We start from the raw sequence: 121896 nt of genomic DNA on the forward strand, positions 1-121896 counted from the left end.
TGTCTGCATGGCTTCGGGGTGCCAGTTCCGAATTTGGACTGAACTGGGTGGCTCAGGAGACTGACCTTGCTCTGCAGTGTGTAAATCCCACTGCAGGAGGCTCCCTATGAAGACATCAGCTCATATAAGCCCCAGCCAGCATCCCAGCTTGTCAGGCTGGGATGTACCACAGCCCTCGCTGGCTCAGAAAGCTCTGTGTAATAAAAGCAGCGTGGTTTATAACCTATATGATCTATATAAACCAGGAATCTGGCTTATAAGCCCAGAACAGGATCCTAGCTGCTCGCCTGCGATTTTACCAAGGGTCATGGGGCGATGCAGGGAAACTACAGAAAAAAACACCCAGAGCTTGGCTTAGGCAGAGAACAGAGCCTGAAATCCCACAATCGACACACCTCTGCCGGGCACAGGACCTCCTTGTGATGCTCCAGCTCTCGGGAACGCCACGTCCAGCCCCCTGCGTGCCACCACAGCAGCACCCCGGGCTGGTGATCCCCTTACAGCCAGCTCCTGCCCGGGGAGGAGAGCACATGCCTGAAATTTGAGTTTGCCTCATTCGTCATGTCTCAGGGCTGTTTGTTCCCAAACAAACTCCGTTTAGTCACCACCTAAAAATCCCATGACGACGACGACATGGGACGCTGCTGCTTTGCTCCAAGAAAAATGAAAAGGGAGATGAAAGGGAGTTTTTTTGCTACAGGCAAAAGTCTTGCAGCGATCCCCTCTCCCTCGGCAGGCCACCAAGCTCGGTGCCAGGCACACCGAGCCGATTTCCCCTTCCTGCTGCCCCCATCTCTCCTGCCCGGCTCCAGGCAGGGCACACTCCCCCTGCCTGCCTGGGTTCCTGCCTCCCCTGCCCGCACTTCTGTGGTGCTGCAAGACAGAGATGCTCAGCCATTGCCAAAGGTCCCGTGTTCCTAAGGAGGAAAACGGGCCTGCCCCATCCTATAAAGGATGATCTGAAAGCATCACGCCAACAGAAGATACCCAGGAGGGGGGGGGGTGTCACCTGTCCCCTCTGCTCCCTAGCCTGGATCAGGCCTGAGGACACACAAGCCGGACATGGCACCTCGCTTCAGCTTCAGCCTCCTGCCTTCCTCCTGGCTGGAGGAAATTGCTCAGCACGAATTTCCACGCCGCTCTCCGGTGGCAAAGCTGCCACCAAAGCAGAGGGGCGAGGGGCTGGTGGCCGTCTGGCTCCACCACCTCCTCCTCCCCAAGGCCCACGTGCTGCAGCGAGCAGGGACACGGGCCGGGTCCCCTGTGTTGAGGGGCCGGCGTGCTCCCGCCGAGGCTCAGCTCCGCTCCCGGTAACCGGAGTAGAAAGGGTATGCTGGGGCAGGAGCGTGCTGCTTGGCTCGGCCCCGACGACGCGGGGATGGCCGCCTGCCCTCGTCTTGCTTCCCCCTGCCCGAGTTCCTGCCTGCTCTGAGCAAGCACATCCTCTTCCTCCCCGCCGACTCATCCGGGGCCGGGCAAGAACTGGCATCTCCCACAGGGGCTCAGGGATTCCGCCGTGACTCACACCGGGAGCGTTGCCCGGGCTCCGGCGGGGACACACCGCCCCGTCCCTCGCCTCCCCGGCTCCTTCCAGCCGACAATCGCCCCCTCCCCACTCCGGTGCAAGCCCGGTGCCTTCCCCGCCCGCTCCCCGGCTCCCCCTCACCGGCAGCGGGGCCCCGAGCAGGCGGTGCAGCGCGGGCAGCTGCGCCCCGAGGGCCAGCGCCTCCGCCACGGCGTAAACCGGGGCTCGCCGCGGCTCCGGGAAGCTGCCGCAGCCGAAAGGATCCGCGTCCTCCAGGTACTGCAACCGGCACGGCACCGCCGCCTCCGCCATGGCAGCGCCGCTGCTGCCGCCGCCGCCGCCGCCGCTCCGCTGCCGGGGGTGGGGGCGGTGAAGCCCCGCCCCGCCCGGCCCCGCCCGGCCCCGCCCCTCCCCGGGAGAGCCCGCTCCGTGCGCCCTCCCGCGGGCGTCCCGGCGGCGTAGCGGGGGCTGCTCGCCCGCAGTTGCATCCCGCGCCGGAGGGGTGCTCCGGTGTCCGGGATGCTCCGGGCTGCCCCGGGTTGCCGGGTGGGGCTGCCGGCCCCGGGTGAACTGGAGCACGGGTGGGCGGCAGGGCTGAAACTCCCAATGCTGGGTCAGCGGGGAAAGCGGCGGAGGGAGGAGCCGCCCTCTGCCCCGGGCAGCCCGGGGCCAGGGGTGCAGGGGTACCGCCCCGGCAGCGGTACCGCCGGTGTTGATGCTAACAAGGATGTTATGCATCCAAGGTGTCCATGCTAATGAGGACGTCCGAGATGGATCACGTAGGGTTCATCATCATGGCTAAGGTGGGCTTGGAAAGGAGCACGCAAAGGAGAGCCGGGACCCCCGGGAGGACCCAGGAGAGACCGCGGCTGCCCCGGGGATGGGACTGGGGACGCAGGGAGGTCTCATTGCTCTTGGACTCAGCATGAAGCGTCTTGGGGCATGCTGAGCGCAACCCAGCAAGACAAAGCTTTTGCAAAGGTGATCCTACTTTCTTTTTGACTGATTACCTGTGCACCATCTTCACGATGGCCTGACACGATGGAACGGTGCGCAGGGAGCCTTCCCACTCCTGGCTCCAGCCTGGGCTCCCAGTAGGAGCGAGGCGGGAGCAGACTGGAGGGGAGCTCAGCAGAGACACCCAAGCAGTGACACGAGCCGGGTCCATGATTTAATTATGCAAAGGGGAGCAAGAAGCAGCTTCTTCTCAGCAGCAGCCTTTGTGAGGCCATTCCTGTGCTGCCTTTCCCGGCAGGAGCTGGCTGGCAGGGGGTGGCAGCAGCAGGCTGCTTTCCCCAGCCATTTTCTTCCGCTGGCAAATGTCTGCTGCACATCTGTGCCAGGTCAGAGACATGAGAAGAGGCAACGATGCCGAGGCTGCCAGGGTAGATGTCCTGCAGCCCATTCCTCCCTGGCCTGCACGCTCTGCCTGGCACTCGGTGTCCGACGGTGCCCGTGCCATAGGTGGTACCAGCCAGAGGCCTCGGCCCAGTCAGGGTGTCCTGTTCTGGGTCTGGGGACACATGGGCACAGCTCAGAGCTTGGCTCTCCATGAAGCACTCCACCAGCATACCTTCCTGCCCCCTGCCAGGCAGAATCCCCGCTCCCTGGGCTACCTGGGCATCCCTCCCTGCCTGCCCAGGACACAGGGCCCTGGATCTGGGAACCACAGGGATGGGATGTGGGAGACGTGGCACCTCCCAGAGCAGGGGGGATGGCCCAGGGTTGGTGGGCAAGTGGGAGCTTTTAAGGGTGTCTGAGAGGGCTGGGGAGGTGAGGGGGACCCAGGAACCATGGGGGGCACCCTGGGGTGATCCCAGGCTGGTGCTCAGGCAGCGGCTGGGGTAGGGATGGGTGCTCTTGGCTGGCAGCAGAAGGAGCTGGGCTGGCGGGGGGGGATTAGGTGGGGAGACTGGGAATCTGGTGGGTGCAGGAGGACGGAGCCAGGGTGAGGGGACTCGGGCAGAGAAGGGGCACCAGGGGAGGGCACGGAGCACCGGAGTGACGCAGGGGGCACTGCCAGGCAGGAGCCAGGGGGACCGGAATGGCGCAAGGGGGGCACCAGGGTAGAGGCAGGGGGGCTGCTGTGGGGCAGGGGGTACTGGGGCAGGTGCAGGGGTCTGGCATGGGGCAGGGGGTACTGGGGCAGGGGCAGGGGGACTGGCATGGGGCAGGGGGTACTGGGGCAGGGGCAGGGGTCTGGCATGGGGCAGGGGGCATCGGGAGGGTGCAGGTGGGCTGGGCTGGAGGGCGATGCATGGGGTGAGCAGGGCGGTGCCGGCCCCCGGGGCAGGTGCAGGGGGGCCGGGGGCAGTACCGGGGACCCCGGGGCAGTACCGGCGGCGGGGGGCGGGGGGGAAGGCGGAGCGGGGCGGGGAGCGGCGGGCGGAGCACGTGGGGTGGGGCCGGGCCGGCGCGGCCCCACGTGCGCGTGACGCGGGCGGGGGCCGGGAGCGCGGCGGAGCGGCGGGGAGCGGCGCGGGGCCATGCAGCCCCCGGCGGCCTCCCCCGGCCCCGCCGCCCCGGCGGGAGCCGAGCTGCTGCGGTGGCAGTGGCGGGAGGTGCAGGCGCCCTGCCTGGTGGCCGCCTGGATCCTGGTGGCCAGCCTGGCCAAGATCGGTGAGTGTCCCCCCCGTGTCGTGTCGTGTGTCGTACCCCCCCCCCGCCCCGGTTGCCCGGGGCTCCGGGAGCAGCTGCGCCCACCCCCGGGGCACGCAGGGTGGGATGTGGCATCCTCGGGGGGCGCAGGGGGTAGCTGGGGCGAGGGGTGCCACCGCACAGCAGGACACGGGTCATGGGGACGAATGGCCAGAGCCCGGCTGGTCACCATCCTCAGCTGGGCTGCGGTGGCCCGGCACGACCACGCGCCGCATCCTCCATCCCCTTCCGTGGGACGGTGAGTGGTGACGAGGTGAAGGTACAGCCCGAGGGACAACGCGGAGGCTCGGGGCCCGTTTTCCTTGCGAGGGATGGATGGGTGGGCGCAGAGGAGGGAGGGTTCTGGAGGAGAAGAGGTGCCCGAAAGGACGTCCCATGCACCAAAGGCTGGCGCAGCACATGCCGTCGGCAGGGCCCGAAGCCATTCGATCCCCCCAGCTCCAGGAAGGGCTCGGTGGTACCGGCGTTGGCAAGATGTGGCCCTGACAGCCTGGGTGTGGGTCTGTGCCTGTGGACCCCTCCGGTGGGTCGCTCTGGATCCGCATGGCCTCGGGCTCTCGTGCTCCCCAGCACACGACCGCACAGCCGGGAGGAGGCTCCGCTGCGGGAGGCTGCGTGGGAAGGTGCGAGGAGGATGTGTGTGATCTGCCGCAGGGCTCTGCCCCCCACCGGCGCCCTGGGTGCTGGGGACGGGACACCCGCGTGTGGGTGCTGAGCAGGGTCCCTAGAAGGCTGGTCCCCCATAGTGTCCCTGCCTGCTGTGCTGGGCCCAGGGGACGAGACCGTGACCTTGAGGCAGGGTTCCTCCTTGGGGGCCCCCACTGTGGGCACAGCCCTCACGGCAGGGGTGCAGGCACCCTCTTAGTTTGGAACTGGCTCAAGAAACACAGGTTCGGAGTCTCTGAGCAGCCAGGGACTAGCAGCAGCTCTCAGTACTCAGGGGAGAGCTACAGCTGTGACCACCAGCTGGCCTCTGCCTGTCCCAAGCATCATCAGAACCACTGCCATGGACCTTGCGCTCCTCTCCTTCCTTGTCTTCTCGCAAGGGAGACCTAAAGCATCGCGAGGAATGAATTAAAGGGCGTCGTGAGCTTAAAAATACAACCCTCTGTCTGCAGCTGTGCCACTTCCAGCTGCCTAGCACGTCCCTCCTACCTGCAGAAGATCAGAGAGATGATTCCTTTCCCTGGCTCTTATTTTATTCTCTTAAACGTCTCTGTGGAGCTGCTCCCTGTCTGGGTTTCCCTTGACATGCTCCCCTCACCACCCTTGCCTTTGCCCCAGCAGTGCCGGCGGGTGCAGGGGGGCCTGAGCTGGGGTCATTCCCAAGCCCACAGCCCTGCCACGTTCTTCCAGGCCTGAGGTGAGCTGATGGCCACTCTCCCTCTCCATCTGGGAGACGCAACCCTGATGGTCGGTAGCTCCGGGCTGCCTGGCTCAGCGCATCCGACGTGTCCGATGGATTTTCAGAGCCTGGAGCCAGGAGCAACACCCAGACCTGGAGTCAGGGCTGTGGGCAGCACCCTGGCAGAGGTGTCCCCCGAGGTGGCATGCGACTTCATGCATGCACAGGAGCCCACAGAGGAGATGGAGCTGGGGGCGGAGGATGTTGGGGAGTGGAGGGGACAGCGTCGGCTGCGGTGGCCGTGGACGCTGGGCGCAGACTGACGCAGAGGAACCGTTGCAGTTGCGGCGCTGGGCTGCCAGCTCACAGCCCTGTGACTGCAGGGGAGGAAGCGGCCCCATGCCTGGGCGATGGGGAAATGACACTGCAGGCTCTGTTCTTGGAGGCGGTCACGATGCCAGGGTGCCCCGAGCCAGCAAACAACCGGGGCGGGGAAAAAACTGACTTGGGTGTTGCCTTCCTGCACAGCAAGGCATCATCCGGGCTTTGCTGCCTTTTCCATACTTGGGCAGAGCACAGATCTGCTTGAATGGGACGTGGGGAAGAGGCAAGTGATGAGCATTGCCCCATGGGCAGGGGTTTGCCAGCAGATGGATGTTTTTCCACCCAGCAGCATCCCCATGGGTCACAACCTTCTGTTCTTGCACCGTCACCTCTGTCCCCAGCTGCCTGTCTCTTGGTTTAGGTGTTTCACCGTTTCCCAACCACTGGAGGAGCGGAGCAGGTTTTGGCCCTGAGTCCTCCCAATGGCAAATCCTGTATTATGGATGCCTGAGTGTGGATTATGGCTCTGAAGTTAATTCACATGTGGCTAAGTTACTGTTGCTGTGGGAACCTTTAATGCTGAAATCCTTGACTAGCATGTGTAAAATTAGAGCTTGTTCCACCCATCCCCACTGGCTACTCCCTGCGGCACAGAGGAGCTCGTGTGCTGCCATTTGCTCGGGAGGGTAGCAGCATCTCCGCTCAGCCAGGAGATTTTTGGACAAGCAGGGTCTTTCCCATTGATGCTGCTCCCTTCTTTGCCCAAGTTTTTGGCTCAGGGGAATGAATGACGGATGACAGCCAGGAACCATGTCCCCATGGCATCTCTGTGGGCTCTCCTGGGTCTCTCCAGCCAGCCAGGGCATCTCTCTGCAGTATGGGGAGTGCAGATGGGTTGACGGAGCGGGGATCTTGGCAGTGCTCCCGAGCATGCAGAAAGGGGCTGGACGCCTCGTTCCCTTCTTGAAAACTTCAGAGCTTTGTTCCCGTGGGTGGGAAGTGGTTTCGCAGCCTACCGCAGGCACTGAGCGAGCGCTGTTCGCCCACCGGCACTGCCTTCGCCGAGCTCGCGTGGGGTGAACAGGGCTCTGCTGCGGCTTGTGCGGTCATTTAGCAGGAATTCGGCTGGGCCAGAGCTCAGTCAGCCCCCCTCCGGGCTGTGGGTTTGCTTGGAGGGCTGTAGCAGCCATATCACCACTGCTTCCGTGGCTGAATTGCAGCCGCTGGCAGCGAGCGGAGGTGGCTGGAGGTGAGGGTGGATGCCCTGGGCTCGGTGGCTGGAGGTGAGGGTGGATGCCCTGGGCTCTGTGGCTGGGGCACTTGGCTGCAGAGCTATGGCAGAAGCTTGGCCCTGGGTGCTCTGCAGCTCTTTTCCCTTGAGGTGGTTGGTGATGGAGCTGCAGATCACACCAGCCCGGTGCTTGCCGCTCTGCCCTTGCTGGCTGTGGCAGTGTTCCCGGCATGTTATGCCAGGGGAGCAGTGCCGGGGTTGGCCAAGATGACATGGACAGGGCTTACTGTGCCAAGGAGCAGCGCAGGTTGCTGTGAGAGTCTCAATAAGAGGAAAAGTGACCCCCTTAGCCTGCATGTTCAGTGGTGGGCTCAAAGATGTTGTCTCTGGTTAGGGATTGGATCTTTGACATTGAATTATTTGCTCTAATTCAGTGCTCAGCTGCAGTGAAGGAAAGCAAATTAACTAAGAGGTGTTAGGAAAGGAGAAAGGGAGAACATCAGGAGGCTACGACCTCAGTTCTCGGGGTGTCCGCATCTCAGGGACACTGGTACACATCCCAGAAAGGATAGAGCAGGACTGGGACAGGTTCAGAGGAGAATGACAAGGGCAGAGAGACATGGAAACCTACTGATGAAGCACTGCCTGTTCCTGGGCTTCTCTCCAGGTCACGCCACTGAAGACAGGACCCTGGGCTAGGCAGACCTTATGGTCTGTCCACGGCGGTTCCTAAGGAGGGAAGAAGCCAAGTGACCTAGGGTTGATGTGTGACCACAGCGCAGCTTTCCTTCTGGTGGGATGACTTGGCACAAGCAATGGGCACCTTTAATCCAGCTAAAGGGCTTTAGGGACTGGGTTTTGGGTTGGCCGCAGGGGTGGGCTTGCAGCCAAGTGATGGCTCAGAGGCTGCCCTCATGTCCCTTGTACCTGCTGGGTGCTCAAGGGCAGAGGTGGCTCTGGAAGTGCCTGGAGGAACCCACTCCCCAGGAGAAGGTTTCTTCATCTGATGGTCATGTCATGCAGAGCTGGGCTGGATGTCACAAGCGATGGCAGAACTCAATGATGCGAGGGCAAAACCGCTGTGACCCTCGACAACCTTTCCCCAAGCACTGCCCTTTGGGGGTAGCAAAAATACAGCACCCTGCGCTAGGAAGGAGAAATCCGCAGGGATGGGGCGTTGCCCACCTGGAAGTTGGAATGATTTGGGATTACACAGGACACTCTGGCCTTGGGGACAAGGCTGCCTGGAGGAGCGATTCCCCTGTGCTGGCTGGCGTGACGTCCCGCTGGCTTGTGCCTAAGCTGCAGGCTCACTGCCACATTGCTGATGGATCAATACCAGGGCACACTCTGCTTGCTTTAAAAAAATAAATCCTGTTCCACGGCAGTTTAAGATTTGGTCCAAACCTCTCATGGAATACACTGATTATTCAAAGCATCTCTAAATCTGCAGCTCCCGTGTGCCTGTTTTTTGCATGCAGGTAGGTTAGCTGGTGCTAAGGAAGGTTGTGCTCTGGCACAGAGACTGTCTGACTGGCTTGTGCTGCAGTGGTTTGCATGCTGCTCTGTCTGCTTGCTCAGATGGCTGCAAACAAGGTCACCCCATCACCAGGGCTGAGTGTCCTCGTCTCTGAGTGGGGTAACGTGTCCCAGTGAACCAGGATGCCTTGTCTCAAACAGTAGCCAGCATTGCTTGTGATGCTGTGAATGTGCTTGCTGGCTGCTTTTATCCTTTAAGTGCAGATACCAGAGGCCAAGAAAAGCAAAATAGCTAGCTGCTTAGCTTATTAAACAGTGGCTGAGGAGGAGATGGAGATTGCAAAGAGTCAGGGACTTGAAATCCTGATCTGGGAGCTAGCTGGAAGGTCTTCTGCACACACATGGCCATGAAGCAGCCTTAGATGCTCCCTTGTCCTCCCCAGGGTCCATTGTGCATCAGCCAACCCTTCTGTGGAGTTTGTGGATCTGGGATGCTCTGTCCCTGTGCCTGTTTGGCTGATGCTCTCATTCTTCCTTTCCTTCTAGTTTTCCACCTGTCAAGGAAGGTGACGTCCATCGTCCCGGAGAGCTGCCTCCTCATCCTGCTGGGGCTGGGCCTGGGAGGCATCGTGTTGGCTGTGGCGAAGAAAGCCGAGTACCAGCTGGAGCCCAACATGTTCTTCCTCTTCCTTCTGCCCCCCATCGTCCTAGACTCGGGCTACTTCATGCCCAGCCGGCTGTTCTTTGACAACATTGGTGCCATCCTCACCTACGCGGTGGTGGGCACGCTCTGGAACTCCTTCACCACTGGCGCTGCGCTCTGGGGGCTGCACCGAGCCGGGCTCATGGGTGGGTGCGCAGGGCTGCCCAGCTTGGGCCACATCCCCAGAAGATGGGTTGGAGGTGCAAAGCATCCCCAAGTTCAGAGCCCACTGCCCGGCCCTGCCATGGATTCACAGGAATTATAGCAGTAGTGGGCTCCTGGCATCCTGGGAACAGTGCTCTGGCAGGACCGTCAAGCATTCAGGACAAACGGGCCCTGCTTGGCACTGGGCTGACTCACGTCTTTGCTATTTTTGTCACTGACCTTGGCTAGGTTTGCTGGCTTGCTGCCATGTTCCCCGTCCTTGGCTGGAGCCACTGGCCCTGGCTGGTCTGAGCTGTGTTTTTAGCTCTCCTGAGCCCTGAGGAACCACTTGATGCCTGGACCTGAGGTGGGGCTGCTAAGCCTCCTTCGGTGCATACCTGCCAGAGGGGCCGTGATGCACCTGGGTGCCAAGGGGGACGTCCAAGCCCTGCTCCCCTCATGTTGCAGCAAGGGTGTGCTGAGCCCTGCTTTGCCTGGGGGACCCCAGAGGTCTGGGAGCACTCCCAGGCTCAGCCCATTGCACTCCAAGTTGGGATGCTGTAGCCAAGTCACCGGGGCTAGATGAGGGACAGGCTTGTTTCAGCCCAGTGAGAGAGGCTCTGGGGCAGACAGTCTGCCTGAGCTTGGTCCTTCTGTCCTAGCAGATCCAGGCGTTGAAGCTGGGCTGATGGATTTCCTGCTCTTCGGCAGCCTCATCTCAGCTGTGGACCCCGTGGCAGTGCTGGCCGTCTTTGAAGAGGTCCATGTAAATGAGACCCTCTTCATCATCGTGTTTGGCGAGTCTCTCCTGAATGATGCTGTCACCGTGGTGAGTTGGAGCTTGGGGGACCCTAATGTGGAGCCCGACGTGGGCCAGGGCACTGGAGTCCCCCAGGATGGGCAGAGGATGCAGGTGACATCCCCAGGTCGGAGGCAGACCCATGCCATGCTCTCTTGGTCTTTCCTCTCTCCTGGCCCTGGGGGACTTTGCCTGCCGAGATGAGCTGTGTCACCTGGCAGATTTGGGGCAGGCGATGCCTCTTCTGCAGGGTCCATCCTGCCCGCAGGTGCTGCCCCTCTCAAGGCAGGGCACTTCCCTGCCTTCCCCAAGGGATTTGCCTTGCCTGCAGGTGCTGTACAAGGTCTTCAACTCTTTTGTGGAGCTGGGCCCAGCACACATCCATGCCACTGACTATGTGAAGGGGGTAGGTGAGTATGTGCCCCACCAGCCCCTCCACCTCTTCCTCCCGTATGGAAGTGTGGGGGGCAAGCACGGATGCCGTTGTGCAGTGGGGTGGGCACTGAGCACCACAGCTCTGTCACCTCCATCCCAGTGGTCACGTGCCAGCCATCATCATGGGGTGCTTTGGTGGGGACCCCCATGGGAGCATGGGGCTTGGCCAGCTCAGCATGGTATGGCCGCGGGGCACAAGAGCTGGGCTTGCTTGCTTATGGTGCAAATGAGTCTTGTCCCCCCACCAGCCTCCTTCTTCCTGGTGAGCCTTGGGGGCACGGCCGTGGGGCTGCTCTTTGCCTTTCTCCTGGCCCTGATCACGCGGTTCACCAAGCGTGTGCGCATCATTGAGCCACTCTTCGTCTTCCTCTTGGCCTATGTTGCATACCTTGCTGCTGAGATGGTCTCGCTTTCCTCCATCCTGGCGTGAGTACTGGGGTGTCCCCCGGTGGGGTCTGGGAAATCAGAGGTGCATTGCTGAGCATCAAGAGGAGGCGAGCAGACCCACTCCTCATCCCGCTATAGGGTCATGCCAGCTCGTTCTGCCCCTCCGCAGAGTCACCTTCTGTGGGATCTGCTGCAAGAAGTACGTGGAAGCCAACATCTCCCAGAAATCCCGCACCACGGTCAAGTACACCATGAAGACCCTGGCCAGCAGCTCAGAGACCATCATCTTCATGTTTCTGGGCATCTCGGCTGTGGACACCTCCAAGTGGGCATGGGACACAGCACTGGTGCTGGGCACCCTGCTCTTTATCCTGCTCTTCAGAGCTGTGGGTCAGTCTGCCCCACTGTGCTTCTGGCCAGTAGCACCCAGCCCTTTTCATGCCAAAAAGCGGTATCCCCCAAGAAAGGCTGGGGCAGCTCCTGGCTGGGGTTTTGCCTTGTCTCCAGGAGCAGGCCGGCCGCTGCGAGCATCCCACGCTCTCCTTCTACTTCTTCCCTAGGCGTTGTCCTCCAGACCTGTGTGCTCAACCACTTCCGCCTCATCCCCCTGGACAGGATTGACCAGGTCGTCATGTCATATGGTGGCCTCCGGGGGGCCGTGGCCTTTGCCCTGGTCATCCTGCTGGACAGGACAAAGGTGAAAGCCAAGGACTACTTTGTGGCAACAACCATCGTGGTGGTGTTCTTCACTGTCATTGTGCAGGTGAGGATGGGCACCATGCCCTCCTCCAGTGCTGCCTTCTTGCCCCAGAGCTGGCCTTGGGGGCCAGGCGAGTGCTTGGGGACATGTGCTTGGGGCAAGTACCTCTTTTCAAGTGACCTTTGGTCCTCAGTGCCTCCTGGCACCCCATCCATCACCAAAACCGCCGCGGCATCTGTCACGATGGTGGGGCCATGGCCCACGTTGTTTCCCTGTTGGCCTCTTGTTCTGGGACTGGCTCCAAGAGAAGCAACGGCATGTGCCTGGCCAGGCTGTTCTCTTTACAAAGCTGCTGATGGCCCCTGGCTCTGGGCTACCTGTCCCCCAGGAAGGGTAGCCGCACAGCAGATGGATGCAAGCCTAGGGGAGGGGGAACTTGGGGGGTATGACATGGTCGCTGCCTGTTGGGACACAGGACCATCGCCCAGGTCCTGGAGGCAGGGGGTTGGGTTGGTAGGGGCACACACGGCTGGCACAGCTGCTGTCCCCGGTCACTTCGTGCTGCTTCTGCTCCCCGTGCCCCAGCCACGCACCCTCTCGCCCTCCCAGTCTTTCCCTTGCCTTCTCCTGCTGTTCCAGGGCCTCACTATCAAACCCCTGGTGACATGGCTGAAGGTGAAGCGCAGTGACCACCACAAGCCCACGCTGAACGAGGAGCTGCATGAGCACGTAGGTGCTGGTGCTGGAGACTGCCTGGCTCCCTGCACCGCTGGGGCTGGGTGAGGGCAATGCACGGTCTCAGCACCCCCAGGGGCACCCGCAGCCTTGCCACCACTCTCACCCTCTTCTCCTCACTCAAGGCCTTTGACCACATCCTGGCAGCGGTGGAGGACATCGTGGGGCACCATGGCTACCATTACTGGCGGGACAAGTGAGTGTCTTAGCCAGGATCCTCTGCCAGCCATCAGGTGGATGGGGGTGCATGCCAGCCATGGGGACATTGCAGGGTCCCCGCTGGAGGACACCCCTGCTGTAGGCACAGCAGCAGGACCAGGAAGGCTGTATGTCCATCAGTCCATCTGGAAAGGGACCATCTGGCTGCTGTTGTGCAGCAGACTGAGGTCCCAAAGCATCCCAGAGATCGGGTGGGTGTAGCTGGGAATGCTGTGAGAGCTGGCATTGCTTGCCCATGCCGGAGTGGCTGGAGGGCCATGGGGTGTCCATGGTGGTGGTGATGGCCCTATGCCTCCCCACAGACGGAGCTGCGCTGAGCGCTGAGGAGGGAACAGCCCTGTTAAAGCCTAGGCAGTGTTTATCTGCAGCACTGTGACAGGAAAAGGATGCGAAAAGCCTGTTTCCTGGAGGGGAAGCGCTCCAGCAGGGCAGCCACACCAGCCCCAGTCCCGTTCCCATCGCCTCCCACAGAAGCACCGGTCTCTGGCTTCCCCTTGGGCAGGGACGAAGGGTCAGCATGTCCCCTCCCCTCCTGCTCTCGCTGGCAGCATGTCCCTGGGCACAGCCAGGTCCTGCATGCCCAGCCTGCTTTCGCCACGCTTTGGACACTCTCAACCTTGCGTGGGCAGGGGGTCCCTGGCCGTGGTACCCTGGGAGCTAAACCGCCCGTGTCTTCATCTTGTGGCAGGTGGGAACAGTTCGACAAGAAGTACCTGAGCCAGCTCCTGATGCGGAAATCTGCCTACAGGCTGCGGGACGAGATCTGGGACGTCTACTACAAGCTGAACATCCGTGATGCTATCAGCTTTGTTGACCAGGTAGGGGCATGAGAGCTGGGCAGCAGGATGGCCCCGATGGGAGCCAGCTGGCCTGGGGTGGCGGTCCCCACCATATATGGCCACACGTGTACCCTCTGGCCAGGCAGTGGGGACCCCCGAGCCCAGCTGGGTCCTTGCTGCCCTGATGCCAGCCTTGCCCTCCCACCTCCCAGGGTGGCCACGTGCTCTCAGCTGCCAAGCTGGCACTGCCCTCCATGCCCAGCCGCACGTCCATGTCGGAGTCGTCGGTCACAAACCTCCTGTGAGTATGAGCATCCCCTGGGCATACCTTGCTAGACCCCCCCGCAGCTGCCCTCTTCCCTGGGGCTGGGTTGTGCCGGGGCTGGCAGGGGGCTGGCAGGATACAGGCACGGAGCCCAGCTCTGCCATCTCCATCTCCACCTCCCTCCATCTCCATCTCCCCGCCAGGAGGGAGAGCGGGAGTGGTGCATGCCTGGACCTGCAGGTGATTGACACAGTGCGGAGCCGCCGGGACAAGGAGGATGCTGCCATGCACCATGTGCTGCGAGGGAGCCTCTACAAGCCCCGCCGGCGGGTGAGCACTCCCTGGCCGTGGTGTGCGGCTGACCCTGAGGGCAGCAGCACCCGCGAGAGGAGCAGGGATGGAGGATGCTCTGTGGGGCCAGCTGCTCACCCTCTGTCTCTTTGCCTCTCCCTCGGCCAGTACAAGGCCAGCTACAGCCGTCACTTCATCTCTCCAGATAAACAAGAGCGCCAAGATAAAGAAATCTTCCGGCAGAACATGAAGAGGCGGCTGGAGACCTTCAAGTCCACAAAGCACAATGTCTGCTCCTCCAAGAACAAGGCCAGGCTGAAGGAAAAGGGCAGGAAAAAGGCAAGCACTCCCCAACCTCCTGATCATTTCCTAGCTCTGAGATTTGGCCTCCCCCAGGATGCAGAGAGTGAAGTCCTTTGGGGTGTAGGTGAGGTGCTGCAGGGCATCAGCAGCTCCAGAGCCAGCAGGGAAAGCAGCTCATCTCAGTCCTGCGTGTGCTGTGTGTGAGCTCATGGATGTCGCATGTCCACGTGTCCCCACGACTCCAGCACTGCCATGGAGTGGCTCTTCCCTAGGCAAAGCAGTCCCAAGCCCTGGAGGAGCCCCACGTTTGTTTTCCAAGAGCACTCAGCATAAAGTAGCCTGAACATCGGTGCAGATCCAGGCTCAGAAGTGTGGCAGTGCACGTTAAATTGAGCCTTAGGTGTCTTCTCTCATCTGGAGACTTTTGAAGCCATTGCAGCTGAGCTGTTTGTTGTAGGGCCATGAAGACACAATGCCTGAGGACTAGGAACCACTGACTGCCAGCTGCCATCTAGCTGGGGTGGGAATCTGCGTCCCCGGGGTTACCCTGGCTTGCAGGGCCACCTGGGTTGGGATTAGGGGTTTGCACGGGGCAGGTCCCAGCTGGTCCCTCTTCCTTTGCAGAAGAACATCTCTCTGACCAGAGAGGCACCCAATGGGAAGACGCACAGAAATGTCCCCTGGCAGGAGGCAGGTAAGGCCAGTGGCAGGTGAGGTTTGCAGGTCCTGGCAAGGGGACATGGTGGGGTGGGATGAGAGCAGCCTGCTGTGCCTGCCTGCTGCCAGCTTGGTGGCATGACAGCACCCAGGGTTGTGCTAGCACCAAGTCCTTCTCCTGTGGGTGCAGTCCTTCCCCCACAGGGTGCCCCAACCTCCAAACCAACTCCCTCCATCTGTCTGCAGCTCCTGTCCTCGTAATGGTCAGCTCAGAAGAGGAGGAGAGCGATAGCTCGGAGACGGAGAGAGAGGACGACGAAGGGATTGTGTTCATCGCTCGAGCCACTGATGAGGTCCTACAGGGAAAGACAACTCCTGGTAGGCATCGATGCTCCCACGCCAGTGCATCTGCCATTGGGTAGCTTGTCCTTCCTCCACCTGGGGAGCAAAGTCGCCTTGGCCTGGGCAAAACCAAAGTCAGCAGAGCATGAATGGGAGGATCGCTGTTCTCTGTGGCTCTGGAGGCATGGCAAAGCCTCCCTGTAGCTCCTGCATCCCTGGGCCAGCTGGTTCTGCAATGTTTGCAGGGCCCAGAGAGAGAGCAAGAGCTGTGCAAGATCCCTCTCACTGTCCCTCCTTCTGCATCCCCAGGCAGCCTGGATGTCTGCCCCAGCCCCTGCATCATCCCGCCATCGCCCACCTTGGCAGAGAAGGAGCTGCCGTGGAAAGGAGACCAGGCTGATCTGGCTGTTTATGTCTCCTCGGAGACCACCAAAATTGTGCCAGTGGATATGCAGAAGGCGTGGAACCAAAGCATCTCCTCCCTGGAGAGCATCGCTTCCCCCCCAGGCATCGAGAGCGGACCTCAGCACAGGAGATTCGCCTGCCCTGTGCTGGAGGAACAACCCCAGTCTGCGAGCCAGGTGATGCCGGAGCAGGGCTCCTGCTTCCAGTTCCCCAGCCACGTCTCTAAGAGCGGCCGGTCGCAGAGTGACAGCAGCCCGGATGGCGCTGAGCAGCAGGAGCTGCAGCCTTTGATGGCCACAGAGGAGCAGGGCAGGATGCTGCCTGCCACGGAGCCCAGATGGCTGATGTTCAACAGAGCAAGCCACCTCTGAGGCAGACTGTGGATGGGAAAGGGGCTGGGGGCTGCGGACGGGCTGCGACCCGCTGACTGCTCTGCTGTCTTGCATTATAAAGCTTGTGTGTGTCTCCGTAAACTCCAGGAGTGGCAGGAGAGCCCAGTACTCCTCCCAGAGCTGGACTCCAGGGTGGGCTTTGCCCATACACCTAATGATGCAAAACTGGTCAATAACTGGGCTTCATGCTGCAACAGCAGGTACCAACAATCCCTGTCCACCCAGGGAGGCACCGACCCCAAACCTCATTCTTCCTCTCTGGTCCCTACACATTTCTGGAGCTGGGAGGCCAGAGATGTTCCTCCCAGGGCTGGGATCCCAGCCAGACTCCATCCCATCATGGCTGTGCTGCCCTGAGGTGTGGAGGTGCTGGTTAACGGGCCGTGGCTGCTTGCGGGTGTAGGAGCATGAGCTGATCTCCAGCCTGGCTGTGAGTAGGAGACCTCTGTGGAGAGGGCTGGGAGTGACGGCTGGTGCACGAGAGCCCATCCACACACAGCAACCGAGCCATTGCCTTCAAGGTGGTTACAGTGCTGGTTCCTCACAGCATGCATGGAGCAAAGCCACGAGGCCAGAGGTGGGCTCCTTGCCACGGCAGTTCTGCATTCCCTGGGTTATGGAGGTACCACAGAGGCAAGGCCGTGACCTTCTCAGGACTGGGAGCAGCGCTCCTAGGGTTTGGCTCCACCAGGAGCCGGACTAGTGAACCTGTATGCACAGGGACTCCTCTAGCAACCAACCTGCTGTGCCAGCCTCACGCCTGTTGTCTGGATGTATCCCCAATAGCTGTGGTTTTCAGCTGTCTGGCTTTGCTAGGAGGCAGGTGCCCTGCACAGCATCCTTGGCGTTCATCCTGCCCACGTCCCAGTCCCTCCAGTTGCCTGGGGCCCATCAGCTGGGAGGGCTGGTCATGGTGCACGGAGCGGAGCGAGCAGCAGGTATGAAGAAGGTACATGAGGAACAGGGGTCATGGGCGAGAGCCTAGTGCATCTTCAAAGGTCTGTCCCCACCACCTGCCATCCAGCTATCCCTGGTCCTTCCTGAGAGGGTGGTGGGACCCGGTGGCAATGGCCCACACAGTGAATTATTCCTGGTGTGACCCCAAGGGCCGAGAATTGCTGCCCAAGAACTGCTCTGCATGCAACAGCTTGGCATGGCAGCTGGGCGCGGGCAATGTGGGAGGGTTGGGGATGCTTCTCTTGGGGAAGAATGGGGCCTCGGGCTCTTAATGCCCCAAAGCAGGTAATTAATTGTCTATTCCAGTATGTGGGCATGCTGAGACAGCGGGTGTCAAGGGGACACTTAGATGCACTGGGTGAGTGAGCCCAATGTGGGGCAAGCGAGCTGACGGTGCCCCCCGGTACTGTTAGCAAGGCTCAGCAAAGGCTGTTCTGCTCTGTACCTGTTCCACCAGATGAGCATGAGGTTTTTAAAAGGTTTTTATATAGTTTTGCATTTCTGGTATGCCTTATTCTGGTTTTGATTTCTGATACTGGGCCATACTAAATCTCTAGCTGGGTCAGTGTTTTCTGTAGCCATGGGCACCACAAATGACTCAAGACTTAATATGTTATTTGCAAGAATATTGTTTTAATGTGAAAATATATGCAGAGTATTTTGTAATGTTCAATAAATCAGAGTTGGAGCAGATGTCGCGGTGTGGTCTCTGCTCTCTGGGAACTTCTGCACATCCTGGTTCCTGCAACTCCTGGTTCAGTTCTCCCTCACAGGCACCATGTCCCTGTGTGTCTCTGCTCTTCTCCACCCAAGGCCACAGCCCCCTTCTCAGACTCGATGTGCCTAACTGGATTTCCTATTTTCAATAATGTTTGCGGAAAATATGAAATTCTTTCCGAAGAGAAGCTTGCCTGCAGCTGTCATTAGGCCATGCTGCGGTGAGCAGCCAGCAAGAGGCCACCAGGCAGCCGGGCCCTTGCTGCCCGGTGTCATGGCTGCCTGCACAGCAGCCGAATGCTGCGAGCCCAGATCTTCCCATGTCCGTGCTTCCTCTCTCTTTGCCAGAAATATGGTTCAAAGGCATCTGTTTCAGGGTATTCTGGGTCACAGGAACCTCCCTGCATTGGTGTGTTCTGGCTTTGCTCTTCCCTTGATCTGCTGGCTCTGCTTCTCCTAAAGGAGAGTAAATGGGGTTTACTTGATTCACAAGATAGATGTTTGGCTTGTATTCAGCCTGGCATCTACTGTCACCTCTAGGTCCTTTTTGGCAGCGTCCCTGTATAGCTCCTAGCCCTGAGAGCTTTGCACTGGTCCCTGCGGAAGCTCTTGCTCCTCCTGATGTTTCCCATCTGCCTCACATCCCACTGGCCAGCAATGCTGGCCGAGCTGTGCTCTGCGTGCTGGACCGCAGTGCCAGCGTTTCCTGCAGACACGATCACCTTGGCGGTGCACCAGGTTGCGTGGGCCAGGTTGTCTTCCTGGAATTGGTCGGTCTGCAGCATTCAGGTCCTCAGAGGAGGAAAAGCAGATGTCTCGGCTTTGGGAAATGCTGAGGCTGGTCGCTGCTGTCTCACTTGGTTATTTGAGCCTAGCAGCTAATGTGTGTGCAGGCTCTCCATGCCACCAGCCAGCAGCTGGTGAGCTTGGAGCCCCCTCCTCCCACCCTCAACCCTAGCCATGTTGTTACCAGGGATGGTGGCTCCTACTACACCCTTCTCTACAGGGTTTTATTGGTATTTATTCTCATACTCTAATCTCTGTATTTCACTTTACAGGCAGAGATAGCCAGCAGCATCCTGCCTGCACAGGACTGCTCTGACCCTTCCAGCATAGCACAAAGCTGTGTCTTTCAGCCTAAAAATACTAAAGTGCTTCAATGGAAAAACACAAGAACCAGGCCAAACCATGAACATATGTGCCCAAACCTCTGCTTCTCCAGGACAGACTAAGGCATAACCAAAGGAACTGCTTGTCAGACTGTAACCCAGAACATACAACCCTCTGCCTGTTACTATAAGCAACCCCATCCCAAAGCTGCCTGGCTATCACAGACCTGTCATTTTGCACGCAGGCTTCTCCTTAGAGCCTGCCATTAAACCTGCACATTTTTTCCATGGGGATTTACTTTCTCCAATGCTCAGGTCCTCCAGTTTCTCCATGGTACCAGAACTTGTGAAGTCAGCAGGGGTTGTAAGGCGGCTCTGGTAACAGGAACATCAGCTGGATGGAAAAGCCAAGCTCTGGGCGATGGATTGGTGTTGGCCATCTCCCAAGTCAGCTAAGCAGCAGCATTGCACAGTTGTCTTAAAATCACCACCTCGCCATTGCACTATGCATGTTGGACCATCAGGTAAATTTTAGGCTGGAAGGGGCTCAGGAGGTCTGTGGTCCAACACTGGCTCCATGCAGGGCTGGTGGCAAAGCTAGAGCAGGTAGTTCAGAGCCCTGTCCCATTGGGTTTGGAAAGTCTCCAAGGATGGAGGTGTCACCACGTCCCTGTCCTGGACCCACACCACAGCTGCACCACTCTTGCGCAGAATGATTTTCTCCTTATGCCCAGCAAGCATTTTCCCTCGTGCAGCTTGTCCCACTTGCCTCTTGCTCTTCCAAGTGTGTCTCTGAGAAGAGTTGGGCTCTGGTTTCTCTGTTTCCCCTTGTGGATAGCTCCCCTCTTTGCCTTGTCTTCCTAAAGCTGCTTCTCTCTTATCTATCTATCTATCTATCTATCTATGTCTATATCTTGTTCTGGGAAGCTCCAGATTGGAGCTGGTAGCCAGTTGTGTCTCACAGGTACCAAGTCAAGAGGAATAATAATTTCCTTGAATCTGCCAGCTTCACATTCTCCACTGCAGCAAGGGTGCTGTTGACTCACAGGCAACCTTGTGTGATTTTTCATTCTGCTCTATTTCTGGAGCACTTCTGACACCCTCACGTGATGTTTTCACAATGGCCTATACAGGCACAAACGGCGGGTAGCTAGTGAGGGGGCCCAGCTTCTTACCTCCCACTTGGCCCCAGCAAGCACAAAGCTTGGCAGAGGCTTTTGCCACGCTCACGTTTTCATGGAGAACAGCGGGAAGGCAAATGCAGGAGAGTTCAGGAGTTCAGTCTGATCGTATCTGGGTACACATATTTTGGAGACACATCAGTCCGTTCTTTGCTCCTTCCTGCTCCTGTCTGTCCAGGCATCCATCTCACCTGGATACAGCCAGACTGAACACCTCTCCTGAATTCTCCAGTGTTTGCCTTCCCGCTCTTCACATGTGAAGCAGCCATCCCTGCTCCCTGCTTTCACTGGAAGCCTCCTCTGCCTGTTGGTGGAGGGAACGATTCATTTTCACTCCAGAATTACCTCTGGAGGGGTAGATGGCAGCCCTGGTCCCAGTCTGCCCCACCGCGCTGGCTGGTGAAGTTGTGCAGAAGTTGCTTGGCTGATGGGAGGCGAGCTGGCCAGGGCTGTGCAGTGAGTGGCTGGCGACGGAGCTGGGATCAGTCAGCAGACGGGTTGGATAATGAGGAACAGATTTGCACTGGGCAGCGGTTCCCATGCTGCGTTCCAGGGCAGAGCGGCCAGGATGGGAGAGCCTTTGTGCTTCGCGCTGCACCCCTCCGGCGCGTGTCAAGCCAGCCCCTTGGCTCGCCCGTGTCTCCTCGTCGTCTGCCGGAGGTGAGTGTCCCCGGGCACCCTGCAGAGCTGGGGACCCTCTCCAGCAACTGTGCCACCCGGCAGGCTGCAGGGCTGGCAGAGAGGCTTTCCCCGCACCCTGGCTACGTAGGGGAACAAGCTGCAGCGTGGACTGGCTGAGAACAGACAAGATCAGCGGGATCTTCAGGTCAGCAGGAGCTGGGTGGGGTGATCCACCACCCCCCCCTGTGGTTCAGATTTCCCTGCTTTTGCCTGGAGGAGCAAACGCGGCTGTGGGACTCCCTGCCCTGGAGGACTGCGTGGCCAGGCTGCTGCTCCTGGTGACGCTTGCAGAACAGCCAGGATGGATGCCAACATGGTGGGGACTTTGATTTTAAGAGTATCTCAGATCCTAGAGTTGTGATCTTCCCTGCAGCCAGACAGAGCTGTTCCTCACAGCCTCAGGGAAGGCAAAGATCCCTGAAGAAGCCACCTGGGCTCCTCTCGCCTTGCCTTTTCCTGGCATCCGGTGCCACGCAGCCAGGCTGTCCTGAAGGTAAATGAAACCTGTGGTGGGTTAGTTGGGGAGGGAGGGTGCTGAGGACACTCTGGGGAGGTGGCCACCAGCCCAGTTGGTCTGGTGTACATCAGGCCACAGGTTGTCCCGAGCCTGCGGGCAGCTCATGAAGGGCTCGGAAAGGCCACAGGGTATTGGTAGAGACCAGACTCTGTGGAAGGTCTACTATATTTGTGCCTTCCTCTCTTGCAGTGATGCAAGGCAATCCCTGCCCATGCACAAGCTTTGCCTTCTGGATCCCAGCTAAGCCCATGCTGTTGAAGTCAGAGAGCCAGTTAAAGCTTTGCTTTGGCTCCTCGGCTGGCTGGGGGGCAGCTGGTTTCTGGGCTGTGCACATACCCGGGGCCTCGCTGTGTGAGGGTTCCCAGTGGTTTTTGGGCTCTGAGGCTCTCACAGGGAGCCGGATGAATTGTGGCTTCAAAGCTGCCCCGAGAACCCTCCTCTAGGCATGGCTGGTGCTGGGACCACACGAGCATCAATCGTGTAGGGGTCACGCCCTCCAGATTTCTCCTGGATGCTTAGGGTCCTGCCTGCTTTCTCAGAAAGCCCCATCTCCCAGGGCCAGGATATTCTCTTGTCTACCACATATGTGTGTGTAGATACACATGTTTTCAGTAGACATCCCTACCCTCTCCTATTTATGGAGAAAGCTGGCAAAGGCTTTGGAAAGATATGCCAGAAAGATGAAAAAAAGAAAACCACTATGAAGGCCAAGAACTATTATGTTTTCATATGCGGTGGTGCGGGGCTGGCTGATGGGAGCCGGACAGTGAAGGAGCACAAGCTTGCGTTTGCTAGGACTGAAGGACTGTTGAGCGAGCAGGTTAGCCAGGCTGCTGCTGGAGGGTTAATCGGTGACCCCTGCTAGGTTCACTCTGATCTTTGTTTTCTCCTGCTAGGGGATAGACAGAATTGTTATAAATGTTTGGGTTTTTTTTTTTCCCCTTAGCAAAAATAGGGTGTGAAGCAAACAGGGAATTACAGAGACTAAAGAGTGCAATAAAGAGTGAAAAAACCCTAGCAGCTACCTCACCGTGCTTGGATTTGTCTATAAATCCAGCTCCACGTGGGGTGTCGCTTGACCAACGGCAACCAAACTGCCCCCAAACTGCTAGAAATCGGGGGACCCGCCCCCCCCCAGTCCCGGCCCTGGGGAGTCAAAGGCCTGTTGCCTCAGGAGGCAGGGGTGTGAGGGGGACATCCTCCCTCCGACGAGGGTAACGCACCGAGGGTATACGGGGCGGAAAAGGGGCCGGCGCTGGCTGTGCCCCCGTGGGGCTGGTAGATGAGGCCCCCCCCGCCGGAGGGAGCTCGTTGCCCGCGGCCGGGCCGGGCCGGGCCCCGCCGGGCGCCTGAGGGAGCCGGGGCGGGGGGGGGCGCTGGGAGGCGGCAGCAGCGCTGCCCAGCGCGGCCGGCAGGTGTCGCCCCGCGCCGAGGGCTCGGTCCGCCCCTCCCGCCGCCAAGATGGCGGCCGCGGTCCCTCAGAGGGGCCTCCCGCGCCGCTGCCGGCCCCTGCGGGGGAGCCTGTGCGGCTGAGCTGAGCGACGAGTGCCAAAGGCCCCGCGGTTCCACGAGGGGATAGTCTTTGGGGGGGGGGGGGGATTATATGTGGTAGTTTCAGGACTCTTTCGGTAACCGTGTGCGGGGCGAGCTGCTCCCCTCAGCTTCCCACCGCCCGCTGATGGTCCGCTGTGAGGTGCAGGCAGCTGCCGGTCGGCAGACGCCGCTGCGCAAATTGTGGGTGGCCAGTGCTCTCGGTGAGGCTCCAGTTCACGCTCTTCCTCGGCTGCCTTCGTCTCACCCAGTGGCAAATGCAGGCAGTGGCTGCCTTGTCAGGGGCAAAGTATGACCCAAAACCAAAGCCTTTTTTTAAAGCGGGAAAAAAAACCAAAGAAAAAAGCCGCAAAGAACGCACACTTGGACCTGTATGGACTCAGCAGTGGTGAGGAAGTTGCTGCCTGGACTCAGAAGGCTGACGACTGCTGGCTCCGGCTGGGCTGCTGAACTCCCCATGCTTCCAGGAATAGCTGGAGTAGGGTACCTGGAGAGGATATTCCAGGGATGGCCGGGATATCAACCCCACAGCTCTTGACCCACTTGTCCCACTTAGTGCTGAGCTCCTGTGGAGGCACGTGGCCCCAGCCAAACAACTTGGCCAATATGGGTCCTATATGAATGCTAGAGGGATCTAAGCCTCCTGGTTCCTTCCCCAGGTTGCTCCATAGCTGGCCTTACCCTGCCTTGATCTGGGAGCAGAGATCCCTCTGCAAGGAGGAACAAAATGGCAGCAGTGATGGAAGAAGGGCAAGCGACAGGAAAGTAGGAGAGACTGATGACGGGAGGCACCAGCCCTCTGCCCTTGCCTGTCTGAAGAGGAAGCTACTCATCTCCTTTAGGAGACACATTGTTATTGCTGCTGAGGGGATTAAATCATGCTATTTCCTGCTGGTGCTCTCCAGCCACTGGTGCCAGGGAGAGGAGCTGCCTACCCCAGCTGGCACCATGCGCACAGCATGCCTGTAGTGTATTCCTGCATGGTGCAGGGTCTTCTCCCTCCAACCTGCACTGGGAATGAAGGGTCCCTGGGGTAGGACCCGTGATCCACATCCTACCATCTCCTCCAGGAACGTGCTGTGCCCCACATCCCACCCGCTCTGTGTTTCTGCCTGGCATCCTTGCTGTAGGCATTCCCTGAGGTTCACTCCTCTAATTGCCAGCTAGAGATGTCCCATGGCAGACTGCTGCTATTCCCGTCAAACCAGCCCTTCCCAGTGGCATCTGAGGAGTCTTCCCATCACCTCCTGTGCTCTGGATCTGCAGTCAGCAGAGTTGGCTCCCATCTCCCCTGGGTAGAAGACCCTGACCCCAAACTGCTCTTTGCCTGCTGCAAAGTGAGTCGAACCTTAGCCTGGAGCCTTGCAGAACTGCTCTGTTCAAGACTGAGATGGAGGGACCAGATCTTTCCCCTTCACTACCACCTGGGCAAGGCTGGAGGTGAGCAAAGCCCATGCCTGCACCAGGGGAGACCATTGCTCAGCTCTGAGCAGGTTGCCATTCAGCACCTGGAGAACCCACAGTGGGACTGCCTAAGTTCAGTAGGCAGCACAGCCCAGCTGCTACAGGCAACATGAGAGCTGGTCCTAGGGAACGCCCATGCGCCTGTATAAAGCACTGATTGCATGCCCACAGCTGGAGCTGTACCTTGGGGCCATTGCTCTGCCCCAGTGAGTGCTGAGCTAACCCAGCTGCTTCTCTGCCTGCCTGATCTGGAGAAGTAAAGTGCAGGCAGGTGAGAGCTTTCCTTCTCTCTGGAGAGACTCTGCCATGGGAGAAGAGTTTGCAGGATCTGCTGGGATCTGCTGGGCGCAGGCTCTGCAAGTGCTGGCTGTAAGTGTAGGGTTTGTGAGGGGCTGGGGGGGATGGATGGGGGCTTGGCTGAGCATGTGCCCAGTGGGAATAGCAGTCCTGGGGGTCAGAGCTCCTGAAGCAAAGTGAAGGAGGTGCTGTGGTCCCTGGCTGCCACCCCAGGTAGGACCTGGGTGCTGGCCTTGGCTTTGCAAACTGTGGGGCAGAGACTGCAGCCAGTGATTGGGGGGGGGGGCCCACTCCCCTGGAGCTGGGTGGTTAGAGCTGTCAGCCATCCCTCCTGGCAGGGCATAGTTGGATTTATGTTGCTTTTGGGAAGAGAAGGGATGGGTCTTCAGCTCTGAAGTGTGTCCTAGCCCTTGTCTGGTAATGGTTGGTGCTTACTACCTGCTTGGGGTGTCTACTAGAGGGCTGTATCTGCTTCTCTTGTTGTAGGCTGGGCAGGTATTTTGTGGGTGCTGGTTGCTCAGGTGTGAGTTGGGTGCAGAGCAGGGACACAAGTGGGGGGCTCCTGGTGGTGCAGAGGCATGGAGGTGGGGGTGTCCGTCTGTCCTTGCAACCCTTGCTTTGTCAAGCAGACCTAGAAAGAGGAGCTGGTCCTGGCAGCTGCGACTGAGGATGGCATTTGCGGTAGCTGTGACGCCCTGTGTTCCACGTCTCCTGTGTCTGTGGGAGAGGGGCTTGGGAGGTGGCTGCTGGGCTGGGGCAGGAAGGGTGTAGGTGCCTGCTGGCATGTCTAGCTAGGAGGTGAGTGTGCTGTCTTGGAGAGCACAGTAAAACATGTGCTGCGGGGACTAAATAGCAGGCAACATCACTACCAGCAGGGAAGGTAAACAGATGACTGTCTTATGCCATTAAATATGTGGGATCTGGAGAGAGATGGGTTAGTTTTAGGCTGCTCTTCAGAGAAAGCCAATCTGTTCTTCTATTCAGAGATGGTGGTGAGTTTTGAAACAGCAGTCCTGAAACCACAGCTGGATTTTAAGCCAAGAGCACTTTGTCCTCAGGGAAGGCAGGCAGTCCCAAAACTCCAGGGAGACAAACAAGCAGCTCCTCTTAAAGGATTTAAGCTCTCAACCTGGTCCTCATCCACAGAGGTGTGCCCCTGCCTGGCTCTGTGTCTTACAGGTCTCTGTTCCAGGCTCTCAGGGGGTTTGGGGTCTTCTCTCCAGGGTGGTCCTGCCAACCAGTGCCCCTTTCTAGGACTCAGAGCACCAGAATGCTGACACCCAGCACCCAAACAGGGGAGCCCACCCCAGTGGGGAAACATCTCAGTGTGTGTGCACTGTAAAGAAAACATGCCTGTTGGGAAGATGCCCAATGAGGGCAGGAGGCCTGGTTTCCATCCAAGCCCTGCTCCTACCCATGCTGGCTGCGTTCATGAATTTCACATAAGGAGAAGTCTCTGGAGGATGCTGTTGTAGAGGCATTAACCCAAGAGCGGTGTGCAGCATGGCCACTTTGCAAGGCCTGGGGGCCACCCATGTCCCCCCACAAGAACTGCCCAAAGTTAAAGAAGCCCAAAGCTGCTCAGCCTGAGACAAGCATCTTGGGCATAATCAGAAGCAGCACTTTGTCCTCTGGGCTCTGGTAGCTATCGATGCTAGTGCTGGGCTGTTGCTGAGCCGAGACCCTGGGCACTTGGGGATGCCTGGAGCAGGCATTAGACTAGCAAGTGCTCTGCATGTATTGAGTCCCAACTGGCTTGTCTGGGGAAGACAATGTGTGTCATCAAGGTGTGCCTTCCTATCTGTGCAGAGAAGCTATAAGGCTGGCATTTGCCTGCTTGGATTGCTTCCCTGTGGGACTGTGTACTATGAGCTTCCACATGTGCTGCAGCAGGCCTGATGTGGATTCTTTTATTTCCCCCCTACCCCGTGGCGCACATGGTTATTTGAGATCTTTAAGTGGGATCTTCCTGACTTCTGTACCTACAAAAACATATCCTGTAAAGTCTCCTAATGGTTAACGGCATGCTAGGTTTGCACATGGCACTGAACAACATCTTGAAGTGTAGCTGGAGACCTAGTAACTGAGTTGCTCCTGTTCCTTCAAATGGTGAGCGTGACCAGCTGTTGTTATGTAGTCTCTCCTCCAGTCCTTCTGGGAAATCACACCATGATTGTATTTCTGGCTTAAGAAATTTTTTCCCTAATCAGACTGGGCCTCACAAAGAGGTTGCCACTTAGTGGTAATTACTTGCTTTAGAAGCTGAATGTCTCCTGAGGATTGCAAATAGGGGATTATCAAATTAATTAGGTAAACCAAGATGTGCTTTTGTGAAGCCAAGGCTTGCTTTACTTGTGATCTGAAATAAAGGCTTAAATATTATTAAACTGCATACAACCTGCTCTTGTCTCCCTAATGGGAGAGAACTAGCTCTTTCCTGAAATATTGATATTGGTACAAAGGGCTGCTTGCAGCTCTACTTGCTGCAGTGCTTGTTGCTTTTCTTTAACAAAACCTGTTTCAAGCAAACACCTATCACTGGTCGTAAGGCACCTGTTTGTGCTGAGTGGGGTCTAACGTGGCTTCTTGGTGGATTCCCATGCTTTTATAGGCTGCCAAGTGGAAGGGGAATGGGGTTCACAGTGGGTAGCTTGGTGGGATTGTAATGTACCTCTCTTCAACTTCTACTTTCAGGGCACAGCTTAATCCATGGGACATCTGCATAGCCATATGGGGACATTGGGAGGTGCCTGGAAGTAGATTCAGAGGCATCCACTGATCAGTGGGTTAGCAGGTCCTGGAGTACTACTCTGCCACAGCCTGCTCCTGGGCTCTCCTTTCCCTTGGAAGTCCCTATGGACATAGGAGGTTCCCTATGCTGTGCTGAGGACTACACCAGTGATCATGCTAAGCTAACATGGAGTACATGGGGGTGTTTTCCTAAGAGGTGTTGGCTGCTGCAGTGCAATCGACTAGCTAACTTGCATATTGCACAACTTCCCCTAGGTCAGAAGATGTCCTTATCTGGCATCTAAAACATCTGTCCTGTGTTTCTTCCAGCACAGCTGAGTCCTATTCATAAAAGCATTGAGCTTTCCCCAATTTGCACAACTGAAAATAAGCAGAACTCTGCTAGCTTTGACTCGAAGGCAGAGGTCCTTTGCCTGCCTCCTACCTCTGCCTGTGCTCTCTCCCAGCTCTTATGGGGCTCTAGGTTGTGGTGCTGCTTCAGCAGGCACTTGAGAAATACTGCAGCTCCAGAAACCAGATCAAACAAAGGGGAAGGGGCCAGGGGGAAAGGCGGGAAGAGATGTGGGTCTGAAGTTATGACCCCTGAAGTTTCAGAAGAGTTGGTGTACTGACCCCCCTCCTATCCCCTCCTCTTTCAACTCTGAGGAGGTCCCACAGCCTTCAAAGTTTGGCTCCCCATCCTTCCCAATGTCAGCATTTGCTGCCTTTTGCCATATTTCACCTCTGGGACAGATTGTCCTTAGCAGTACTCAGCTGCTGCTGCAGCCGGGTACCAAAGTGGTTCCCTTGGGGCAAAATTGCCCATTGGTCTGTACAACGGACCTGGGTCTGCTGGATGGGAAGCTGGAGCACACGGATATCTGCTGGCAGAGCTGGGTGACAGCAACCTTTGGCAGTGGCTTCAGCAATTAAACCAACCCAGAGGAGAGCGCAGGCCTCGTGCAAGAGCGAGGAGCTGCTCCTGTGAGGAGACAGTGAGAGACTGTGTTGGGGAACAAGCGTGGCATTGTTGTCAGCCTCAGTCAAGAGGGGCTTTTTAACACCCACTGAAGTGCTGGCTACAGCTGTCTCCCATGTGCTTGTGCAGGAAATGGATCTACAATGCAGGAGAGGAGGGAAAGACCACTTTGCAATTTAAAAAAAAAAAAAAAAAAGGTAAGCTATATTAGGATCCAGCCATGGGTAAACAGCAGTGTGATGTTCTCCTTAGTGCAGTGCCATGGCACAGGAAATCACATCACTGCCTCTGACTGGGATGGGGTTGAGCTGAACTTGGGCTCTTCAGCCTGGAAATCCTTGGTGGAGGAAGGTGCTCCTGAGCTTTGAGTGCAGTGTAGAAAAGGAAGGAGGCACGAGGTTGGGCTCTAAGCTGCTCTTGTGTTAGACAAACCATTCCCCCTCTGCTTCAGTAAATAAATACCTACAGCCATCGACTTTTCTGTATTGTGTTGGTTTGGGAACTTGTGGAGAGCTTTTGGTTGTCATGTCCAGAACCGAGCTGGCTGCTGCACTGCAAAAAGTACATGCTAGTGGTTATATAGTTTGAGTATATGAGTCTTGGCTGTATGGTCTGGGGAGCACCTGGCTCTGTCCCTGGTCACGGGGATGGAAAATGGGATAGGAACCAGATCTGGGCTGTGTGTGCTTACGTGGTGCCTTCCTCATATGTATTTATGGGGATGCTGCAAACTCCTACACCAGTCCCTGAAAGTGCCACTTTTCTCTTTCTGGCCCTCAGAGAGCTGGAATTAGGTGGCTTGACAGTGTCTTATCCTGCTGTGAAGTCAGAGCTAAAGGAGAAGGCAACCTTGTGCTCCCAGGCCTGTGCAAGCCACCTGAAGGGGTGAGGAAAGATGAAAGCTGCTCTCACCCTGGAGCTTCTGCCAGAGGTCTGGCTGAAGGAGACCTGACTGGTTCAGTAACAGTGTGGGAGCAGGTTCTCTGCTCCATCCCCATGGGCTCTTGGGTTGCCCCAGCGCTACCTGGGCCTGCATTGCCTTTCATGCCTGGGGAGCACACGTTTCTGTTTCAAAATGTGAGGTAGCTCCTGGCTTGTGCAGGAGCCCTTCTGCAGGAGCCTGTGGGGTCCCTTTCAGCCCTGCAGCAGGCTTTCCAACAGGCTTTATACAACTGTTGGGGGCTTTGGCCCACTGCTGGAGTAGCCCTGAAGAGCCCAGTCTTGGTACCTAGGCTGCTGGCAGCCAGACTGCTTGGAGGCTTCCGATCTCTGCTCAGAGGCTGGTCCCCCTGCAGACCCCAAGGTATTTGCAGAGACTTTTTTGCTGGATAAGCATAGTCATGTGCAAGGAGTTGGGTTAGCCCTGGGCAGCCATGGCCTCCTGAAAGGACACCTCCATGTATTGTTGCAGTTGGAGAAACAGCAAGGAGATTTCCATAAAACATCTGGGCATGAGAGGCATGGTGGATCTTTACTACCTCCTTTCACTCTGTGCTGGGGGCCCTGCCTCCAACAGAAATAGCTCAGCACCTCTGATAGCACAAGGTTTGTCACGGCCAGCTCCGTGCTATGTGTGCACTGGAGGGACATTGCTCTCTGTGCTCCCTTTCTTGGAGGTGGGGCAGTCCATAGAGAGGCTCCCGGCATCCATAGGAGGATGTTGCAAAGGTGTGGCCATGTTTGTGGGCTGGGTGGGAGATGTGTTTGGGGAACAGGTAAAGAGCAAAGATACTTTGAAAACTTAGCCTTGTGTAGATGGTGAAGTCTGGTTGGAGGCTCTGCTGGGGAAGCATGCCAGGTTCCTCATCCTCCTGCTGTGAATATGAGGGGGAAAGGAAGGCTCTTCTGCATCCACAGACAAGATCACAAATTCCTTTAGTTACTGTGGATGACAACAACTAGGTAGTGCCTGTGCTGGGTTAATACCCTTTGCATTGGCAGGGATGCTCTCCTTCACCCAGCTTGGGATTATCCGCTGATCTCACCTGACATGGGCTGGAGGTCCTCACTGCTATGGTGCACTGCAGACAGCACTGTGCTTTAGGGAGAAGGTGACTAGCTGTTAGAGGCTGTGGGGGAGCCTCTGCAAGCAAGGGATGTTTGAAAGACAAGCACTGAACAGTGAGGCAGCTGCTCAGCTCTGGTCCACTGTCCGTGTTGCATCCCCTTTTAGGAGCACATCTCTTTCTGCTTCAGGAAAGCAAACTGCAACCCTGCAGGGACTGTCATCTATCCTTGCTGCCCATACAAAATGCAACAGCACATCGAGCAGCTGGTGTATTGAATGGTTGGCTTTGGGACTGCTTGAACCCATGTTTGCTGGTTATGTCTGAAGGCATGGCATGAGGCCATCATGTGTGGTGGGGTTTAGGGCCAACTGTTGGTAGTCCTCCCCGGGAGGGGAGTTATCTGAAGGTGTTCTTGAGCTGAACCAGCCTGTGTGGGCTCTGCTGCTGGCCCTGTGGAGCAGGGCTTGGGAAAGCTGTGGGGTCCTGTCCCTTGAGCCAAGGTGGTGGAAACGTTTGGTAGCCGTTGCTCCAGCTTCAGCAGGCAAGTACCCTGTGCTTCTCTACTGAGCTTGTCTATGCGAGGGATGTCTTCCCTCCTGCTGTAGGTCCACATGTCCTGCCTGAGTCACCCTTCCTCGTGGGATGAATTGGTTTGTGTGACCTCTCCCAGAAGCAGGGACAGCCAGGTACCAGCACCGTGGCCTTTCTTGGTGGAGGGTCAGTCCCCACCGAGGCTGCCAAGACCACATGCTGCTCGGCCAAGGCTAGAGAGGCAGCTCCTGGTCCCAAGCCCTGCTGCCAGGCCCTGCACCTCATGTCCAGGGCTCTGAGGCTTTGCCTGTGTGTCACTTCCCGCCCCATTTCCCGTTACACAAAGCCTTTGTGTGTCAGCAGATCCTGGGATGCCCTGCGGCACCTGCCTCTCCCCTCCCTCTCCGCCTCTGTGGCTCTGCCCTTTCCCGTTGTCACTTCTGTAGGCTGCTGCCTGCCTGTTCGGTGACCTTCCCCACTGCTCCCACTGCTCGGGCAGTATTTTGGCCCCTGGCCATCTTAAACAATTAATGGAGGGGTGGAGAAACTTGCCATGTTAAATTACTTCCTCCTTTGGGAGGGGGTGAGGTCTCCACATCTCTCTCGCCTGATACCAATGCAGTTTGTTGCTGTTGCCTGAAGCGGTCACTGCCTCTCTGCTTTCCTTCTAGAAGTTAGAAAAACAGTATTTTGGAGCACTCTTTTTGTATTTCTCGGCATTTTGCTTAACGTGCAGCGCTGCCTCAGGATCTCGTGGAGTGGAGGAACTTCCCCGGACTTAGAGAGAAGCAAGCTGAGAGGAGGTGGGGGGAGGATTTTGCTGGAAACCTCTTTGGGAAGCTGGAGACCTTCTCGGGATGCCTGCTGTGAGCTTGTTCTCCTCTAGCAGCTATTCAGATCTTCCCGGGCGAAGGCAGCTCCCTGCCACGAAGCATCTGCATTAAGCAGGTCTGTGCGGGGGCCAGGCGTGATCTGAGGGACGCAGATAGTAGCGATGCCGTAACAAGCAGCCTGTGAGTGTTGCTGGCTCTGCCTGTGTCCGTAAGGTCCCTGCAGGGCTGGGGAATGCAGCACCCTGCACTCGCTATGCCCCTCCGCCGTCTAGCGCTGGAGTTGGCTGTCAGAGAAACCTTCAAGGTCCCCTGCTTAGCCCTGGTAGTGTCATGAGTTAGATTAGTTGGAGCTGTGCTGGGGGCGGTGAGGGCTTGGATTACAGTCCAGAACTCAAAGTGCTTTGGTGGTTCACGTCGGAGGGGAAAGGAGACGCCCCGTCGCACACATGGAGGAAAAAGAGAAAAAACACTCCCTTTGGAAGTGAGGGGGAATAAAGGAGTCCGGCAACATGGTAAGGAAATCTCTGCGAAGGGCTCTTGCCCTGGGCACGAGCAGGGCTGCGCGGGATGGAGCTGCTATTGGGGCAGCCTGCCTGGAGCCAGTGCACGGTGCTAATGCCAGGAGTGGGAAACGGCTCTTCTGGCACTTCCCGTTACTCGGATGGCACGCTGTACTCTGGGGTGCCAGCCCTGGACGGTGGCTGCAGGGACACGGGTCTCCTGTTGGCACTGACTCCCCGCGAGGTGCCTATTGGAGTACAGTCCTGGACTGAGGAGCTGGGATGGGGCAGGTCAGGCAGGGCCCTGTCTTTTGGGCTGCCTGGATGCTGGGCTCTCCTCCTGCCCTTGCTCTTTGCCAGTCCTGCTCCGGGGCTGTGGGCACTGCCCCCTTGCAGAGCCTGGGGAAGGGGAGAGCATTGGCTTCTTTTCTTCTGCCCAGGGTGGGCATCCAGGAGTTCAGAGAAACCCCTGAAGCTGGACAGGGATCCTTCCCTTTCAGTGTCAAGTTCTGCATGTGTGGATCCTTGTTTGGGGAGGGGAGAGATGGGAGCAGAGCACCCCATCTCCCTGGGTGTGGTGCCACCCTGCAAACAGAGGTGCCCAGCCCTGGGGTGGCAGAGGTTGGAGGGTTTGTTAGCCCTGTGGCACCCAGTGAGCACCAGTCTGGCTTCTGATGGTTTGTTCCTGGGCTCAGGCTGTGATCCATGTGCTCAGCAGCCCTAAATCTCTTGGACATGTCCTGCTGTGTCATGGGCTGCTTCTCCAGCAGAGGGAACAAAGTCCGAGGGGGGAACAAGCAGCTTGCATTGCTGCTGTGCCTGGCAGTGACTTGTGTTTTCTTAAAAATTCAGCTTCTGGGCTTGGAGAAGCTTGGCTTTCATTGAAGGATGACTTGCCCAACTTTTGGCTTCTGCAACCTGAGCTAAGCTCATGGACCCATGTCTCTTCCCTTTGCCACCCTCCAGCTCCTCTGCCAAGGACCCCATGGCTCCCTGTACCCTCACGTGGCCATGTCAGAGCTGTGGTGTGCTCTCCTCTCCTATCTTGCTGTGGAGGCCTGCAGGCATCTCACTTCTTCCACTTCTCTACCCCAGTCAGGAGACCTCTTTCCCCTCACCCTATGCCTAGTATGTTCCTGGCAATTTCTGGTCTATGCTGGTTATTGTATGAAGTTGAAATCAAACGAGAGCACTGTTTGGGGCTGTGCAGGGTGGGTGCCATCCCCTGCAGCCCTATGGGCTGCATTTTGCCATAGGGGCTGGAGCAGCACTTGTGATCTCTGCTCTGGGAGGCCTGAGGCAGAGACTGGCTGCTGCTACTCTGCTCCTGCAAACCAGAGGTGACTTTCTGATTCCCAAGTGCTTCATCCCAGTTCAGGTCCTTCACCTTGTTCTAATGTGTGATGCAAAAGCTGTCTGAAGCAGGGGCCTTTGCGCAGAGCAGTGCCGTGGCCAGTCAAGGTGCCACAGTGGGTTGTGGGGGGGCAGGGACCATGCATCACTGCTGAGGAGGGATCATGTGCCTCTCAGTACTGAGTTCAGGCTTGGTGGCTGCAAGGAGCAGGAACCAGAGGCCAAGTTGCCACAGACCCAGCACTGGGTGCTGGCCACACTGTGGACACCTGCGATCTGTTGCAGGTGTCCGTTCCTAATGCCATGGTAGAGAGTTCAGGAGGTGTGATCTGTGAGCGGCCAAGTTGTGACTGTAGCTCCAAGCTGTTCTGTTTGACTTGAGTTTTGGTGTCCTGGTGAATCAACCAAACCCTGCAGGCAACAGATTTGGATCTAAGTGAATGTGGGTCATTCTTGTTGAATGACAAGAGTCAACAGAGTCTGTTGGCCTGCATGAGGCTTCCCCATGGCTACTGGCAGTCCACAGGACTCTAAGGCTTGGCTCCTGATGGAGGTCTGGCACTGTGCAGCTGCTGGCTGCCCTGTTCTGCGTGAGGCAGGTGATTCCTCTTCAAGGGGTGTCTGTCATGTTTCAGTGTTAGGGATGATGTGGTGGAGGATGCCTAAAACACCAAATGTGTAAGATGCCTTAGGCTGAAGTAGCCCACTTCCACTAGAACTGACTTGCAGCTGTGAAAGCCCCATGGTGTGAGCAAGGCAGGAGCCTGACAGGGCTCTGTCTACTCTGCTTGTCCCACTGTGGCTTTCACAGCTGAGGATCTGCCCTCACTCCCTGGTAGGGATTTCTCCTTCATGGGAGAGGGAGTGGGTTTCACCATGCCTGGTGCCTGCTGCTGGATGGGGTACAGGAGACGGTCAGGGTGTATGGCTGGACCACAGTGCACCTGTATTGGGTACCCCACCACACAAACCCAATACAGCACCCCGCTTGAGGAATAGTTTCCACCCAAGCAGGTGCACAACCCTGTGCTCTTGGGTGGGTTGGTTGGAGGCAAAGCAAGCAGTAGCCCTGCTTCTCCATGGTGCGGAGGTCTAGTTCCCCGCCTCTGTTCCCACATTGTGAGGGACAGCTTCCTCTCCAGGAAATTCCTCAAGCTGCAGCAGCTGGCCAGGGAGCCCAGGGCTGCTTTTCCACCCTTGCTAGGGTGATTGCTGCTGCTCTTCAATGGTAGCTGGGGCACTGTGGACTCAGCATGTGAATTCAGCAAGGCTCCTGCAACTGTGCGCCTTGGACTTGCCTGGGCTACTCCTCCCATGTGGTGGCATGCTCCAAGTCTCCAGTCATGACGCAGACATGTAAAGCAGAAACTGTGTGTATCACAAGATGTGCAAATGCTGGTGTCTTCCTGCAGAGAAGTTCAAGTGGCACCTCTGTGCTGGCAGGAGAGAGGATGGGTTTCAGCAGAAAATACAGTCTTTCCTTCATCCTTTGGTTATGTCTTCTCCAGGGGTGGGAAGGAAATGAGTCTGGGAATCACAAAGAGCTTTAAGCATTGGGAATCTTCTTTCTTTATTTCTGTGCCAAAGCCACGAGCAAGATGCTGGAACACAGACAAAGCCCAGAGATGTAATCCTGAGCACATGGAAGTGGTCTGAAAGCATCTTCTCTGGGGTAACAAGGATGACAACTTGTGCATTTTGCCCAGCTTCCTTCCAAAAACACTGGGCAGGTGATCATGCTCTTCATTTTCACAATAAAAATAATGGCTATATGCAGGTGACAGGCCAGCTGCATCCATGTATCTCTGCTGAGCAATCACCAAATGCATTCTAGTACCAGGTAGGAATGCAAAACAGGAAGTGTTTATGGTGAGAGGCTGCAGGTGTCCAAGGAGGACTGTATGCTAAGTGATGGTGCTTATTTTCTGAAAATCAGCATCCTGTAGCATAACCACCTCTCGTCATGCTGCTGGCCATCTACCTGCATGTGCAGTCAGCTCTGAGGGCATACCTGGCTAGCAAAAGAGATCATAACTTGAGAGCCTTGTGAGCATCTTGCTGCTGGCTGCTTCAGAAAAGATAGCCAGCCAGCATGTCTGCTTCTAAATACTATAGCACAGTCACAGCTGCTCAGCTCCCGGAGCCTAATCTTGTAGCTTCACCTCAAACATAACCCTGTCTAAAACAGATCTGTGCAAAACTAAACCATCCTACAGGCTGTGGGCACGGCCTAAACCTGAGTATTGGTGCTGAGTGTGGGTGGAAGTCACAGACACAGGGGCTACAGACCCCTTTAATACCGAAGTGCTGAAAAATCCCTGTTAAAACAGTCAAAGTGTCTTCTGCAGAAGCTATAAACTCAACCTACCTATGGGCACTCAATATCAGAGCACCTTTTGTTCCTATTCCTGGCTCTCTACCCATGAGGGAACCCCCTGTTCCTGTCCTGCAGAGCTCAACATAGCCAAGGTCTGAAGAAGTGAGTAGAGGCAGCAGGATGGTATGTGTTGCTGACTGAAGAGCAATAAAAAGCAAGGATAGCCTGCTAGGGTAAGCTGCCCACTTCTGGTGGTGGGATGCTCTGTGCTTTCTACACCACTCATGATACCTGGGTTGCAAATCGGAGAAGTGAATGGACGTGCCCTTGTTGACTCTGCAGGCTTGACTGTGCTAATACCTCTCTGCCGCACAGAGTGCCTCATCTCTGTTGGCTGGCCTAGCCTTTCATTAAAAAAAGAACAAAAAAATGGGGCCTTTCTTGTGGTAAGTGCTCCTGGCTGGTTTCATACGTATCCCATTTTTTGCATCACTGGACACCAAGCTGAAACTTCCAAGATCAAAGCAGCACAGAATGAATCTGAAAGTCTGTCTTTCTGCTCAAATTTACCATCCTGCCATCAGGCTGGGATGCCCAGGATGAACCCTTGCTCCAGCTGGTGCAACCAGCTATTGATTTGAATGGAATCAAATGGCTCAGCTGAAGAGAAATGGGTACCAGATGAAGACTTCCATGTGCTCCTCCTCGACATTGGTGGATGCGGTAGAGGGGAGCCTCCATGGGGCCTTATGGTTACCCCCAATGGGACACGATGCTGTGGCTGGCTGGTGGTTTGCGTGGTGCAAAGAAAAGCTGCAGGAGTTCTGCTGATCTGAGCTAGGTGTCCACCTTGAGCTTTGCAGCCTGCGTTAGGTGTGGCAGTGTTTGCAGGAGACAGAGCTGTGAGGTTTCCTGAGCAGGTTCCTTCAGGAGGATACTTTCCCTCAGGCTGCCTGTCAAATTTCAGTGGCTCCCAACAAAAACCTAGTGCTGCTGAGCCTCCAACATGGTTAAAGGATGTGGATTATTTGCTGTCTGTTGTCATCTTTCTGAATACATTTACCTTTTGAACAAGGTCCTTCTCATATGCTCGGGAGGCTGGTATGCAGACCCGTTAATGGATCAAGGGGAAAAATGCCTGTGGATGTATTCTCCTTTGTGTTTGGGCTTATAACCACCCACGTTTTGGCATACATCCCTTCTATGCACAAAGATGTCTTTTAGAAATCTCTAGTTAAATCTCCACCCTCCTTTGATATGTATGGAAATAATGGGACACGTGAGACTGTTTTCTGTTTTTAAAAAAAGCTATAAAGAGAGTAACTTTAAAAGCCTGTGTTTACTCCTTTCTAACTCAGGAGTTTAGTAAAAGCAATGCACTGAATTTATGACTGAGTTACTTAGCTTTCCTGGAGGCATGCATTTAGCGCTGTATCTGAATATAGGGGAAATGTTTTCATTCGACTCTAAGTCCCAGGCTTGGCTGCTCAGGGGCAGGAGAGCTTGAGCACATGTGTTTCTGTTCCCCAGTGAGGTCAGAGAGTCTTGGAGCAAATCTGGGTCCCTCTGCCCAGGAGTACTTTTCCCTGTGTGGCATAGACCGATGCTTCTTGCAGTGACCCAGGGCTGAGCTGGCATAACCATGGCCATCTCTGGGCTGCCTGCTCTGTCCTTCTGGCTGATCCTTCGTCACAGCCTCTTCCTCAGAGGTGGCATCTGATTGCTGTTGGCAGCTGCTTTCTCATATCAAAGGTGTGTGGGGATGCGGTCCTTCAAGGAAGGTCCTTGCACACTTATTGTTTTCTCATGCGATCAGCCAGCCCCTCCTGGAGTTGCCGCTTGGCTTCAGAGCAGTTTCTGTCCCCTGACATAGCAGGACTTGTATTTCATGAGCACATGGTAATACAGCATGTTTAAGGCCAACAGGAACTATGGCTCATCTGTTACGGGATGCTGGGACCATGGAGTGTTACCTAGCTCCCACACTGAGGCTGGGAGCTCTTTAACGAAAACATGACCTTTTCTTAGTGGCATCCACCCTCAATTATGGAGGCTGCAAGACATGGAGAACCCACCAGTCCCCGTGGCAGTCTGTCCAGCAGCTCATGCACCTTGCAGAGGAAGGGGTGAGATCTGAACATGAGCTGAACATGCAGAACGCGTGCAATGCTGGCACATAAGTAATAATCTAAATGCTGATCCTGTGAATATCGTTTCTGGCACTCATCAGCTGTCCTGCTGAAGGATTATCATTTTCTCTTTGAGCACAGGAGGCTGCCCATCTGTTGTAAGATGCCCCCAGATGGGTGTCTGAACACAAGGTGTTGGCTATGGCTTAATGCCTCTGACTCAAAGGTGTTAAAATGAGCTGACCTGTTTGGCTAAGAACTTATTGAGGGTATTTTATAGCAGGCTGGTACAAACAAGTCTTTCATTTCCCTAGAGTGTCCTGTTATTTGGTAGGTGTTAAGCACAAATGGTAAAGGGTACAAGATGCTACTGCTCGGGTTGGTTTGCCAGATGGATGCCAATGCCTGAAGTTGAGAGTGGAGCAAATACTGTAACTAATAAGAAGATGAATGAGATCAAGCAATTCTCTTGGGTAGCAGAGAGAAAGATTTTTAGTGCATTTCCTAGAAGAGCCCTGTAAAGAAAGGGAGTCTGCTGTAATGTCCCAGGACTTGTCTTGTGTAGAAGTGGCCTGGGACATTCTTGACTCTGTCTGTGATATCTAAGAGCATTTAGCAAGCCTCATCTGGGCCTGTTGTAGGAGTGTGACACTTTGAATGTGGAGATCCCTGGCTGAACCATGGCATATGGTGCCATGGCCAGACTGTTGGTGCCCAAGCCAGGGCAGCCCACGCAGTCTGGTGGTGGGAGAGAAGAGAGGTGCAGCTCTGCCATGGGGGGGTCTCAGGGAGGCATATGTAGCTAACATTGGGCAATGAAACCACAGCTGCCACATGCTTACACTCTTCCAGCATGGGTCTGTTGCTGGGACGGGTGTTTTAAAAGTGTCCAGAGCTTTGCGTCACACTGAGTACAGCTTTGTTAATTAATTGCATGGTTAGATCTATGCCAATGATATTTTAAAAAAATCTGTGCTTAGACAGTTATTTCAGATTAAGGACTTAATCCTTTGATTAAACTAAACCAAAATAAGCTGGTCTCCAGCTGTAGGATGGTGTTTTATACACAGCTCTTCTCAGCCACTTGCAGGCCCTCGTTTCAGCTGGAAGATGTCTGTTTAAGGACAGGGCTTTGGTCTCTTCTCTCACATGCCCTCTAAACACCGATATCATCTGCCTGATCTGTTGCTAATAGAAAGTAACGGGCCTTTGGGAGCAGGGTCTCATTCCCTGCTCTGGATAGGACCTACTTTCTGCTCAGTTGATCGAGAGCTCAGTTACGAGTGGGACACGTCCCTGTGAGGAAAGGCTTAGCTCCATTTCCCAGTTCTGCTCCTCTCTGGCTACAAAGTGACTTTCCTGGATTGTGGGTGAGTGTTTCATCCCCAGTTTGGCCTCTCTAACCTGTTCAGCAGTTGTCAGCAGCTTTTCTGATGTGTTGGGTGTTGCACAGACAAAGGAGAAAGGCATAGGCCCTGCTCCAGAGAAGCTGGAGTATGAAAACATAAAGGAAAGGGTAGAGAGGAGTAACGTGAATAGAGAGCTCTGGTGGGAAGAGGTGCTGGACTGCTATGCCCGATTGCACGTGATGCCATTTCCTTCAGGGAGCCATGTTTGGTCAGGCTGGCTCCTCAGCCAGGTCAGGCGATGGTCAAACAGCAGAAAGCTTGCTGTGCAAGCTGCTGCATGCATCTAGCTTCCCTTGGGGGCATGTATAAGTGGAGGGCTGGGGAAGGCCCTGCTTCTCCAGGTGCATGGGCTTTGCTCTCTGAAGGGCTGCACCAGGATATGTCTTTGGCAAGGATGAATATTGGGGTTAGGATATGCTAAGAGCAGGTTTGCTTCTTGCGTTGCTGTATCAGACCTGTTGACCATCCTGCTGGGCTGCAGGGGTCTCAGGCAGGGGATCAGGCTCAAGTGACTGTTGCTGGTCCTGTTGCCATATGCCAGCGTCCATGTTTGGCCACCTGAAGCATGGTACAGAGCCACGGACGTGGCTGCCTGTACCAGGTTGCCTCTACCCTCTAATACTGCCTGCATTTTGCCCTGGCATGAGGACAGCATTGATATAGCTGTGCACTAGCTCCAAAGCTCGAGGCTCGCAGGAGGTCACGCTTTGCTTTCAAAGCAATCTGGGATGACCCCCTTGAGTGAAAACAAACCAGCCCTGGGCTGGCGGGGTGATCGCTTAGCTTTGGGCCTGCCTTTCACCAGCTGAACACGCCCAGACCTACAGCATGCGCAGAAGCGGGACCTCAGAGCCGAAAAGCAAATACATCATTTTTCCTTTTGTTTAATTAAATGAGAGATCATGAGTTAATCGCTTCCAAGCGCTTGTTTTCCTGCAGTGCCTGGAATGATAATCCCGCGCGCTGCCCAGTAGGAGCTGCTTTGGCTGCTGCAGCCGTGTCAACCCAGAGAAGGGCTGGGGGAACAGAGGGAGGCATCTGGAAATGATTCTCTGAGCTCTGTCTGCGGAGCACCACTCCCTGCAAGGCTGTAGGAGCTAGTTTATCTACAGGCTGTGGAACTATCCTGCCTGCCCCAGCGGCAGGGGAGCTGAGCCGGGCTACAGCCATACCCCGCACAAGGGATCCCATGGTGGCATGCAGAAGGCAGATTGCTCTTGGAGGTACAGCCTACGAGCGAAGCTGGTCTGGGTGAGACTGCAAACATTTTCCTCCCAAGTGGAACTGGGTGCTGTGCTTTTCTCCCTGAAAAGCCTAAAACAATAGCCCAAAAAGCAGGTAGAGCCGTTCCTGGTTATCTCACAGGAAGGCTGTGTAATTACAGCAGTGGAAATACCTACCTCTATAGCTGCACCACTTAATAGTACATTATTTTAGTGAAAATATCCAAAGACAGGCTGGGTGCTGAAGGCAAGTGCCCTCCTCCCAGCCTCCCCCTGAGCCTTGGAGTGCACAGCAGAGGGGGGAGCTGGCACTTGCTCTGGGAAGATTTTTCTCTCTTGAACTCATTGCCGCTGTGATTAGAGCGGCTCAGGAAATGGGGCTGGGAGGGTTCTCCTCCCTGCAGAAATGAAGTGGGAAATCTCAAATTTTGTCAGAAAAACAAGCCTTGTTTTTAGCCAGAGACCTTTTTGAACGGAGAAACATCTTGTTTTTAAAGGCAAAGTGGCCTGGCTTTCAGCTTTGTGTCAGAAAGTGGAAAGGCTTTGTGGAAAGCCCAGAGGTCTGTTTTTACTGGAAATGAGGTTTCTCACGTCAGCTGAGAGCTGAGCAGCCCTAGCCAAACGGCGCAGCACAGCAGCCTTTGCTGGTGGAGGGACCAGCTAACCCAGCCCTGCTCAGCGCCTGCTGTGTGCTCCTTTTCCCCCAGTCCCAAAGCTGGCTGGGGGCCACGGGCAGGCGCTGCGCTGCGATGCTTGGAGCTCTGCCTCTTCCTAGTTTTGCTGTTATTTCTGCTTTCCAGTTCTGGGGTGTAGGAGGGTTGGGTCATGTCTTCCCCTCATCTTTGCAGGCTCTGGTCTCCTCTGTCCTGCTTTCACACTGTCTGTTGGTACCTGGGCAAGAGGGGAGAAAGTAAGTGCGTGCAGGACGTGGCCAGGCTCCGGGCAGCCGGCAGAAGGAGGGCAAAGTTGTGGGAGCTCTTGGCAAAGCCTCCCTGCTGAGTGGGAGCCGAGACGCTCAGTGAGTCAGAGCTGGGCGTACCATAGGCACTGTTCACTGTGCTCGCAGCCTCTCTGAGCTCTGCTCCACCACCCAGCTATGCTCCTTGCTCTGCCAAGCCACAGCAATCACTGGATTTAACTGGGGCACATTGGGATATGTAGTTTCATTCTTTGGCTGCTCAGATGGAGGTCTAGGTTTCTCAGAGCAGAGCTGCAGATCCTTTAGTTAAATTCCTGCCACAAGATGAATCCTCAGCACATTACATCGGCCAGTCCAGCCCGCTACAAAGGAGCGTTGTCTGCCGTAAGTCATGGATTAGCCAAACAGTTAGTCTGGTCTCACCATACTGATGTTTTGCAGGAGTCTTCAGACAGTATCTGGGCTGTCAGCAATGAAGATCTGTGCCTCTTCACGTCCTTCTTGACCAAGACTTGGTGTTCTGTAGACAAAATTCTTGAGCAAGACACTGACTTCTTAGCAAGGTGCTTGGGTGAGTTGTAGGGAAAATGCTGCCAAGGCTTTGTGGGCCCAGGTGAGTCCAGCAGCATTGCAGCCCTTCCCTGCACCAACTTGCGTTGTCCTGAGCCACTTGGATTGTTGTCCCAGGCACTTGCTGGGAGAGTGCAGGTATTCTGATGCTGCGCAAGGTGTGTAGCCCTGGGGATCTTCTCTCTGCTCCCCGCACAGGCTGACTTCTTTTTCTCCAAATGCGTAGGAGGCTCTGCAGGGTTCAGACTTAATTGGTGAGCAGCAGGTCCCAAAGAGAAAGAAGCTGACTCCTGAGTCAGAAAGAAATGTAGCATGGCAGGAGTTCCCAGTGGCTGGAGTTGCTATGTAGCTCTCTCTGTGCCCACAAATGTAGGCCGAAAATTCAATCGGTGTATCTAGAAAAGCCCAAGAAGCTCCTGGTTACTCCAGATGCCTCTTGACAGGCTCCTCTCCCATCCTGCAGCAGCCGCTTGCACCAGGAGAGGTATGCATGTCCCCTGAGCAGGGTTGTAACTGATTCTGGGCTCCTCTTCCTGCTGCCTACTTGTTAGTCCTGGCCTGGGGCTTCTGCCCAGGCACTTGCAACCTCATCTCTTGCTGAGTCCTGGTTCTTGCTGCAGTTTGTGATGGGAAGAGAGGCTCTTAGGGCTGAGCAGCAGAGCTTTGCTGCAGCAGTCTTTATCCCTTTATTCATTTCACAGCATCTGTGGCTCCTGTTATATCAGCGGGGTGGCACCCCACTCATTTCTGCCCCCATTCTGACCCAAGCTCTCTGCCAGGTGTGAAACCCTCCTGGGCTTTCCCTTCTCCCCAGCCCTCCCTGGTGGAACCACGCTGGGTTGTTCCCATCATACAGCTCTGCCCACAGAGTCCAGCCTGTCCCCACATGCCTCTTTCCTCTTCCCTTGCTGTGTGCTCCAGCCCCTGCACCGGCAGCCGGCTCCCAGCTGAGGAGCAGTGAAAGCCGGTATGGCCGGACGTGACCTTAACCTGGGCTTTATTTAGCACCTTGATTTATAGAGGAGTTATTTTAAAAGCATGTTTTTCTTTTGGGAGGTGTGGTGAGCTTGTTGCAGAGTGATGGCAGGGAGCTGGAGTTCATAGGTCCTCCCATGCTATTGACAAAGAAGCATTTGAGTCCCAAGACACATTTTGCTTGGGGAGATACTCTCTGGCTTGGTTGGAAAGCACTCCTGTTTGCCTTTGTGCTGGGTGGCTGAAAAGGAGCAAGTGTCCAGGACCTTTCCCGTGAGGGGTATGTGGCAATACTGTTGGAGACAGAGAAGCCTGAAATTTGCAGTCCCTGAAGGAGGCTGCTTTCTCCAGGAGGCTCCTGTGCTGGGCTCTGCCAGCTCTTGGGAGCTGCTATAGGCTGGCTAAAGTGGAAGCCTGCCAGGGCAGGAGTGCCCTCTCCTTGGATTCTTGCTGGGTTTAGCTTGTTCTCCTCCTCTCCAGAAGCTGTCCCCCCATCCTGGGTCGCAGAGGTTTTTCCTCCTGCCTGCTGGGGGTTGCATTGCCTGCTTAAGTAAGGGGTGTGGTTTGTAGGTAGGGTGGGCTCTAGACTTCAGGTTTATCAGCCTCTGGAGCACAGGATGCTATCCCCTTCTCTTGCTGTCTTGAGCTGGTTCATAGCTGCCTGCAGGCTAGATGTGTGAGGCTGGCCGTCTGTGCTCCAGCGGTAAACAGGACCATGCAGCCAGCTTCTTGCAGCCCTTGCTGAGGCCCTTTCCTCAGGCTACTCTGCAATCTGAGAAGTTAATTAGGACAAATAAGCAGCCCCATCCCTAGGATTGTGAGTTGGTTTGATGAGTCTGTGATCAGAGGCAAATCTGCTGCTTTTGCAGGCTCCAAGCTGTGCCATGTTTCACCCTCTGTGTTTCAAGGTAACTTCTGAGGCTCTGCCACCTGTGCAGGACCTATCCCCAGAATACCACCCTGGGTGGTGGGAGCACTGAAAAGCAAGTGTTGCCTCTGTGTTCATCTGCAGCACACTTGAGGCTGCATCCATCCTTGCTCTGTAGCTGCCCAAGAATGCTGGTGCTACAGTCACATGCAGCATGATGGGATGTATGAATTTGCTCCCATGTTGGGGGCTTTTTATATGGAATTAGCAGAGAGATTGGTGAAAACATCTCCTCTTTATACCAAATGGTAGGGGTTGAAACCTTCTCTCTGTCCCTTCAAAGCCTGCACAGTTATCATGGCTTTGTGGTGTAGTCCAGCCAGAGAGAGAGAAAGCCTCTGTGCTAAGGAGTGTGCTCTTAGCACTGAACTACAGTTAGCAATGGCTACAGGCTGTGGTTATTCTGTATTTTACTAAAGGAAGGATAATATACAACTTGGTTTATTTTAACCATATAAAGGATTTTTGATTTGGTGCCAATAATTGTCTTGTGAAGGTTTTGCTAAGGCAGCAGGAATGGTGTGAGAACTGTAGAGTGATGCACTGACTCGTGCAAATATTTTTACTTCTTTGTTTTATTTGCAATTGTAAACATAACAAATTTCATTTGGGGAGGCTTGATATCTGAAAGAATTTTGCTCAAGCAGGGTATGGGGGCAGAAGTGGCACAGAACCAACCCCAGCTGGTTTTGATTGATATTTTGAACTTGTGGACTGTGGAGGATCATAGGGAAATTGTTGTCAAATGTTACCAGCAGTAATGCTACTGTGATAGCACCCAAGCACTTGGCTGGGCTCTCTGTGGTGGCTGGTGCTGGGTCAGAGAGCACCTGTCTGAAGGCCAGTTTTATCTGGCAAGGGCACAGGTACTTTCTGGGACAGGTTGGTGTCGACAGAGGTTACTGGAGCTGCGTTTGCCTTCAGATGGCTGCACTTGGCCTCTCTCTGTCATTTAACAAGAGCGTGGGAGATGAACGATGTGTAATGTTCAGTGTGTTATATCAATATTTAGCAATATTATCAATATGTCCAATTGTAAGAGGCTTCATGGTGGGCTTGGTACCTGTTTCCCTACCCTACAGCCCCCTCCATGCCTTTTTAGCAGGTCCAGGTTACAATGTAAAGGGAACATTTCTTTAGGCTGTTGTCTTGGGTCTGTACAACTCATCCCGCAGTTTGTATTGGTCTGCTTTCTTTTATATTTCCTGAACGCTGATGAGTTCTTCCCTCATACCCTGCATGGGGATGGTCTTGACCGGAAATGTGCAGAGAGCTCCAGGCTGCTGCACAAAGCAGGCTGACTGTCAGCTCTTTGCAGTTTTCTCTTGATCTGCACAGTATCTAGTGGAAGATTTTTCTCTGAAGACCTGTTCCTGCAGAGAAGGAAGTGCCTAGGAACTTCCAGGCTTTTCATTTCAATCAATGGAATAAAAGTTGAGATTTTATATTCTTCTTTTATAAGTGGAAAGAAGCTTGTTTACAACAGCCTTCTCCTCCCGTTTAGGATTGGGGTTAAATGCTTTGTCCTAGCATTCAATGCTTGGAAGTGTGCACACAGGGCTCCTGCTTTTTGAGTCCTTGGGTTAAGAATATGAAAAATAGCTCCTTAACCTCTGTTTATCTGGTTGCATTGACCTTAAGGGGTATTGCAGGAGGCAGCTGGTCTCTTGGAAGAGTTGCAAACACCTCAGGAGCCTGCTGCCATTTAGCCTTGCTTGTTGCTGACATCAGGAGAAACAGTAATGAAGCAGTGCCGTGCCATGGGCAGTGTGTGGTTTGCCTGTCGCCCGCGTTCTGCCAGCTTGGTGCAGGCAGGGATTGTGGAGGCATTGCCTGGGCGTTCTAATCTCTCCTGTGCAGTCCCGCAGGCTGTCCTACAGGAAGGCTTTACAACAGAGCAGCGAGTTTATATTGTGCTTAAAATACCCACCCTCTAAAGGAGGAATTTAAAGATCGTTTTGCTGCGAAAGATGGGAAGGCTTGTGTGAGGAGCATCACCTCTGCTCTGGCTGCAGGTCAGTTCAGGCTTGCTCTGAGATTGTTGCGTTTTCTCAAACCGGTGAAAGTATCTGGAGTGATGAACATGTGCTCCCTTGGAGTGGAAGAAGCAAAATGGTTTGCTTCCTCCTGACCCCTTCATCCTACTGTTCCCCGGTGGCAGTGTAAGCTGTTGTGGCACTGCTTTGTTTAACTTTCTCTCCCAATCTTGCTGTGGGACTGAGGTATGTTTTCAGGCATGTCCATGCAGCTGTTCCTGTTCTGCAGGAGGCTGTAGGCCAGCGGCTGAAATGCTTTTCTTGTTTCTAGTGAAGGGAGGTGGATTTGGATCAGATGAGGATCTGGCCAGACACCTGAGTAAACTTTCATTTGGTTTTGTGGCAAAACTCACTCTCCCTGGCTGTTAGCTAGCCAGAGGGTCCCCTCTAAAACAGAAGGGAAAGGAGGGTTCCTGATCCTGTCTCCAGATGTGTACAGATTTATTTTTGTTATTATTAGTTTTTGGCAAGCTCTCTTGACTTACACCCATGCAATAGATCAGAATTTGGCCTTTAGCACTGGAACTGGTCCTGATACTGTAGGCAGGCTCTGGCTGGCAGGCTGTCCAGAAAGAAGCTAGAAAAGTAGGGAAGGCATTGCCTCTGAACCCTGGACAGGAAATGGGCATCCTATGTATCGATGCACGTGCTCAGGCACCAAAGGCCACCCTGTTCAGACGCAGTCTGCGGATCCTGTTGTGAGGCATCTCTCACTGCAGAAAATTCCTGGCTCGCAGAGTGAGCCTTTCATGAGAGGCAAACAGCTTTGAATAATGAGGAATCGCACTGGTGAGCAGCTTTCCCCAGTACCAAACAGCTCCAGTAGCTTATCCTGTGCAGGCTGAGGCGCTTCAGCCCAACTGTTGTCCCTGCAACTCCCCTTAGCCCACTGAAGAATATTAACACTGGGCTTTAATGTACCCAAGTGCTGGCCAGCATCTCCAGCCCTTGGTATCCGAAACATGGAACCCGCCGTCTGCCCACCCCATGAAACTCTCGCTCGCTTGCACGCACTCACGTGCTGTGGTAATGGTTTAATAGCAGCCCCACCCAGCGCAGTCAGGAGAAGGACTTGCTGCGTAAGCAAAAGCTGGGAAATCTCGCCGCTGTGCACAGCACTCTGTGAGCACTCTGCTCGCGTTTTGGGAGTGCTTTTTTGTGTTTACCTGGAGTTGGTGGTGCCAAAAGAAGCTAGAAAGGACAGCAGTTTGCTCCTTTGATCTTCTCTCTTCCTACGTTTGGAGATGGCTGTGCTCCTGGGTGTAGGGCTCATGAGGGCACTGGGGCGTATTGTGCCATGGTACTGCTAATGCTTTCTTTCTTGGCAGGACTCGGAGTCCCTGGACGGTTGCATTCAGAGTACGTTATCAGCACTCTACCCTCCGTTTGAGGCTACCGCAGCCACTGTTCTGTGCCAAGTTTTTGATGTGGTGGAGAAGACGTACCGTGGGGATGGACTGCGCTACCTCATAGACTTCCTGATTCCAGCCAAGCACATCCTGCAGTGCATTCAGCAGGATGCCTGTGTGAGTACATCATGCTTTCTAAGGCCTGCGAGGGCTTTCTTGGAGAGCTTTTTCTCCTCTCGTATGTAAAACGGCTGGCAAAAAGTGCTTGCGTGTGTATGGCAGCTTAGGTGGGAGGGCAGGCAGACAATTAGGAAACAGTGGAGAAATTGTTATTGAAGCTTAACTGTGCAGAGATCAGATGTGGAGCGGTGCCCTCAGCTTCCTAACCAGGAACACCAAACAGAAGGCTTAAGGGATTCAGAGGAAGCGGTTTAGTGGAGCATTTGCTGGGTATGGCTGACTCGGGTGGCTTCTAACCCCAGCCATTCCCCGGCCCTGTGGATGAAGCTGTTGGGCTCTGCTGCTGGCAGGAGGACATGCAGGGCGAAATGCTGCCAGTCGGTGTTTTTCCCAGAACTCCGTCTCCCCTTTGATGGTTGCTGGAACGGTCGCAAAGCTCAGTAGCCCCGAGGAGTCACGTTACATTTACTGCCAGAACGAGTCCAAGATTAACGTGCTTTACTGTTGGGAGTCTAAAATGTTAGAAACAATGAGTCAAATACCTCCATCACAAACTTGGCTCAAAGTCTGCAAGATGGAAAAAAACCCAACCAACCCCAACAACCTAAAGCTAGGGTTCGTTCTAGCCTTTTTGTCTCAGAACGTAGAGGGTGTGTGTGGCCAGGCTTTTGATAGAAATCCTCATGATGGAGGGCAAGGGACTTCTGGGAGGAGGAAAAATATTAAATAGAAGCTGAAATAGTCAGTTACTCATTTGTCTCAGGGAGGTGAAATGCTGGGGGGAAAGACCTATCACGTACAATGGATCCACATAGCCCCTGGGAGCTGGTCACCTTGCAAGTGTTTTGGTGCAGTGTTTGTCCTGCCGCATTGTCACCAGCTTCCTGCTTGGTGCCAGCTGCATATTTGTGAGCCCAAAAAGATACAAGGTTGTGCATAAGGATTTTGGGGAGCTGTTCTCTTTCACCCTAAGCACTCGAATAGGAGTTATTCCATTAGTATATCTAGCTGCAGTTTATAATTCAATGGCGCGTAGTGTGTTTTTCCCCTTTAAAGAAACAAAAGGCGTTTAGTTTGGATGAACCGGTAATTACTGCAAGACGTTTCACGGCTTTCCCCAAACCACCTCCCTCACCAAAGGAGGCGAGGTAGTGATTTCCCCACTCCCTGAGATCTCGGCAGCTTCCAAGCGCTCGGCAGTACCCTGGGCAGGTGAGGTGGTGGAGGGGAGGGAAGGAAAGCAGCCCTCAGCTCGGTGCAGCCCTCTGCCCCCCCGTGGCAGGCAGGGAGCTGGGCCCACATGGCTGCCCTCCCAAAGGGGAGGTGTTCAGGGCAGTGAACAGGCGACCCGGGTGCCAGTAAGGGGGTCTGCTGGGCACTGAGGGGGGGGCTGTCCCTCCGGGGGCGGCTGGGCAGGGACCCACCACAGGCCACGGCTGCCCTGAGGGCAGAGGCCCCTGTGGTACAGGGGTGTGGTGGCAGGGAGGGTCTTGTGCCGCCCAGCAGCCAATGGGAGGACAGCCGAGGCTGTGGCAGCCAATAGGAGCATGGGGCTGCCTTGATGGGCATGGTGGCCTTGGCTGAGCTGGGGGTTGTCGGAGCAGGGGGTGCTGAGGTGGTGGGCCCTGAGGAGGGAGAGGTGAGGGCAGTGGGCCCCGGGGGTCCCTAAGGAGGGAGAGGTGAGGGCGGTGGGCCCCGGGGGTCCCTGAGGTGGGAGAAGTGAGGGTGGTGGGCCCTGAAGGAGCTCAGGGTGCTGGCAGCCCCCCAGGCTGGCCTGGAGCATGGGCCTAGGTGACATGGAGGCAAGGGGGCTGGTGGTGGCTGAGGCATCCTGTTGGAGGGGGAATCCAGTATGATGGGGCTGTCCTACACATGCAGCACTGTTTAGGGAGGTGGTGTGGGGCAGGAGCCATGCTTGAAGCCACCCTCCTGTCCCAGGCCCAGGAATGAGGGAGGGCTTGGGGCCTGCCTGGCACTCCCTGGCCTGCCCAGTAGCCACAAGGTGCAGGGCTGGTGCCTTCCAGTGAGGGCTGTCCAGGGCTCAGCATTAGGTTGTGGGGGCTTTTGTTGAAGTGTGACATGTCTGGGAGAGTGGGCAGCAAGAGGCAGAGTACAGGCACAGGCCTCTCAAAGAGCACAGCTGGATGCTTTGAGCCTTTCCTCCTTGTGACCCTTTCTGGCCTTGAATCATGATTTTGTACTTTCAGATTGGCAATACAGGGAGATCAAGGGAAGCTCTAGGTACCTTGTACTGTCTTTAGAGGTGGGCCCAGGCTATTCCATATTTTATTTAGAAGTTTGCTTGTTTGAATTTTTATTGCTGAAAGTCATTTCTCTCATTTGTTGTGGACTCTTTCTTCCCCAAACCTCCTTCTGTTGTCTTCACTGTCTGAAATCACAGGACTATTTTTTGTTACTTTTTTTTAACAGTTTTGTCTGTCTTTTAGAGAGTCTAAACAAAAGCAGTGTTTCCTCCTTAGTTTGTAGTTCAGCTGGTCCATGTGAGCTTTTCCTCCGGTGGGGAAAAAAGTAACTCTTGTCTGAATAGCTACTGTAGGAAATCTTGAGGGTGCTAAATCTCTTTCTCAGCCTCTGCAGTGACAAAAGTGTAAGTGGCTTCATGAAGTGTTAGACAAGGTCGTAGGCTTCAGCCTGGCATGTTAAAATCAGTAGCCTGTATGTGATCCCCAGGGGCTGGAGAGGGGTGTGTGGAGGGATGTGCCAAGGGGTCTGTCTCTGCTTAGCACAGAGTAAGAAACCAGGTTTTGCCCCTGGCCTTCAGATGACATCCTGAGCTAAATGGACTGTTGGTCTGTTCCAGCCCAGCCATCCCCATAGCTCTAGGAGCTACCACCTTTGTAGCATCTTTGTCATTGGTGCCCATCTCTTTCCTCAGAGGCAGCTGTATTCCTGGCTGCAACCACTGGGTGTAGAGTCTGTTCCTGGCATTCCTCTGACATGCCTGGTTTAGCTCGGTAGTGGTTGGACACGGGAAGAGCAAATACTTGAGCCTCAAAGTGAAATGTTAAAACAACTGAAATAAGCCTCTTCATGTAATCTTCCCTTTGAAGGTGCTTTTTGGAGCAGGAGCAACATGAGGATGCTCCACTTCTAAAGTTCTAAAACTCTGAAATGTTTAGGCTATTGAAAGACTTACATTCCTGCTTGGATGGTTACTCTAGCTCTTGCTACAGTTTAGACTGTGGCTTTGTAGGGTTTTTCAGGAACTTCAATGCATTCTGCATTATGGTTTTGGTAATTTTATTGCTGAGTTTTCTTCACCTGTCAGTCAGTAGGCAGACAGGTCATGTAAGTGGTGAGATTGGGTTTTGGATTTCTTAATGTGTGAATGGTGCCCAAATAGGTTACTCTGCATGCAGGTTTTAACAGTAACTCTGTGTCAGGTAGGTACAGATGGAATTCAGCTTTATGTTCGTGCTACTGCTGATTGTGTCTCTCACTTTTCAGTCATATAAACTATTTATAATGGCTTGGGAACTGATCTTTTTTTTTTGTCTGCCTTGTCTTCCCCTGGAAGGCCCTTGGTACAGATGGCCTTGATATACCTACTAGGATATACTCTAATGGCAGAAGAGGGGTTGATATGGTGTGGTGGAGGGTGCAATTGTATAGTGTCTTCTGGAAAACTGCAGATTGTTTTTGTTTAAAACCTTATATACAAAATACTTGGCTTGGGCACTTCTTTAGGAGATAAAAGCTCTATTGACTGAGGTGCTGTGTGAGTCTTGGGCTTAATGGAAAAGTCAGTGAAGTATGTACGGCCTGAGACTTGCTGAAGCCAGTAGCAACTTGTGCAAACTGTGTGCTGCAAGAGGAGGTCTTGGTTTGCTGAACCGTGCTGTGTAGTGTAAGAAAGGACCTGGCTGGTAGAGGCATCTGTGTCTTGCAGATCAGAAAGCATAAGAATGTAAGAATGCAAAGCTTAGCTCCTTGTGCCTTTGAGGGAAGTACGACCAACTGTGTGTTAGGCTGTAGAGCTTTTTAATTCTAACTTAATAGAAAGACAAAAAAAAGGGAGGTGGGTCTACTCTCAGTTCAAGGTTAGAATATAAAGGTAATACTAATATGACCCTTCAAACAAATGAAAACTAAAGTAAGATTCAGTTTAGTGACAGAGCATGTAGGTACAACAAGGCAGTTGCACTGAGTGAACAGAAATAAAACTGCCATGACTATGGAATTGACTATGTCGAAGAAAAGGGACTGGCTGGTCTCCATCCTGGAATATGGAAGAAGTTACCATGTAATGCCAAATGTCTGATAACAGGGATTTTTATTGAATCTGTTAAGTCAGGACTAGTAACAAAACACAGAACAAGCTGAGCGTACAACAATATGCACTGAGCAAGGACTGAATTAACTGACCCATTAAAAACTGGATAACATTTTTTCATGTGGTTTGCTCCATGGCAAGTAGTATAAGACTAGCCTTTTTCATAAACCAGCTCTTTCTAGAGAGAAAAGTTTTGTTGTCTAATCTCTTCCATAAAGGATTTATTATGGAGTCACATGGAAAATTAGTTCTGTGTCAAAGGGATGGAGGTTTATGCAAGTATTGCAAGATGGGTAAAAAACTAGTGAAAGAGAGGGTGTTCGTACTGTAGTGAAAACTGAGATGGAGGCACGAGTCATGAGGCACACATTACTTCTCATCCATGACCTTGGCATAAAAAGTAAGAGTATGCATATGACAGATATTTGTGATGAAACCAGTCTGGGAGACATTAGCAATAACCTAAAGGAGGAAAAGGAGGGTGATAAAAGTGTTCCACAAGATGAGCTCTAAAACTTTGTACTTAAGTTTTTATAATGGTAGACTCGGAGGGCAAGCATGTGCCTCCACAGAGTAACAGGCAGAATTTCTGTTGTGAACTGGGGTTCATCAATTTGGAAAGAAAAACCAGCAGGTGACTGGGTTACTGTAGGGGCATGGCTGGAAGACAAGTGTGATCTTAGCTTTAAGAGATGCTTCTAGCACAGTTAGGAATTGTTGGTGCCATTGTACGCAGTGTTTTGCAATGCTTTGCACAATGAAAAAGTGGAACAAAGAAATGTGTTTTTTAAAAAAAAAAAAAAAAAAAGGCGTCACCAAGGAGGCACTTCAAGCAGGCCTAAGAGATGATCAAGGGAGATGTGCTAAGGCGATGTGACATGGCTTAATAATTTCAAGCCATGGGAACAAATCCAGAGAACAAGCTCCAGGGTTGAGGAGAAGGAATTATTGAATCTGAAGGATGCTTTGGGCTTTCAAGCCTCTCGAACAACTTTGCATCAGGTGCAGTGAGGATAAGAAACCTGACTGGGCTAAAGGTAAAGCTTTATGAACATAGGAAAGAAATTACTTGATGCCATTACCTATTGTTTCAAGGTGTGTGAGGATCCAGGAAGTTCCTTCCAGTTCTGTGGTTTCTCTGCTATATGGCAAAATATTTGAATTAAAGTATTTTTTTCTTTCATCTGTCTGGCCTGCAGAATACAGCATTTTTATAAGTTGCTTTCTCTGTCAAGACTTCCATGTGACCATGTAAAAGAAACAAGATAAAATGTCTAAAGTCTTATGCTGCCAATACTAAAGTCTTTGGGCTTTCAGATGACAGCTTTCTAATTTAAGTATTGCATCCGATACAGGTGAATCCTATCTAAACCCTTGTGACAGAGAAAGATTAAATTAATCATGAAACTGATGGCTTATGTCATGGCTCAATTTAAATCTTACTTAACCCAAACAGAATCAAGTTCAAAGCAGTGATTTTATTTTTTGAAGTTGTAATAAAGCTGTAAATAATTGAGCCAAGTCAGTTCAGCCATGAAACTTCAGTTCTTTTACTTGATTGGGATTTGTCTGAGACTTGTCCTGAGTGCTGCTATGTTTTGGGAATGAGGAAATCCCTGGTAAGTGTAGTTCCTTGCAGCTTGATGATGGGACTTACTGCCTTCTTCCTCTGTGGTTCTGCTATGCTATCCTCATTTGCTGCCTCCTTTCTCCTGCTTTTTCTTTGCAGTATCTCCTTCTGTTCTCTGGTAGGTTGCAGTCATCCCTTGCTGCTGCATTCCATGTAACTTGTCTCCACCTGTCTTGCATAGGCTCTTGATAGCACCAGGTGAGTGATGCTTTTTACCTGGTTGCATGCTCCTCAATTTTGCTTAACCAACATTAGGTGGAACGTGCTGCATAGTCCAGCAGAGCACATTAGGGAATAAAAACAAGTCCTCAGACAGACCTTGGCATTTTCATTCTACCTTCCCTCATCAGCAAAGCTTTTCATTACCTCCCTTGCAGCAGACCTCAGTCTAAAGAACTAACACTACTTCACCTGAGAAATAGATTTGTGGTGCCAGGCTGACTAGTGGCATCCTGTGCAGTGAGATTTCTGAATCTACAGCCTCCTTTTTGCAGGTTAGTATTGAGTGTACCTGGTGCAACCTAGAGCTCACTGGATGCTCTGGAAATTATGTGTATTATTTGCCACTTTCTCTGTTAAGGCTGTGGATCGTCTTTAGTTGAGGACGGTGGGTTTTATCCATGCGTTGTAAGCAGACTGCTGTCTGCCCATGTTTCTCTAATGGCATTTAGTTAGGGATGCTGTATAGTCTGAATTTTCGCTTTCTTAGTCAGTCCAGTTGGTCCTAATGACTCAGAAATGAGGAACAGACAGGGTCTCCCAGCTTGAGCACTGGGAGGTGAGAACTCCTGATTTCTCTACACTGGGGTTCTGGGGCTTAGACCTCTGTCTGTCTGTGCTGACCCAGCTTTAAAACAGGGCTGAGACTTCTGGCAGCTGGTTGGCTCATATTCAGATTTTGAAATACTGGTGGTTTGTGTTGGTACCTTTTCTTATTTCTGCTTTTTAAAGAGAAGACCTCAGTATGGAAAACTCCCTGGCACTAATAACCAAAGACCCTAATTTCAAGTGTTCTATTGCTGCAGCTGTGAAAGAGAAGCATTGACCTCTCTTGTCCAAAACCTTGAGCTGAGATCTGTTCCTGATGCTGAAAACACTTTCTCTTTTCTCCATAGGTTCAGTACTGTGGCTTGCTGTTTCGCCATGAGGGCTGGCCCCTATGTATTCATGAGAAGATTGTAGTCCAGCTGGCTTCCATTGACTGGCGAATCTTGAAGCCTGGTGACTTCTACCTGCAGGTGGTCCCCTATCTGAAGAAGTCTCCACGAATTGTATTGAAATGTTTGGCAAAAGACAAGCATAATGTAGAGGAAGTTGTGATTCCAGAAGTTTCTTATACCTCTATTTTTACTCTGGAATGGTTGAGTACTTTCAATGGAGAGCGAATGGGTATAGCACTGGAAAATTGTTTACTAACCACTGATGATGAAATATTTCGCATCCCCTGGGATAAAGTGGTTAATCCTGAATTTATAAATAAACCAAAAATAATTGAAAACAATATAATCTCTCCAGAAATAGCAGAGGAACGTTCAATTTTGTGCCTCCCCATGGACCATGCTGAGTGCAGTTCACCAGACCTAGGATCTCAGTACCTACAGGAACAAAGTCCAAATCGAAACAACCTGGTCACTAGCAGCACAGCTCCGCAGTTAAGTGAAGCTCTTGTCAATGGTGTCTGTACAAGTCCTGTGCCTCAAGAAAACTTGAAAAGTGACCTTGAAGGGGAGTATGTTGAGCTGACCGAAGTTTCATTGCCCAGGTTTGGGCCACAAACAGGCTCTTTAACCCAATCACTAGCTTTAAATTATCTAACTCAGCCCAGAACACGAGCGAATGCTTCTAAAGGCAAGCACAGGTTTATTGTCATTCAAGACAGTACCTACTCCAAGAACTTAATTCAGTCAGCACTTACGCAGAAGGAGCACTGTCAAATGGACACTCTGAGGACTTCTACGGAAGTTCTCAAAAATGTAATTCCGTTGGAAAGCAACAAAATGATGGCACATGGAGAACTGTCTCCAGAAGGTCAGCTGATACCAGGTGGTCCTGGAAACATGGGGAATAGCTTTCCTATGGCTGAGTCTCCTGCCTGCAGTGCAGAAGATTCATCTGCAGAGCAGGAGACCCACAGCGAACACTCAATCGACTGGCGATACGCACTGTGCAGCTACAGTGACTTGTGTGCTGGAGATGGTGTCAACTGTAAAGCACAAATGCCTGGTGCTCCTGGAAACATGGAACAAGAAAGTGATGGTTCTAGCAGAAGTCCTGGTGTTGAAACATCAGAGCAGAGCCCAGAAACAATTCTAGATGCTGCTGCTGCTAAAGAGTATGTGATACTGAGAGTACATGGAGAACCACTGACCGAGGGTCAAAATGAGGTGACACAGATGGATGCTTCTCCTGTGTCTGTCCTAGGGCCTTCGGGACCACACTGCCTACTGAAAGAAGGTTCTGATATTTCTTGCCAGAGTGTCAGTGAAAGTGGTACACCAGTCCAGGCCACTACATTGCTTATCATGCCTGCGAGTTCAGGTGTAGGTGTGGAGAGAGGCTCTCCTTCAGGGAACACAGCAGATGTAGGAGCAGTCGGTGCTTGCTGCAGTGATCAGGAGGCAAATCTTAGTTCTCCATTAAGTCCTCCAGAACAGAACCAAGGAGAAGTAGATGAATTTGAGCTGGGAAGAAGGGACAGCCCAGAGGAAGTCAAAGAGATTGAACAAATATTGACTGTAAGTGAGAATCAGACTAGTCATAATCACTGTTCTGTCAAAGCTCCTACAAATGGTCTCTTGTCAGATGGTGAAGAGCAAGAGGTCTCTGCCTGTCAGCATAAGAAACCTGAAGAAGCCATACTACTCCAAACTGCTTTGTTAGCAGAGGGTGATCAGATGGCAGAACAATTAAATAACAGTGACTCTTTGATGGGCCCTGATGCGCAAGCAGAAGGCTCAAGTCAATTCAGAACCCAGAGGTCTGGAGAGAGGTGTGAGGAGCCACAAAGGAGGGTAGAAAACCAGGGCTGTAAAAGTGAAGAGAACTCTGTGTTGAACCCAGAGCATGTTGCAGTACAGGACTTGCAGGGAGGGGAGGAGAACCAGGAGAGTTTTTCTTATGGGGAAAAGTCAAAGACTATAGCCCTAAAAACACTGGAATCCATTGAAGAGGAACTGGAGATTGGACCACTGTCCTCAGGACCTGCTGAGGGGCATACAGAGCCCACCACTCTGCACTCCCACAAAGAGGCAGCTTCTGGGGCATCATCTCCTAAAGGTACAGCAATTGGATGTTTGTGTGGTTATCTGTTTGATAACATGGATTGAAAGCAAAGTCCTCAAGAGGTACTGCTGACAAGTACGTCTGCTAGGGAAGCTTTGGGGTAATAGTACAAACTACAGGAAAGTGATTAAGTTATAATTTTTGTGGCTTGAAGTTAGCTTTGTCTTCACAGGTGGGTTTATTATAGGTATTTTGTTTAATAGTTCTTTGCAAATTTACATCGGTCCAGATCAAAGTTCCAGTGTAAGAGACTTAATTTCTGTTAATCTGATTGCTGGTGATCTCCACCCGTTACATTCATTGGGTGCACATTATGGATGCATGCAATAGGAATGCATGAGGAGAGAATGTCTAACTGTACAAGTCTTTCATAGTTGAAAATTGGCTTTAGGAAGATAATTGTGGCAAGAGGAAGCAGCAGTGGATGCCACAGTAAAATACTAGCTCTGTAACGTGACCTAAAGATTAACAAATATGTGTGCTGGTAACTGATGTAAGAAGCAAACTGCAGAGTTGAGGGATTCCCCCCCTCTTCCCTCCCTTGCCCTCTGGCATGCTTTCTTTGGCTTGGTTATATTTCAAGTAGGAGCTGTTTAACTTGAGCGGGAGAGCATAGAGAAATTAAGCATCTAACTGTAACTCAAATGATACGTGTGAGCAGGTATTGCCCAGACTTCTTGATGCCCAGGTTTCCTGTGCTGGAGCTGTGCTCCTTCAGAAGGAATTGAACAGGCAATCCAGGTCTCTCTGCCTTTTGCACCAGACTGTAGGCAGGCAGTGTGTGACTGCATGGACATGATGTTGGCTTTGCCGAGCTCTGCTGAGTCTGGAAAGCTGTAGCTAGATATGCAGATCACATTGAGGAGCGTGTGTGTGGCGGGGGCGAGTGAAACGTGCCATTCCAGTTCAGCAGCTCTCATTCCCTGAGACCCCTGGCTAGGAAAATTACCCGGCTTGAAATATTAGAGTGCGAACTCTTGAAAGGGTTGGAGGTACAGACCCACATTGCTGGAGCATGCCTGACCCTGTGGAGGAACAGATTCAGAGCCTACATCACTGCTGCAGCACTACTCCACTTGGCTGCAAACACAACTACTTTCTCAATTGTCCAAAAGTCACATTTTACCTGATGCCTTAGTGTGACCTCCTAATGGAGCTAAAGTGTCCATTGATTAAAATGAAATTTCTTTAACACCTGCACCAAAATATTTTAATTCCATAATTAGGCAAGCCCATGGTTGCCAGGCATTTCTGATGCTTTTGGAGTGACAAGCTTTTCTTTTCTGCGAAATGGAGGAGTCAGCTCAAAAGTTTCTGTTTCTGAAGTGTGCGTCTCTCTGATCACCTACCACCATGAGCAGAAATAAAGAGGTCACCTTCTGCCTATCTGTAGCTCTTTGGGGATGTATGCCAGTAAATAAACATGCCATGGGTATCCGTTCCCCTGGCCAAGCTGAACCTGGCTTGACTTCATGTTTGCACAGAACCGAACCTCAGAAAACCTAGGCTGTGTTGAGTGCTGGGTATATGCTTTCCTCATGACTCTAGTGGCTTCTTGTTCAGTGTTCCCATCTCTTCTGTCTAAAATTAGCCAGGTCCAGCTTGTGTATGAGATGGTAAGTGTGATGTTCTCACTGCTCCACAGGACGAGTCTTGGCCGCTGCTGTGGATTTCAGCAATGACTGACCCCTCTGGGGTATGCGTGGAGTTTGTTCTTAATGAAAGATAATTTAATTGTTTCTGGGGATTTGGCTGAAATAAGTGACATTCGTGGCCCAATTCTGATGATGTTAAACTTTGGCATTGCAGTTAAAAAAAGCCCTGTTATCTCAGAGTTTGTAAAGCAACAGAAACAACCTAAATCACCAGGACACACACCCCCCTCCCCAAACCAATGAACCAAAGTCTTTAAGGCACAGGGTAGCTCAAATATCCGTTAATGCCGGGAGTGTTTCTTAAGCACTATAGCTGGAACTATAATAAGCTTAATCCATTCAATTACATTTGATTGATTTGAGATCCAAACAAGCCATCCCTTTATCTAGCTCCATTAAACCCTCAGAGATATAATAATAAGATAATTCAGAGATAAAATTACAAAGTGAAGCAAATGTCCTACAAATGGACTTTTCTCTTCCAGCCAGTCAGTCTGTAGGCGAGTTAAATTCTCTGTAACTGCGTCTTGTTGGGGTATTTTGCTACTATGATTGGAAACTGTGGGTATCTTGCCTAAACTATAAATAACAGCAAAGCTTAAGCTTTACTGGGTCAATTCAGATTTGCAGTTCACACCTTAGTAGTAGTGGGCAGATGCATGATTTGCTCTGTGTGAGGCGGAGAAGCTTGCTTGTTACGGCAGACGTCGTAGATGATGTCAAAATACATGTTCAGAACTGGGGCATCTGAGTTTGCTGTGTCTGCAGATTTTTCCTTGTCCCTTAACTCTCTCCCTTTCCTCCCACTCCCAGTGAGCTTGTTTTCTGCACAAATATGATCTAACTTAGATTTCAAGTCAAATGTGAACGATCTGTTTTGAATTTGTGGCTTAAAATTTCTATTTTGGTTCCATTCACAGATAATGTGACTGCTGTTTTTCACTAATGACTAACTTTAAGTGAAAGTGAATTTTGAAACTTTGCGGCTCTGGAAAGAATTTCTATATTTTGGGGGTGGAAAATATCTTGATATTCAAGAAATTGGCTGAAAAGCAACACTGGGGCATATTCAGCAGCACCTGTTAGGGCGTTCCTTTCCCGCTCCCTGTTACTATGTGATGTTAGCATAGATGATACTGGTGCTGGGGCAGTTTGCAGGAAAAATGCTAATGTTTCTTTGAAATGCACACAAGCAAATCCTCCTCTACCACTTCCTTAACCTCAGGGAAAGGTGGCACCTGCAAACACGGCAAATTCACATGTTCCAGTTCTCAATTTGCTTTTTGATGTAAACCTCTGCGTTCTACAATTTCCGCTTTAGTAAGTGCCTCCACCACAGATCGCAAGTAACAAACAGTGTGCTTGGGCCTGTTTGGAGAGAGGTGGGATCTGCAGATCTGAATTGAGCCCGAGAAGCTTAGGGAAGGGGTTGGTTTGGGCAAGATGTGCATAGTCTGGAGGCTGCACAGCTCCAGTGAGGTTTCCCTGAGTCTGAAAAGTGGGTTGAGCAAAATGCTTCTGTCTTCTAGCTTTTGGGAGCTGGTACCTCATTCCTAAGAGATATCAAGGCAGGGCTGCTGTGTACGTTTATGTCTCTCTCTTGCCCTGGTATGGTACCTTCAATGTAGCTATGTTCCCTTTCTTGTTGTCTTTAAATGCCACCTCTTGGTCCTCTTTGCAGGCTTTCTTCATTTAATGCAGATTCCTTTACTACAATCTGTGTAGTTCTGCTTATTGCCATGCCTTACAGCTCCTTGAGAAGATGATTGTATGACTCTATGTTCTCCTAGAAAGTCTATCAGCCCTTAATGTGAAACCTTTAGGGCACGACTTACGTGACTCTGTGATCTTCAAGATACCCCATCTATGGGAGATCAGTGCTCCTCTAAAATGCTGCTTCAGGAAGATCTAGCAGTGTTGTCCAAAGTGAATGACCTCTTGCATCACTGGAAAGTGGAGGCTGAGGTAGTACTAGGAACAGAACTGAGCTCTGACATGTCCCAGAACTGTGCAGAGCCCTGAAGCCATTGCAGCAGCTTATGTGGCCAAATGCAGCAGATGCCAAGCTGGGTCCTAGGGATGCTCCCTTGAGGGGTGTTGCTAAACAGTAATGAGCAGCTACTCCATCACGGCCTCTGGTGTAGAGCTCTGGAGCCCCTCCTAGTTTCTCCCCCCGCTGTCGGATAATTTTGCTCAGTGACTGCTCATGCTGCTCAGGGCACTTCTCGCACCCACTTTAGCAATTTTGAAAATAGTTTGGGCTGAGCCTCAACCTGTAAATCTCCTTTGCTTCTAAAACATGTATTGAAAGCCACTTCAAGGACTGCTTTGTTCCTGGTCCTGCTCTTTAATGAAGTATTGGAATCTGTTAGTAAATAAACTGAGTCAAGTGTCAGCATTGTTGATGCAGCAGGAAGGTAGGATGGTTGAAGTCAATTTTAAATAGCAATTAAAACGTCTGACTTCATAGCAAGCAAATAAATACTCCACTCTTTTATTTTCCTAAAGAAAGGTTGATTTTTTTTGTTGGTAGATATTGAAGTATCAGGATTTGCAGCGAAGTATAGCCTGTTCTTCAGTACATCTTTTTGCCAAACAGTGTAGCCTAGCTGTGCACTTAGGATGCTAAAGATGTATTGTTGAAGACGTATTGTTGGCTTCTAATTCTTATAATGTTGGAAAATGGGGAATAATACTTCTTATACAATAGGTATTTTTTTTCTTCTCTCCAGCTACTTTTACATGAAAATTGAAGCTTGATAAAACTAGCGTTAGTTTTCATGTAGTAGCCAAGATATTTAATTTTAGAATTCACTGATTCTGATAACTTGTACTTTAGAGCTGAGGTGTCAGGCAAAGGAAGCATTTTCTGCAGTTCTCAAACAGAGCTGATTGGTGTAATCATCCTGTTCTTCAGGGTTTTAAAATGGGTTTCTGACTTTCACATTAACTGTTAATTAAAAAAGTCTGGATGAGCAGAACAAGGTCTCTTTGGCTAATTTCCAGCTGATTTGTTAGCCTCGAGTTGACTTTATATTTTCAGGAACTAATCTGAAAGTGGTGTTGGGGGAGTAATTCTGCTCTGATGGAGCAGCTCTCCCTGTCAGAAGTTGGTTTATCACTTCAGCATGCTGGAGCTGAGCCAGGAACTTGCACCACGCCAGACTTTCAGGCTGTGAGCAGACATGTACTGCTTGATATGTTACCTTTAAAAACGACTTTGACTACAGTAATCCTGATCTGATTGAGTTTTTGTAACTTGCAAACTTCACAATAAATTAGTTTATTTTTTTAGAATTACAGTAGTATTAATGTTATAACCAGTCTTGGAACATGCATGCTACTAGCACGAGGACTGGAGGAGCTGCAGAGTGCTGGGGCTGGGGGCATGTCCCTGCCCAATCTGGTACTTACCTGGGACCTTTTGGGTGGAGCTCTGCTCAGGCTTCTGACTGCTGCTTTTCTTACAGGGAAGGTGTCAGAAGGGGCAGAGACGAGAAAAGAAGCAACTGGCACAGATGTGTTGAAACCAGTGAGTAAAGTCAGTGCTCTGGAGGAAACCTCAACAGCTATTACTCCCCCGACATCCCCAGCTTCTGGGGCTGCCTGGGGTGGTCGGTCTGCACCTACCATAGTCAAGGATGTAAATCCAGAAGTGCTCAGGAGTGGAGTTGCCTGCCTGCCTGGTAAGTAGCTGAGCCAGAATGTGTCTGGGAAGCGTAGTTTGTAGGAGGGCAAGGGAGATGAGCCTCTGTTTGCAGCGCTGCAGACTGGTGCCAATTCCATTTCTTTTGCCCCAAACCTCTCCAGAAGCAACACTTCTTGAAGCCTCTAAAGTTTCTGGATGGGAAAGACAGGAAGTAGAACTTCTCTCTCATGAAAGTAATGTTAACTTGCTCCCAGGAGTCTCAAAATGTTAGCCAAGCACGTATGAGTCAGAAATGCCAAATCTGTGGGCTCATACCAGTAGTTCAAAAAGAGAGGAGTGAGGGTGCAGCTAATGATGAGCTGGTGGGCCTGACAGACCTGGTCAAAACAATAGGAACTTGATTCGCTTGGTAGGTAATTAAAGGATAGGAGTGTAGAAGATGCTATTTGACAGTGCTCTTGTAAAACCAGTTTTATTCTTGGTAATTAGAAGTTTGGTTGATTAAATGTAGCTGCCTAGATATAATAGATTTTTAGAAAACATTTGATTTCATGACACATAGTGTTGAAAGGAATATCCCAATGAAGTGTGGATGAGCAACGTGTGGGATAGTGTAGCTAAACAGCAGATGACAAAATTAGCTGTGAAGGGAGGACTTCCCAGTATTGTTCTGCCAAGATCAGTTGCAGGTCAAACGTTATTCTGTGTTTGCATCTGATACAGCAGTAAGTATCAAATTTCTGCAGATAAAACTTCTGCATGGGACAAATATTGGCAGAATGGTAAACAAAGCTGAAGCTGTTAGAGCAGCCAGGATTGCTTGGTGCGCAGGGCCCACACAAGAGGCCTTTTGTGTTTAACCAAATATGAAGTAAAGCAGAGGAAGCGAGATCTACCTCTCCCAGTGTGAAGCAGCCGTTTGGTAGCGTCTGTGTAAGCAGCCCCTGGGGGCTTGCCTCCTTCCGCAGCCAGTGAGAGGGTTGTCTAGTGTGGGGCAGGAAGATAGCTACATTCAGTCAGCTCAGGAGCCGTATATGATTTGAAAATTGGCCAGAGAGCAGAGAATAGGTCAGGCAGACCTGTGCAGTATGGAGAAATTGGGAAGGAGAGTAGAAAGGCAGCACAGCGATTTTGCACTTGGTGTTGGGGCTGCAACACCGATTTTGGCCTTAGATGTCAAAGGGGATGACTAGCCACACTAAGAAAGTGATTTTACCTCTCTGTACTTGTTGGTGATACCTCTCAAATAGTTTGGGCTGTTCTGATGGCTTTGTTCTAAAAGGAAATGGTGAATATTGGAGGTGGTGCAGAAAAGGGTGTCAGCCCTTTCTTCTAAATGAATTGGAAGTCTTATGGCAAGAGACTGGAAGGTTGTTTATCTCATAAGATGATTGAGAGTGAGGTGAAAACACCTTTGTGCAGGGAAAGAGGAAAGGGAAGTAAGACTTTTCCAGTCTTCTGGAAAGAGGTGAAAGGAGAAACCCAGTGCAAGGCAGAGTTATGGTATAATCAAACGTGTAACTTTGCATTGGTAGGTAAACTGTTAAGAACAAGTTCCAAAGGAGGATTTCTGATCTTCTGATCTGCTGATCAAGTTGGATGTTTCAGGGTGTATACAACAGCCAAAAAATTACAAGGTTCGAGAGAGGGGTCTTTAAGAGAAGCTTATAGTCCATGCTATTGTAGAAGCCTGACTATGTGATCTAGTGCTCTAGTTGTTTCCTTTGTCACGGATTCCTGTCATAATATACAACTGTTAAACAAGGCAAATGCATTTGAATATGGGATGAAGGGATGTACCTTGAAATGCATTGAAGAAACAAGGTTTGGGTTTGATACCACTTCCAAAGGAGTTTTCACCAAAGGGAGGAATCAGGTTTTCTGTAGAAGCAGTATTGGATTTGACTGACACCTCTTCTCTCACATGTCTCCTTTTGGATTTCAGTGGGCAATCCTCACACCTGAAGGAATGCACTCACCACTCAGTTAAATGCTTTATGTTAGACATTGATAGTGATACAATAATTGCATTAGAAAGAATAACTTTTATAATGAATAGTGAATGAGAGCTAATTAATAAACTAGTAGCTGATGGAATTAGGAAGAAATTTTCCTTTCAGAAGAGTTTCATTCTGCATTCTGCTCTTGAATCATGTGGTTATGCCACTGTTGGAGACCTAGTCCTGGTGGCTGTGGTTGCTTTTTTGACCTGGTTAGGCAATTCCCAGGCTCCTATATGGAAGTTCAAGGTTTAATCAAGTTCTGGTGATGCCCAGCCTCCCTGATGGAGAAAAGATGTTGCTTCAGAGTAAGAAAATTTTTACTGAGCCTGGTTATTGAGCTATTTTTCTAGTAATTGGGTGCTTTGCTTTTTTTTTTTATTTGCTGATGATCCTGTTAGCTTATGAAACAAGGTATATTAATAAGTTTTTTTTTTTAATTCCTCTCCAACTCTTTGATTATACAGTGCCCAGAATACCATATTTCAGGAGTAATAAAACTCTTCCTGAATCACACAGACGATGAAAGATTTTGTCCCTGCTGTTAGCAGGAGGAAGCCTATGTCACAGTTCTGGTCCCTGGAGGGGAGAAAGCCCTGCTTCTAAATGATGCCCATCTGTGTCTGTGGCCCTTACTCAAGTCATGTCCAAGTGACAGATTGAGATCACACCAGGACAGTTTTCTGTGCTTGTGGCTGTCCATCTGTATCTGTTTTACCTGTTAACTCACATGCTTGTCCCTGGGATGGGGAGAGAGGTGGTCCAGGATGGTATCTTCTGTGGTAGCAATAAAGTTCAGAAGAGACAGAAAGACGTATCTTTCTCGAAGCTTCTCTTTTTGTTTTGAGCTTGGGACTTTTTCCCCCTCTCTCTCATACAATTTGTATGACAGAAAATGGCTCCCGTTCTTGTGAATTACTTTTCACACAATAGAGGTGTAGTCCCCACTGTTCTCCAAATCACTTACCTTCCTGGTGACGTGTGTGAGCGCAGAGCGCTAGTCACTTGAGCAGGCTCACTCCACAGGCACTGCTTGCTTTTGAGTGGCAGAGGCAGCTCTGGATCTCTAAAGTGGTGTGTCTACCTGTTCTTTACCTCTCCTTTGCATCTGGAGAGGAGGCTGGATGTAATCCCAGAAATGGCCTTGTTAATGTCCTCCTCTTCAGAGTTCTTGGGGCACATTGTGGCTAAAGCCAAAGCCAGACTATCATTTAGTTTTGGGAGCCCATAGAGTGCGCTTGGTTCCTGTGAAAAGCTGTGTCTCTTGGCTTTTGGAAGGCGGGGGCAGAGAACTGTTGTCCTGGCTAACTGAAGCAGAGGGGTTTCTCCCTTTTCAACGTATCACAACTCAGCCTTGTTGCCCATACTGTGCCTTATCTATTTCCTAGGCACTGAGCAACCTCTGAAACTAATGAAAGCCTGGCACTGACTCTGCCCTTGTCAGAGCTGTAGGCAGGCAAGAGGAGCCTCTGAGGAGGAGCTCTGGGCTCCTGCTCCAGGGCTTTGGTCCCAGGAGGAAATGTCTGGTTATGTGCTAGGCTCAGCCTGCAGCGTCCGTGCCTAGTCTCATTAGGTAGCGCATGTTGTTCTGCAAACCTGTCTGCGTTCTCTGGTCTGACAGCAATGTGAATATTGTGAAATAAGTGGAGGTGAGATTATTTGTCTTGAGTTTATGAGATTCTTGCTTTTCTTACAAGGTTGGGTTATCATTAGCCAACTTCAGCCGTATTTTATGAAGAATGTGTGTTTGGGTAGAAGAGAGCAGTCCAAATTTAATACTACTATGAGAGAAAGACAAGCAGAGCTCAGCTACTTCGCTGTGGGGCAGCATTTGGGTACTTTGGAAGTGTGTTTATAGCCCACCACAGTCTGCACCATACACTATATTGAGTTCTATGGAGCATTTCCAGGAAGGCAGTGGGGTGGTAGTAGGGGAATATGAGGCATACACACCTGGAACCAGGCTCTGTTGACTTCCTTGTGTGACTTCCCCCCCTCTTTTTACAGGTACCAGAGATAAATCAGGACGTGCAGTAGCCATAATAACAACAAGGAACACAGCCTGGTTAAACCCACATTGCAATACCACTGAGCTTGTACGCCTTCTTCTGTACTTGCATAGCATCCCAAGGTTTGTTGACACTCTTGGCCTGACAGGGTGGGCACTGCTGCCATGTCTGCTTTGCCTTTCGGGGGGGTGGAAGCTGAGGCAGCAAATGGAACGGGTTGACTTTATTGGCCTGGGAACCTGGTCCAGGCAGTCCTGAAACTGTACAGATGGGGATCTCCTGCTGGGGTGGACTGGCTTGTATTCAGTAAGCAGTTTGGCTATTCTGTATGTGCCTTGTGTACATGGCGTGATAGAATTAGGTACATACTGAATGTTTTCTTGCATTGCCATGAATCCAAGCCATTCTTGCTATCCTTCATTAGCTCAGAAAATGGGATTTGGGAGCTATGATGGGGCGGTCATGCAGCAGCTCTGTGATACAGCGTTGTGACATGATGTTTTAGGGCCAGGCCTCCAAGCTGAGAGGGAGGGAGGATCTTCAAGGGTTGAGAAAATCTGCCTTGATGTCTGGCTGACAATTGGTTTTGGAGTCTGCAGGCTGGAGTTTGCGGCTGCTACTCTTCCTTTCACTATGACAGACTCTTCACACACACACCCCCGCCCCCCCCCCAGCTCATCTCAGGCTCTACTGAGACTTTGTTTCACTTTTAGATGATTAAACTAATAAGAGGTAAAACTAACTTTCTGTTAATGTTGTTTTCATTTGGGTTTGGGGTTTTTTGTTGGTTTTGGCTTTTGTTTTGGTTGTTTTTTGCATTTGTTTTTTTTTTTTTTTTTTGAAGCCTTTAAACCATTGATAAAGGGAGCAGACTTAGCCCATGAGAAAGCTTCTGCTGCTCATGCTTTGTTTCTTGTGCTTCCCCCTTCATATCTGATTCTGGGCAAGATAGGCTTTGGGTCTGGTCCAGAATGGCTGTTCTTGTGAAGCAGTGTGGCTAAGGCCAAGCTTGTCCCTGAACGCAATTAGGAAGGACTGGTTTTCCTGCGTGGATTACCCAGAGTGGGTATCAGCACCTTTGCTATCAGTGAGATGTATACTAGGAATTGGAGAAATGGGAGTTTCAGGTGGAAATAGCAAATGTAAAAACTGAGCAATCCAGGTGGTTTCCATGTATATATTTTGGATAGGAGAAGGTGGCCAGTTAGTTCCCTGTCCTTACAGAGCCATACTGTACTGGTTTTTTTTCACCCTGTCATGACTACAGGTTCTGTTTCCATAGTCTTGTTGATTTTCATTGGTGACAAATGTGACCTCTTTTTCTCTGTCCTTCCAGACCAGAATGTCAGGCTTTGGGTCTCACTGTTCTTGTGGATGCTCGTCGCTGTTCACCGGTTCCTGCTCTCTTCAAGGCGTTCAGCATATTGCAGGTGAGCCTTGAGCTCGGGCAAAGGAACACTAGTTGGCTTGCTGTCTTGGTTGCATGTTACATCTCCATCTGCTGCTTATGTCTCCATCTGCCACCTGGCTTCAGTTGGCTTTGGGAGGTGGAGTTATACACCCAGCCCTGTTTTAGGAGGATGACCTGGACTTGCCAGACTGCAGACAAAGCAAAAAGCCTAAGCAAGTCTGCGTTAGGGGAGAACACCCCTCCCCACCCCTCCAAATTTGCTTCTGTCTCTGCTGAGCAGCCTGTACCCCAGTCTAAAGGCTATTGTGCTTGGAGATGTTGTCCCCTGCCTGGAGAGGCTGTGAAATACGCCCACCACGGAGAAGGGAGGAAGACGGGCTTCTCCCTGCTGCAGAGGGAAGGGAAGGACACTGCTTGTCATGCCCGGTGGAAGAGCATGTGCAGCTGTTGATGTGGCTGTCGGTGAATGATTGGAATTGGACATGCTGTAACTCTATATTGCTTCAGGTCAAAGGCTTTCATATCAGTCACTTGGAAAGCAAGTGGGTTGTGTTGCCCCTGCTCCCAGATAGAAGCTATCTGCTGCTGTTAGAAAGCCAAGGAGATGCTGGGTTGTAGCTATGACTAATCTTGTTGAAGCAGGTGTTCCTTTTAAATCAGAGCTTAGGTCTCTTCAGGCTCAAACTCTGCAAACTGGAACAGGGCAATGTTTTAATGAACCTGGTGTCTCTGCGGTTTATGTGCTTCAGTGCCACATCTGAGAGTTGGAGGCTGAGTCAGAGGTCTGCCTTCCTGCTTCCTGGGCTGGGTGGAGCTGTGAGCTCTATCAGTGTGCTCATTCTCTCTGGTGAAGTAATCTGGTGCTCTGCTCAGTTCTGCAGAGGTGACAAGGAAGTTATCTTCTCTTTTTATGCCGTGCCCACCTGGCAGTGGGCTTGCTAATGCTTTTGAGTGTTTCATTGCCCATGGTTGCATCGTTGTGTCTTAGTGGAATGATTTGGAAATCGGCAACACATTGAGACGCAATGTGCTTTTTGGGACCCCAGTCTCATCCAAGCATAGCAGGAATAAAGCCATTCTAACCTTAAGTTTCCTACCCTCTGAAAAGAGGGGCTGGGGGAAAGTTTTTTTGCAGTGCCTCTCTAATATCCTGCTGTGATGGCTGTTTGGCTCCGAGTACCTTGTTTCTTAGGGTGGTGCAACAGTTAGTTAACAGGGATTAATGTGCTGCAAGACAGATTGCTGGAGCTGAGTTTGTGCTCCAGGTACCAGTGACTGACAGAGGCTGATTACTCTGCTTGTGGTTTTTCAGTCCTTACCCTGACTCTTCCGCAGACTCCGTAAACAAGACCTGTTAGCTACCTCATCATCTGGTTATGGCACAGGAATAATCCCCTGGTTCCTCTGACCCTTTTGGAGATCCTTAGCATTTATCTCTGGGATCCCATGGCAGTACTCTCATCTGCTCTGAAACAAGGATAAATGCAGAAAACTAACTGCAACTACAGTGAGGCAAGCTAGGCTTTCTAGAGCACAGCAAGGTTTGCTGGCTGGTGGATACAGAAGCACAGACTGTATGTTGTGCCTGTAAGGTCACAAAGCAGATCATCTCCTTGGGGTCCTTTCTGAAATCCCTGACGCATCTCCCAGTGTCTCTTCTCTGTGGCAGACTCTCTGTAGCTCATTTCTCTGCTGTTCTATTCTCCACTTTAACAGGATGTTATTTACATGGCTTTTGTGAAGCCTACTATAATGGTGTGGGTGGAATCTGTTAAATGTTGAGATCCAGTGTTGCTTGTTTGATTCTGAAGGGACATTTTCCTCCTGAGCAGTGAGGAGCACTGCTTCACAGTGGGTAAGCACAGATGGGATGACCTAATGCAGAGTCCCTTCCTGCTGCAGTGCTTGGATCTATTAACCCTAGAGAACCTCCCTGGGGAGGGAAGACTTTGATACCACAAGTTTCTGGGTCAAGATCTGTCAGTCTGAGGAAATACTTACTCCACTCTTCCATCTTTACGGAATAAATGCATGAACGGACTTTCAAAGTGCTAATAAACAACTTTTGGTGCTTGCAGGTAGCTTTCCCTACAGCACTGGGAGACAGTCACTTGGTCTGTCTAGTCATCTAGTAAACTGGTAAAAGCTGCTCATCCTCTCTGCTTTCAGGGTGGGGGGAGTTGTGTTCTGCAAGGATTTCTTCCCCCTTCCTTTTTAGAGTATGGGTGGCTGGGAAATCCTTCTGTCCCAGACAGCACTGGGAGCAGAGGGAGCAGGGACAGAATAAAGCACTGCAGCAGAGCTAACTCAGGAAGGAGCAAGGAGGAACTCTGGCAGCTTTGTATGGAGGTGAGGGGAAATGTACAGTGCGTATGTGCTGCAAGAATAGATCATGCTTGTTCCTGTGGGAAGCTGCATAATGATGCCTTGGAGCAAGGATTTTTGCAGAGGTAAATGCTGCTGTGATGTTTGGTTACAGGTTGTCACCAGTAAGCTCTGTGCTACGGGGTCTGTTCAGAGGATCTTTGCTGCTCAGTAGTGCTGGGCTGATCCCTTGGTCAGACAGGGTCCTGATCCCCAGGGAGCAGGCAGGGAATGGACAGTAGAATGCATGTGCTGGCCTTCAGTGAACAGGTATCTGGGATTTCCCTCTGCCTGAGTCTTTACAGAGCAAGAGTCTTTTGAATTTCGCATATCAGTGTGAACGCTTGATCCTATAATCTGCTGCATCTGTGTGTTGGATTGGGAAGGGAAGAGTCTGTTTATGAAGACAGAGATACAGTAGGAGTTCAAAGCAGAAAACTTCTGTGCAAACCTTTCTGTTCAAGGGGTATATTTACATGCCCTGTTAGTGCAGAAGTACAGAGGACCTTGGTCTGACATTAAAGACCAGGGACCTCCTACTACTCCATTAGAAGTGGCCACTTTGAGATTGAGCATGGTATCTGGGGACTGTCCTATCTGCACAGGCATTCCTGGTGGCCTGTGCTTCAAACTGTGCCAGTGATGTTAAGTCTGACCATGGGCTTCCATTTGGGTCAGGAAGCCAGAAGACTGTTTGAAACTTCAGTCTGAGAAAGGTGGAAGAAAGTATCTAATTCTCTTTTTAAAGAATAATAACAAAGGGATGGGTATTTACCCTGGTGCTTTCTGAGCTCCTGTTGATGCCCCTCTATTCTACACTGTCCACGCTGTGCCTGTTTTGGGAGGTGAGAAGTCCACTTACATGTGTGGGACTCTGTTTCTTTGCTTCCAGATAGCTGGTTTTGTTAGCAAAGGCAGTAAGAGATTGTGCAGAAGGCTGCGGGAAAGCTTCCTCAAGTAGCCTCCTGCTGCTTCCAGCTCTGCCTGTTTCCCAAGGCACTCCTGTAAACTGTTATAGTCAATTTGGATTGCCCCATCAGTGCTGAATGAGACTGACTTCAGCTGTTTAAATCTAAAAATATGGTGAAAAAATACTTTATTTCTTTGGAAACATTACCTCTTCTTGGATTGGAAAACCTTGAACCTCTCCCCTGACAGCTTTATTTGTGAAACGTTTTTCAGTTTCTATTTTCAGGAGTAACAAACGAGTGAGTGTTTTGGATGTTGTTGTAACCTCATGTTACACCATCACTACCTTTTATCCCTCACTCAGATTGTACATCTCATGACTGTTGGAGTAGAAGAGGCATTGTGAAAGAATAAGTTTATTTAGTGCCATGATCTGTCTTGAAACTGTGGCTAGTCTTCGCCTTTCAGTACTTTCTAGCAGTCAAATTCAGAGCTGCTGATACAGCTGTAATACCTCCCCATCCTTTCTTCAGATGAGCTTCAGTATTTGGCTAATACAGCCTAATTAGGCAATAAATTCTTCTTGGCCTTTTGATCAGTCTTCAAGTAGCAGTGAAAGTGTGAATAATTTGCTTTGGAGAAAGGGATTTGAGAAGACTTAGAAACCTCTCATGGTTTTGGAAGGTGTTTCAGCTGGGATTTTTTCCTGCCTGTTCAAAAGGATCCTGTTTTCGGACTAAATGAGTGAAAGGTCTTTTCCTCTGCTCTGGAATCTCTGCTGCTGCTTTCACTTGCAGAATTGGGTCTTCTTGTGTGGGCATTGTTTCTTAATTGCTGTACTGGGCCCAGTGTCAGGTTAGGTGGCTCAGTCTCTGCTGGTCCACTTGCCTCTGACTCTGTTGCTCATGTCAGTTATTTAACCCTAAACACTGCTGGAGCCATTTATTTAAACAGGTTTCTCTTGTTGTCATGGCCTGCTGTGTGGCAAGTTCCTTGCAGGTCGAGCAATACCAGAAAGGGTTTGTTGCTTGACAGTTTCTGAGATCTTTGCAAAGGCAAAGACCATCTAGGAGATAGCTAGATAGGATGGCTCTTACTTAACCATGTGGAACAACAGCTTAAATGGCTCTTCTTCTTGCTATCCTGGTACAGGCATCACTTACATAGTGGGCCCTGACTCCATGGTCTGGATCTCTCTGCTACGTTTCCCTCTTCCTGCTGTTCCTCTCTGTGCCTGTTTCTCACTTCCCTGTAGAGTGGTTCTATAATTTGAGAGCTGCTCCTGGATCACGGAGTTTGAACTACACTTGCCAGACATCCCTTATATTTGGAATTTCGGTCGGTTTAACAGTAGCAACAGGATGCAAGCCCTTGATTGTGGATTGGCAGTAAGCAAAGACAAGACAACTTTTTTGGCACTGTGGGGGCAAAAAAAACTTCTGTTCAGTTAGGAGAAGTGACCAGGACAGTTATGAAGAAAAAACTTGGACGTTGAACATGGTTCTTTCTTTTTCCCCTGACACATTTCCTTGTGTAGAAGTCGGAGCATTTTTAGTACGGCCAAGACCTGACCTTTTTCATTGCTTCCTTAAATACTGCACGACTAGTTGATCTGAAGCAAAGTACCTTAAGACATAGCTTTCATGCTCTGTAGAATGGCCTTCCCTACACCTGGTGCCTGCCTTCCAGGCTTCATAAATACCTTTGAAGGATAAATTGCAATCTCGTGTACAAACCTGGTATGGCACATTCTCCTTAGCATCCCAGGCAGATCGGTAATGGATTTGTGCTCTGTTCTGTTGTAGGACATAGATCCTCATTGTATTCATGGAGTACTGCTTCTGGTTGAAAGGGATCTGACGTTTCGGATGGAGAAGCCACCAGCAGGGCAGGTAATGGAACCGTTCATCCAGGGGTTGCTGGGGAGCTCTTGATATCCTTTATTTAACTCTCTGAACAGCAAGTTCTCTGTCCGCTGATGTATGTTTATTCTCACATGAAATCTCTAGTTGTTCTCTGTATTTTATGGTTGTGGTCTCCTACGGGTGTGGTATTTATAGGGTTGTAAACTTTATGTGAGCTGAACAGATCTCTGTCACGCTCTGTTTATTGCCAAGTCCATCGGTGACATTTGCGCCATAATTATGTCAGTCTGCTGGGGCCCTCAAGACACCCAGGGTTTGTTGGGAACATGGATAGCTGTATGCAGGAGCTCTGCACAATTAACAGTAATAGAGATGCTTCTCACGTTCTCCTGTTAAAAAGGGGGAAATCCTTGGTCAGGAAGAGATCACATTAGGCTAAATCCTGAACTCCATCCTTTGAAGGTACTTATTGCTTTCCTGGATTTTCCATATCTCGTGTTTCCGGTCCTCATAGCTGCTGCTGTCAGTGGCTGAGAGCACTTTGCGAGAGGGGGAAGAGGAGATGGTTATGTGTGTGAGGTTCCCTTTGTAGCTGAAATGTCTGGGAAGACTAACAGGACGTGCTAATGGACGAGGGAAAATCATCACAACATCACTGAACACCCCCACTAGAAGTAAATCTGCCGTGGTATTCCATAGCTGTATAAAAAATGTAGACTCTCAGCCACTCTGTGGTGAGTGAATAGAGCATCAGACCGCATCTTATTATCTCCCTCTGCTCTAAGACTGTTATAAGCTACAAGAGTGGATGGCCCTTCTGTGCCTGCTGAAACCCTGTAGACTTCAGAGTAGGCCAGGACCTCCCTTTTGGCTCCTGTGGATGAAGACACTGTGAATAGCATCAGGTTTGCTGTGTGTGTGGTGTGCTGCCTCAAAAGGCTTAAGAATAACAAATGCTATTAGTCCATTTCCTCGTTGCCCCCATGTGGAAGAATTTGAATTCAGAAAGGGGGCTGCAGGTGTGTGCATGCAAGGAGAGCTACAGAAGACATTAAACACATTGAACAAATACAAAATGTGTAGGAGGGAACAGAGCAAAGGCTAATAGAGACACAGGCATGCAGGAGGAATTGGAAGCATCATCACTATTTTGTAAGGAGGTGGAGACTTAACAGTGTGTGTGTGGAGGGGTTAAGTGTCTGCACCTGAGTTTCTGTGTCTGGGCTGGCTTCCATGTACCTGCAGGAGCACTTGTCTGTTTCTCTGGTGAGTATAAAAATGCTCTGAGGTCCTACAGACTCCCAGAAGGCAAGTTATCTGTGTCAAGATCCAGGAAACACTTGGAGCAAAGAGCCGCTGTGATGCGTGGAGAGTTGAAGGTAGGGCAGAGGCTGCTCTGTTAGACTCTTTTTCCAGGAAGTGAGTTGGGGAAGCTGGGAGCTGGATTTAACCTCTCAGACTCTCCAGACAAATGCAAATTGCAGCACTACATGGGAATATATGAGGGAGTTGCTCTGCTTATACTAGGAGGTACTGGCTCTGGAGAAGGCTGGCTGCTGTCAGACTTCCATCACAGATGTTATACTTGGTGAAACAGCATGTTGTGGCCTGCATTACCTCAGGGTTTGCCCACTAAGCTGTACAGCAAGCAGCTCTAATATTGAATTGACTTTTTTTCCCCCCCTTCATATTGTAGTGATATTGCAGATATACGCTGTGTACCTTGTTTCTATGCAAGATAGATAAAGAAATAAAGGATGCTGTCTTTTGTTAACCTTCCCCTCCTCCTCCAATACTCGCACTCTAATGGAAATGTGCTTTTATTTCTTCTATTCCTGTGCAGTTTGAACTTCTCACCTCCATGAAATCCCTCCATAAGCACATAGACAGCTCACAGCTGCCTCTAGAACTGGATGGGACCTTCCCTTACTGCCACCGGGACTGGTTAAGCTTCCGCATGGTGAGTAGGATGTCTTGTATTCCTCGGTATCTGAGAGGAGAAATGGTATGGTAACAGAATTGAAGCAAGAGGAGCCTGTCAACAGCTGAACCTACAAGCATTAAGACAGTGGTTCCTGTAATAGCTATGTATGCAAATGAATCTCTGTTATCAAAAGAATACTAATACTGTCTTCATAAAATGGATGCACATTATGGCCTATTGGCATGACTGCAGGAACTAAAATTTTAGGTTTTAACTCATCTGCATGAACTGCATTAATTCTTCTTTCCCTTCAAAATATGGTCAAATCTGAAACAGAATCCTGTTTTGTTGTGATACACAGTGGGGCAGTTCGCTTTGGTTATACTCGGAGACTTAAGGGCAGACTAACCTCAGGAGAAGGTGTTACTATCATGTTGCCATTGAACTAACAATCAAGAACTTGAGCAAAATAAAAATAGTTAGATCTTGTTGGTTTTGGAGCAGGTTCCCCAGACCAAGCTGTGAGTTCCGTAGTAAAAACTGCAGTCCTTGCAGGAGTGAGACTTGGAAGTTCCTGATAATCAGTTCAGATACTTCTAGGGACATCTTTTTCCTCCTTTAGATGTAATTGACTTATTTACCAAAGTTGTCATCAAGAACTCTTTAGAAAGCATCTAAACTAAAAATACAGAGAAGGTTCAGCCCAGGGGAGCATCATATTCCTCTTTGAGAGCTGGCTACGTGAGGCAAGGAAACTAAAGCCTCCCTGTGCAGATTCCGTTCAGTGAGTCTTAGGACCAAGGTAACAGTGGGAGGCAGCGCCAGTAATACGTTCCTTCTTTCTGTTGTTTGGCTGTTTTGAGTATGCCTTGGTACCATGATCCTGTCTGACCTTTACGCTTTGCTCCAGAAGAGTCATGGATCAAGAGCTCTACAGTGAACCCTACCCAGGTGCGGATTAGAGCCACCACAAGGTGCAGGGAGGCTGACCACTCCGTGGAAATGTTTGAGCTGACCCAGGTTAAGCCTCAGAGATAGAAGGCCTGAAAGTGCAGTACCCAGACACAGTTCATAAAGAAGGTAGCCCTGGCAAAGGGTGCAGCACATGCTGATGATCTGTGGCAGGACTGCAGGTGTTGGTGGCCATGCAGCAGGGTATGTGCAGATTGCCAGAAGTCTGCAAAGGCAGCATCTGTGGCACCAATGCCCAGCTCTGTGTACACTCATGTTGTGAAGGGGGCGTAAGTCCTGTGGATCATGTGCTTGTTGAATCTTTAAAAGCTGTATTGAGAGATATTTGGCACACTGAGACTAGACAGGATTAAATCTCTGTAAATTTGCACACAAATCAGCTGTCTTCACTTTGAGTTTGACTTGCTCACCCTAGTGGATGACAGAACCATCACTTCTGCTTCCAAAAGATTCAGTGGTCTTTTGGCTCTGACCTCACTGCCCAGAGTGCTGCGTGGCCCACTGCAGCATTTGAAGCAGGTTAAGATATCATTGATAACACCACTGTGTTGCTGGTGGCAAACTTCAGCAGTTAGGCTTAGCATGTGCCAAATGTTAATTTATCTTTTCCAAATTATTTTAGAAGCTATTTTTTAAATTTGCATCCAAAAGTACTAGTATGAACTCATACTGATGCAGTAGAGCTACAGAAACCTAATCTTGGTGCCTAGGATTGAATTTGAGACTTTGAGGTTTATTTGGCCGTGAGGAAGCAGAGAAGCTTTGCAAGAGGTTACGCATTAGTTTTCTGGACAGAGTTGAGAAAAGCTTGAGTTGAGAAAAGCTTGAGAGCTGAGGTGCTCGCTCTGTGCAGAAGGATCATTCTTGAAGGAAGGAGCATGATATCAGACTACTTCTTGTTTGTGTCTTGCATCTTAACATGCAAAATGTTACCAAAAGGAGTTAGTGTAGGAATCTGTATGGGTTGCCTATTTATATGATGTACTATGTGTGATAATGACCCATAGACTCTACCCCTTTAGATCTGCAGCTATGTGGCAAACAGAGTTTATTTCCTGTCTCGGTGATCTCACCTGCATCCTGCCTGCTAATCTGTTACTGCTGGGGCTGTTCCAGCATTCCAGGGAGGAGGGAATTCAATTCAGTAAAGATTCAAACAGCTGCTTTTTTGTTTTGTTTTGAGCGTGGTTGTTTTGGAATAGCTGTTTCTCCCTTCTCTGATTTCAGTGGCTAGAGGGTGGCATCTGACAGTATTTAGGCTTTATATCACTGACTTTTCTAAAATGTACTGTCTCGTGAACCCCTGTGAAATGTTTGGGGTTTTTTGGGGGTTTGGGTGTCGTGTCGTCGTCCCCCCGCCCCCGTCCCCCATCCCCTCTGGCCGAACAGAAGAGGGTTTTCAGATTTGTCAGTAGTTTAAGGTGCTTAATTGTGGAAGCTTTACAGTTTCCTAATCTTTAATTTACACTACTTTTAATATGAAGAAAAATGATTTAAAGTAGAGAAATTCCAAGTACTCGTTCTATGTTTTATTCCTCCAAAATTCATGCATAATGATTCATCTTAGTGGGAAGTTACAAGAAATGCTAATAGTAGAAGATTGTGGGACATAAGTGGACTGGTTTTCTTTTCTGTAAAGCATGACCCATACAAGCCATGAGTATGCAAGTTTATAAGGTCTGCATAGAGGCCTTGGTATAGCATGATGCATCTGAAGCCTTTGATGGGCCTCTCTTTGCTGATACAGCCTCACCAAATGGTTTAAATGAACCCTTGGGTTAATGTGTTTGATCCTCTCTTGATTTCTGTACTTTTAACCTGCAAGCTGAAAAGGCAGCTTTCCTGTCAGCTGTGAGACCATAATCTCTGCCTTGGTCCTTTCTTCTTGTAGAAGCTGGAACATTTGCTACAAGGATGCCAAGGTGCTTGTGCCTTCCTCCAGGGAGCTATTCATAAAGTGGAACATGGAAAATTACCAGAAAGAGCTGAGGTAAGCATGTCCCTCACCTGGTATCAGTGGTGGTCCTGAGTCAGAAGAGAGCAGGAGGCTGGATAGCTGCAGAAAAGCCCTAGTTTTGAATTTACAAACTCTAGTAGCAGGGTATTCTGAGTGCTGTGTGTCACTGCGGAGCTGTCAGGTCAGTGGGAGTAGTAGAAGCTAATCCAAATTAAGTGATAAAGGCTCTACTGGGTGTAGAAGCTGGTTCTCTGATCCCTCAGTGTCACCCAGAAGATCTCTTCAGCTGTGCTTGTTGCTGATGGGTGCTTGCTCCAGCATTGGAGTGCATTCTTAGCAGCTCCACAGCTCTGTAGCTGGTACTAGCTTTGACATCTCTAGTGCTGAGCAGCTGCCTCAGGCTGTGCCACACCAAGTTGGCTTGAATGGCCTGGAATAAAGTTAGGTGACAACATAACAGTGTTCACCATGCCAAATCTGTGCTGTGGTTCCAGCTTTGCTGCCTCCAAAACAGAAGCAGACAAGAAGAGGAGGGTACAAAGACTGAGCCTGTGTTGTTGCAATCATTATGTTCCCCCACTCTTGAGAAGCTGCTGTACCCCTGATGTGGTAGGAAATTGCTGCCAGCTCTGCACTAAGGGTCCTGACAGTAAAGCAAAGGAAGATATTGTAGTGGCCTCTCTGGGCCTTCCTGCATACATGTGTATATCTGCAAACCCTTCATGTGCATCTTGTCCCACAGCTTGGAGCTATGCAGGTCCAGGCTCTAAAAACAGCAGGAGCTAGCTGTGAGTGAAAAATGAGGCTGGAAAGCTTATTTCTATGCCCAGTAAATGGAGTATGGACAATGATAGGAATTGGGTTTCAATTTTAGCCCGGGGAGGAAGGTACAGAGAGCGTAAGGAGCATTGTTTATCACTTTGGACTTGACAGGCTTGATAGAAACAGCTGTGGCAACCATCCTCCCTCTTTCCTAGGTTGGGCCAAGGTGAGATGTGGTTTGTGTGTGTTTTGGGCTGGGCACTGGTTGTTGCCTGTAGGTTGCATTAACTGCTCATCTCACTTTTGCGATCCTTCCAGGAGGCAGCTGTGCTGCTGAGGAATTATAGGCAGTTGATGAAGAACGTTCTTGAAGACGCACGGCTGGTCAGGCTGCAGCTGGAGGGTGGAGCGCTCCTGGCCAGACTGAGGAAGGAGGAGTCTTGTGTCACCCTCACCCATGACTACAGGTGAGCCCCAAGAGTGGGAGAAGAGGAGATGAAGATGAGCAAAAAGCAGGCACTGGGAGTCTCTGTGAGGTGACCCATCGTTGGTGCAGGCTAGAGAGCAGCTTCGTGTAGTGAGGACTTTTGTTGAAAACAGCAAAGGTGAGAAGCGTAATGAATTTTACTCTTATCCTGACTGCTTCTTCCCAGTTCAAGAACTTGTCTGGGAGGATTCACTTAGAAGGGTAAAATTCCTTTTCCAAGCCAAATCAGAATAATCTTCTGTAGTGGGGAGAGGGCTGGATATTTTGTGCACCTCTAAAACACAAGCCTTAATTGATCATGCCAGTGATGAATGGCATTACGGCTGTGTGATTTACCAAGGCACTCCTTCTGCAAGGGGATTTCCAAGGACCTTAACTGCAAGGAATGCTTTCTGGCTGAAGCAAGCTCTGATCTCCTCGCACAGTGGTACTGTTTGCACAAATAAATATTCACTGCCCATTTGCAGAATTGGTATGAGAAGCAGGGACAGAGAGACAAGCTGTTTGAAACCCCCAGGGCATTGCACAACTCCTGTTTGTACTGTTAAAGTACCTGAAGCCTATCAGCGTGTGAAGGCCTCTGTGCTATGTGTTGTGCAAACAGCAAAGTAGAAAGGCAGCACTTGCATCCTGGAGCTTCCAGCCTGAGTGTGAGATAAATGCTGGCATGTGGGTGCAGACAAGGGCGTAGCGGATGGCAGTGGCGTGCAATGGCTCTGTGCCTCTGCAGCCTTGCTCTGGTTAAACTCTCTGTTGCCATCACGAGCTGGGAGGTTTTAAGGGAGGGAATGGAGAGAAGATAACGAAATAACTTGAAGGGTATGTCACCCGAACAGTGGGAAAAGACCAACTCTTTGAAAATTCAGCAAGTGGATGACAGTGCAAGTTGCTACCCATCATGGGGAGACAGGGGTCAGCATTTCGGTGCTGAGTGAGAGGGGAGTGTGAGGACAGGCTGTGTAACCGTTTTTTTTTTTTTTTTCCCTGCTCGCTGTGACTCCTGTCAGCAGCTCTGGCAGGCCATGCAGACACAATTTTCTTGCTGGACTGGTGAAGTACCCTTGATGCAATTTTGGGTAGAATTAGTGCACTAAAGCCTTTTCATTCTGACACAATGTGAGAAGCACAGATAATGCGGGTTGTTGTGGTATGTTTTTTTAATTTTATTTTAAGCAACACACAGTAACTTTAGAGTCTTAGGAGAATGGGGAGAATGTGCCTGCTTTATATGTTTTGTTTTGGTTTTAAGCTAAACCTGTGTTCTTGTGCAGGGAAATGATCAACTTTGAAACCTGATCTGACAGAGTCCCTAAGGATAATTTACTGCTTTGATTACTTTAGCAAGGGCGGGGGGGGGGGGGGGGGGGGGGGGGGATACACACATAATTCTTTGATTGCACAGCATTTGGGCACATGCTGAGGCTGTGTAGCATGTTCTCTGTTTAATTCAGGTTATATTCATTGCCTGCCAGTATGAATGGAGAGTGTATGCTACAGGTCAAATATGTGGCCCTCTCCAGCCTGAGGAGTGTAAATGAATAAATATAATGGGAGAAAGTTAGTCCTCTTCTAGCCTGTGGAGTAGTTGCAGAAACTAAAATCCATGCAGTATTTTAATTGAGGAAATGCTTGCCTTGAGGCAGAGGACTAAAGAAGTCCACTCTTCCTTGTTCCAGGATCCTTTTAAATGGGGGGAAAAGCTCTTATCACTTGGCCAGAGAGCCCTGTATAAGGCACTGTTGGTTTTAGATCCTCCATGGCTCTGCACTTGCTCCCTCTCTCCAAACTGGTGTGCAGATATTAAAGGTTCTGAGCTCTGATAACCCTGTAAAGGCTCCTATGGTTATGATTTCCAAAGGCTTCTTTAACAGATAGGATCAAAGCAGGGTAGGGACAAAATATTGTAGTTGGCCTACTAAGCTAGTGTGGAGTGGCTATTGATGTGTGTGGGTCTAATATTAGATTTTTGACTGGTGACATGTGAAAATGGCACAGGACTGGTGGTGTCTGTGCACTCAGCAGGTTCTGTTGTACTGCTTTTCTGAACTTTGAATTGTAAAATCTTGATCAATGCTTAACAGTCTTTAATTCCACACCCACTCCCCCAATACTTGAAATCGATTTGTTTACAAAAGCAAGTCAAGTGGCTTTACCCTTCTGAGTCACCTCTTGGCTCTTGTGTTAGTGACGTCCCATTGTTTTAGTTTTTTCTTCTCTTTTGTGGTGCAAAAGCCTGATCAAGCAGACAGTCCCAAGTGCAGAAGACTTCTTTGTCAGAAGTTGAGCCAGCTGTGAACAGGTAGCTGTCAAAATGTGCAAGAATTGCACATAAATAGAGGCAAAATTTATAAGAGCACGAGATTTCTGTACTCTTAGCTCCAGTTAGTTAAAATATGCCAACCTGAAGTGCAGAGCTAAAGGTAAAAAATGTGATTTTTCTTAAGAGACACAAAGAGGACAAGCCCAGCTGCACCATCATGTTAGGATTAAATAAGCAAGAGATTGACTTGCCTCTCTGCAGAGGACGTGTTTTGCCAACTCTCATGGCTTACTTTCTTGCTAGTTTGTGGCTTCTTGTGGCAAAAAGAATACTAGGGGGTGGTAAGAATAGAGATGGACAAACCTGTCTGAAAACGCTTGACTGCAGGTTAGAGATAGTATGCTAAAACAGTCAAGGAAGCAGGCTTGTGCTCTGTGCAATCAGATGTTACCTGCCAAATACCTTTCTGGAGCACATAGCAAACAAGATTTGCTTTAGTCTTTCTTTAGTAATGAAGCTCTTCCCTTGCAGTTGGTTTTGGCATGTTTCCCTGCTCTGCCCTCCTGGAGAGCCGAGATGCCCTTTGAGTGTTTCATGACACAGAGCAGTGGGCTTTGCGAGGATTTGCTAAGCCAGTGATACAGCTCCTTTCCTGCAGGAATTGAACTCATCCCATCAGAGATGTGTTCATGCAGGAGAGACGCATTGTGGTACCTGTTTGTTTCTGACAGATGCTTTAAGAGCCTCCAGGAATCCTTCCTGGATGGTGCCATCCTGAGAGATGCTGCAGCATCACAGCAGTGGCTTTGACCGGTAACTCTACTTGCTCTCTGTTCCCAATGTGAGCTGATCAAAAGTCTCCATACTCCTTTCTCCACCAAGTACTGCTGTAAAAGATAGCCTTGCCCGTCCAACCACTTACCCACAAAGGGAAGGACTTCTTCAAGCAGTCTTTCTGAATCTCAGCCTTTTCCTGGCTTAGAAAGGAGGAGCTCTGTTACCAGAATACACATCTTGCAGGCAGACCATCGCAAGGGGTTGGCCAAGGGGATGAGGTGTGCTTAGCTGGTCCCACACCGCTCTCCCACCTCCAGGAAGACCAGGCTGAATTTGGCCTAGAGTTGGTGTGGGTGTGGTACTGATGAGCCAGTATCTTTGTGGCGCCTCTTTAAGTGCTGTAATGATAGCTTCAGCACAGGCTGGCCACCCAGAGGTGCAGGTGGACTGCAGAAGGTGACATTGTCACTTATTCATTGTTGGTGGAGCTGGCTGGCTTTAAAACCAGCACATCTGCTTAGTGCTTCTCCAGGTCTGTTAGCTGAAAGCTTCCAGGTTATGCTGTCCCAGTCTTTCTGGGGATTGAAATGCTGAGCTGAAGTTCCTGTTGGTAAGTGTGGACAAATGCCACAGAGACATCCATCACTTTAATGCTATTAATACTTGCTTCTGCACTTTTGGACAGGAAATTTTTAATAAACACAGTCTTTTTAATAAGGTACATAAAGTTGGCTAGCAGGCTTCTAGATATCTAGTGGCTTCCGGATATCTAGTGTATTGATCAACCAACCTGTGGCTTGCAGGCAACTCACTAAGCCAGTTGTGGAAGGTAGACTAATGCATTGCTTATTTTGTGGTGGATTTTGAAGACTTCTCCAGGCTTATGATGGAAGTGTCAGAGAAGCTGCCAGAAGCCAGGCAAGCAGCACTGGGAGCTCTTACTGAAGTGAGGCAGTTGCCATAGGGCTGGGCAGCAAGACAGGGAGACTTTTAACCTGGTCTTTAGCCAGACATTTTCCACTGTTCTCATTATTGCTGTTCTTCCAGCATAGCCAAGAGCTGGGAACGCTTGCCTAGACAAGGTGTCCAGTGATGCCTTTCGTCCTCTAGATATGCTATGAGTCAGAAGTGGAGTAAGGAAGATATAAACATTTTATATTAATATAAAAATGCCTTTATACTAGTCGGACCAGAATACACCTGGCACACACCTGGCTTTACCAGCAAACTGGCGTTCTCAGTGTGGCACGGGAGTGGGATTGCATCATGCTCTGCGTGTTGGTGGGCAAGATAGCCGCAAGACTAGATGTGAGAGCTGAAAGAAAGAGGAAAAACCTCAGACTGTGAAGGAATGACCAGGCTGGGTGCTGGGCTCTGTGTAACATGGAACCAGAAAAAGCATAATCTCTTCCCCCAAGCTCCTCATCCGAAAAGAATTTGTGCTTGCAAGCTGTGAATAAGCAGCTTATAAATAGATGGAGGACTGAATTCTCCTTTTGTTTGCAGAAGGCAGTATAGTTAGTCTCTGTACTTTGAGGGTGGAGTGGCTACAGCCAAGAGCTGGTTTTGTGAGCTGGGTATTTTTAGCGTGGCTTGGTGATCTGGTTGGAAGCCCTGGGTGGGGACCCGAGCTGAGTGGAGGTAATGGGCAGTGTGGAGCAGACTTCCTGAGCAGCAGCTGCTGGGTTCCTGATGCTGGACCTGGCTCAATTACAGCAACAAAGAGGGTGATCTTATGGCTAATAGCCTCTACAGTTCTTGTGCCTGGCTTCCACACACAATATTGAGGCACTAGGTCTGCTTGAAGCTGTGGCCAGTTAATGATGCAGTGGGTTATAGCTGTGTGGCATTGTAGGAGTTGTTTGTGGGTCTTTAGCAAGGCTCCTGTTAGTAGCAACTCCTGGGATGCTCCAAGACAGGCACATGCCACTCTGCAAAGTGGCGTATGAGCTCCTTTCGGTGGAAGTAGACTTGGATAATGTACAGGCTCTCAGGGGTTCCAGGAGGGCCTGCCAAGGGACTGCACAAGAACTGTCTGAAGCTCTGTCGGTCTGGGTTAGAGGCAGAGAGACTAAGCTGATCATCCAAAATGTGGGACAAGTAGGGGGCAAGGGTAGAGGGGAGACAGGTGTCTGGTATGTAAGTCCCAGTCTGGGGAGACTGGGATGGCTGGTATTCTTGGTTTGGAAGGTAGAAGGTGTGCACCTGCAAGCTGACAACTGCTGCCATACGCTGGTGATCATGGCCAGGCAACCTACACTGGGAAATCCTTCCTGGAAGTATTATTGTCTTCTACCATCCCCTTTCTGCTTTAGAGATGAGTTTGTTTCTGTCCGTGCTGTGGCAAGTTTAATGGTTGCTACTCTGTGTGTTTGTACCTGCTTCAAAAGAAGGCAGTGCTTGCGTCCCTCTCATTGATGCTGTTTTCCTGGTTTGCTTAACTAGTGCTTGCTCATCTTCCTGCTTCTCTGGGAGCTTTGGGAACCTCTCATGCTACCGCTTGCCATAGCGCACATTCCTGACATGGTCTGCAAGAGGCACCTTTCATTGGTAGGTGTCCTTTGCATGTTTCTCCTGTGGACCTAATCCTAAAACCTTCATCTGTTGGTTAGGAGAAGCTGTCAGTATACCTTAAAGTGAGATGAAAATACATGCTTAAATCCTGGCCTCAAAGATTGGCAGAGATGCCTCTGCGCTGTTGCTGGCGACACAGAAGATGCTGACAAACACTAAACCTTTGGCCTGTAGCAGTGCATGGGTGGCAGTGCTCTTCCATGGTCTTACTTGTTTGTGTCAGGTGGAGGGAGGAGCGCATGGCGACATTTCTATCCAAACATATACGGTGCTGCTTGGTATTCATTTCATTTTCGTTACAGTCTAACCTGTTCCCTGTGTTTGCGTGGTGGTTTTAGGCTGGTAAAAAGCACTTACGCTCGCATTAAACAAACCTCATTGCTCTGCGCATAAAGGAGAGTGGAGCCGTTGGTGTTCTGAGTGTATGAAGTGCTGTGTGGAGCCAGTTGTGGCATTTGCAGAGAGGTAAAAGATTACAGAGTTCTGTCTAGGTAAGTTTTTGTTGTTCTTTTAGGCTTTTCATGAGATGATCCCCCTCAGCTCCCTTTCTGCTGTTTATTTTCTGCTTATGTCCTAAATCTTCCTGGATTCAGTGGGAATTTACCCAGAGGACTCTGGGTTTGCTTGTTCTTGTTTGCAATGTTTGTCATGCCAACAGGGCATTAGGTAATTAATGACACACTGTGTGTTTTATCTGTTTAAAAATATTACGGAAAAAGTTGCAAAAAGTTTCCAGTATTGGATGTTAGCTGAACTGCCTGAGGTTCCTGGCTCACCCCAGACCATCCCACAAGCAGTTTTTTATATGGCTGAGTTGGGGTAGATGTTTCTGCGGTAGTTAATAGCACAGTCACTGCTATTGTATGTATCATAAACACTGTGAGTGTGCAAAAGGAGTATGTATCAGGGAAATAGGTGTGTGGCTTTAAACGACAGCAGGTATATATTTGAGCAGGGCATCTTGAAACTCTGGTGGTCCTAACTCCAGGAACACAGCTGTTAGACTAGTGCAGTTGTCCTAGATAACAAATACGAACATAAATAGGTTAATGTGCATGGGACAAGGTTTGGAGGCAGGAGTTTTTTATGACTGGGAGAAAACTACAGCTTGATGCTTCGTGTTCCCAGAATGGTGTTTCCACATCCTATCTCATGCTCCACTGCGGAGTGAGCTTTCCCCATAAGTAGGCTACTTCTTGGTCTGGGATTACATATAATGTTTTTTTTCCAGTCTGTTTTATGGATTTTACTGGGATTTAAAATCAACCAGAGACTGAACACAAGTTTTATTGTAACTGAATGCAAGTCAGGCTGGGGAAAGAATCAAAGGTCGCAGCTTGGGACTGCTCTTGGACACTTGTTTAACTGTATGCATCAATCCCTTTGCTTTTAAAAGGACTTCAGAGTACATTTCTGTTTAAAAATATGTTTAAATGAACTGTGCTTAGAATAGAATTCTCTCAGCAATTATGGTCTGTGGTGTGTTGTATTAATTGGATGGGTTGTTCCCAGTGCATGTGCTTGTCAGGTAACCCAGTGAGGAGGGATTCAGTCAGGTTTGTGGTCTCGGCTAGATCCACAGTTCCCATCATGAATGCCAGGAATCCCACAGGCAACCCCAAACTTGGTGTTTAACCTCTGTGCCTTTCTAAGGACACTTCAGGGTTCTAAAAACTGTACCCAGTTCCTCAAATACTTTTATTAGGTAATTAAAACCACCATGACTGTTTGTGTGCTGCAGAGAATAATTACAGTTTACTTAGCAATATCTGTGTGAGCTTCACCATGGCCAGTGTGAATTTTAACCTCAGCTGCATGTGCAGTTTTCAGCTTGAAGAGCAGGAGTGTGCATTTGAGGTTGACCTTCTTTTATGGAATCATTAGAAATATGGCAGTCATGTAGGTTGCTACCAAAATGCATTAATGATCGAGAATGGCTCTAATGCATTTCTCTTCCTGCAAAACAGCCCTCAGGCACACAGGACTTTCCCTGCAAAGCTGGAAGGATTTCTTCCTGAAGCATTGCTCAGGATGTGTAAATGATTTGTAGCCAAGGCATCAGCACAAATGATCTGGGTAATGTCCTTGGACCAAGCCATCCTTTAAATCTCCTAGTTGCCAGATCCTATTCCTTTTCTGCCAAAACCTGTAGAGACATTCACAAGGGAAGTTCAGCACCAGGAGTGGAAGACTAGATGAGATTAATGTTGTAATGTCTGACTGTGTTTCTTCTAAATTACAGAATGATCAGGGATATCTGATTTTTCCAGGGCAAGTTAGCCGCAATATACTTGCCTAAAAAACATCAAATACACTAATGAAAGGCAGTGTGTGTCATGTTCCTTCCATCCACAAATTTTTGCCATTTTAAAATTGACCCAGGTTAGTCAGAGGATGAGCTCTGGTTTTAGCCTTCACTTTAGCTGTTCCTCTTGCAGTTAGCTAGAGCAGTTTTTCAAGGGGCAGACAATAAGTTGCAGTATAGTAATGGTTCTGCTACTTCCCTCCCTGTGCTCTTCTGTTTGCATCTTGCTGGCATCAGCAGGCATGGCTTATGCAGCACGTGCTTTTGCAAGCCTGCTGCATGCCTCTTCTGTGGCCATTTATTTTCAAAAACAAATCAGGTATTTTGCTTTGAAATCTAAAGTGTAACTCTCCAAGGCTAGCTTTTTTTGAAGGATGGATTCAGACAGAAATGGTCTTTCTAAATTATAGGTTTAAAATTACCACACCATTATACAACTGCTTGGCACTTCTCCAGAAAACTGAAGACGTTTGGAACGTTTTCCACTGAAAGGATAATTGCCCAATGAAAATAGGATTTGGGGAAACATAAACTGACATCAAGCTACTCCTTTTTGCTATAAATTATATTGACTCTGCACTATTGCAAAATTACTTTGGATGATTTGACTGTGGAAGAATGTAGTGAAAGACTCTTATTACCACACTCACGTGTGCAGGGAAATAGCAATGCATCCAAACAAATCTAAGCTTAGATGAGACTTTCCACTGACTTCAAACAACTCTCTGCTTTTCTTCCTCAGAGTTGCACAGGCCTCTATTAAAATATCTTTAAGGACCTTAACAACCAGGTGTTTCCCTTTGTGTGGCAGGATGGAAGTCACTTTTTCTTCTTCAACCAAATTTACAATATTTGCTTTGTTTACTCCAGGCTGTCTTGAAAGCAATGAAGGACAGGAATGAATTTCTAAGTCTGACTCTGAAAAAGAAATAGGTGTTTATACAAGGTATCATTTTCCCATGAAACTACCTGTTGCAGGATATCATTGAGTTTACTAGTATACTAGAAATGATTTAGGAAGAAGTTTTTAAGATATGAATCGGCAAATGGGTGGGCCTGTGTAGATAGGTAAACATGTACGGAGACTTGGGATAACACACATAATGCCCAATGTATACTTTCTGTGAGCATTGGAAGTGCCCAAGTGAACCGAAAAAACAAACTTTCCCATGGACTGACAGTGATTTCTTTGTTTGGCTCAGTTTGCCTACCTACTTTATACTTAAGGGTGGAAAGGGTTATATTTTCCTCTGTGTAAATAAGTAAAAGATGGATGTTAGTCAGAGAGCCTGTCAGGCTGGTAAAAGTGAACTGTCAGGAGCTGACAACATATGAATGGAGTTACCTTGGAGATGGAACGAAGACCAACAACTAGATGTTGAGGATTTAATGAATGCCTGCCAAGCGAGGCAGAATGTGTGAAAACAGCATGGCTGGGCCTTGAAACAAAGGACTGAGGTGTTGGGATGCTGGAGGAACTTGGTGGAGGAGGAGGAGGGATGGTGTAAGGCCACACCTGAAGTCCGTCTGGGACTCTGAGCCAGGAGGAGCTGTTTGGAAACTTTTTTTTTTTTCCCCTGGGTGGCTTGTGTGCAGTAACGCAGCAAACCATTGGCAGGACCAGGAGAAGGGGCAGCCTTAGGGTGTCAGGTTGTGCCCTGATAAGTGTATCAATAGCCTGCTACAAGCATTCACAGAAAACAGAATTACTTAAATGATAAGAGTAAGGGATTTTAGATAATGATATATACCCTAAACAACCCAACTTACAGATAAAAACAAGAGCTAATTTCCAGCCCTCTTACCTGAAATGAATTCTCTGTCCAGTCCCTGCTTATAGTATAAACTCCCAAATGCATCCTAGACTGACTCTAGCTAAGTGTCCTGGTTTCAGCTGGGATAGAGTTAATTGTCTTCCTAGTAGCTGGTATGGTGCTATGTTTTGAGTTCAGTATGCAAGGAATGTTGATAACACTGATGTTTTCAGTTGTTGCTAAGTAGTGTTTAGACTAAAGTCAAGGATTTTTCAGCTTCTCATGTCCAGCCAGCGAGAAAGCTGGAGGGGCACAAGAAGTTGGCACAGGACACAGCCAGGGCAGCTGACCCAAACTGGCCAACAGGGTATTCCATACCGTGTGATGCCACATCTAGTGTACAAACTGGGGGGAATGGGGGTGGGGGATCGTGGCTCAAGGAATAGCTGGGTGTCGATCAGCAGGTGGTGAGCAATTGCACTGCACATCATTTGTACATTCCAATCCTTTTATTATTGCTGTTGTCATTTTATTAGTGTTATTGTTATCATTATTAGTTTCTTCTCTTCTGTTCTATTAAACTGTTGTTATCTCAACCCACGAGTTTTACTTCTTTTCCCAATTTTCTCCCCCATCCCACTGGGTGAGGGGGGAGTGAGTGAGCGGCTGCGTGGTGCTTAGTTGCTGGTTGGGGTTAAACCACGACACAAAGTTTGAGATGCCTGTGGATCAGTAAAGCAAAGGTTTTTCCATGTGTGTTTTCAGTAACAGGTGTCACTTTTAGTACCATTGAATCAGCTGAGATAGAGGGAGTATGACTGATTATGTGTAGATGTGTGTAGCTGTCGCATTATTTGCCAGGGCATGGATTGCATTGGATGGCTCAGAAGGCTGAGTGCTCACTTCTAAACTGGAGGCTCTAGCTTGGTTCTTCCCTACCACTTTCTACAAATGCAAGGAAGGCTTGGTCTTACTGAGATCTTCAGAGTCTGACGCTCTATTTTTCTATTATTGCCAATAATCTGGGATAATTCCTTCTGTGGAAGGAATATGTGTGGGGCCAGAAGAGCAGTGTTTGGGGTGAATTTTTTCTCAGTCTCTCAGCTCAGCAGCAAGCAGTTTGCCAGAGCGCCTTTTCTCCTGAATTGGGCTCCGCGGGGCTTGGTGTGTGGGCCAGAAGTAGTATTTTATTGCTGGATTTTTGACCCTCACTTTCCCTGGCGTGGTTTGTTAGTCATAAGGCCAATACTGATCTCAAGTGTGCTTCAAGAGGCTGGTCTTGTCTGTGATGGCATGGCGAATTTATCTCTTCACACAGTGAGCTTGCAATTTCTGTTTATAAAAAAATACTTAACACATGTTTGTTTTGTAATCACTACCTATCCCTCTACCTTGAGGGTGATTTTTCCCATAGTTGCATTGTTGTCTTCAGGAAAGCCTATGTTTTGTGACTCTGAAAAATGCACTGTCTGCTGTGTGGGAATCTGTAGTATTTAGAGCCTTGCAGCCCAGGTTGTGACTGACTCCTGTCAAGGAAAACTGCTCAAATTTGAGATAACTGGAGTCCTGTTTCCTCCATCGGGTATGGAAAGGAATGGGACTCTCTGGTTCCCTTCCCCTATGTCGGACCCCACTCTGTGCTAGGTCAGCCAGTGCAAGAGCTGGAACTCTTGTTTCCAGTTGCTACACCATAAGGTTACCATTTTGCAATATCTGGTTAAGTGTCAAAACCATGTATGCTTTCTTTCTCATGGGCTTGGGTGGACATAAGGACTCCCATTATGGAAAGGTAGAGCAGGTCAATCTAGCTTGTTGATGAGTGCCATCAAAGAAGTAGCATCAACACCAAAGTGATTTCCATGGAAGCTCAGAGAAAGGTTGGAAAAATATTTTGCCTCGCAAGAGGATAATTGCAAATGTTTACATATAACAGCCTGTAATGTCTGAAGTTACAGGTGCTTGCTTGTCTGTACCTGTGGGAGGAAGAGCATTTGGTGTATTGGTGTGCTTTCCTGAGTGGATGAGAGCATTCATGCCAGCAGGGATTTCAGGCCTGTGGGAGTAAGACCGAAGGGTGTCTGCCTGTCTGGCCATCAGTATTGTATTGTGCTGGAGCCTTATAAACTAGGACCTCACAGATACGGTCTGCTGCACAAAGCCTAACAACATTAATGTTGTTGCTGAATATCACTTCCAGTGATCTTCCAAACTGTTTCTCATTAGCTGTCCTAGCTTTGTCACTGCTGCTGATGGGAACTGGCCTTCACAACCTGCTTTGTGAACATACTTTCCAGAGCTCAGCTTGGACAGTGGTTATGGCTCTGCTGCTGTGAGTCTCCTGGGTTGGATCTGGGTCCATCCCCAGGAAAGGATTATAAAACAGAAGGCTCGTATCATCACTGTTTGTTTATGGTGGTTTCGGGAAATGCGGGAGCAGTGTTACAGCTTGGATCTTTCCATTGAAGCTTGAGATTCTCTGTAGAGAACCTGTCTGCTCTGCACTGCAGTAGCACTGATCTTAGTCCAGAAACAATTCGGGGTTTTTTTGGCTGCACTTTGAAGAAATTCATTCAGTCTAATGGCATTTTGAAGAGGAAAAACAAAAGTATCTGAGAGCCTGAGGTTTGAGAAGTTGGCTGTTGCACACAGGGTGGAATTCTGAATGGAAAAATCCTGTGGATTTCTGCTATGCAGAGCTAGTTGTCCAGACCTGTTGCACTACCTCATGTCAGTTAAGTACTATCTAAAAACTACAGGATGGTTGCCACTAAATGCTCCTATTCAGTTGCATTTCATAGGTTCAAGATTGCCTGTAACCCAAGAAAGAAAGAAACGTGTAGGCTGAATTGTTTGTATTAATTTCCATGAGCAAAGCCTTCAGAGTTTTATTAGCTACGTGTTTCACAAGTGCTTTGGATAATTTTAATAATATGATAAAAAAGCCATGCTCTCATAAGCCAGAAGGTTGTTGTAAGACAATTGCAAAATGAAAGCTGGTTTAGGGTGAGTACAGGAGGTCGTCAGGCAGCTGCATGTGCAAGTGTAGAGCACAGCTGAAGGAGGCTGTAGTATTTTGTTGTAGGTGTCCATTGAATCCATACTTGTAAAAGGAGGGGAAATCTAAAAGCAGAAGAAATATGAGAAGTTTAGGGACACAAAGAAAGCATATTCTTGAATGCTATCCTGGATCCTGGCTATAATTCATGCGAACCTGTGCTGGAGCTGTGCTGCACACATCTGAAAGGAGCTTGCTAACATTAGTCATTGCGCCAGCATTAAAGGGTGTGTTCAGTCCCTGGCTCCAGCATCCAAGGGCACTGGGCTCCACTTTGAATCTCTCCATCCCTGCCTGTGCACTGAGGAGGTTAACTTCAATTGTGGCCAGGCTGGCCAGGAGAGTGCTGCATGGTGTTGCCAGTTGGGCTTTGGTCAGCACAGCTGCCTGTGGAAGATGGGGAGCTCTGTCTTTGTAAAATTAAATTCCTCTTGGCTCTGGGGTGCTGCATGCTTTGCATTTTTGTTTGGCTGGCAGAAATTCCTGAGAGTGGGGCATCAGGTGCTTTACATTGGTGTTGTCATTTAGAAGTGATTTTCTTTCTAGTGATTGCTTATTTACTTATTTAAATTAAATTCAAATGGTGGTTTTAGATGCTGAGGCTGCCTGAGCCTGTGTTTTCTGAAAGCCCATTAACGCAATAATCTGCATTTATGAAAAGCTGAGTATCCTGTCCGAAAGTGTGACAAGTACAGTAAATTTTGCAAGGAGCCTGGCTGGGAGGAGATGCTCTTGTCCCTCCTGCCAGGTTGTCTGCATTAGGATCAGAGTGGTGAATCATGAGAATGTGCAGGGAGCAGCATTATTCTCTTTCTGTTCTCCATATGGAGATGACCATTATGGGTCCCACAGGGAGGGTGACTGAAGCGCTGCTGTTAGCCAGGTCAGGTCAGGTTTGCATGAAGTGCTGCGGGAAGGACATAATGCAAAATCCTTGACCAGACTTGTGTCCCCTTCCAGAGACGCACTTGATGCTGCCAGCGTGCTTTATAATCGAGTTGATGAGGGTGTTCACCGGCTGGTGATGCTGTCAAACAAACGCATCCAGGAGCTGGAGCTGGTGATGGAGTTCGAGAAAGTGGAAGAGTGTTTTAAGGAGGTAAGGCCTGTCTGTTGGTTCCAGTGACTGCCTGCTGCCACCCTGTGACTGTGTGTCCCGCAGCAGGTACTAGGCCTGTTGATCTCTTGTGTGAAGGTGTAGAATGATGCCTGTAGACTCTTAAAAAGAACAGCTGAACGTAAGAATTTAAGATAGATTTTCCTCTCCCCACCCCCACACGTGCTGAGGGCGAAGCGACTGTTTTTCCTGCTATCTCCTGATGCTAGGTAAAAGTATTCTGGCTGCTCTCTAGGTGTGGATCAGTCAAACCCCATAAACATCTGTGATGTTTTTACATACTTAAAGGCCACAGTGTAATGGCTTATTGGTAAGCAGTACACTTGGAAGTGGGGTGTCTTTTCACATTGGTCAGGAAGAGTGTTAAGGAGCCATCCTTCATGGTCCACCTTGAGAAGCAGCAAAGCAATGGCAATAAGCTGATGAAGAGTCCGTGTGTCCCCTCTAGGCTGTACATCCTGTAGGGTTCGCCTACATCCTGCTGCTGAATGACCCATGCATTGCATACCCCACACTAGCAGCCCGTCCCTGCTGTGCACTCTGTTTAATGCCTGTGCAGTGCTCAGGTCCCTGCTATCTGATAAGCCCTAGGCACACTCCTTCCCCTCTGGGTGCAGCCCCAGGCATGCTCCTTTTGCCTCTGCAGCCCTATATACAGTCTCCAGGCAGGGGAACAGCCTCTTGTCCTTAGCCCAAGAGCTGTGCTCAACCCCCCCACACCCCTGCACTTCTGTGGGAGCTTAAACTTCCCTTCATGTGGTGCTCATTGAAACTCTTTACAGCCGTGGGATAACTGAAGCAAACAGGCACTGGCTTTCAGAAGGACCTTTGAAACCTGTAGGTGTGTAGGTAGAGAACCTTAAAATGTCATAAAGTAGCTCAGGCTGTCTGAGTGTCCTACGAGATCTCATCAGTTCTTTCAGTGTTGCAGATCCTTAATCCTGAGTTCAACCTCAAGATTATGGAGTTGCACAGTCTTCCTTGCTGTAACTTGTCAACAATGAGAAGTTTTATGTATCACTTATTACCCTGTGTGTGTGAAGGCTTGTGCACTGTTTGGACCTCACCTTAGGAACCTGCATTCTTAAAGATCAGTACTAGGACCAGTTTTACCATTGCCCTTCTAGGATTCTGGGCTTGTCTCCTCTGGAGACAACTGGATTTGCAAAGGAGGCTGTAGCCTACCTGTTGCTTTCACAGGCCGAGGTGGATCCAAGAATTTTAATGACTTCCCATTTGGAGGTAGACACTCGGACGCCATGCACTATGTGTTCAGGACAAGAAGTGTGATGCAAGAACCTAGTAAAGACTCCCTTAAACACACAGGTTCCTAATACCAAACAGAAATTAAAAAAGGCACAAAGGCAGGCTCTGCAACCTGTGCCTGCTTTAAGCTGAACTTTTTTTGATTGAATTGAGCAAAACTGACTGCTCCCAGCTTGCTTTGCTTGCAGATCATCAATGGTGGCAGCAGCTGCTCCTGCATTTAAGCCTGCCTAGGAGCTCTAGACAGCAGCAGTGTGCCCCTCTGCAGTATGGGTCACAACCTGGGAACCCACCCCCATCTCCTCCTCTTGCTGATGGACTTGTTCCATGAGCACAGGCCACCTCTCAGTCCACAAGACTAGGAGTTTGCCCTTGACTGCGGGATTGAGTTGGGATATGGATTTAGATGATACAGGAAAACAGGATGCATGGGCATTATAAAACATTTAGTCTGTCCCTTCCCCAGGTGTAGCTATGCCTGAACCATTGCAGACAAGTTTGCTAGCCTGTTTTTAAAACCCACTGTTGATGGAGATGCTGTGTTACCCTGCCTGGCCTCCTGTGTTTTCTTTGCTTTTAGGGCACTCTTGTTAGTCTTCTACCTGTGTTTGAGGATATAGGCTTATAACTATGGCAGTGGCTAGGCTCTGTCGAGGAACCTGCAGTTACTGTACAGCTTTATGGCAAGCTGGCTTCAGAAAGCCAGTAGCTGAGAGTCCCAGAGAGCCGTGAAACATTGCAGATGGGGAGAATCCATCAGTACATTCACACTGACGTAGTTCACATCCTGCTAGTTAGAAGAGGGAAGTGATGTAGGAAGTCTGGCAGCAGGGAGATTTTATCACGCTTTGGGGTAACACTAATAGGAATATCAGGCCAGCCTGCAGGTTGTAGAGCTCGCATTAGACCATGGCTCACCTGAAACAGAGCCCAAGCAGCTACTCGCCCTGTTTATGCCTAAGGCAAGTGAGTAATAGCAGAGCTTTGCAATTATTCGGTAACCTGAAGTGGAAAAACTTCTAGCAGGAGGCTCAGACTGAAATGCCAAGATGGCGGGAGAAGTGTACATGCACATTCTTCCAGTAATGAAATGACCAGCATTGTGAGAGCAGTTCCTTGCTCTTTCCACATAAAGGCCTACCTTGGTGAGTAGCACAGGGTGACTAATAGTGGGGCTTTTCCCTTTTCTCCTAGGTCAGCAGTTGGATCGAGAATGTTGGCAGAAAACGGCTAAAGGAAACAATCAACCTGGATGATTCTTTGGAGATGCTGCTTCAAGCACAAAAACAGTTCAGGGAGTTTGATCTTGTTGCCAGTGTAAGTGTTGTCTGATCGGGAAAAATATATTCTCCAGAGTCTGAGTTGGTAGCATGTGTGCCTTGTATGTGCTCAGCTAAACCCATGATGCTAAGATGGCATTGGTAGAGGGTTCATCACCAAGGTGTGTGTCATTCCTTCACGCTACTTAGCTTCCCTGCTCTCCTCATGTAGACAAAGATGCCAGCTCAGCACCTTAGTAGATGGTATTTGCCAGTCTTGAGGAAAATAACTACTGTGATGGAAGATGGATTTCTTTGTTACTCCCTTGATGTGCTTGTAACACTGCCTTTTTTTTTTTTTATCCTAATTGACCTGTGGCCTTGCTGTGTAGGCCTTTACAAGCTGCTGTGTGGCTAACGTAAATCATAAAAGAGGTCAGGGCTCCAGAATTCTACTGTAAACAAGTACACCCCTGCTCATGTGATTTGAACATTAAAATACAGTCTAATTAGCCCTAGCTGTTAATGACCTTGAAGACTATCTACTGTCAGGTCTCCATCCTCATACACAATCCTGTTTTGCTTTCAGGAATATTGCAAAAGAGGGCAGGAAGCACTAAAGAAGATGGATCGATGGGAAGACTTTTCCTCTGTGGATGTACATTCTTACAGGGTAAAGCTGCAGACCTACAAAGATCAACTGGAGGAGTTCTGCACTGAACTGGATGAAAACAGGCACCGAATCTGTGAGACAGTCAGGCTGTATGAATTCTTTGACAAGGTAAGACAAGGCATCTGCTGCACAGAGGAGTGTGTAAAAAGCCTGCTCAGACTCAGTCCAGAGCTTGGTTGTTTATTAAAGGTGTGAAATGTAGTGTGTGTGCTAACAGGGAGCTGGATCTACGACCTGCAAAAGCCCCTGCACGCTTACATGTCTGCAGTTATTTTTTTTCAAGTCAGTATGTGGCAGAAGGGATGGGTGTATATTCAAGAAAATGTCTACATCTGTTAAGAATAGAGGTCTTCTGCTGTCTGAGCTGTAGCTTTTAGGCCCTTCTCATGGCTGCAGTGGACAGAAGGATCATGGCAGTATAGGCTCCGATGACAAGGGCCAAGAGATTGGCTGCTTCTGTCCAGTCTTGGCCACCATGCCAGGGTAGGCTGCTTGCATTTTGTTCATACTGTATCCTTATATGCTGGTAAAGTCAGCCTGTTGACCCATGAGGAGTAGCACCCTGCTATTCAGCCTTAAATATAGCCAGCTCTTCTTTTGTGGAGGCCTATGTGAGGAAATGGAGCACCAGAATGGGGTGCTGTGAAGTGTGGCTGAGGGAACAAGGGGACTGGGTTGGCCCAGGCACCTGGGAAGCAGGAAGAGAGGTTGCATGTGGTGACTGCAGAGTGCCTGGCCTTCTCACTTGTTTGGTTTAATGCAAATGCACACATTCAGCAGACCTGCAGTTGGATTTGGTGTCCTTTGATTTCCAAAGCTGCAGATGAATAAACAGTAGGATTTTCTAAGTGCATTTTAAAATACAGCTTTGGCAAGCACAGAAGGCTGGGGAGCCTGTGCTCCATTTATTCCACACTTGTACAAACATTGGGTATTGAAGTTCTCAAATTCCAGAAAGAATAGACACTAAAAGTTAAGCTGCACCAGATGTAGGTGCCACTTAGTTGCTGGCTCTGAGCTGCCTTGGCAGCCAAAAGTGCTCAGAGGAGGGGGGGACGAGATTCAGCTAAACATGAAAACATTGAGAAGCATCCTGTGCGAGGGAGGAAAGTGGAGAAGGCAGCCCAGAACATTGCTGTCAGTACATGTGAGGACTGAGTTTGGTGGTGCTCTACAGGTCCACTCTAGCTCATCCGTGCAGTTTGCTGTGTAGGTGGGGGACGCTCTTGCTATGGGGATGTGTCATTTTTATTTTTTTTTCACCCAAGGGAGAGAAAAGTGCCTCCTGTGCCATAGGAAAATGGCAAGAACCTGTGCTCTGCTCACTCACTGAGCACAGACATTCAGGGGCTGCTCTAGTCCCTGAACACCACTTGCCATCATGGGGGATCCTGGGAAGGATCCTGGTAAAGATGGCTTTTGTCATGTTTCTTCTGATAAACTGAGGCACACCTTGCTTGGCAATTCTGTGGCCAAGCCAAATATTGGTCCTGTATGAACCCACCCAGCCAAAGTTGGAAATCTCTGGAACACAGATGTGGGCTGTAGCACCTGATGGCTTCTCCATTCTCTGTTCAGGTAGAGTAGTAGCTCTTGGGCTGCCAGGGTAGTCAGATATGACTCAACGGCAGTGAGTGTTCTTCCACAGCTTCAAAGCCTTTCAAAACTTGGGCCATTCCCGGGGACATAAATGTTACACAGACCCCAAAGATGGACCGTTTCTTTTCTTAGGGTGTCACAGCGCTGCTCATAGAGCTTCTTTTTGGTGGATGACAACTGGGGGATACAGTCCTTGGCAGCAGCATCCCTCTTGGTCATGCCTTCCATGCTGCACAGCCCCAGTGAAAACTGAATTATAGTGGCACAGTGTTTGCACACTACTTTGGTGTGGAGGAGAGGTATCTTGCTTAGTGAGGGAGGAGGATTTTGATCTCACTGGTTTCAGCAGAACTATAAACAATGCTGGTGGTGTAAATATTAACACGTGTGTATTGTGAACCACTGGCCAACCGAAACCAGGGGTGTGGAGGGGGATACATCCCGAAGCTGTAGGATGTGTGCAGAAATCGCTGCGCAGCATAAAAGTTGTTTCAGTGCTGACTATTTTGATTTCGATCTCCAGAACGCTTTCTGCCTTCCCAAAGCAAAGTCAGTGGTGTGGTCTGGGAGGTGGGGGGAAAGCAGAAGATTTTATCTAAACTGATGTCACTCTCTTCTGATGCTGAGCTGCTTTGGCCTTTCTGCAGTGATCTTGTCAGTGCCTGCCTAACCCTTTTCTCTCTTCCCTAATATCTGAGGGGATATCAACAGCAGGAGTCTACACTAAGCAATGTCCTTGATTTTCCTTCTTGTAAAGAGCCTGCAGCATGCCAGACCCCAGGATTTGGGGAAGAAGCCTGAGGACGCGTAAGCAATGTATGCTGTGGTAATGAGCTGGCAAGCTCAGATCTCTCCAAACATCTCAGCATGTGCCAAGGGAGTGGAGCGCCCGTCATGGGGATCATGGTATTCATCTCTTGCGTATCTTGCTGCCTGCTAGGAATGGGAGGTTCCGTTCTGCTGGCCCTTATGCATGTGGTGGGCAAGTGTTTCACAGGGTGCTGCCTGTAGCTGCTGGACAGGCCATGGGACAGGACAGCACAACCCCATATAGTCCCTCAAGACGCTGTACTGTGTTTTTCACTGCTTGGCAGTTCCTGATAGCCTGTCAGAGCTCCCTGCGATGAGGCAGGCTGAGCTGGGCCAGACCACATGGAGCTTGCACATGGGCTGGCAGGGTTCCCTCCCCAAAGCCATGACCAGTGCCAAGCTGGATGTTTCCATTTGTCCCCACTTCCTCTGTGGCATGAACTCTTGGTGCCTGACAAGGGCTGGATGATGGTTGGGCTGAGGCAGGAGGAGCAGTGAGGGAAGCTGCCTTCCCCATCTCTGACTGCAGGCAGAGGATTGTTTTTCAGTACCACAAACTCAGCACGGGCATACTCGGGGACCTGACATCTTCCTGTGGCTTCAAGGCTGGTCTGGCCGCTGTCCCTTGTTTACTCAGTTCCAAGATTCTGTTGGGATCTGACACCACACAGTACTTTGAGGAAGAACTGGGAAGCTGAGCAAGCAAGGGTGTCTATGTTGTACTGAAAGCACTGATGTCTGCTTTGTTCTGGGGTGCCTGCAAGGGCAGACCCCAGTACCCTTCTCTTCCACTGCCTATCGTGGCTTCACAGTAACACTGCCATAGGCACACCATCATTACCAGGAGGAGCTAGAGCAAGTCTCCCTCTCTTTGTTTACCTTGTTAGCCTTCACGTTTTTTCCTTTCTCAAGCTTGCTTTGGGTGAAATTATTTCCCAGGTCACTCCTATATCCCAGCTCTCTGCATATGCTTGATTTCACTGTAAGCAAAGTGCCCAGCTGCCTGGACTGCAGGCTTGAAATGGCCCATGTGAGAGCTGTGTGCCCTGTCAGGACCACAGCTACCTAACTCACAGTGGCGTGTCTAATGAGTCAGAGCACACAGCACAGTCTCTGCCAGCCCTGGGATGACAACCAGTCCTGCAGAAGGTCGGTAGTGAAGGTGCACTTGCTGGCAAAAGTCACTCTGTTGGAAGAAAGCGCTGACCCAACCGGAAAGGGCAGAGTCCCATCACACCGGCTCAGCACCTGCATACCCTGCAGCTGTGCGGTGGTGTGATGCCCAGAGCCTCACAGCTGAACTGCCTGTATCATTACAGAAGGGCCTGAGGCAGCTCCAGGGGCTTTTTCCTGCTTGTCAGGATGTTGTGTAAGATGCTGCCTCTTTTGGTGCTCAGGGAAAGTACTGCCATGGCCTGGGAGCCTCTTGCAGCTTGGGGCCTTGCCTTGCATTTGCTTTCCGAGGGAAGCCATTTGGAGGCCCAGTGCTCAGGATTTTTGGGGTGAGGATGGTCAAGAAATAGTAGCGTTTCCCTTGTTGGGATTTCCTGGGGCTCTGCTCCATGAGCTGTTCCTTCAGTGGTATTCTCTGGCTTGCCACCCTTGGATCCCTTCTCTCAAAGGACCCCTGGCTGTCATTCTGTACTGATTCTGATTCCTCGGTAGTGATCTCCAGTCATCCCTGGTTTCTTTCTGCAAGGAGCTGTTGCTTCTGAGCTCCGCTTGGAGCAGGCAGAGTGTTGCCCAACCCCTCTCCATCTCTGACATCTCTCACCGAGTGGGTTACCTGCATTCACGTGTGGATCTGCCCCCACTGCGGGTTCTCCTCCACTCCCCTCCTCCTCTCCCTCTCCTCCTCAGCCACTTTGTTCTTCGTGGCTTAGAAAACAAAGCCTTTGGCAAGTGAAGGAGGTGCCTGCCCTTCCTGGGGGAGGGCCAGCTGGCCTGCATTTGATTATGGCAGCGCCTCCTCATCCCTCCCCATTGTCCTTGCTGCTGTAGGAATGCCAGCCTTTTTGCACTCCATCCCCTGAACAAGTGTTGCTGCCTCTGGGGCCCAAAGAGGGGCTGGGGCCCTTCTTCCCATCCATCCAGGCCTGGCTGGCAGGAGAGCCTCTCTGCACATCTCCATGCACCTTCCCTCTGAGTCGCATACACCCCGTCCTGACTCCGGCAGCAGACAGACACAGCAAACCCTCTTGTAAGTACCAAGTGTCCGGCGTCCCAGCTGACGTGTGAGTTGTATTGAGATTGTTTGGAAACAATGTAAGAGAAGGCTTTTCACTCGGTTGCTTGTGTGTGTCTGTATGCATCCAGCATGAATCAGAGTGCTTTGTGTGCGTCTTTTGTGTGCTCAGACAGAGCCCTGTGAGCTGTGTGCATCTTTGCATGGTCCCTCCGAATGCCAGGGTTGTGCTGTCTATAATACAGCAGTGCCTGTCCCTCTTTCTCTTTATTAGAGGTTATTGCATGATCATTTCAGTGGGCATAATTTAACTGCACCTAGGAGTTGTTGCTGGGATTGTGCTCCTCCAGACTAGCTGGATGTATGCACAGGGCAGGTGGTACCCTTTGATCTGCCCGGACTTCTGTTAAAGGTTGTGGACAGCATGAAAGGGGACTTCTCTCCTCGACTGCTTCAGGGTTTGCTGGGCTTCTGTCTTCTGGGTGACTGAGACCTGCTGGCACAGTGTTCCCAGCTTTGAGAGATGGATCTGATCTTCGATGTGACAGCAGAAATCCAGAGCATGATAAATTAGCTGACTTCTGTAGATGTCATTACCTCTCACTTCTCCCCAAAAGACTTAGAACAGTGACCTGTTGATACCTCGTTTTCTGCTGTGCTTCGTTTCTGATGATGTACTGGCTATAATGTTGCAGATGATGGTTTTGAGGAGGAAAAAAAAAAAATCAAGTCCCCTTCAGGCAATAAATTATTGATATTTCTTTTTACTTAGCCTTTGATGAGGAGAGAAGGGTTGTGAATGCTGGTCTGTGGGAAGTTGAAAAGGATCCTGGTGGCTGCGACCTAAAAGTGATTTTTCTATCACTGGCTGTTTGGCACAGTTTGAGAGTTAATTTGACTGAAAGGGCATTATGATTCCCTGCTCTGGGAATGTGCTTGGAGAAGTGGAGAATAGAACGTAGCACCAAGGTCAAAAAAGAGGCATTTGATGTGTCCTTACTGTAGCGTACTTACTATGAACAGAGACGCAGGTCACCATACCACGATGCTTGTCACTTGCTAGCGGTCCTGTGTAGGTCAAGAGCATGGCTTTGCCCCCCAGCACCTCCGAGCAACTGAAGTGTTTGCTGTGGCTTATAATAAAGTCTTTGGGAGAGATTTAACATGCGCTATTCTCTCTCTACCTCTGTGCAGAGATTGGCTTTACTTTTCTGGGGATAGGCTGTACAATATTCTCAAATAACAGCTTTCATCTGATTACTGGTGCAGGTTCTCAAGATGATGAAAGAAGACCTGAGTAGCACAATAGAGAGGAATATATACTGTGCCTTCCTGATGCTGAAAAACTGTTTTAGGGGAAGCCACTGTTGTCTGGCTTCAGCATTGTCTGACAGCAGCTGTCTCATCTCTGCCTCTTCTCTCTCTCCTTCCTCAGTTACGCTTGTAAAGTCATGCCCCTATACAGACATCTAGTCTGATTTGCTCTCCCGTTTCATGGGTGTCCTTTTTCATGCACAGCCTGAAGCAGTTGGGGGAATGAGCCTTGAGGTTGGAAAATTGATCCTCTGGCAGAGTTCATGCAAGGTTAATGTGTGAAATCTCTCCCTTCTCCTTCCCGCCAGGTTTTTGCCGGAGAAGTCTTCTTGCAAGGTTAATAAGCCTCTAATGTTTACTTTCCCATCAAAGGGTGTTCATGTGTCAGAAAGTTTCTGCTTTGCGTTGGAGTTTGAGATAGCCCTCTTGCACAAACAAGAAGTCCCGGACATTTAAATCTGATCTGCTACAGCTCCCCTGTATTTTTCTGTCTTGCCAAATTAGTGATTTGGAAACTGTTCTGTTTTATGAATTATCCAATAATTCACTGCTGGATCTACTGGTGCCCAGGCTATTTTCTCCTGTGTTTCATCAATTGCTTTATTGTCAAATTGGCATCACAGCAGTGCCCCTAGCTCCTGCAAGCTCTGCGACAGTAGGTGAGTGCTAAATGGTAGTTAGCACCAGCAGCATTCTGTGCTCCTTTCTGGTTGCACAACACGGGTGTGAGACTGGTGCTTAAGTTTGTCCCTCAGTGTTACAGGGCAGCAGTGAATTAAGTAGGGTTTTTCATGTGCTAAATCCAAGCACAATATGCAGCTGAAGGTGAGAGGTTCTTTGGTTGAGATGCTTTTGAGCACCTGTCCCCAGCACCACAGGCTCTACTTCAGTGCGGTATGAGGTCTGTGTGATGTGTTTGTGGCATGTGCAGGGGGGTAAAGCCTTGATCTGACTGTCTGGGGTCCTTCTCCCTCCTGCTGTGCTGGCCAAATCCTCCCCATTGCTGGAGGGCACAGCAGGAAGAAGAGGCTGGGGGAGCCAGCCAGTGTGTAGCATCTTTTTGGATGTAGGCTGCTCACCCCTCAGCTGCCTTCCCTGATCCCAGGAGTGCCATTGTGTTCTGCTACTGCTGTGTATGCAGGGGGGCAATGCTTGGTATGCTGAAAGCACCTTCTGCCTCCATCCTTGATCATCAGAGCACCTCTCTGTAAATATTCCTTGGTGTCCTTGGTGGCCCATGAGCATAAACTGACAGTTGTCTGAAAGTCTGGGGCTTCCCTTCTCTGAGTTGGGTGGGATCAAATCTCCTGGAGGATCACGACACTGGTAGCCAGTCAGTAATGGCAGGGAAGAAGCATTTCCTCCTAGCAGGTTTAGGGATTTCCCAGCTCGCGTCACAGCTGATCTGCAAGGGGAGTGCATTGCACTTGAAGTGCAAGATCTAATGCTAGCAGAGATCTTTCCTCAGCTGACTGCAGCCTTGTGCACATGTGCAAAATTTTGGGTTCGGGTGCTTTTTTTCATTCTAATCTTGGGATAGGAGCTGCACAGGGTGACAGGTTTTCCGAATGTTTGTGTGCTGGCATCCATCTGGATGCTCAGATCCTTGTGGAGGCTGGAATTCCCTTTAGTCACGGGAGTTAAATAGATCTGTTCAAGCAATCTGGACATGAAGCCCCCCCCCCCAGTGTACAGATGGGGCTGAGGCTCACAATGGCTCCCATCTGCATATCAAAGCCCTGGACATATGGACAGGGTTCTCCCAAGCACCCACTGCCTCTGACCTGGCTCCTTTCCCTGCTCCATGGGGGCTTGCATCCTCTGAGTACATCTTGGTGTGCTCTTAAACCAGGGAGCTATTTCTACCTTTGTCAGCTACCCTGAAGAAGGGAGACCCAACAGATGCGCTGGGTGTCTGGGTTCAGTTTCAGCTTCACATCTCCCAAGGCACAAGCACCCACAGTGCAGTGCAGAGAGATCCTAGCACATCATTGAATAATTAAGTGGAGTTTGGCTCAGCTTGTCACAGGGGAAAGGATGTGAACTGAAGACTACAGAGAAAGCATCCACACTCCCCCATCCAGGCCTAAAGGCGTACTGGAGGTTTTGCAATCCCCAGCTGGCATGGAGGACCTCATTAGAAGGGAGCCAGTGCAGAGCAGACAGGAGACACCTGCCACTGTCCAGTCTGTCCTCACTGGCCTGTGGTGTACTATTACAGCGGGGTGTTTCTACAGCATAACGATGTGGCTGTTGGGACAGATGTAAAAGTGAAGCATGCAAAAAAGTGATTTGTTGCTGTTGTGCAAGTTGCCAGCTTTGGTGACTCAGGCATCTTGCTGTGGCTTGATCTTGAATCTGGCTGGTAACTTGAGGCTCTTGGCCCTCTCCAAAGAGGGGAGTTCTCCCCTTCACTAAAAGAAGCCTGAAAACGTGTTGCCCTTTTCTCCTCCTCCTCCTCTAGGCAGTGGTCATACATCCACAATAACACACGCTCACTCCTTCATGCCTTCTGCTTTCTCAGCCATCAGTGAGTTACACTCAACACGTGTAACTTCTTTCAAGTCAATCTTCAGATGGTTTCGTGACTCTGTAGTGACTGGTGTAGGCTGTACCCAAATGAAGGATGAGCCACCAGATTCCAGTTGTTAGGGGCAGCCAGAGAGAAGGATGGCAGCCAAAGCAGACTGCAGCATGCAGTTTGGGTTTGTAACTGCTGATGCACCAGAAAGGAGGGAGGATAATACTCACCAAGGCACTGAAACAGCATCTGCTCTTATTCTGGTACGAAGGGGTTGTGAGCAGAATTTCATTGACAGAAAAGCTTTGCTCTAAGTGCAGAAAGCTGCTGAAAAAATGGGCAGTGCCTCAAACGTGAAGAGGCTGGTTTGCAGCAAAGGCAAACATTAAAGTTTCTGATTTTACTGGGAGCAAACTCAGCCCCCTGTCCTCTGGACTTGGGAGCTTTTAAGTGTTGAGAAAATCCCCTTGGCAGGGGCGGGGGGTAGAAAAATCAGTGCAGAATCTACACAAGGGTGCAATGTCATGAGGGACTGTGGAGCAAAAAGGAAAGACTGAAGGAAAACTGCACATTGTCAGCTCTTGGGAGGTTTTCTGCAGCTGCAGAGCAGTGGAAGCTGTGGGGAGGGCAAATCTCAGACACTTGCTGCCCACCTTCCTAGGAGTCATTTTATACATACACACACATATAAGTGTATACATATGTGTGTTATATATACATAGGTGTGTGTCTGTATATAGGTATATAATGAAACTGGCACAGGCTGCTCTGTGGGAGCTCTGAATTGTACTGAAGCAGGGGTTATTGTAGCTTGTTGTGATTCATCAGTTGAGTCAGCCTGTTCCTAATGGAGCTACCCTAGGTGTTGCCTGGCAGTTGCAGTGGTAGTTAGAGAAAAGAAGGGCAAGCACGCGTCCTGCACGCCAGCACCAGCACAACAAGCCGCGTTTGCCCTTTGGGTCCTCGTGCTGTCGTCAAGAGCGCTGAAATCATGTGCAATCCTATTTTATCCAATTATGTTCTCCTGTAATTAGACTCTTCTGGACTTGTCAAGCTTGGCTGCCCAGAGGGGAAACGAAGGGATTTTTGAGCTCTGTTCGTGTTCACCCAGAGTGCTGCTGCAAAAGGATTTCCAAGCAAGTTGCTCTAACGAGCACCCTTTGATGGTGCTTGGGCTGTGGCATGCCAAGAGCCAACCCTGACCACTGTTGCTTCCTTGACCCCTTGTTCTTCTTTCCTGCCCAGCTGTGGGTATCTACTTGTTCTCCTTTTTTACGCTTAAATCCAAGGAGTTTGTAGTCTGCACTTGTCTCTCATCCTTTGCCCTCCCACAGTGTTTGTACAGCATCTGGCGCTTGGTAACAGGCAGAAATGCAAATAAAGGATTTAAAGTTTGTTTTCCTTAGCAGCTAGTTTTAGGCAAACTGGTGATTTCAGTGGTCTCTCCTCCCTTGGAGAGAGGAGGGGAGGTATTATGAGCTGCACAGCAACTCAGAATGGTTTAGCTTTTTATTTGAAGAGGGTTCCTCCATGTTTAAAGCTGAGCTTTTACTAGCTACATCCCCTGTAGGACACAGTTTTGATTAGTTTGGTTTCTGCTGCTAATGAATCCCAGCAGGGTTTCAAATGCAGTTTGGAAAAGTCGAATGCTACAGGGTGGGGAAGAGAGTAACAGCAAACCTCTGCATAGAGAGGAGATTACTTCTAACTTGGTGGCTTTGCTGAAATGCTTGTGTTCTGAAATGACATGGTTTCTTGTACAGCCAAGTGTGGCTGCCTGCTCGTAGAGTCGCAAATCTTGCTAGAAGTGAGCAGGGGCTTTGGCTTTCAGAGATGTGGAAAAAGCATTGCAATGTCTAGGAGGGATCACTGTTTTCTGCAAAGCTCTCGTGTGTCTGGTGGCAGCTTGGTTTGAATTTTGCTTGAATTGGGGTCAGTTGGGATGTTTTCTCTCCCTGTTTTTTGCACTGTGAGAGAAAGGGGATCTGGCCTCCATCCAGTCAGGGTGTTCTCCGCACACTTCAGTAGTTCTTGTGTGAAGTGCGGCCCCTTCCCCCTTTGCCTTGTATCTGGTTACCAGGGCTCCTCAATCTGGTATTTAGGCTAGCAGCATTTGCTTGTGAATAGCCAGAGCTGAGATGATATGCTGAAGCAGTGGCCCTGCCTCAGTCCGGCCATAGGGGATGGTAATGTACAGCACAGAGCTGGGCGCAGCCAAGATATGGACCCCCTCTGTATGGATGGGAAGGTAGGATGAGGTCTATTTTTAACAGATTAATTGACTTGCCAGGGAGACATCTGCAGGTCGTGAAGTCTTGCCCTTTCCATGCTCCTTCCTTCATGGGTGTTATTAGTATTGGTGGGTGGGAGCCTGAGGAAAGCCCAAAGCAGACCTAAGTGAGTGGTGAGCTGACCACTTTCTGCTATAGCTACTTGGTCTCTTGAGTTAGCAGAGAAACAGGCTTGTCACTATTTGCCCTCTGACAGCTCTTGTGACAGTAAGGTTTTAGCCTGGATAATTTTGCTTTCAATATATTTTGGTGTAAAATGGCTTCTTAATTGTGGTCTTTCTGAACTGTCAGCATACAAAGCAGTCTCCAGCCACAGGTCCCTGCTAATGCTGTGCGTGCAGCAGCCTGTGACAAGTGACACATCAGTGTTGTGAGCAGGAGTCAGTTCTCAAAGCAGCCTAAAGTCATGTTGGACTTTAGACGGAATAAGCCCAAATGAGAATCTGTAATGAGAGGAGCACACCTGGGAGCAGGCATTTTTGTGCAAGAGAGCAGCATTTACTTTGGACTTGTGTTCTGGTAAGCGCCCTGTCACTCTTTACTCTTGTGCTGCAAGCGCTGCGACCAGTGTCTCAGCTCTGCAGGGTTCAGTGCCAAGACCTTGGGCTGCTAGCAGAGCAGGGCAGCCGCAGGAGTCAGTGCCTACGTGGCACCGTGTATAGCTGTTGGGAATAGCTTGGCTCAGTTCACAACAGTACCTGTGAAGCTTTGACCTTTTCTGGCTGCACCAGTTCTGTCTCATTTGCTGCAAGCCAACCTCATCTTGCTCTTCTAACTCACAGCTGAAGTTAAGGGCACTTAGAGTGAGCATAGCGGTGGTGAGAGGAGGTGTTGTTAAAAGGGGAGTTGTGCAGTTGTTTCTTGCCCCAAAGAGGTGTGATTTGTTGTGTCTCACTAACAAACAGCAGAGTGAAGCACAGCTTGCATACAGGAGCTGCATGCAAGCTGGATTAGGGCTTGTTTGATGATGTTGGTTTCTTATTTGCTGTCCTTGGCAATGTTCCCAGCTGTTGTGCTGCTTCCCTCTCTCTGCATTGTAGAAAGCAAGGGAGTGGGGAGCTTGCAGTCCTGGGACATTGCTGCAGAAGGATGGGAGACTTGGTCTGTCTTGTTGCTGTGCTTCAGTCATCAGCTTCAGTCATCATACCCACAGCTGTATTGCATCCCTGCCTGTGTTGTTGCTCCCATCAGGATTAGTCTTGGCTTTTCATTACCCCTATTGCAGCTCCCCTGTACAGTCTCTTCAGATTCAGAAGGAAACCTTCTCGCAGCAGAGTTAGTCACCCACCTGGGTGCATTTTTCTTCTGCAGAAAATTGGAGGGTTTGTGATCTGCCTACTCCACCTGCCTCTGCCTATTCAGATACCCAGTTTCCTATGTGACAAGGAAAATACAGTTACAATCATCATCTCCCCACAGGAAGGGATGAAAGAGAAGGTTTGGACAAAGGCAGGGCCCCCTTGAAATTGCCCCTTCTGGCATGTGTCTGCAGATGCAGTGTCTGTCTCCTGTCTTGGCTACCCAGAAGGTGTCTTAGAGATCACTGCACCTTGAGTATGAGAGTAATCTGGTGGATTTGTGATAGGTTTGGGTTGGGGAGGTGTAATATCTGAGTGGTGGCTCAGGTGAGGATCCAGGACCACTGAAAGGCTTTCTATGCAGTGCTGGCAAAGTGCCCTGAGCCAGGGCTGAGCAGCTTCTCTTGGCCTGTATTTGCAGATGGCACTTCAGTGGTGCCAAAGACAACACACTCCAGGAGCTTCTGTCCTCAATGCACTGCAAGCCTTGCCCATGGTGAAATGAGCAGGGACAAACACAGGGTGGTGGGCTTGAGGGTTGTACTGTGCTCCAGTGAAGTCCCTGGGTCTTCCTAATGGCACACCAGGTCCCCAAGAGCCCCTGCCTCCCCCGGGGCAGCCTGGCAGGACCACCCTGTCACTGACTCCTCATGCCGATGCTGGATAGGTGAGCCCTGTGTATGCAGGAAGCACGTTTGTCTTTAATCCCGTAATTGAGACTTTCAGTAATGACTTGTCTGTAAAGATCAAAAGCTGAGGTACAGGATCCTTCCTGCCTGGTTCCAGACATGGTTGGGAAGATTCAGCTTCCCTGCACACAGGTGCCTCCTCTTATATAGGAGCAGCTCTTGCAGCTTTGCAGAGAAGCTGTAGGTCTACCTGCTCCCCAAAAGCCCCACAGCTGGAGGGCAGTATCCCGGCTTGGCTGAGTGTGGTTTGTAACCTTACCAGGACGCAGATGATGGCAATACCCCTGTCTGCATGAAGGTGTTCCGTCCTGGGTGCCGGGGCACACTTAGTCCCTGGAGAGGGCTGCCATTTCATGTGCTAAAAGGGGCAGTTGAAGTGGGTGATGTGACTGGAGAAAGCTTTGGTGGCCACTTAGCATGTTACTGAGCAAGCTGCAGGGTGTGGAGCGCTGTTCCCATTGTGCAGGGAACAAAGCTGAGCTATTCACTGGCCTGCGACAGGCACTGGGGATGGAAGAAATGCCATCGAGATTTAGAGTAATTTCTGCACAGCCCTTAGAGTCCTCACCAAGAAGAGACAGATAGCAGATGAAGATGAGGGGCGGTGGGGCTGCCTACCTGTATGGTTTGCAGCCCCGATTCCTCCTTGCTGTAGCCCCATGGAGATCTGCGGAGTTTTCTAGAAATAAAAGAAGCCTCTTCTCTCTCTCTCCCCCCCTCGCATCTGTGCATGGAAATGAGGTCCCCAGCCTCGAAGGCCTTCACAGGGCAGCTACCTTCCCGACGGGCTGCTGTAAAGGCTAGGCTGGCCTGCTGGCTGTGCCTCTCCTGCACATTGCTCTTGGCATCCTCTTTCAGAGTGCCATGTCCCTTTTGAGCTCAGCTTTTCCTGTCAGTGAGCAAAAGGGAGCCAGCATGCAGTCTTTGGTCAGGATCACCCATTGACCTTCACAGCCAGAAGTGAGATGTACCCTTAGCCCATGCTGATGGCCAGCCCTTGCTCCAGGCAGAGCTCAAAGGGGTTGGTGTTGGTTCGTGTACAGCTGGAGGGAGCAGCTCAAAAAACCACAGCAAAATAGGCCACCTGTCACTGCCCTGCAGATCTGGTGGGCTCAGCTGCACTCGGCATTTCACCTCGCCTTGATATGCATCTGCCTCCAGGGAATAAAAGACCCTCCACATCACAGATAAATCCAGGTTCTCACCAGGGTCTGGCACGTCCTCTGCCTCTGCATGCCCCTCCTGGCCCCCAGCAGTGGGCAAGCGTAGAGTATAAAGCCTGGATCAAGAGAGAGGCAGGTCAGGAGGCTGTTGCTGTGCTAGGCAGGGTAATGGGAGGAGAGGGGACTGCTGCTCTTTTGATTGTCCTGTGCTGTGCTTGCATGGGGCTGTTTGAGAAGCACTTTCACCGAGCAGCTGCTGGTGTTTCTGAAGCAGCTTCTTGCTCCGCATGAGTAATGGGGCTGGCTGCATGCACGCTGTGCAGCTGCAGCTCAAAAGAGCAATGTGGACGGCTGTGGGAGCTCCTGTGGAATCTGTCCGTGGAGTGACTCTGCTCAGTCTGCAGGCTACCCATCATGTGCTGGCATTCAGCTCTTGTACAAACAGCAGCGCTTGGCGGTCATAGCTGTCCCCATCCAGGAGCTGGGCACCATGTGAATGAAGCATCTCCTGCCCTGCCTACCTCTGTCACCAAGAGAGAGTGAGCCTGGCACCTGATCTGTTTGACCACCGGGTCCTTGATGGGGATGCAGTGTCTGCTCCACATCTGCAAAAAGCCTGGGTTGATTTTCTTGGTGTGAAGGCTCTATTCTGCATAAAAATAAGTGCTTTAAGCTCTCTGAGTGCAGTCTGTCACAGTAAGGCTGTTCAGCAGGTGGAAAATGGTCTAAGGGTGGTCACGTTGTTCCTGGCGCTACGTATGAATGTTGCTTCTCTGCAGAAGCATAGCAGGTACGCAGGGCCTGACAGGTCAAGTGGTAGAGATGGTCTGGCTCACTTCAAGGGCAGCCTGTGGTATTTCTGCAGATCCACTGGCCTTGGACAGTTGATGGAAGGTGCCAGGCAGGCTTGCCCTGGGTGTTTTCTCTGCCTTGTGCATCCGATTTTAACAAAAAACTCTGTGTTTTCACTGGTGAGCAGTAAAGTTCCCTGGCCAGGCCTGTGGCAGCTGGTCACATCTTATCCACTCTATAGTTAAACCTTGTCATCATCCCTGCTTTATAGAGAAAGTAGTGGCTTATGAGCCTGACTAATTCAGATGTTTGCCTTTTCTCTCATTTTTATTGGTGACAGACAGATCTTAGTGCATGGTGCTTCATTAGCCCCTTTCCTGCTATGGTGGTAAGGCACTGTTACCTTGCGTCTGTCATATTGGACCACATTTTGTCCCACTCCTTGTGTTTGATACAGCAGAGCTATTTTAGCAAAGCCAGCCTGTGCACCACTGCTAGAGTTAAGCCCCGTGAAACTGCTTCCAGCATTTCTGGAGTATTAGAAATAAACTGCTGAGCTCAGTATTTGACTAACCAGCACAAGCATGTAGTGCAGTAGCAGGCAGGGCCAGGCAGGTAGGCAGGGCACAGTACGCCACATGGGTGCCAGCAGGCACAGAAAATGCAGAAGCTGCAACTGGGCTTGCATGGTCTCAGATTCCTACTTGCTGCAAGGATGGGTCAGAGCACTCAGGATGATCCACAGAGCCCAGCTCTGATTAAGTTCCAGGCCTCTGCGTGCCATCAGCTCTGGAGAAATGGCATGGGGAGCAGCAGTCCTATTCCCTGCAGCTTACTGATGCCCCCTTGACCTCGTACTGTGTGGTAGTGGTGGGAATGGCTGGGCAAAGGAGGAGGGTGAGTTCCACGTTTTATATGGAGCAGGGCCACACTGAGGTGTGAATTCCTGCAATCTTGGCAGCAGCTTCCCCTGGGCCCTCCTGCCCAGAGGACGAACATGCCCAGCAGCGTGTGTGCCCAGCGTCACAGGGACCTGGCAGGGAGGTGGAGCTGTGGCAGAGCAGCCGGCACAGCTGAAGCCTTCTGCATAAGGAGCTGTTTGTTTAGCTCAGTTGTTAAGCCCTATTGACAATAGCAGCGCCCCCCTCCTCTCACACTCGAGGAACTGTGGTGGCCACACACTGATCCTTTCTCTTGTCTTCAGGCACCGAATTCGGGTTATTCTTCCCCGAGTCCCTCTGACTGGCTGTTGCCTTTTGTTCTCGCTCTCTTCAGGCATACGAGTGGGCCTTGGAAGGGATGCGACACCTTGCCTGCATCAGCATGGAGGACTGCAGCTCTGCCGAACACTGTGCAGGTGTGATCAAGTGCCTAGAGAGTTACAAGGGGCAGCACCCAGACATCAGCGATGCCCGGTTCCAGGAGATGAAGGAGCTGGCCTGCGAGCTGAAGAGTGACAAGGGACTCAAGCAGTGGAAATTTGCATGGTCCAAATGCCAGGAGACCAAGCTGGTTTTTGAAAAGAAACTCGAAGCAGCCTTGAGAACAAGGAAGTCCCTGCTGTCAGACCACAAACCAGCTGCAGGGGAGCAGACCCGGGCTGGCAGTGAGGCTGGCAGTCTGTCCCACCGGAGGCACTCTGAGGGGGCCACCTCCGGGTCCCACTGGGACAGGACTTACAGCATATCCCACTGCTACAACAGGCCCAACTGCTCTCTGGGTTGGACTAAGGAGAAAGCTCCCTCGCCCTCCCTGAGCTGCCCTGGCGATGTCAGTGCTGGGGAAGAATTTGCCTGCCAAACTGCTCTCAGCCCTGGTCCTCACTTGAGCAGAGTTTCTTTTGCCAGCGGGGCCTCCAAGTCTCCAAAGCTGCCTGAAGAAAAGTCAAACCTGGAGAGCATATTGGAAACCCTGGAGGTGAAGCCATCCTGCACATCCACTCCAACCTCTGGGAAGCTGCCTCCCAGGAGGATGCTCCGGAAGGCCCAAAGCTTTGACCTTCCGTGTGGTGAGAGCCTGTGGTCAGGCTGCCAGAGGACGCTGAGCGAGCCGGCCAGATACGGCAACACCGGTGTTTTTATTAAGGGGCTGGAGGTGAGCAGCACTGAGCTGGTGGACAGGACTTTCGCGCTGCGGCAGCAAGCCGCTCACAGCTGGGCTGCAGACTGCCTGCTGGAGGGACAGAGGGGCTGCCTCTCCGTGTTGGAAGCCAAGAGCTGGGGCAGGTAAGTGGCAGTGACACTCGGCGCTCTGGTCCTCAGGTTGGTGAAAAGGCAGCAAGCAAAGATGTGAAGAGCTCTGCAGTGACAGTTAACTTTGGCAGTGGGTACAGGGCAGATGGAGATGTAGCTCCAGCTTCCCTGCACACACATGTGTGGTGCTGAGTGGGCCCACAGGGATGTCCCCACATAGCCTGGCACCTGCCTCTGGGGGGAGGCAGGGAAATGGGATCTGTTGCTCTTCCCCCACAGCATGGCTCTTCTGTAAGAGGGGAAAGAGCAGTTCCCAGGCAGGAGAGGATGGAGTCTAAACATTGCTGGCATTGGAGGATGAGGGTTTGCAGAAACATAGTATTCAGGGACCTGGTAAACCAGTGGTTACAGCGGGGGGGGTCTGCAGTGGGAAAGCAGAAGCATAGTGCATCATGCTGCACACTTTTGGGGAGCGCTGTACCCAGACAGGTAGGGAGGCACTTCCAGTACTCTGTGACAGCTGCTTCACAGGTAAGAGGGTGTTTGTGTTTGCCCTTTGGGGCTGAGATCTCTGTTTGTGTGGCCAATAGCTGGCTTTTGTTCTCTTCTTTTCCTTCTCCATCCTTAAGAATCTCAACTTTGTTGTAGTACTGCAACGTGGCTAGGACATGGAGAGCCCAGGGATGTGAGCTGTTCTTCAAAGGGGGTCACCAGGCAGGTCTTTAAGCTGCTCTCATTGGAAAAGATTTTAAAAAAGAAAAATATTTTTTAAATGGTGGTAGAGGTGAGAAACGAGTGCTGGATGCAGGGGGACCACAAAGCTCCTCCGCTGCTTCTGCTCTGGATGGGATGGCTGGTGACAGTGAAATCCTCTGGAAGGGGTCTCTGATAGCCCAGCACAGCATGTGTCAGGAAAGCTTATGGCAGGGGATGAACACCAGCAGACAGGACCCTAACTGCTTTGCTTCTCAAGGGAGCAATGCAGCAGCCCTCCTGTCCATGGGTGCTAAGGCAATCGTACAATCATACTGTTCAGTCCACTGAACAGCCAGGAGTTGGCTTGGGGGAAAGCTGAGAGGCAGGGAAGGCAGGCACACGGTTAGAGTAGTTATGTTTGGTGCTGCACTGCCTCGCAGTGGAAACGTCAAGTATCTAAGAGCAATCCTTTGAGACGTGCAGAGCAACCCATGCTAGGAGCTGCTGTTTGCTGATGAAGTGATATGAGGTTTGTTTCCCACTCTTATTTTTACTGGGACAAGCCCAACAGCACCTGCTTATGTTCTCCCAGGGTCAGCATTGCCTCCCACAGCATCCAGTCATCAGGCTGACTCCTCCTCACAGAAGTTATCGTGACTTCTGCTGTCCCTGTTGTGTCAGGAATGCAGCTGTTTGTGGAGCAGCCTGTTGTGTCTGGAGCAGGGGCTGGGTGGGCCCAGGTGTGTGTGTCCTGCTGGGGTTGGGTCAGGACCACAGCCAGCCTGAACAGAAAAGACAACAGAGTTCCTTAGAGTTCCTTGGATCAGCCACGAGCTTTTCAGTGTTCACGGTCAGAGCTATCACAGGCAGTTGTGAATCTGAGCTTGGATGGTGCTAAAGGATCATCTCATTCCTGCATTGGGTCTCAGGGAGAGCTTCTCTAGGGATAGTCCAGTGCTTTGCAGGCACTCTGATGCTGTAGCCCTTCTGCATTGTGGATCCCTTCAAGGCTGAGTGTTTCCTATTGCAGCAAGCTGCGGCACATCATTGATGAGATGGTAACCACAGAACGGGAATACGTGAGGTCGCTTAGCTACATCATCGATAGCTACTTCCCTGAGATGGAGCGCCTCGACCTCCCCCAGGACCTGCGTGGGAAACGCAGTGTCATTTTTGGGAACCTGGAGAAACTCTATGACTTCCACAGCCAGTACTTCCTGCGAGAGCTCGAGAGCTGCTGCAACCACCCGCTGCGGGTCAGCCACTGCTTCCTCCGACATGTAAGGCATCAGCACCTTCCCCCTGGGGTTGGGCTCCTCCGGACATGTGCTTGGCTCCTATGCCCAGCAGTGCCTATACGTTTAGCTGCTCACCTGCGTCTTAGGGGGCTGTGGCCCTTTTTGGGAGGGAAAGGACTACCCTGTCCTGGGTTGATTTGTCCCCTGCCAGCTCAAATGCTAAGTTGGACTGGGATGGCTCTGCGAGGCTGGGCCCAGGCAGCAGTGGATGCTTTTTGCCTTTCCTGTTGCTCTTTGCTACCAAGAGACACTGCCAGGGAAGCAAAATGTCTGTTCCTTAAAGACCACCTGCTTCTGCAGGGGCATCCCTTACCCTGTCTTCTGTCTGTGGTGTCAGTGTGGAATGACTTCAGGGAATGGAGAGGTACAGACCTGCTTGTTGAAAAGGGCTGCTAGGGAGAAGCACGGGACACCAGTCTTAAGCTCAGCTGCCCCATACGTGTTTGCTGCTACCAGGTGAATGGTATCTGTTGGGGTACAAAGGGCGCAAGGGGTAACAGGACAGTGGATTGAAAAGTCTTTGCTACTGTAGGAGTAGGAAGACAAGAACATTCCCTGGCTCTTAATGAACTTGAAGCAAAGTCATTCCTGGTATCATAGGAGGCTCTGGTGCAGCCTGAGAGAGGCAGAAGTACTTGAGTAACCAACCCGGGGGCATGGCTGTCACTGTGTCCTGGATGTGCATTGGTCTCATGCGGGGACCTCTTTTTTGCAGAAAGACCAATTTGGGATGTACGCATTGTATAGCAAGAACAAGCCAAAGTCTGACTCGCTGCTGGCCAGCCATGGGAATACCTTCTTCAAGGTAAATTCCACTGCCTGCATCATGATTACTTCTGGTGTTTGGGTCACCGATCTGTTTAAACAAGCCCAACTTTCCTGCTTGAGGGGAATGTTCAGCACTACCTCTGCTTTCCTGGCACAGCTCTCTGCACAAGTGTATGTTGGGGGACAGGGGCAGAGGTGTGGCGAGTGCTTTGGAAAGGAGCTCAGCACACAGCAGCATTGGTCCTATGGCCTTGCGTTTCCCTGCAGGGCAAACAGAGTACCCCAGTCAGGAAAGCTATGGGTGTCAGTGCCTGCCTGGGGGCACAGGGCTCTCCATGGGAAGCTGCCTTCACTCTCTGCTGCATTTCTCAGTTCAAGCAGGTGCAGCTTGGAGATAAGATGGACCTGGCCTCCTACCTGCTGAAACCTATCCAGCGGATGAGCAAATACGCCCTGCTCCTGAAGGACCTGATCAAGGAGTGCAGTGAGGCACAAGAGCAGGAGCTGGGCTACCTCCGTGCAGCTGAGGAGATGGTGAAGTTTCAGCTCCGGCACGGAAATGACCTGCTGGCCATGGATGCCATCCGTGACTGTGATGTACGTTCCAGTGTCCTCCCCAGCCCGGGGGGGCAGAGCCACACTTCTTCCCCTTCTCTAGACTTGGGGTCTTTGGATCGTATGGTGAGCCTCCCCTCAAATTCCCAGAGTGATCAGGGTGCCGTCTGCCAGCACAGCGTAGTGGGACTACTGAGGCACAGAGCAGGGTCTCCTTGATTCACTAGGACAGACAGCCTGGATGCTGTTACTTGAGCTGGGTGAGCTGCTTGCCATAAACACGCACCCAGGTGCTTACTGAGGTGACATGAGGGAGCCTGGCAGCACTTGCAGATGGTATCCTGCAGGCTGCCTCAGCCCCTTCAGTCTCTTTCAAGCTGGTGATAAGAGGGTCAGGCAGTTTGCAAGAAGGAATTCAAACTGATGCTGATGCCAAGGGTAGGCCAAAATCAGCGAGGTGGGGCTTGAAGGAGAGGCATGCAAAGTGCAGCACTGGAGGAGGAGAAACCACAGGACTCAGGGTGGAGGAAGATGGATCTGGAGCAGGAAGAACTGAGGGACTGGTCTTCTGACCCAGATGAGCTCCTGGCAGTCTGATAGGACTCCTTTCCTCTTCAGCTCTCTTCTTTCCCCCAAGAGAAAGCTCTGGCTGCTGCCTCCAGTTGCCACCCCAGAGGTTTGTCACAGATCTGCACAGGGTGACAGGAGAGGGTCATCTGTGGATTATGCCTAGGAGAAAGGTGCAGCTCTTCCCTGAGCTCTGGGCCAGTTGTTTCAGCCTGATGTGGCCTCTAGCAGAGCCACTCAGCCCTACTTCCTCAAGAGCCCTCCTAAAGATGACAGGTAGCTGCCACTTCTTCACCACCTGGGCTACAGCCATATGGGACCCTGCTCTCTAAGTCTAGACCAGATTCTGCTGGGGTCTTATCAGGATGTTCCCTGTGTCCAGGTGAACCTGAAGGAGCAGGGGCAGCTGGTGCGGCAGGATGAGTTCACCATCTGGCTGGGCCGTAGGAAGTGCCAGCGACACGTCTTCCTCTTTGAGGACCTGATCCTGTTCAGCAAGCCCAAGAGGATCGAGGGTGGCTTTGATGTGTATATCTACAAGCGCTCCTTCAAGGTACGGGCAGCCCTGCAGCTCCCTCCTGTGCAAGAGGTGTCCATGGCTGGTTTTCCCATGGACGCATGGCTCTGAAATGGGGAGCAGGAGCATCTTCAGCAGAAGGGCTCCTCCCAACACTGCTAAGCCTTCTCCAAGCTATGCAGTGAAGCCAGAAGGAAATACTTCACACATTAATGCCTGGGCCCCCTCCATGCTGTGAGACGTGGGGACAGGGAGTGTGAGGGAATGGCAGCGTGTGTGCGGCAGGGAGGTGGTGCTGACTGTGGGTGAAGTACTGGGAATTGCTTGGACTGTCTCTGTCCAGATAGTACCTGCTCCTGTCCAGGCCCTCAGGCTCCTTCCTCTGGGGTCTGCTGAGCTGGAGGCAGCTCTGGCACAGGGTGCAGGCAAGGTTTAACCTTTCTGTTCCTGGTGGAGCCCCAGTTGATGCTTTGCTCTTCCTTTTTCTGGCAGACTGCAGACATCGGTCTGACGGAGAACTCTGGAGACAGTGGCCTGCGCTTTGAGATCTGGTTCCGAAGGCGGAAGTCCAGTGACACCTACATCCTCCAGGCCAGCTCAGCTGAGACTAAGCAGGCCTGGACCAGTGACATTGCCAAGATCCTGTGGCAGCAGGCAGCCCGCAATAAAGGTGTGATTCCTTCCCGGGGCATCTGTGCCACAAAAGGTGCGGGAGGCCTGTTCAGCTCATGCTGTCCTGAGTAGGTTTGGAGCCTGTTACCAGGCAGCTCTGTGTGGCGAGCAGCTGTGTGCCAGCATGCAGCCTCAGGAGCATGTGCTGGGCTTGGCTGGGCATGTCCCTTTCCTGTCCTTCATCCCCAGGGAAGATACTAGCACAGAGTTCCCTGCCCTGTGAGTATGGGCTGTGCTCCTGAATGGCTCCCTGTTCTCCCCACTGTCTAGGCCACTGCTGGAGTGGCAGCTGTCCGAGTCCCTCCTTTCAGCCCCAGGCTTCCCGCTTGGCAGGACTTTCGTAGGTGGCATGGCACTGAGCTACTTGGCCAGAGCAGGGCATGATTGCTTGTCTGTGGAGACTCCTCAGGACTGGGGAGCGAGGGGAGAACAGATCTAATCTCAGTAGTTCAGGAGCAGCCTGGCCCAGGAGTGCTCTGGCCTGGGGCTGCATAGTGCCTGTGGGGAGGGTTGGGTCAACCTCACAAACGTGGCTGTGGGTCTCTTCCTCTCCAGAAATCCGTATGCAGGAGATGGTCTCCATGGGTGTGGGCAACAAGCCATTCCTGGATATCAAACCCAGCGAGGCAGCTATCAATGACCGTGCTATCGATTACATCATGAAAGGAAGAGGTAAGTGCCAGCCATGCCTGCCCCCTTGCTCCACGTGAGCTAGGCAGGACTGGTGCTCAGGGCTTCTTTGGTACGTTTTCTGGCAGGCGCCAGGACCAGAGCATCAATTGCGGTGTCTCTGTTTGACCATTCCAACCCGTACAAGAGGACACAAGCACAGCTCTCCGCTGGCAGCACCCCTGCTGCATACAGCCCTTCCTCCTCTTCCCTGCTGGGGCCCCTCAACCTCCACATGTACCTGGACCAGGCTCTGCTGCCAGGCGTCCTGGCCCCCAGCCGCCCCTTTGACATTGGCACCTGCATCGAGGAGGACGAGCTGGAGCACGAGACAAGCAGCCAGCCATCACTGAGTACGTACAAGCCCCACTGTTCTGTAGTGTGCCCTGGGATGTGCGGGGTCGTCCCCACACCTTGGTCTGCGCTGTGCGGTCAGGCCAGGCTCACTGGGGTCGCGGCAGTCCCTGTCTCATACCCAGACTGGGGCAAAGAGGGCCCTGCCCTTCCATGCCAGCTCTGTCCCAGCTTTCGTGGGGGGGAGTTAACTCAGATACAGGGATTAGTAAAGCACCCACTGATCTGCAGCTGTGCCCGTGGCAGGCTTGGTCCTGCGTACTGGGGCTTCTGGGGCCTTGGAGGCCAGTGCTTGTGTCTCTGTCCCTCTGGTACGAGGCGCTGTGTTCGTTGCTCTCACCAGCCTGGTCCGGTGACGCCTTGGCTTCCCCTGTGTGAACTTCCCTGGCCAGTCTATACTGATCTCCAGCATCATTTGCTACGCTTCCTCAGGTTATTTTGTTGCCTATGGCTTTAAAGAGGCCCAGACAGGAGTGTGGCTTATCTACGGGCTTGTGTGGCCAGTGCCCCTGCAGACAGATACATTGTCAAGTGTATGTAGGCCAAATTCATCATCATCAGAGTGACCTTCCTCTGTTCCCCCAGCAACAGAGAGCTCGGAGTCATCACACTGCATGTCAGGCAGTGGCTCCAGTGGCTCCGACAGTGGCTGTGTCTCCAGCATCCCACAAGAAAGCTTCTGTGAAGACGTGGGCTCACCCCCCTACACGCCCCTAGGCTCACAACACAGCTCTGCGATGGAGGAGAAACCCAGGTTCACAAACAGCCAGTACATTTCTGCTGTAAGTGCAAGTGGCCAAAATACTCTCTTCGCTTTGCCTGTTCCTGCAACTGCCTCCCCGATTCAAGCCGCTGCCTCTCATGGGGGGACTGAAGATGCGGCTTTTGGGCTAGGGGTCACTGTGGGGAAGTGACCTTTCCTCTTGCAGAGACTCGCCTCCTCTGGGGCAGGCGAAAGCCCCTCTGCTGTGAGAGCCTCCCCTGTGGTGGCCAAGACCCCCGAGGAGATGCTCTGGAGAGGACCTGCAGTGCTGGAGGATACACCAGGAGGGGATGCTGTACACAGGACCTATAATGCTGTCATGGGCCGGGGTACATACGTAACCTCCTGGGACGGATGGAGCTCTGCTGCAGATGCTGCTAAGCTCCTTTTCTGCGAGGTTTGGGCGCCTGTCGCTCTGAGATGGCAGTGTGTCTCCTCTTAACGTTCCTGAGAGTTCTCGGCTGCTTCCCTTCCCACTAGATCGTGTCCTGATGCTGTTGTCCTCTAACCCTGTACTAATGCTGACTTCTCTCCTCCGCAGAAAGCAGGCCAGGTCACCATAAGTCCCTCGACAATAGTGTGAGCCCCTCTGCACACGTATACCGCCTAAGGAAGTGGAGTTGCTGTAAGTAGCCCCTGAAGGGGATTTTCCAGCAGCTCTGAGTGCTCGTCAGGTTTGTCAGTAGCTCTGAGTCAGAAGAGCCTCACCCTCTGCTTCTCGATGAGAAGTTTTTCACATGATTTTCTGACCAGTCTCTGGGGCTCTGATTCATCTGCTTAGAGGAGACCAACTCCAACAGAGACGGCTCCCATAGAGCCATTGCCTTCCACAGCCAGTCTGACGCCTCCCTGGCTTGAAGAAGTAGAAGCAAAACAAGCCAAGTCACTTTCAGGTAGCAGAGGCTCGAGCACCACCACGGTGTTCAGATGAGCTTCTTTCCTCTGAATGCTGCCCAGCTGTCTAACCACTAATCTGTTTCTTGTGGCTGTTTGCCGAAATCCTGCTCTTTGTTAGTCCCTTTGAACTGCCTTGGGGAATCCACAGTATTCTCCCCCCGCTGAATTTATCCCACAGTTTCCTTTGAACCTCCAAAGGAAACCGCACATCACCAGGCAGAGGAACCTGCTAGGTGATGGTCGCGATGTCCCGAGGGAGCTGGAGGATGCCTTGTCTGCAAGGAAGTTGCTGTTGAACTGAGGAGGGGTGAGCCCTGGCAAGACTTGCAGCCAAGCAGGGCTTCCTATGTGTGGGTAGCAGCCCTTGGGAAGTCATGTCATGGCCCCCCCAAACTGGCCTGCTTCTGGCTCAGCTTTTTCCTCTCTGGCCTTAGGCCTGAGCCTCCCTTTCCCCAGGGAGCAAAGGGGGAGGAACGTGAGAGAGGCAGGACTAGGGCTGGAAGAGTCAAGGCCCAGGGTGGTAGATGGCTCATGGGTTTGGTACTGTGGGGGTATTAACAAGCACATGGGCCCACGGCTTGTGATCTGCAGGTACAGGAGTTCATAACCAGTTAAATGGCACCAGCCAAGGTTAAAATTTAAGATCCAGAGCCCCTTCTGGCAGGGGGGGACAGTCAGAGACAAGACTTATTGAAGTGGGCACAGAAGCAGTGGGGTTTGCTGGCCCACTGCTGCTGGGACAGCAGCATGTAGCCTTTGGGTGAGTCCTGAGGTGCAGAGGCAGCCCTCCGCATGGGGGAAGAGCTGCGCTTCTCCTGCAAGGCTCTTCCAGTAAAACGTTCTTTCCCCACCAAAACACAGCTCTGACAAACGGTGGTTTTCAAGCCTTTTACAAAATCGCTGCTGGCCAGGACAGAACGACCTGCCATGTCACAGGAGTGCAGCCAGTCTAACCCATTGCACGGTGCTGTGTTCCAGGTTTGATTGCCATTTCAAACTCCCTGAAGACCCCAGGCCTCTGACCAGCAGAAGGAGACAGTCTTCACCCATGAAGATAGAGATTATTATTTTTTTTTTCTTTTACACATAATCAGCCTCTTTCAAACAGCCCAAAACCTGACCTCTGGCTGGGGTGAAGTCCCAAGAAGGTTTCTGTCAACTACACATAATAGATTTGGTGTTGGATGGGACCTTGGGCATTCAAAATTTGTTAGCCCTATATTTATGAGTAATAAGTAGCATAACAGTTTGGGAAAAAAAGTATTATTTTTAAAGCTATGAGCTGTACAGATTTTTGTTACGAGTGACTCTGTTACTATTTGTTCTGTAAGCTGCACATTTTATAAAGTTTTTGGAAGGGCATAAAGAGAAACTGAGGTATTTAAAAGAAGTAGTGTAACTTTCGGTTTCAGGGTTATATTGACCTGGAGCTTAAGATTTAACGTCCTTCCGTATGTTCTAAATATGTCTATCATAGCAATAATTTATTTTCTTGGCTTAACACTTCTGTTTTA

The 121896-nt window shown here is 50.7% G+C and overlaps 3 protein-coding genes across 14 annotated transcripts in view; 2 read left to right on the forward strand and 1 right to left on the reverse strand.

The window, feature by feature from the left end:
* The window catches only part of FHOD1 (formin homology 2 domain containing 1), a 16354-nt gene extending 14477 nt beyond the window's left edge, over nucleotides 1–1877 (reverse strand). For all 3 annotated transcript variants that reach the window (XM_075040443.1, XM_075040444.1, XM_075040442.1), the window contains exon 1: nucleotides 1667–1877. In XM_075040443.1, the coding sequence (XP_074896544.1) occupies nucleotides 1667–1837 (171 nt within the window). In that variant the 5' untranslated portion in view covers nucleotides 1838–1877. The remainder of the gene's footprint in view (nucleotides 1–1666) is intronic.
* Nucleotides 1878–3973: 2096 nt separating this feature from the next.
* On the forward strand, nucleotides 3974–17768 carry SLC9A5 (solute carrier family 9 member A5). Of its 6 annotated transcripts, none has more exons than XM_075040445.1 (17): nucleotides 3974–4144; nucleotides 9109–9411; nucleotides 10072–10238; nucleotides 10540–10618; nucleotides 10892–11069; nucleotides 11200–11420; nucleotides 11591–11793; nucleotides 12370–12459; nucleotides 12591–12661; nucleotides 13040–13195; nucleotides 13373–13502; nucleotides 13676–13764; nucleotides 13932–14058; nucleotides 14188–14358; nucleotides 14947–15016; nucleotides 15226–15357; nucleotides 15631–17768. In XM_075040445.1, exons 1-17 carry the CDS (start codon nucleotides 4012–4014, stop codon nucleotides 16095–16097), a joined length of 2787 nt encoding a protein of 928 aa, XP_074896546.1. In that variant the 5' UTR covers nucleotides 3974–4011; the 3' UTR covers nucleotides 16098–17768. The 6 variants fall into 6 exon arrangements, with proteins under 6 accessions (XP_074896546.1, XP_074896548.1, XP_074896547.1 ...); XM_075040447.1 differs by having other exon boundaries at nucleotides 11591–11727; XM_075040446.1 differs by having other exon boundaries at nucleotides 10075–10238.
* Nucleotides 17769–31562: 13794 nt separating this feature from the next.
* On the forward strand, nucleotides 31563–121483 carry PLEKHG4 (pleckstrin homology and RhoGEF domain containing G4). 5 transcript variants are annotated; one of them, XR_012652233.1, is made up of 24 exons: nucleotides 31563–32186; nucleotides 47362–47559; nucleotides 54602–56762; nucleotides 61894–62109; nucleotides 66080–66203; nucleotides 67418–67511; nucleotides 72571–72657; nucleotides 74474–74590; nucleotides 77418–77516; nucleotides 78564–78712; nucleotides 92418–92556; nucleotides 95035–95157; nucleotides 95689–95880; nucleotides 111710–112659; nucleotides 114353–114602; nucleotides 115336–115425; nucleotides 115761–115985; nucleotides 116893–117063; nucleotides 117520–117733; nucleotides 118255–118371; nucleotides 118458–118721; nucleotides 119308–119504; nucleotides 119652–120110; nucleotides 121361–121483. XR_012652233.1 is itself a non-coding variant. In XM_075040454.1 (24 exons), exons 1-23 carry the CDS (start codon nucleotides 32184–32186, stop codon nucleotides 120066–120068), a joined length of 6222 nt encoding a protein of 2073 aa, XP_074896555.1. In that variant the 5' UTR covers nucleotides 31565–32183; the 3' UTR covers nucleotides 120069–120110; nucleotides 121361–121483. The 5 variants fall into 5 exon arrangements, 4 of the variants coding, with proteins under 4 accessions (XP_074896553.1, XP_074896556.1, XP_074896554.1 ...); XM_075040454.1 differs by having other exon boundaries at nucleotides 31565–32186; nucleotides 120027–120110; XM_075040452.1 differs by having other exon boundaries at nucleotides 119652–121483.
* The last annotated feature ends 413 nt before the right edge of the window (nucleotides 121484–121896 follow it).

The sequence above is a fragment of the Buteo buteo genome, chromosome 11, assembly GCF_964188355.1.
Source record: "Buteo buteo chromosome 11, bButBut1.hap1.1, whole genome shotgun sequence".
In the NCBI taxonomy this organism is placed as follows: domain Eukaryota; kingdom Metazoa; phylum Chordata; class Aves; order Accipitriformes; family Accipitridae; genus Buteo; species Buteo buteo.

Excerpts from the sequence above, each read along its gene's own strand:
- SLC9A5 (XM_075040445.1), top strand. The coding sequence starts at position 4,012 with ATGCAGCCCCCGGCGGCCTCCCCCGGCCCCGCCGCCCCGGCGGGAGCC. Across the intron at positions 10,619-10,891 it reads TGACTATGTGAAGGGGGTAG|CCTCCTTCTTCCTGGTGAGC; the intron begins GTGAGTATGTGC and ends TCCCCCCACCAG. Across the intron at positions 12,662-13,039 it reads TACCATTACTGGCGGGACAA|TGTTTATCTGCAGCACTGTG; the intron begins GTGAGTGTCTTA and ends AAGCCTAGGCAG.
- PLEKHG4 (XM_075040452.1), top strand. Across the intron at positions 67,512-72,570 it reads AGGCGTTCAGCATATTGCAG|GACATAGATCCTCATTGTAT; the intron begins GTGAGCCTTGAG and ends GTTCTGTTGTAG. Across the intron at positions 92,557-95,034 it reads TGGAAGAGTGTTTTAAGGAG|GTCAGCAGTTGGATCGAGAA; the intron begins GTAAGGCCTGTC and ends CTTTTCTCCTAG.